The 133,095-nt window shown below is 49.0% G+C and overlaps 1 protein-coding gene across 2 annotated transcripts; it reads left to right on the top strand.

The window, feature by feature from the left end:
• Nucleotides 1–49,832: 49,832 nt before the first annotated feature.
• TNFRSF21 (TNF receptor superfamily member 21) lies at nucleotides 49,833–84,686 on the top strand. Of its 2 annotated transcripts, none has more exons than XM_074895532.1 (7): nucleotides 49,833–49,967; nucleotides 55,597–56,251; nucleotides 57,933–58,430; nucleotides 72,904–73,169; nucleotides 79,740–79,793; nucleotides 82,130–82,349; nucleotides 83,254–84,686. In XM_074895532.1, exons 1-7 carry the CDS (start codon nucleotides 49,923–49,925, stop codon nucleotides 83,481–83,483), a joined length of 1,968 nt encoding a protein of 655 aa, XP_074751633.1. In that variant the 5' UTR covers nucleotides 49,833–49,922; the 3' UTR covers nucleotides 83,484–84,686. The 2 variants fall into 2 exon arrangements, with proteins under 2 accessions (XP_074751633.1, XP_074751632.1); XM_074895531.1 differs by lacking the exon at nucleotides 49,833–49,967 and adding an exon at nucleotides 50,816–50,983.
• Nucleotides 84,687–133,095: the final 48,409 nt, after the last annotated feature.

Here is a 133,095-nt window from a genome sequence, read left to right as displayed (position 1 = left end):
AGACTGAGCACTTCAGAAGCACCTGATTACTTTATATTTTCTCTCCTAAGAAGTTAAAGTATTGGGGATTATTCATTTTATAAGAGCACATTCCCACAAAACCAGCAGAAGATGAGTTTTCTGTTTCACTCACTGGTTACGAGTGGAAATTTTGGTGCTGTATTTCCACTTCAACGGTCATCAACATCTCAACCTGAAGGAGGAAAAGCAGCTCCTAGTCTGCTTTCAGAGACAATGAAATCAGAGAGCCAAACAGAATGTTGGATTTATGTCATGACAAGTAAAATGTTTTTCAGTTCCCATTTTAGGTGGGACAGTGAATTGACTTTATTTCTAGTTTTCACGATTTGCAGGCTTTTTGTGTACGGTCAGAGAAAAACACCACAGAGAAATTAATTATATGGAATAGTTTGCTGCATTGTTTGTACTCACATTTGCCCACCAGAATATGCAGAGCAGGATATGTGACAGAAAAAAGAAGCGTGCTCCAGCAACGGTATCTGAGTCGCCAGAAGTATACTCAAATATACTCACAAACTTGAGTGTTTTTTCTAAGGAAGCAACATTTACTGATCAGCCAATTTGTGAGCTGATTACTCATAGATATGGGCATGGATAAATCATACATTTCCTATCAAAAGTGGAATCCTTTAGCTGGCACTTTCCCAAAAACACCCACTCAGAGAACGGTTTGGAGACGGGATGTTTTCTATTCTTTTTCACTTCTCCATCTGTGTTATTTCCAGCCCAGACTACTTGAAAGTCAGCATCCCTTCTTGAATCTAATTAATCCTTATGACTTGGCCCTTCACTTCAAATTCCTTCCTTTTTAGAAATTCCAGTTTATAATTGTTCCAGAACTCCTGCTGTACTCAGGAACTCCCCAATCTCTCTTCATGACTTCTTGTCACAAACAAGAGCGAAAACAATAGTTTTGTTTAGGCACACCGGTCTGTTGAATGACCATATTTTTTTCAGAGTGAGCTCTTAGAAACCAAGATCGGTCTGATACAAGGACAGATGGTAACATAGGATTGGTCCGAGGCAATTTCCTGTCTCAGCCATTTTCTACACCAATTAATCAGAGCCCTCTCATGGGAAATCAGAATTCCAAAACTTATTCTTGTTCCAATTTTAAATTGCAGCAGTCGTTGCAATGAATATTCTAGAAAACACTTTCTTCTGGAAAAAAAAAAAAAGTGTTTTAAATGTCCTTTTTTTTTTTTTAATTAACATTTTTATTTGTCTCATGCCATGTCAGTAATGACTGGATTTAGGGAGTTTAGTTCTTTTATACATTTCTCTGACATCCCAGGTGACAACTCTGTGTTCCTTTTTCTCCTCAGTGCATGAAAAATCCAAGTGCCAAAGCCTCAGTGTTTTTAATTCTTGCTGACTAGTTCCACTCCTGTGATACATGGAACATTTTGTTATTCTAGAGCTAGTGGCAAAAGGGACACAGGAACACCCATGCATGAAATCCACCCTTGTTATAATGTTCAGAAAAGTGCTAATGTCATCCTGTAATTTTTAGAAAGTGCAGCACGGCATACTTCATGTAGCCAGCCATTTCAGTCACTGACTGGAATATTCTTCTGAATTTCAAGATAAACAGTAAAGAGAGACTCATTTCACCTGATTTTAGCTGCATGCTTCATCTACTCTGCTGATGCAGATTCATTTGACAATCTGTGGAAAGGCAGAAGCAGACACTGGTAGGAAATAGTTCATCAGATCCTAAAATAAGTGTCCAAGATATGAGTGATAAAAACCCTGGAGAGGTGCCAGCATCTTTCTGGTGGTTGCAGAGGGAAACCACACAACTAGTTGAGACTTTGATGACTAAAGTTTGAAGAAGTGAATGCCACCGTTAGAGCAGATGGATACATACTCCTCTTGCAGCATCTCTGTATTATTTTTGCCTTTACGATCTGCTCTTAAAACATTTTCCTTGCAAACAAAATCAACAGTGCATTTGGACATTCTAGAGTTAGATTTAGTTCGAGCTTCTGGAGATTGCTTCATATACCCAAAAGTGAGACAAGACCTAGACGCAGCTGCTTAAAGAGGAAGTCTTGAACTGAAAAGAAAGTAATAAAATACTGCCCTAATCCAGCTATGCTCCTTCTATTTTTAAGCCTTCTGGTGTGAAAGACGATAGTTCAAAGTGCAAGGTCCTCCACTGGTCCTGCATTTAAGCTAACGGTGAGAAGTTACTTGTTCAAAATGATAGATGTTGAGGAGAAAAATCAGAGTAATTGGCTGTAGCCACTGATGTGACGCAGCCACAAAAATGACAAGCATGGTTCTTTGGTTTATCAGGGTAGGTATTTCCATTACATAGGGAAATGTTGATGCCATCATTTAACTAGTAAAACCTGCTCTTGAAAAATGAATGCAAAGATCACATTCAAGAAGAATAAATTCAGATTGGAATAGGTATGGAAAGGGTCTATTTAAATGATACTGGAGTGTGAGCAGTCTGAAAACAGTCTCACAAAACAAAGATGGAGAAGGGAGGGATTCACTCTCTGTAAATACATCCATGGGCGGATCTGAGGGAGAGGAGATGACTAAAGCTTACAAGCAGCACTGCTCAGAATCAGTGGACGCAATATGGTGATGGATGTGCTTAGGCTGGAAATTAGAAAGGAAATACTACTGCAAAGCACAGCCGTGATATCCTGGAAGAACTTTCACACAGGAGTTTGGAGAGAAAAGACATTAACAGTTCTCACAATGAATCTTGCTCATTTTATGTAATGGATTATTATTAAGTGATTTTCTTTGCTAGCAGGGAAAATGACTTAATTATATTATTTCCTAAGTTCATGTATGTACACACAGACATATATATATATATAATGTACATTTGTGTGTGTGTGTGTGCATGTGCTGTATGTATATACATATACATGTATTTTTTAGAAGTTCTGTGCACAAGGTCAAGTTCTTAACAATCCACAAGAAGCAGAGGGTACAGACACCTATGTACATTTATAGGCTGATACAATGCTTTGTATGGCATGGACCTCATGATTACCATTTTGCCTTTGACATCCAAATATTCAGGAGTGATTGCAAGATAGCACACAAATGCCAGAGCAAGTTAGCATTACCAAGTCTGAGTACTGGTGACAGTAGTCAGTGTAGAGCTCACAATGAGCTAGTTAGCTCTGCAGCCTACAGTGGGTTATCATGGTCCCACTTTCACCTGTTTTCTTTCCTTTTCAGGAAGGACAGTGTTCAGACTGTCAGAAGGGCATCCCTCAAGGGGCAAGTAGAGGCACAGATCTGCAGTAAGGAGTGCAACTATCTCTCCTTCCCTAAAAGAAAAAAAAAAAAAAAAAAAAAAGACTGGAATAAAGAACTGAAATCTTTTATCAGCTTTGGCTGTGCTCCCATGACATTAACCAGGTGATTACCACCCCAGCCCAGAAGTGCTTGAACAGTGCTGTTTGACAGCTGCTGATTAACCTGTGTAGTCTAGCAGCAGAGTGTTAGGTGCCATACAGAAGCCAGACGCTTGAACTATCACCACTTGTGCAAGCTGCTGGCCTGGAGTATCTGTTTCTGTGGGGCTGCCAATCCAGCATCTGTCACTAGTGTCTAGTTCGTAGTGAGGAAACAAAGGGAAGTCCCAGTGACACATCTTACAGCTGCAATCCCAAAGAAGTGTCATAGGAGGGCAATAGAATGCCTCTTCAGCAATGACTGAGTGGGTATTATTACAAGGCACATAAAATATGCACAGGGTTAAATTTCACCTCTGCCAGAGACAGCAAACAGACACCAAATGTGTATAATTGAAGGAAGCTCTGGAGTTTTGCTCTACAAGGTGCTTGAAGAAAGCTGCAGTAGAATAAGTGTCATGGCTATATGTGAAAACAGCATTGTAACTTTGATTAGAAATGATAATGCATGAGATATATTCTCGTTCTTCTGTGCTCCCACACTGTATTTGTGGGGAGTGAGACAGAAAAAAAACAAGTCCTGATGTCTTTTTACATGGTAACTTATTGTCTTAAAACAGAGGATTCTTATTCCTTCCATTTACTTATTTTTGTAAGTACAACAGCGCTGCCCTACGCAGTCCTCCAACTCCTATTCCCTTAGTCTCCTTTCATATGTATTTGTGGGTTTCTTTTTAAAATGAGCTCATTCTCCCTTGGCCCATACCACTTTTTCTCCACTTCCTCACCTCCAAATACACTATTTATTTTTGTTCAAATTGTGTATCCGTTTTATTTAATTCTGTAAAACCGCTTGCAAAAGAGACAGTATTTAATCCACATATTTTTTTCTGTACATCTTGCTATTTATAGGGGATGCTGATAATCTTTATACTAGGCTTTAAAATGGTATTTGGTTTTGGAGCACTAGCTACATACCCATTGTCTTAAAAACCCACTGAAGTATTTTCCCCAGAGAGGTTATAAGTCACAAATATATTTTAGGTGCCTCTATTTTGGGCTGCCTAACTGGTTATTTTAGAAATCACCTGGTTTTCATAGAGTAACTTCCATAGCTGATTTCAGATAGTCTGGACAGAGGAGCCCTGTCTGATCAAAGCAGCAGAGCAGAAGAATAGATCTGTAGGTGGGAAGGCAAAGGAGCTCCAGGCACAGAGGTAAACCTGAGAGAAGATGAACAGACAGGAGCCTGAGGTCAGAGGGAGGAGAAGGCTGATAAGGAGCTGTAGCCCATACAGCAAACACAGGCCAAACAAACAAATGCCTTTTCCAGGAACTGAGCTCATCTCTTCAAGAGGAAGCTCACCTCATACATGGTCTTTGTATTTTGTCAGATAGTTTTGACCTAAGCCTCTGAGCCATAAGCCTGATGGTTGAGGTCTAAAGGAGAAGGGGAACCCCATCCAGAAAGCTCTAAAAGAATAGCAGCCTGGAAGGAGGGAGCAAACAGCTGGAGTCTGGTAGCAGGGAAGGGGCTGAGGGAAATGGATTAGCGGTCATGTTTGAGGCAGGCATCTGAAAGATGTTGGATTTTCATTTAAGGTTTTCATATTTGGAGCATTTCTCTTAAAACAAACAAACAAACAACAAGCAGGTATGTAAAACCAGAGGAAATTACACAGCTACTATAACACAAGAAAAACCTGAGCCAATCAACCACATAAAAACAGGTCTGGAGTGATTGGTCTGTCTCATCTTTCACATAGCTTGTAGCTTTATGGCATGAAAATGCATATTAAAGAAAGAGGAGGAACCATAGTTAAGAGAATCTTTTGGGAAAATTGGTACTTGGGGTAGACATCACTGAAGAAGAGGAATAATGGTCAAAAAGGGACAGCTTGCTAGAGGAGCCAGAAGAGAGAAGGAGCTCAGTTTGGCTGAAGGGCAGTTCAGACTTGAGGGATCATCTTTTTTATTCTGAGAGGAAAGAGGGAGCTCATGGGCTGCCAGTGGGGTGTTAGTATGGAGACACAAAGCAGCCTGCAGTTTGCTTGCCATGGAATTGTAGACGAAGACTTCAAATTGTTTCACTCTGTTTATTGTTTGACTTTGGGAAAAGTGCACCCAGTCATTACATGCTATTATGTTTATCTTTTCTTCTCCACCTTTAATAAGCCACTATCATTTTAAACACTGCAATTCATTACTGTGATGGGAAAGGAAATTTTCCCAGGTGTCTGGGCTGGGGCTCAAACCAATCTTCACAACAGACCTTCAGAGATAATCAAAGCCAGCCCTTATGGCTACCAACCAGGGCTTTCCAGAAGTATTGCAGAAAATAGTACTGATAGTACTTTTATGATATACTTGGCTGTTGGCAAAAGGCTACAGCTGTGCTAAGCACTGTGAAAGCAACACCTGTCCCCAAAAGCTTTGAGTCCAAATGGTGGGAAACTACATGAAACCACAATTCTGCCCAGGAGCAAACTTTTTTCCAAGTACAAGAAAATAATGCTAATTCAGCCCAGGTAGAGAACCAAAAGGACTTGATGAAACAAGAGGGATCCAGCCACAGGCAGATATTGGAAAAGCAGATTTTCACCCAGTAGGATCTGGAGACTGTAAGTTCCTCTTTCAAAATATGAACCAACAGCCTCAGAGTGTAGCTCTTCTCGCAAAGTCTAGTAACGTTATTTCCCTACGACAGTGTATCGTTGTTTATCTGACAAAGCTTCTTGTGTGTCCCTATGTTTTTTCTACAACAGATATTTATAGAAATTGTAGTCACAAAGCTGCCAAAAGCACTTCCTGTAAATTACATAATGTGTCTGTCTCCCTTCCAGTATCACGAGGACCTATTCACAAGCTTCCCATTACTTTGGAGACCTTTATTTTACGAGATAGAAGAGCTTTGGCTGTTACCATACGCTATACATGTGCTCAAAGAAAACACTGCCGATAGGAGAGGACTGAGGCGGACAGTAACAGGCAGAGAGTAACTGGAATAGTGACTGCAAGTGGTTCACGTTTCCAAGACTGTTTTTGTTGTTGAGTTTTTTCACAGTTTTTAAATGTCCTCTTGAGCAGATTTTTCTTCTAAAGACACTTAATCAGATACACCAGTATACCCTGTGTTGGGCTGTTGCTTTGTCACAGGGCAGGTGTGCCTGTGACTGTAGCCTCTCTAATAGTATCTATCAAAATGGTGTATGTTCCCACCTCACCCAGTATTTTCACAGTAAAGTAGCTGTGCAGTTTTCCTGTTTAGATCTAGGCTGTTTACCTTTATGGGTGAGAAGACCCTGGCGAATGATCAGCAAAATTAGATAGTTTAGAGCAGGCAACATTCTGAAAAAAAAAGCTAATTTGCCTGGGTTGATTTTATATCTAACTAACCGTAAAATGGTTGATTATAGTGTTCAAGAAGAAAACATGAGATTAAAGAATTAATCTAATCTGTATTGTAGTTAGTAAGAAAACATCCACTTATTTTAGTGGGAACAGGTTTGAGCCTAAATGTGAATGTTATCTGGAGTTCAAAGGAAAATGAGATCCAAGCAAAAGGTATAAGAAATGTGGAGAGAGCGTTATATAGTAAACAATCCATGAGCTCATGCTGAGCCTTTTCTTTGCCTGCCTTTGATGTTGGAGTTCCCATGTTATTCGTACAGACTTGATCTTGGTGCCTTTGAATTTAGCGGGAAGACCTCTCATTGACTTTGATTGTGCAAAAATTGGCTTTATATTATTACATGGCTTTTTGGAGCAATGGGGTAGTTTTGTACTTTTATTGTGATCCTAAGCTCCCCCAGTGAAGAAGAAAACAGAACCAGGGCTGTATTACTTGCACCATCTTTCTGCTCCAGGCATGCCCCAAGGATGGTAGATGAGCTGCACCCCCATTTTCCATCTGCTTCAGAACATTTCCCCTCTTCAGAACGCCAAAGCAGACAAGAGCAATGGTGCAAATAGGGATCAGTGGGGGTCCAAGCAGGGGAAGGAGCAAAGGAAGGATGGAGGGAGAGGGCTGTACTGGGTTGATATAGAACCATGGAATCATAGGACTGTTTGAATTGGAAGGGACCTTTATGGCTCATCTAGTCCAACTCCCCTACAATGAGCAGGAAGATCTTCCACTAGATCAGGGAGCTCAGAGCCCCATCCAACCTGGCCTTGAATGTGTAAGGGTGGGTGAAGAGAGGAGGTGGCTCTAACACTTCCCTCCCTCTGCCAGCCTGCAGCCTTCTCTGGTCCTGCATCCCCTCAGGAGAACAGGTCATCTGCAGAGGCTTAACGGAAGAGAGAGACAAACCCCACACAGGCCCAAACCAGGCTGGTGCACGGGTTTAACAGTGTCACAGTGTACAGTTGTAGCACGGTATTTTTGAGGGGAAGGGGATGTCACTTCACAAAATTCAAACACTATCACACATTGTGGATGTAAGGCTGCCTGCTGCCTCTTAAAGGTGTGGTATTACTTCTTGTACAGCCAGCCGTGAACACAAGATGTGTGACACACTACCTACATTTCATAATTGCTAGAGAAGGATTCGACACCATACTTCCCCCAGGAAAGGAAAGAAAACTAACTGCAGCCTGGAAAAAAAATGGAAATAAGTTGCTTTGTCCAGCTTGCATGTTTCTCAGCTCTCATACTGAGAAAAGAACAACTTCCCTTGAATGTGACTCTGCCTGTGACCCAGACTCATGCCAACAGCCACCTGCAATGGTGGCCCCCACCAAATGAACAATCCCTGTCATAAGAGCCTGGAGCAACGATTAACCGAGAACAAAATCCTGCTGAGGCCGCTCACAAAAGCAGACTAAGTGAGATTGGCCCTAGTCTGTACAGCTCGTTTTTGATTAAGATTTACAGTGCTACAGCAAAGATTAGAAAGTGAAGGGCAGCATGTGCCAGCCCCAGCCCTGGCTGCCATCGTTGTCCCACAGGAGCCAGCAAGCTCCTGGCTGTGCACGGAGGATGGAGACAGACAGAGGGGAGCCCTCAGTGGGAGGGGAGCAGGGGGTCTGTGAGCATTACACAGCTCGTTATGGCTTGGGGACTTGCTGGCAACATCACACATTTCTAATTTCATTTGGAATCTAGGTGATTTCCCAACACATTTTTTTTTTGCTCTTGAAACCTCTCCCTTAACTCCTCTTTTGTTAATTTATTATCACATTAGGGTGTTTTGTGTATCAGATGAAGCAACTTGCATTCACAACTGCACAACACTGGTTTAAAAATAGTAACGAGAAATTTGATAGCTCAAATACAGGGTGTCTATTTGGAGAATAAACATGTCCCCAGTGTTAGCTCAGCTTTTAAAACAAATTAATAATTGCTTCCAGAGATAAAATATTTGCAAGCTATTATTACATCACTCTTTCATTAAAGGGAAGGAAACGCAGCTGTCTCTTCAGAGCAAGCAGACAGCAAACAGAGAAAGTTATGCTTGTAATTAGGTTTCAACAACTGTCAGGTACCTGTACCTCTGACAGCTCAACATTAAAACCATATCAGCGGAGCATTCATCCATGCTGCTGTTTCCCAAGCCACCCAAAAGAGGTCGTGAATTTGTTAATTTCTGAGAAACACGATGGTTCTGTCTCTGAAAGCAAACGGCCTAGGGAGATGCTAAATGTCTTCAACAGAGGACACAAGCCTGCAAGTGATTTAAGGGTTTGAATATTGTGTATTCTTCAAAAGCAGTGGAAGAGGATGGCATGTGTCAGCTAGCTCATATCCTTACACAGAGACATGTTTTTTCTTGAAAGTGGCTATTTTTCTTTAAAGCATCTGATCCTGCAGCTGCTAAAATAGACAGTGGAGCTGCTTCTTCACACCAGGGTGGGTTGGATTGGGGACTATCTGAAGATAATAGAGATAACACGTTACTTTCTAGAGATTTCTTTAGGGTTGTGCAATACAATGTATACTGCCTCTTGTCTACAGAAACATCCCTCATACACAGCCGTGTTTCCAATCTTGACATAATTTGGAACAACTTTGTGCTGCAAATAACCTGGCAGGAAAAAATAACCAAAACAACGAACTCAACAAGTCATAAATCTACACCGTTTCCCTCCCAAGGGATAGTACTACTGTGATATGGCAATAGGCCACAGCAGTAACTTGCCCCATATCTACACTGCACACACAATGGCACATTCCTGTTCACAGTGGCACAATCTAAAATTAACTACCAGGACCTCCATGCCAGAGCAAGCTTAGTTAAAATTATGATGTTTAAAATATTAAGAGCCTCACTAGCACTGAGGTGGATAACTGAAGTACACAGCCTGCTTTTAGCGTGTTTGGTGGGAACCTGGTACATGTGAATCCCAGGATTACTCACATGTTTTACAGTAAACACTTGTCTGGATTAAACCCCTCTGGACCTAATTTTTGGCCAAGGGCTGGTTAGAATTTAGAAATTAGGCAACCCTTGGCAGGGCTGATTCTCTCTGGCTGTTGAACGTGCACTACAATGTTGCGTTGCCCCGTACACAACCGAAGACAATTCCCGATTTTTGTAAGAACCTCACTGCCCAGATCTCTTGCCCAGGAGCGTACTATAACCCTTCATGTTTCAGCTGCAGATTTTTCCTGAAATGCTTTGAATTCACGACCTACTATACTCTAATTAACTAGATCATCTCAGCAGAGACTCTGCTCCACCACCTCTGTTAAGGCAGGGGCCTTAAGAGCCTATAACATACACTGTATGTAACCAAAATACTTTTCCTGACTGAGGATTCTTTATTTGGGACTGGGGAGCCTTAGGGAACTGCCTGCTGCCTTTTTATGTGAATCTATAAAGCCACCATTTGGTAAAGAGCAAAGAGGGACCTTCAGGCAGCTCTTACCCTCGTCAGAGCACCCTGCTGGTGATCATCCTGGTACTCATCTGGAAACTTCCCATTTAGCACACAGAGAATTTGGGCACTGTGAATTCTGCTCCTGAAGCATCAGTTGCTACCACCCAGCTCTGCAGATCTGTTTTAGGAACCTGCTGTGGAATGCAAGCCAAGATCTTTACATTCCCAGACCTTACCCCTATTTCTGCCATCTTCTACCCTCTTGTGCTTGGGTTCAAGGAAAAGAGCTTTTTCGCAGGGGGTGGAGCACTCGCAGAACGATACTTTTCTACCAGGAGCAATACAGTATGGTTACCCTGCTTCTGTACCACTCTTTATTATTCAGGAGGCTCTATACAGAGGAAGGAAGTTTTAAAATGATTGCCTGCAAGGATTTCCAACAATCAGAACTCATGATCCGTGGGGATTATTTGTAGTTTATTGTGAGCCGTGTCTCATTTGCCCTCCTAAAGAGGAAGCTCAGTGACTCATTGTTTGAGGTATAACATAATGATTTTTGCCAGATCAACTTCCAACAAAGGAGAGCATTTAGTGTAAACAAATCAGTTATTGTAGAGCAGGTCTTTGACTAGTTTGCAGTGAGAAAGGACAGAATTTATTACACTGAATGCAAGTTGGAATGGTTCAGTCACTTGGGACTTCAAAACGTTAGTGCAAGTGTAATTTCTGAAATTTAAGCTGATTATTTTATGTCCCTTCCCAGTATACAGGAATAACAGTTCTTTTCCTCTTTTCAGAAGTGTTTTTGTGTATATAAATGCTGTTACAACCTTCACCATCTGTTTTGTTTTCTAGAATTGTCCAGTAGTTTCTAGAAATGGATGAATTTTCTACCTCTTTTCTGAAGTGATTTTCCCAAACCAAGCACGCTTATTCCATCTGCAGCCTTAGCAACACTATTTAGAGTGGAAAGATTATTTCAGTATTTCACATGCCATACATAGACTGGGTGAACAAACGGATTTGTTACAAATCTGCCTTGACTGTTATTAATTAGATGTTTTCTGCATTTCGCAACCATTGTTTTGATATTTTTTCAGGAAATGCAGTCAGGCTGATTAGTGACAATTCCTACATAACTTCCTTCTTTTTCGAAAATATTCACCACTCTTGCTCTTCTCCAGTGCCCTGGAACGTCACCTGTCCTCACCACCCTCTCAAGGATGATCACAAACATCTCATCCTGCTTACAACAGCTACTTAAGCATTTTAAATAAACTTCCTTTTTCTTAAGTGACTACTAAAGGAAAAAAGGCATTACCCTGTCACCCATTATTATTTCTCCCTTCCCATCACATGCTGAACTAATTCTTTCATTTGGAGAATGTCCTCATGTTATTCTTCATTCCATTTCCTTACCTTAGTCTGCTCTTTGTTTTTGTCCCTATGAATATACTAGTCGTAGGAATTCAACCAGTATCTACATTATGCCAAAATCAATTTGATAAGGGACTTCTGTCACACAGTACAGTAGCTTAGCTTTTGTCTGTTAGATAATAGTAAGCAAATACCATTGAAGCAAAATACCACAGATTTTTTGCAATGATATTACTTCTATATTCTTTTTCAAGGGAACAGCTAGTCCTGCTCCCCCTGAGCTCCTGATGAAACTCTTCTTTACCTCCGGGGAAGTGAATGTGTTATCCCGAGCCTCAGTAAAATAAGATGTGTTTGTCTCTCACACAGTAAAATCACTGACTATTTTCAATGTGTGCAAAGTCAGCAGGGAGATGCCAGGTAAGTGCAGTAAAAGGAGAAGGAATATTGCATCTACTGTGATGTAACAGCAGCTTAGCTGTTGAAAGAAAGTATAAGACTCAAGGTTGATTGCCAATGGTGAAAGTAGTACTGTGCTCCAGAATTATTAATAAACATGCAAGAGAGGAACATTTGGACCATTAAAAGCATATTTTTAGTCTGTCTGAATACCTGAAAAGTAACAGTGTGATTAAACAGATACTCTGGTTAACATTGGATAAAATGAAATCCAAGTATTTTCTGAATGTTTGCCTGTTTCCCACACTAAGCAGGAAACAGTATTTTGACAGTTCTGAAGTGTTTCCTTAACACTGTTTTTCTCTGTTATTTTTCATTTCTACTGTTTAAAATGTTTTTGTTTAAACATAATTGAGAGTTTTGACAGTAATTTTTATAACATTTCTCTAAGCATGATTCAAAACACAAAGTAAGCCTGTTCTGAAATATTTTTACTAATGAGCAAAATTGTAAAAAGCCCAGATGCTTGGCTGCCTATGTGAGCCGAGGGCTAAGTTTGATCCACCTGGTATTTACCCATGACCAATTGTAACACTGCACACTTCCCATCTTTAAAATCCTCTTCAATCATTAACTGATTTCTCACAGTTTAGCAATGCAGGTAGATTTCTTTCTTCCTGTCTTGCAGACAATAAACCGAGACAAAGCGATACAGTGAGCTGAAGAGCCGCAAGGGGAGTCGCTGTCAGTGCCCCCATTCAGAACACGATTTAATTAATCTCTACATGATGGTAGAAATGTCTGCATCTTCCCTTTCACTAAATGTGTCAGCCATCTCTTTCACATTTTCTCATCTATATTACACATCTTTCTCCCCTTACTTTTTACAAAAGAAATTCTGTTTCTTTTTTCCATCTGCTTGGTCTCTTCTTTCCCCGTGAAAGCTCTGGCCCAGGGGAAAGGATCCTGTGTCTTGCTTTTGGATAATCTCTCATTTCTTGGCAGACAGTCAGGTAGAAAGCAAAGCAGAGAGCTTTGGCACAACACAGAGGCTAAGTGTTTGGCTGTTTGGGAATTTTTTTTATTGTTTCAAGGGGATTTTTTTCCCCATCTCTTCTTGGGAATGTTTCACTTGGGCTGCCCTTTAGTCCAGGGAGAGAATAGGAACCCATTATATTAAAGGCTGAGGTTTGATGTTACAGCTATTCACAGGAAAGTGGGACTTTCCTTTTATTGTTCACAACAAACGTTTTCCTTTATGAGAAGCATAATAGAAAGGCAGGTCTGAAGTTAGGAAAAAAAGATGTTTTGCCCTACTTTAATCAGATATGAATTGTTTGTGAAGTTTTACAAGAAATATATTGTTTGAGCTAAAGAACACCAGCTGATACTTCCTTTTCTTTTTGGATGCATCATTACAAAATAAATATGGGAAAAGATGAAGTGTAAGTATTCTAATGTTTCACCAAAAAAAATCCTGTTAAAAGAATAACGTGATAACTTGCGGTGGTGAGTCTCTGCATAGGGTCTATCTCTGCTCTGGGTGAGCTGGTCTGTTCCCAAGTCTGCAGCACCTCCGCGTGGGCTGAGCCAAGAAAAGTGATCCCTCCTCTCTGGTCGCAGGATTCACTGCTAGCCAGCAATCATTTCCCACTTGCTTGGCAGCTCTGGCATGAAGCATCTTAGAGGTGTCCATGATAAATCTTTAACAGCCAGAGTTCTATCATTTGATGGAAATAAATCGCTGTGCTTTTTGGAATCAAACATGAACCGAAACATTCATATTTTAGCACTTTCAAAGCCTTGAGTGGTGTTAACCACAGACAAAGCTTCCTTCATGAGTCTCCATCCATTGCCACCATGCAGTCCATCTCAAATTCACCACAGAGGAGAGTGGCTATTTGCTCATCCTGACATTGTCAGCTTTGGCTGACACTGAGAACCTCCTGAGACAGAGAAATGATGCAGAAGGAGCAGGAAAATCTTGGGCTCCCCATGCCCCTAAACATTCTCTAGCTCCTTCTTCACCTGTCCTCCAGGATGGCTTATAGGAGTAGCTGAGCTTTATTTTCTAACTACAGCTCGTCAGTGTGGATCAGGACCACAAAGCAAATGTCTCCAGCCAGATGCAGTCCAGCCTCAGAGCAGAGGGGTGGGACACTCAGCAATGTAGCCATTTTTCTATATCGTGGCTAGCTGATGGCATTAGTGGTTGCACTCGTGGGGGAAAAGGACTGTTCAGTCATGCTAGCAATTGGTCTTAAACGTACAGGTACTTAGGTGCACATACACACACTACAGGTGTTGTATGGAACTGTTCTTTCTGGTAGAAGCCGTATCCCTGCATGATGCTCATAGAGTGTGTGCAACAGTTGGAGTTTATGGGATTGTTGAGCTTCAGCTGACTATGCCAAGTCCCTCGGCAACAGCTCTAATCTGAATAGTCTTTAAATTCTTAACTGCTCAATCATCTTTTCTGTAAAGTAGGTATTTTATAAACTATACAAGGTAGGTGTGCTCTGTTTTTTTTACATGCCCCACATCTGTATAATACGTTCATGAAGAACAGGGCACAGTCTTTTCAGCAAATCTTGTGTTTTGTCTCCATACCAGCTTACTCTGAAATAATTAGATCAGTGTTCTTACACGTTCCTTGTTACTTAAGGGAAAGTCCATGAACGAACATGTTTCTTTCAGAGTAAAATGAATTGTCAGCAGACAAAATAAATAGCCTGTATGGGAAGGTTGCTAGAGGGGAAGAATAAAGCTGATCTAGTTTAAGCAAATACAGAAAGGCAGAGTTTGGAGGCTTGAAGAACCATGCTAGAGCCTACATTCCTGGGAAGCCACTCTCTGTACTGGAGCAAAGTTCATGGGGAATTATACAACTAGTGAATGATGTGCTGAAGAAGGCAGAACTAACAAAGGATGAATCGACTCTGTGTATCCATAGGACAAAAACCCAACTAGTCAGTGTTCTGATTAAACCAGTTTTGAACTATGGTCAGTTCAGTCCCCTGTGTTTGGGCAGGAGATGTTGGCAGGTGTGTATTCTGATTCATTTGAGCAGCACGGTTGAAAAGTTTATTGGATAATAGCAAAAGGGGAGAAAATATTTTTTTTAAAAAAAAACACATTGTATCAAATCTTGGCCTTTATTTTCCTCACTAAATGCCAAAGTGAAATTTCACAAGATTTATTCTTCATTTAAAATTTTAAACAAAATATCTGTGTCATATTTTGTAAAAAGTCTACATGGTTGTTCTCCAGCCGTATATTTGATATTCCTGTCATAAGAGATAAAAAACTAGTAAAATCCTTGGTTTAGGGATTATATGATATAAAAAATAACCATCTATTATTTGTACCATCTACGTATGCCAGTGGTGCAGACAGATTTGACAAAACCAAAGCTTCTGACACTGTCCTGCATGACATACTTGTCTCTGTGTTGGAGAGACATGAATTTGATGGATGGACCACTCAGAGGATAAGGAATTGGCTGGATGCTCGCACTCAAAGAGCTGGGGTCAACAGCTCGATGTCCAAGAAGAGGATAGTGACATGAGTCATTCCTGAGTGTTAGGACCAGCACTATTTAACATCTTTGTTGGCAACATGGACAGTGGGTTGGGTGCACCCTCAGCACATCTGCTGACAACACCAAGATGTGCGCTGCGGCTCACTGAGGGAAGGGATGGGCCACACAGAGGGACCCAGACAGGTTGGAGAGCTGGGCCCTGCAAACGTCATGGAGTTCAGCAAGGCCAAGGGCAATGTCCTGCCCGTGGGTCAGGGCAATCCCAAGCACAAACACGGGCTGGGGGATGAGTGGATGGAGAGCAGCCCTGCGGAGAGGCACTTGGGGGTGTTAGTGGATGGAAGACTGACTGTGAGCCAGCAGTGTGTGCTCACAGCCCAGAGAGCCAACCGTGTCCTGGGCTGCGTCCAGAACAGTGTGGGCAGCAGCGTGAGGGAGGGGATTCTCCTGCTCTACTCTGCTCTCGTGAGGCCCCCCCTGCAGTGCTGGGTCCAGCTCTGGGGGCACCAACAGCAGAAGGACACGGACCTGCTTGAGCCGGGCCAGAGGAGGCCATGAAGATGCTTGGGGGGCTGGAGCACCCCCCTGTGAGGACAGGCTGAGAGAGTTGGGGGTGTTCAGCTGGAGAAGAGAAGGCTCTGGGGAGACCTTACAGTGGCCTTCTAGTACTTAAAGTGCCTCCGGGAAAGATGGGGAGGGACTCTGCATCAGGGGTTGTAGTGACAGGACAAGGGATAAGGGGTTTATACTGAAAGAAGGTAGATTTAGATTAAATATGAGGAAGAAATTCTTCCCTGTGAGGGGGGTGAGGCCCTGGCACAGGTTGCCCAGAGAAGCTGTGGCTGCCCCCTCCCTGGCAGTGTTCCAGGCCAGGTTGGACGGGGCTTTGGGCAACCTGGGCTAGTGGAAGGTGTCCCTGCCCATGGCAGGGGGGTTGGAACTATCTTTAAGGTCCCTTCCAACCCAAACCATTCTATGACTCTATGATTTGGGCTATGCTGGCAGCTGAGGGTAAAATTTGCATCATACATGTTTTTAGTGTAACTACTTGCACGTACAAATGCACTTCTAGAAATTCAATTTTACAAGTTCATGTCATTTTGAGATCTTTCTAATACATATGTTCTGGTATAATTCAGTCATGTAAAACTGGAAGACAGTGAATCTCAAAAGAGCATGAAAAACATTAAATTTTTTTTAATGATCAAAATATTTTTTATATTCAGAATGATTTAATAAACTCAGACCAAAGATTAAATTGCACAAAGAACATCACTTGTGAAATGAAATCTTTTAAACTCTCATCTAACAAAGTATAATTAATGCTGACATGCACAACCCTTAATTAATCACAGGGTTTTTACAGAACCTGATGTTTTCAATGGAAAATTTCTAGTAGGAATATTAAAGTTACTCTAATATATCCTGTATTAAGGAAATGCATGAACAGTTTGCCTTCCAGTGTGGCTCTCTAGAGAGATATGTTTCTCTTTGTGCATCCTTTACTATGTGTAAATATTGGGAACACTCTCAGAGCAAAACTGGATGCAGAGTTAGCCTTATGCCAAAATTTCTTTCCATGTGATCACAACCCCTTCTAAGAAGACACTAAGCCATTTTTGCACATCCGTCAGACCCAGCAGGAGGGCTGGTCCACAAAGCTCAGTCTGGTCATTGTCCAAGATGATGTAATATTCAGAGAACACATCCAAACCCAAGCCAAACCTAAGATCTCACAAGGAGTCCCCTGAGAAAGGTAACACTTGGCAAAAAATCCCTCATTTTTCCTTGGTTTCTTGGTCATGGCACTCATTCAGAAAGGCTTTTAGATGGAGAATCTGCCTGGATTAAGATCTTTGAAAAATCAAAGGAGTAGTATTTATTACACCAGGGTTCACCCTAGCTCCTGAGCATGGAGGAGAGGGAGTCACAATAAGCATTCATCTTTCTCATGTTCCTCACAAGCCTGTCAATATGATGAACCAAGCAGGAGATTAACTTCCCCTTGAGCTCTGCACACTGCCTGTCCCACAGCCTCTATCCAAGCATGTGAAGCCAAGGGCCATTGTTACCTACCCACAAACACTCTGGTCACGCACGATATCCTCAGAAATAAGAAGAGAGCATCTTCTCTAGGTGCCACCTCGCCCCACGGTGCTTCTGCTGAAGCATGACCAACAGGTACACCCCTCAGCCTCACTCTGTTGTGGCACTGTCCTAAGGTACTTATGATGTACTTGTGTGTGGCACTGCACATTATCAAAACCCACCTCCTTAAGGCTGGCTTGGCAAGGCACCTGCGTCCCACCAGGCAGAGCTGTCATTGGGGTTAAGGTCCATGTGCACAGCTCTGTGTAGGCTAAAGCCGGCTGATTTGCAGGGGCAGGGGTCGGGGCTGGAAGGAATCTGATATTACTTATGGTTGTCTTGAAGGGCTGCAACTTAATCAGGGGAGACTGAAGTTCACCAGGAAAACTGAGGGCTTGCTGCCCATGTAGATTTAAGATGACAGCTGAATGGGACTAGCTGCAAACAAATATGTGGGAGGGTGCTTGAAAAGATGTCCTGTGCTTCCCACGCTGACTAACACTTGCTTCTTGTAATCTTGGTGTTCTCCACTGTACTCTGGCAGAGAGACAAAGAAGAGACAGGAGGCTGCAAGCTGATCGACAGCAAATATCGCAGCAGCCTATGGTGACCCAGTTTGCAGTGCTCTCTGCTTTTCTGTGAATGCAGGAAGGTCTCAGCAGGGCTGAAGGGAAGCAGGTGACCCTATGAAGTGTTTGTCAGCTGTTGTCCTTGACATTGAGCAGTTCTCAGGGAAGGGAGTCAAGTGAAAATTGAGCACAAGTATGTATTTGCAAATCAGACCAAGCTGATGCAAAGCAGACTAAGACGACTGGCCCAGCTCAGACTGATGCTGAGGCTTCCCTGGGAAGTGGTTGGGTCACTATCCCTGGAAGTATTTACAAGAAGTGGCACTTAGGGACATGGTTTAGTGGTGGATTTGGTAGTGTTAGGTTAATATTTGGACTAGATCTTAAGGGTCCTTTCCCATCTACATGATTATATGATTCTGGGATCTGCTGTCTGACCTGCTCCCGTACTTTTCTGATCCTAGTTCTTTACCAGCTCCACCTTCTCCTTAGCCATACAGGCCCTCTCAGAGGGGGGTTACGGACTGTTCTCATCATCCAATGAAGGAGGATACCTTTTCACCTGCAGCATCATGTCCCTTTGGGTGTCTCCAACCGCCAGCAGGCTGAGAACAGCAGTGGGCCTGTTGTTAGATGGTATGGAAGGATGAGAGGAGTGGCTGGAGAGCTGCCAGTCAGAGAGGGACCTGGGGGTGTTGACTGACAGCTGGCTGAATATGAGCCAGCAGTGTGCCCAGGTGGCCAAGAAGACCAATGGCATCCTGGCTTGTGTCAGCACTGGCGTGGCCAGCAGGGACTGGGAAGGGATCTTGCCCCTGTACTTGGCACTGGTGAGGCCACGCCTTGATTACTGTGTTCAGTTTTGGGCCCCTCACTGCAAAAAGGCCATTGAATGACTCGAGCGTGTCCAGAGAAGGGCAACGGAGCTGGTGCAGGGTCTGGAACACATGTCCTATGAGGAGCAGCTGAGGGAACTGGGATTGTTTAGTCTGGAGAAGAGGAGGCTGAGGGGAGACCTTATCACCCTCTACAACTCCCTGAAAGGAAGCTGCAGAGAGCTGGGGATGAGCCTCTTTAGCCTAGTAGAAAGGGACAGGACAAGAGGGAATGGCCTCACGTTGCCCCAGGGAAAGTTCAGACTAGATATTAGGAAGCATTTATTTGCAGAAGGGGTTGTTGGGTGTTGGAATGGGCTGCCCAGGGAGGTGTTAGAGTCCCCATCCCTGGAGGGGTTCAAGAGTTGGGTCGATTTAGAGCTTAAGGATCTGCTGTAGGTGGGAACTGTGCTAGGCAAACCGCTGGAGTAGATGATCTCCAGGGTCCTTTCCAACCTAGATGATTCTGTGATTCTGTGATGCCTCTGACTTGTAACTGGTCTTTAATGTAACGCCAAATAATAAAACCCGTAGCTGCTCATCTGGGACATGATGAGTGCCAGCTACAGCAGTCACAAGAGCAACAGTCATCCTAAGGTTCAAAGTCAGGTTTGATGGGACTTGGAACAACCTGATCTAATAAAAAATGTCCCTGACCATAGCAGGGGGGTTGGGCTAGGTGATCTTTAAAGGTCCCACCCAACCCAAACTATTCTATGATTCTATGACCCTGCTAATGTTCTGCTGAAGGCATTCACATTTTGCCACAGAAGCAGCCCTTCAACACAGCCGATGACAAAATTGATCTGCAGTCAGAAACTTCATTTTGTGAAGGCATTTGCATCTTGAAATTTGGTCTTATCCACAATCTGCAGTATTCCCACAGGGAGAAAATTTCAATGTTTTCATGTAGTATCAAGCCATGCAGATCATTCTGATTTTGCCTTATGTTAAAATAGAAAAAAAAAAAAAAAAAAAAAGTTTTGGAAAAACACAGTTTTCCCTACCAAATATGCCCTGATGCATTTTAGTGTGATAGGAACTTTTATTTCTAGACTGCTGTAGGCTCTGCTTTCTGTGAGGCATCAACTCTGCAAATATAAGATTCACAGCATTTATTTATAGTTTTAAAGGTGCATTTCTACCCCAAAGACATGGAACACTTTGAAAACAAGAACTGTGCCCATTCTAAAGTCTGCTGTTCATACACAAATGAAAGAAGTCACTATTATTGCAGAATAAACACGCAACCTGTTTTGCAGTCTCGGGGCAGACAGAAAAAGTTTGTTTCTACAGCTATCGGAGAAAAGGCAGAGAGAGGCAGAGGTGCAGTCCTCTAACTGTGTGAACTCTGATGTAAAACAAGATGGCTGGGGCTTGTGCACGTTTACTAATGTAAAACTGCCCTGAGAAGGGGTGTCTGCATGAAAAGAAACTTTGTTAGAGTAGATATATGCCTGCCTTCCCAGTAACTCAGGATCCACACCGCTGTGGCCTCAGCACACCTTTGTTCAGCTCGTCCCTCTTGCTCCTGATGCTGCTGTGTCCTTGGCCAACTTACCTGACCTGCATCCACATGATGTATTATTTCGCAGTATCAACATTTTCAAGCAGAGCTCCTATTTGAGGAGGGAAAGGTCTGTCTTCTAATTTCCAAGGATACTTCAAAATAATTTTCAATTCTTCCTTTGTCTTGCACCACAGATTCATATCTAAAGATGGGCAATATTTGAACATTTCTTATTGAGAAGAGCAGATATCAGACTGGCAGAGTCAAACAAATCTCCTGTGTAGAGTTGTGTGCCAGAGCCAGGCTATACCGGCTGTACTGCCCATGAGGTATTAGGACAAGAGGGAATGGCCTCAAGTTGCACCAGGGCAGGGTTAGACTGGATGTCAGGAAGCATTTCTTTCCAGAAGGGGTTGTTGGGCGTTGGAATGGGCTGCCCAGGGAGGTGGTGGAGTCCCCGGGATCCCTGGAGGGGTTGAAGAGTCGGGTTGACCCAGCGCTGAGGGATCTGGTGGAGTTGGGAACTGTCAGTGTGAGGTCAGTGGTTGGACTGGAGGATCTTCAGGGTCTTTTCCAACCTAGATGATTCTGTGATTCTGTGAGGTGTACTTCAAGAAACCTCTTAACTGCATGGACAAAGTAGGAGAAAACCTACACATTAGGGAAAAAAAAAAAAATTTCCTTGTCCTGCATCCTTCTGTCAGTAGATGGCTCTGCAAGCCATAGTGTTGCCCGGTTAACCGTTTCGCCGTGGAGACAGCCGGGGCTCAAGGTGGGTGGGAGCCTGGCTGTTACCCTTCTGCAGCTCTTGCTTTCTGCCTGGGGAAATTTGAGTTGTCCCAAAACCTGCAAACAACCACGGGTCTTATCTACCCCTTATTCTTTCTGACATTTTTCCCACCCTGACCTTGTTCTTTTCTGACAGACATCCACCCCATCCTGTTCTCTCTGGAGGTCCAGTCCGCGATGAGCACTCAGTCATGCAATCACACCCCATCTCAGCTGCGCTCCGATGTCTTTAGCAGGACCCTGATGGCATTAGCTGGGTGAATCCATCCGTAGGACAGCTGCTGGCAGCCCCAGCGGGCCTGTGCAGGCCGCTGCAGCCCTGCCCTCCTGCCTGCAGCGTCACACACACCGACGCATGCCGCATCACATCTCTGCTGGCAGTGGAGATACAGCTGTTGGCTGTGATGTGCCATCAGGCACGGAACAGGTTAAATCAGCAGCTGCCAGCTAACATGCTGCAGAAAATATGACTCGGAACAGAGTGTTTTATCCTCTCTTTTTCCTGCCTGATGCTGGGAGCCTCTAGAGGTGCAATCTGCTTGACATTTTTTCCTATCTGGCAACTCAATTTCACTGGCGTTTCTCTCTTGTGACCATGCACAGTCAAAAATTGCGTTTTATAGATAATACATTTAGGTTGGGGATGCAAGCCAATTTAAAAAGCACTCATGGAAATCCAAACAGCCCTGTCTTGGAACAGTCAGGGAGAAGATGCATTCTCTCCAGCTAGAGCCCTTTGCAGCAGATTGCTATGGAGATAGAAGGAAGATTTGTCATGGGTGGCAAGCCTGGGGAGCATGGGGAGTTTAAATCATGTAAACAGATCATTACCTACACAGTAGCATTCAGGGTGGGCATAAGAGTTGCAGCTTTACCTGATATCTAAAAAGACAGACTTGTTCTCTAAAATTGTGGTACTAGACCTGTAACAGGGTTTTGTGTCCTCTCCCTTACCACATAGGGTATGTTTAAAAAAGGTCTCTTAAGTTGCTCAGGTAGTGGATTTCTACACTGTCAGGAACTGGAAATTTTTTTCTCAGGGTGTTGAAATATGTAGAACTGACCTGAAGGAGGTTGACTCTGAACTGGTAGCATGGTCACGTCATCAGATCTGGGCTGAAAAGACCACCCTTCGCACGCCGAGCCTCTTCAAAGACCTTCCCTCCCCAGGGGGCACAAGTTCTGCCTGTGCAGAGCATTTCCACAGCTGGGACTGCACCTTAAACTGATACTACAAGAAAGTCATCAATATTTTTCTATTTTTTTTTTTTAAATTGTTGCCTTCCTCCCACTAGTCCCACCTTTCTATTTTTTTTCCTGTGTCTGAGTGCTTGCGTTTATGAAGATAAAAGCCATGGAGAAGTGAAGCAAGAATCTTTCCCAATTGAATTTCCACAAATTAAAGTCCTTATCCTTGTGGTGCCAGAAAAGATACTTGCTTGGTGACAGTGTGCCTGGTACCAAAGATGGACACAAAGGCCACATCTGTGTGAGTGCAGTGTCCAGCCACTGGTGATCCGTTGTTGGCATGCTCGTCTTGATGGGACAGTCCCAGGCACAAATTTGGCCCCAATTCTGCCCAAGTAATTCCCAGGGAGGATTCAGGACTTAACCCAAGACAAGGGTTCATCTCTAGCCACAAATTGGGTGCACTCACCCCTTTAAAGGGTAAAAGTGTAATAGTATGTATGTGGCCTTATCACACCAGGCAACCTCAAGGTCAGAGAAAAGGCAAAGAAGAGTTTTATAAGACAAAACTGAAAGGGATGATATTTCAAAATGGAAATCAAAATGTTTTCTCACAGCAACGCTGAGTTTTGGCTCCCTTGACAAATTCCAAGCGAATCAAGGCAAGAGCGTGCTCATTTGGACAGACAGCGCTTTCTCAGCCTTCAGAGAAGCTGGCACAGCCTGCCCAGCACACAGAACAAACCACATTTTGCCTAGTCCCACCTGCCAAATGCAGTCCAGCATTCAGCAGGGTCAGCTTATCCAGAGGATGTCTCACAGGAACAATTTGGAAGGGAAAAGTGAAGAGCTCCAACTCCCATGCATTGAAAAAAACAGCTGCATCCATTTACAGAGCCCTTGCCCTGCTTTTCAAGTCGGTCCCACGTCCTTACTGGAGCTGCCGCTCCCCAGATGGATCTGACTGTGCAGAACCTGTGTCTGTACCTTGGCTGGACTGCACTGCAGTGCAGGCATCTTAGTACAAACCCACCTTCACGGACCAGTTTGGTGGAAAGCTGTGAACTAGAGCAAGAAAGGCACCAGGTGCCTTCCCTTCTGTCCCACCTGCTCCGCTTTTGCAGGAGGCATGGTCACAGCGGGGTGACGCGAGAGCAGCGTCAGGCACCACGGCTGGATTGGGCAGGGTCTGTGTGTCTCAGGAGCCCAGATTACAAGACACATCCTGGGGTGTCCAAGCCCTAACTGCAGTCATCATTTGGGCAAGTCACCTATGTCAGCAGTCACCAGGGGACTTCAATGGCTGCTCAGGTTTCTACCTTTTGCCAAGCAATTTGCAAAAGGCCCCAACACCTCCTCTGGAGGAGCCTTGTAGCTCTGAAAGGGCCACACAAGCCATGTGCAACCTGCTGCTGAAAGGCTGCCTGGGGCTATTGGCACCCTGTGGTCCTCGACCTTTCCATGCCTCATTTCTTCATCCCTGAGCACAGGGGAGGAGATATCCCTGAATCATTCAATCAGGCTGTGTAGGAGGAATAAAGCAGGGCTCAGCAACCCTTTAACTCAAACCAGGACAGCACTGCATAGCGCTAGGACAGTGCTTTAGTGGATTAGTGCCTTAGGAAAGAACAGCAGTTCCTCCCTCCCCATCCATCTCCTCGGCTGTGTCTCCACATATCCTCTAGTCACTTCCTTCCTCTTTCTCTGATCCTTGTCTCCTTCCCACTGAGCTGAACTGCAAACTGCTGATCTGCTTTTGCCTTTGCAGTCTCAAAACTGACACCATGGCCAAAGCCTGTGCTGGGACCCTTCTCCCCAGGCTCAGTCTTGTTAAATGAAAACAAAAGCAAATGGAACTGGTCTCTTTGCTGGGTTTTATCATTACTCATCCAGCTTGGGCAGGATGGGGCAGGGTGAAGGTTGCACAAGGAAGATGCTTGATGCCATCCATGTAAAGGGCCAGCCTGGGAGGGGACTATTGCCTATGGATGCCTTCATGACTCTTGGCAACAAGAAGTAGTCTTGCTCTCAGTATTGGGGCCTGGGGTGGCATACAAAGGCATCCCAAAAGTATCGTAGTCTGGGCAGACTTGAAAATGGCAAAGCTTCTCAGGCATTTTTGAATGAAAGGTATGTTTGATGACTAGGCTTTAACGTATTAATGCCTGCTTTACCCTGCTGTGCAATGGGTTCCTCCATTTTAGAATTATGACCTTTATTACCCCTCAAGAGGTATTTCAAAGCAGCCCTAAAGGATAATAGACTGTGTCTAAAAACCTTGACATGGTGATTTGTCTCAGGACCCTGACTGTGTTATCACTCAAGGGCTGAAATCTGTAATTAAAGGCTCAGCTGAGCCACCACTTTCCTTAAAACACCTTCCTCCCTGAGTATCATCTTCACATCAGCCTGCTGGTGCATGACAGCAGGCAATACAGCAGCTCCTTCATCGCTGAGCAGCACCAGCATAGCTGTGCATGGCTGTGATTTTAAGTTCTGATATGGAGAAGCTTCTCTCAGCAGTAAAACCCCTGTCCTGATTTAACCAGCAACATTTACTCCTGGTAGTAGACCCCAGCTTGTGCATAACAAGGGCCCATGGGGTGGAGGAGCGGAGGCGGGGGTGGTGGCATGCAGTGCAGAGCTGGATTTCGAGCTTGTGCTCATGGCAGCTCCTGAGCATGTGTTGGATGGTCGGAACAAGACATGTATTGGAGAGACCCTCAGCAGTGAGGGGAGTGATGTGGGTGGGGGATTTCTGGCTGCATGGCTGTGTAGGCTGGCTGCCTGTGAGTGCAGGAATGAAGGAGAAAGGCCACATCTGAAAGAAATGTTTGTTCATCAATTCAGGTCTCATTCCCAGCCTTGTCTGAACTTATGTGCTCTGCCAGCCTGACGATAATTTGATGTGGGCCTGGCTAAGTCCCTTTGAAAGGTATGAAATTGGTTACTCCCTTTCCTACTAGCCCTCCTTCCCCTCTCAGTGACCTCTATCACTGACCTTCTTCAAAACCTGGTGTCAAATACAGAGGCTCTCTATAACAGAATAATAAAAACCGTCAGTCAGTAACAATTCACCATGTACCTATTGTACTGAACGGAGGCGTCTGCCATGGTCTGTCCTGGCAGCTCCCCCTCCCCTGAGCTGCCCTGCAGTCACTGGGAATCTGGTTGCTTTTATCTAAATGCTGCCAGGTATCTTGGATGCCAGACTAGTCTTCAAAAATTTCTGTGTTTCCAAAACAAAACTGTACAGGATTTTGGTTCCATTAATGTTTTTTGAGGCTCGCCTCCAATTCCACATGAAAATAATTGCAAATCCCAGTGTGATATCAAGGAAATCAGGCTTCCTGATCTGCTCTGGCATTGCCAGCCCTCTTACCTCCCCTCTGTCATCTCTCTGGTTGCAGAGACATGGAGGGACCATTGTGCTGAATTTAGGGAAGACTGTGCCCACTTTCCAGAAGAGCAAGAAGCACGGTTGTAGGAGAGGACAACAAGGTCTTACACTAAGCCAAAGCCCAAGACTTCCCATATCCTTCTATTGCATTGTTCGCAGCAGCTTCCTTCCCTTCTTCTGTTAAAGTTGGGCTCTTCTTGAGGTCTTCCAATGGAGGGGCTGCTATAGGGCAGAAGCCCGTTGGTCAGAGCCTTGCGGGTGTTGGATAATCCAGGCCTAATGAAAGGAATGACCTGTGCATTATCCTGAAATGGTGCAGATATCTTCAGGTAAAACAAAATATTAGGTTTCCTTAACTGGAGGGAGAGCTGCTAAATCCAGTACTGTTCAACTCTTCCACTAGTTTGAGTACAAAAATAAATATCATTGCTGGTAAAAGTTGGGGATTGCAGAAAGATTGGTGGAGTAAACAGGAACTGCAGTGACAGAGCATCATAAGATGAATATAATTCCATGCAATGGGATATACTGGGGAACAAGGAACACAGGCAGTGCCTATAGGATGGTGACTCAATGTATCTAGAAAAATAATTTGAGGGATTTAGGGGGATCGTCTGTACCTTCTTGCAGTGCAATGTTGCAGCAAAAAGGACTGAGGCTGAAGAACAGATGGGAAATCTGTGCTTTAGTCAAACACAAGCTGTTGAACTCGACAGGAGGAGATAGTTACATGTTATAATTCAGTGTCAAACAAGAAATCAGACTAGATGTTCCAACAGAATGTAAGTTTATGATTTGCCAAGGGTCGCACATGATGTTTATCATAACGAGGAAACTTGAAGACATGTTTTTGAAGCCCCATTGCCAATGTCCATCCTCTGAATCTCTCTTTCTTCTATGAGAAATATCGAGCAGTTTTAACTCATTTTTCCTTCCTTCTCTTCTCCTTGGATAAAGAGTGGGCTGGCTGGAAAAGCTATGGTTGTGTAAGGCTGCACCCAGTGCTGATAGTGAAAAAGCTGCCTCTGAGCAGAAATTCTGATTACAGCACAACCTTGTTGTCCTGCTGCACCCTGTGCTCAATCCTACCTGGATCCTGTAGTACCAACATTCTGCAGATCCCGTTGCTGTGGGCACCCACCTCGATGTAAAACATGGGTCCAAGGACTTGCTCCAAAGGTTCTCCTGGTCCCTACTATAATTGTCCTGGGTCTCATATAGTTTGCTCCACTTCACTGCTCTACACTAATGGTGGGTCACCAGTTCAAAGGGGCTCAGAGATAGGGTTCGGTTTGGAAAAACATCCAAAAGGGTGAACACGCCTGGCCTGCTGGCAGCACTTGTTAACTTGATGTCAGAATCGCTACTCCAGAGACGTGGGAAGTGACATGCAGTTCATCTGGGAAGCTTGGCAGTACTTTCACTACAAGCAGTTCAGCTGTACTCCTCAGGGAGAGAGTAGGAAGTGTCCTCATTTCCCCAGGAGCATGAGGCACAGTGTACTTTTAGCTTGTGTGCATGAGAGCCATACCTTCACCTGGGTACGTGGACCACAGGACATTTCCTTCCCTCTCACAGAACCACATCACAAGGGAGATATAGTAGTAATACACAAGAGATACAAGCTGGTTTTTGCTAGAGGTCTGGGAAGAGAAGAGTTATAAGGTCCTTTCCCATCCAGGCCTTTGGGAAATCTGTTGGAGTTGCAGAGAGGGACTCTCTGTCCCGGCTGGCGAGGAGCTGAGCTGCCTGGAAGGGACAGGACCTCCATGGAGGAGTGCTCTGGACAGGGTTGCTAGCAGAGAACCTGCAGTGTGAGATGGAGCTTGAAGAACAGCAGGGAAACCATATGAGTCAGCAGGTTTGCTTCCTCAGTCGTGGCTGCATTCAGGCTCTCGGCTGTAGGAGACATCCTCCTTTCCATGTCTTTTCTTACCCAGCTCTTCATGGCAAAGCCTGAGCTAATGTCACCACAAATATAACAGAAGCCCAAAGAGCTGTGGCTCCCTGTGGTGAGATCTCCACGCTGACCAGCTCTGGTAGCCAAGGAAAGTGTATCCTCTTGGTTTGGACCAAGGATGATATTCAGTGTTAGGAAAATTGGGAGAAGGAATGAGGCACAAGGATACAGTCATCACAAAACAGCTGTCAATCTGCTGGTCATATCTTCCTGAAGGAAATGGAGTGCCATGGAGTGTGGGTGAGTCCTCCAGGACCAGATGAAGGACCGATGTCCCAGATAACCTGCCAAAGGCCTCCTTCACACTCACTCAGTCCCTGACCCAAGACCAAGCTCAGATCTGTGATGGTGGTGATGAAAAAGTCACCTGACCTTCTCTACCATGTCCATTATCTCATTGCGAACAGGAGCCATGACAGTGCTCTCCTGTGCATGGCAGAGACTCAGCCTCAGGATAGGACAGCCGCAGGAGGAGAAGGCCTGGAGGTGTTGGACTGGGCAGTGGTGGGGAGGGAAGCATGAGATGTTTGCTGAACCGTCCATTCCTCAAGGAAAGGGAGGTGTCTTCAGCCCAACAAGTCCCAGGACTGGGATGAGGGAATGATGGAAAGACAGTACTATTGGCAGATCTCCCGCTTGCCAATACTCAGGAGGATTATGAGAGGTTTCCACTGCTCTGTGTGCCAGGGTGAGGTGGGACAAGCCAGTCGGGCCACTGGTTCCCAAAGGACACTGTGCCAGTGCTGCAGCCATGCCCTCTGCCTGGGCAAAGATTCTGCTCTATCTGGGCCAGATATTTGCTCCCTGAACATTTTTTCCTCCAATACTGTCTTTCTCCCTCTATCACACACATTTTTTTGGCATTGCTGATGCTTATTCATTTATAACACCGAATACACTTTCCCTGCTCAAAGCCTTTCCTAAACATCAGCTAATGAAGCCACCATGTGCCCTTGGAAGCTGGCCTTGGGCATGATTATCCCCGTGGCAGAGATTTGCCCAAGAGCATGAAACAGGTCAGTTCCAGCGCTGGACTTGAGCCCAGAGGCAGAGAGCCCCAGGGCTGTGCTCTGGAGCATCCCACCCCTTCCACCGGGGAAGGGCACACAGAAGTGGTGGGTAAGGCCTCCAGCCGGGGTTAGGGTACAAGGTGCTGTGTACACTTTTGAGCTGCCTCCCTGGCTGAGCTTCACACCCAAACTGCCATAGCACTCTAAAGCCATATGCAATACAGGGGATAAGAAGGGCTGTCCTGTCTGTCCTTACCAAACTTGTCAGCTGCAATTGCAGACATGTTTTGTTCCCAGCAGAGACCATCAATCACCCAGTTTAAGGCTATAAACAGCAGTTACTCCGTGAAGGATGTGTGATATTAGCCCCAAAGCCCCTGTGTCTGAAAGGGTAAATTCATTCACCAGCCTGCCCAGGTTCCTGTTGCCTTGGTGTGCCGGGCCCAGGGAGCTTCCCAGAACCAGGAGCTATCTGCACCCCAGCACTAACCGCCTTCAGCAGTATTATAATTATTATTATTATTATTATTATTATTATTATTATTATTATGGTCTCCTCTATGTCTGCCTGCAGTTTCCTAGAAATGGCAAGTCATTAACGCGCTGGAGGGACTGCACGCAGAGCTGGAGGGGGCGGGGGAGCACCTCCGTGAAAAAATGTTTCCGACTTTTCAGACGTCAGCTTTGCTTGAAAGTGGCAGCCAAATCACATAAGTCGAAACCAAAGAGTCCCTTTGATCTGCAGCACAGCGCCGGTGCATCTCCCAGCGCAGAGCAGAGGTTCCCCGGGATGGCTGGGCGCAGCGGGATGCCTGTGCCTGCAGGCTGCCTTGCACATCGCTAGCGAGGCCCCTTGAAGGACACCTCACTCTTCATGTCAAGCTATTTCTTAATGTATTTTCTTTCCTAGGTGGCATTTCAGGGAATATGCAAATGTCACTGGTGTATTAAGTGAAAGACAGATGAAATACAGTGAAAGGCCCATAAAAATGAAATGTGTGTATGTGTCACCCTCCTTCTTTTCTACTCACATTTTTCTTTCTTGGCATCTAGAGCAAAGTAGCTACAGTAGGAGCAAAACCAGCAAGGAAGGAACTGGGCAAAGAGCAGGCTTGGGAACAGGGCGTGTCAAGTCATTTGCCTAAACCCAAAAAGCCCATGATTTAGAGTGGCAAAATCCTTATTTGAGTGTCAGCATGACCCTGTTATAAGGTATGTTTAATCACCATCATCAGACCCAAACTGTCCTCTCCCCCCCAGGGCAGGGTGTACAGGGGCTGGCTGCTCCTGCAGCCTCTCGCTGCAGTCCCACCGACCTCCGGCTCTCCCCGGTGATGCTCACCTGCACTGCCAAGGGACCCCATCCCACAGTCCGGCGTGTAACGAGGAGTGGCAGGGATGCTGCGTGTTTGCCGTGGTCCTGCAGGAGCAGGAAGGCTGTAGCCATCACTCCCAGTGCTGTCCCGCTGTTTTGCTTTCCAGATCAGGAGGAGCATACCTGCCCTGCACCCAACGTCACAGGGATGTGTGCCAGGGCTTGGGCTGCTTAAAATCCTTCTAAATGGGATGCTGTAGGGCAGCATCAACTGTGATGCTGGTGCTCTTAATTACTCCATGAGTCCTACCAGTGCTTTGAGTCACATGATTTATTTGGAGTATCAATGAGGAGAATTAATACACATAAGGCTTTCTTTGGTAAAGCATATATAGGCACTGCAGTACCAGGAGGTACTGTACTGGGGAAGTGCAGACCCACAAGCTTAACTGGCTGTTATCTGAAAACCAAACCCACAAACAAAAAGGTGCAGCAGATATTTAGTGTTTAGGCGATGTGTAATGATGCAGAGTTTTGTGTGCGCCTGGGGAAGTTAGAGGGGGAACTGTAGCATTGCTTTCCTAGACCATACGTTACCCATATTTGCCCGAGAAGTGCAGCAGCATGCAGGAATGGACATGCCTGGAAGGCAATGTTTATTCCCTGAAACCTCATCTCACCCCTCAGGATTATGCCAGATAATGCCAGGGTGATAATAGCAGTGATTTTTGATTCATCACCTTTGCTTCAGCCTTGCTCAGAGGGGAGGGGTTGTGTCACATCCTGACCTCAGCAAAGCAGGGACACTTCTGTACTCAGTGACAGCCATGGAAACTTTTTTCTAGGTTGGTTGGGGTTTTTTTTCTTCTTTATTTTGCTTTTATTTTCATCTCTTTGGCCTGAGATTGCTCTTAGTGCAACGAGTCACTGAATGCATATATAAGAGATAATACTTGGCTAAATGCACAGAGGAGCACAAAGATACATTAAAATGTGCCAGAAATCAATACATTTACACCAGTTTTCACTCTTGGTAATTTCAGCCTATTCACTAAGACAAAATTGAGTTTCTCCACTTTGTATATGAGCATCTATAAAATTGACGTGTACAACCTATAAGCAAGTATATGTGAGCATATTCCAGTGTCTCCACAAGTTGCCACCTTCCTGAAATTGTCCCTTTGTGAATACAGGACAGATGCTGACATTATATTTCTAATAAATTCATTAATCATCCAGTTTTGCATGCATACATGCTGTATTTTTTTTAAAAAATGGGGCAGGATATAAACAGAGGAAAGAATTAGTTATCAGCAACATCCTCCAAAATGAGAAAGTGTGTGAAAAGCCAGAAGGCAAAGCAGAGATGGGCATCTGGTGCCTGGGAAAGTCTGCAAGCAGTTTTATGTTTAAGTTATATTTCACTGTCTTGTCCTGTGCCATGAATCTCTCCCCAAATCTGCATGCAAAAATGCCACCACTAAATTATTAGCTATTAATTATATGCTGAATTCAAGCAAGAATTACCATAATGTGCCACAGCATCCATAAATACGAGATCCAACAGGGGCAGAATGGCCTTTTGTTTCCTTCTGCAGAATTATATGCATGACCCAGTTTTTTCTAATACTGCAGTGGCAGGAGAGACATAGCATTGTTTGTTCAACACAAAATGGGGAGGGAGGAAGGGCTCTGTTTTGTAATGTACAGTAAATAAACTCTTAGATTGCAGCATAAAACCAGAAAAAGGATGCTCCAATCTTGCTCCAGTGAGCAGTATTTGCAGCGGCATCTCATAGATAATGATAACATTTTCCTGAACTGTTTGGGGCTAATGTCAGAAATCAATTTCTATTTTAAATACTCTTCTCCTACATCCTGGTTCTCTTGTTTGCAGTGCAGGTCGGTTTGACCTGCTGGTTTGAGTGGAAGATGAAATCTGTGAGCCCTAGCCCCTGGTGCCTGTGGGGTTTGGAGGGGCTCGGGGTCCCTGGGCGGCAATGGAAGTGAAGAAGGATCAGTGCTTAGGCTTGGATGCCAGTGGGACATCAAAGCTGGGAAGTGCTTGGTCCTCACCCCAAACAAAAAATCCTCAGCCTTCAGCATGAGTGGTCATTGGGACAAGTGGTGAGAGACACGTCAGCCAGCTCTGGCTGGGGAGGAAGATTTTGGTGGCTGAATTTTCACAGCTGAGAACCCCCTGCCCTGGGCAGAGGTACATAAATACGGGAGACAGAGGAGGATCCAGTTTTCTTGGAGAAATTACAGTGCTGCTTTAAGGGCGATGTGACAAAGGGAAAAGGGCAACGCAGCAATTATCTGCTATGTCTCTACTACCTCCCCCAGGAATTTAGGAAATAAATAAGTACAACATGAATTCTTATGACACAGCTACAACGATGACATAATGCACAACGAACTCACAGAAACCCACTTGTGTCCTTACAGAGGTAATCTGGAAAGAGCAGAGGAAAGGCAGGCAGTGCTGGGAGGGCACACGGCTGTGCCTGCGATGTGGCCGTGGCAGATGTGAGGAGGAGGTAGAAGAGGTTCTTCCAGTTATTGAAGCCCGTCACAATGAAGGATGTTATTTTAATTACCCACAACTGGAAATGAGACAAGCAGGGACACAGCTCACCACTGGATGCTGAGGATAAAGTTCTGGCTCAGAGGACAAACAGCTCCCTAGACTGGACTGTGACCACGAAGAGCCGGCTGGGAACCAGAGGAGAGAGTGATTTGGGGGGAACTTATCACAGAGAGGCAGAATTAATTTTTCTCACAAACAGGGAGATGCAAGAGCAAGGGCCAAGGGACACTGAACCCAAACCAGCTGATTTTGACACACAAAGGGAAGCTGTGGGTAGCTCCTGGGGAAGCAGGAGAGCTGGCCCAGTGGAGGAGAGCCTTAAAGACTCTAGGTGGTTTATCCTGTAGGAAAGCAGAAAACACAGCCACCAACCCTGACACCGGTGGTCCTGCTGCAAACCCATGGCAGAGGGAGGTGGGAACCGTGGGAGCTCGTTACATATTTGCAGCCAAAACCGCCCTATTGTGAAACCATATGGGAAGGCATGAATGAGTTTCAGCTAACAAGGGTGGGAAGGCAACAAGATCATCTATAAATACGTCAGAAGGAAAAGAAAGAGGAAAGAGAGTAACTGAGGGATGACTCAGAAAAGGCCAATGCTGGGTCCACAAAAAAGGTTCCTCGTTGTCAGCTGTTTCACTTTAATTATGCGTTAATCAAAACAAGGAGCAGAGCAGAAGGAAACAGGCTGGAGACAGTTTAGGTGGGACAGAGGAGATGGAATCAGCAGAGGCAGAAGATGGTCCCGTGGGAGGTGAGTGGAGGAAACAATTGCCATGCTCTTCCAGACACCCAGGCTAGGAAAGGTCTTACAGGGCAGAACTGGCAGGCACATTATCTCCCTTTAAAAAGTGGGAATTATACACCAGGAGTCTAACTTTGAGCCTTGGGATACTCCCAGAACAAATTATTAAACTAACAGTTGATACAGAGCCAGAGGAGAACATGGAGATAAGAAGAAAAGATGAATTTGTCAGAAATAAATTGCCCAACCCAGAGTAATGTTCAGCTCATGTTCTTTCTTGAAGCTGAAACTTGCTGCAATTTAGGTAAAGCTTTTTAAGTAATCCCATCTGACATCTCACAAATTCTCTTAAATTAAGGAGATACGGGAAAGTGAATTTAGGAACAATTGAGTAAGACACTTGGAGTCACTGCTGATGCTTTTGAGACAGACATGACAGAGTTTTTGAGCAGTGTCCTCCTCAATCAGGCATAAAGGTGCTTCAATATTTTAATTTACTGACTCGAATGATAGCCCAGGGAACACACTTCTAAAATATTCATGTTGTGCTGGACTGCAAGCATCTGGGAGGACCATACGACAATTCAAAATGACCTCAAAAAATTGGAGAAAAAGCCTGGATTGAACTAGATTAAATCCAATAAATAACAGCACAAACTGTGACTCTTAGAGGAGCGGTATCAAATGAACAGGTACCCACCAGGGAGCTCTTACCAGATGATGGTACGGCAGAAACAGAGGAAGTATGGCAAGTCACAAAGGATGGGCATGAGAAATCTGCCATTTCAAAAACACCAACGAAGAAGCAAATCTCTTTCCAGGATGTAATAACAAGACTGTTGTGTGTAAGCCAGAGGGGGTAATTATTCAACTTTCCTTCATGCTGATAAGGTCTCAGTTGGACCAAGACTCCTATTTAGTGTACACTTTGAAAAAGATGTTAATTAATTAAAAAAGATTAAAATATGAAAAAGTAGAAAGGTCGAAGGATTTAACTTTGTTTTGCCAGGAAGGAGAAGCTGTGATAAAAGTTCTAGGATACAGCCAACTGTTGCAAAGAGGAGATATTTGAGTGTTGCAAGAGGAAATCACATTAAATTGCAACAGGGCAGCTGCTCCATCCCTGTTAACCATTTAGCTGCCTTTTTCTGTCCCTTCTGCCCCCAACACACCCCCTTTGGAGTGAGAGACTGGAGCAGCACACAGTGTGGGTGCACCAAGGTTGAATATAGCAGGAGAACAATGCCTTCTGCTCTGTTCTCCATATTCCTCATTGGTGCTCTCTCCTGATGGGTTTCCCAGGTTCTGGCAGGGATATCTCAGCTGGACTGACTCAACCAGCAGCACAGATTTTCGCATTGCTGAGCACAGAAACAGGGAAAAATGGCCATGTCTCTTGCAGCAAAAGAAGCAGGACAGAGGTATGGAGCTGGTTGGTTCAATTTAAGCATCAGATGATGGATGTGTGGCCACTCTCAGAGTGGGTCTCCTAGCCCCTCGCGTCAGCCCTTTGGACTCTAATCTGGGTTCAAGCTGTTGGATGTGCATCAGCTGAAAATAAGCAATAATTAAAACACTGTGCAATGCCTTTCCCTTGGGGGAAAAAAAAAAAAAAAAAAAGAAATCTGTTTGTATTTTTGGCCTGGCTTCCCTCATTTTTTTGCCACAGAAAACAATTGTCCTTAATGATGACTGTTCCACGTTCCCGCTCGTGTTCCTCGCTTTTGTTAATGTGAAGATTTAAATGCACCAGTTAATACTGACATGGGCCAATGAACTCATGGTTACACTCGCACTCCCAGACTGTGAGGAGGATGCACGATTCTATGACAGGCAATTAAAAATCCTATTATAGGATCGTGGAATAAGAAGTAGATGATATATTAAAACAAGGACCATGTTTAATTTATAAATCCAAGTTATTGCATGCTGTGAAGTGCTAGGGAGAGAAATGAATAAAGAAAGGACTTTGTAGTGTTGTTTGCTATTAAGTATTATAAACAGCAATATACGTCTGGCTGTCAGAGCCTCCCAGCAGCTTTGCATCTCAGGCAGCCCTATGCCTCCCCTTCCCCTGGGGCAACTTGTTTTCTGTATTTCCAAATCCAATAGGAATTTTTGTTGCATTAGGCAAAAAAAAACCTCTAACCTCATCATTAGGGACTCTTTGATGCTAGCAACCTGGCCTTGGGTTTGGGACGTAAAGTGGCATTAGACAGTTTCTCTATGAATATTCGGCCCCGGTAATTAAAATTTAATAATAAAGACCAGGTCAGCAGCCAGATGGTGCAGGGATGAATTTCTCAGGCATGTTCCTGTCCCTTGTGTGCCCAGTTTGGTAGCCCGAGGCACCACCTTCCTGGCAGCTGACCGCCTGGCTGGGAGAGAGTGGGCTGCCATGGGGGCCCTACTCCCCATTTAGTTTTCAGAGGGAAAGGGAGAGGTACATCATGCAAAACACACAAATAATTTGCATGAATGGCAATTGCATGGATGACTCTGTCCTTTGAAGGAGGACTGATGAAGCAGGGTGCGGCCCTGGTGTGAAAACCCCTCCAAGGAGGGCTGTCAGGTCAGAGCCTGTCAGCCTGAGCTCCCCTCTCCCTCCAGATGGGAAGGCTGAGGCTTCTCCATGGGTCCATGCTCCGTACACGTGTTGCAGCAGTCAGTTACCCTCTGAAGGGCAATGCCTCCAGCCACAGCCATTCGGGTGACAGAGGGACGCTACAAGGGACGCTAGCCTGAGATGACCAGAGCCCAGCAGCTCGCCGAAGGGGGTCAGAGGAAATCCCAGAGAGAACTCAGGGTGAGAGATAACAGGAGGGCAAGACATCTCTGACCCATAGGGAGAACTGGGAGAGGAAATGGTCCATTAGCAGCTCTTCGTCTGGGGGAATCAAAGAACCATTGTGCATTGGTCTCTGCATCCAGCTTTCTCAGCATGTATCCACCTCCCTCGGGACAATGCTCCAGCCTCTCACCTACTTCTTACGTCAATGCATTTCCCAGCAGATTTCCCCATCTGTTTATCATCTCTGGTGGTGAAGGATCTCATGGGGAGCTCTGCCTGCTCTGCATCTGCTCTTGTGACAGGCTCCGTTCTGTCTGCAAGAGATGAATGAGCAGCCCTGGGGTGGGGAAGTCCTGGGAATAAATACTCTGGTCTGGCCAAGAGACCTTTCTATGGTGAGGGTGAGACCCTGTGCCGCTGCTGTGGTAAACTGGGGAAGAATGGGAGCTCCTTGTCAAAGCAGCCAAGGGGGTCTTTGTCTTCACCCACAGAAAAGAAATGGTATTTTCCTACATGTCTCACTTCATATGGCCTTTAAAGATACTGTTGCACTTTGGGTGATTACTGGAGAAGAATGTTATTCTGCCTTGCCTCTACAAAATGCGATGACCATCTCCCAACGCGCTTGTTGGCCAAAGGACTTGCACATGGCAAAGGAAGATGCCTAGCAGATCCTGGGCCAAACATACTCCACACCAAACTCGCTCTGAAGGGGGGCTGCATAACAAGAGGAATCAACCAGCAAGCAAGGACAGAGAAGTCCAGACTACCTGAAGCCCAGCTCCTTGCCACACACAAGCACGTGCCCCCTGCCTCCTCAAAATGGCTGCACAAACAAGGTGTGTGTTGAGGAATATCTCACCCAGGCAGCCAAATGGACTCCCAAAGCCTGAAAGGACACAGTTTCCCTTCCCTCCTGACAGTACCATGGCCGCTGGAGGACACAGAACCCCCTAACTCCTGAGGGTTTTGCAAGGAAGCACTGGCAGGAAAAGTCCTATCTGATGTCCCCCAGTGCTCCCACAAGCCCTCCCCTTGGCACTGGATGGCGCAGAAGATTTTCTTTTTAGCTGCTGTTCTTGGTTGTTTCACTGGCCTACAGTGCATCACTGCCAGATATTGCAGCCATCACGACAGCCCAAAGAAGCCTAAAATGCAGGTAGGTCCTGGAAAGGACTTTCCAAACCATTTCAAAGCAAAAATCCATGTGACTAGGGCAAGCCCATAAGGCACCTGCTGACTGGTCACTCTCTTTGACTTTATACTTCAAGGGTATTTATGAACTTCATCAAGGTCAAATGCCAAGTGTGGCACCTGGAAAGGAATAATCTCCATGCTATAACACAGGTTGGGGCTGACTGGTGGGGGAACAGCTCTGCAGAAAAGGACCTGGGAGTCTTGGTGGACACCAGGTTGACCATGAGCCAGCAATTGTGTCATTACAGCGAAGAAGGCAAACAGCCCCTTGGCAGTGTTGCCAGCAGGTTGAAGGAGGGTATCCTTCTCCTCTGCTCAGCCCTGTTGACACCACATCTGGATATTGCATCCAGTTTTCAGGCCCCAGTACAAGAGGAACAGGGACACATAGGAGTGAGTCTGGTGAAGGGCCACCAAGATAGTCAGGGCACTGGAGCACGTGGCCTTGGAGAAGAGGCTGAGGGTGCAGGGCTGAGGAAGAGAGAGCTTTGGTGGGGATCTGATCATGACCTCCAATACCTGCGAAAAGGATATGAAGATGATGAAGGCTGAAACAAGGAGAGTTCAGACTGGATATGAGGAAAAACATTCCCACTACGAGGACAGTTCAGCACTGATACACATGCTTCAGCCTCAGAGGTTTCTAAGACCCGACTGGGTAAAGCCCTGAGTAACCTGGTCTGACCCCAGAGCTGGCCCCGCATGAGCCGAAGGTTGGGCTGGAGACCTCCTGCAGTCCCTTCCCACATGAGCTATCCTGTGATTCTTCAGTGCCTCAGGGCATCGTGTGCCCAAGACACACAGTGCATCTGTGGCTTAGTTGGTGCCAAACGCTGGCCTTCCTGTCTAGGAACAGGGCTGGTGATTGCTTTTTCTCCCTTGCTGTGGGACCTCCACCAAACCCACAGCTACCAGATGGCCGAAAGCTGCCTTCCCCCCAGCACTAGCAGAGAGAGGGGGAGCAGGGAGCCTCCCGGCACTCTCCCAGGCATCCCTAACCACAGCATATTGTTCTGGGCATCACACAATAACCCCAGACGGAGCAGGGCGTCATGGGGGGCTGGGATCCGCAGTCACGTCTGGGATGCTGCACGTCACCCCTAGGAACAAAGCCTTGCGGGAGAGGGCAGGGGGCTGTGCCCACTACCCCTCCCTGCCTAGCGCAGGAGGGACAAGGAGTACAACCCTCCTTCCTCTGTCGCAATCGGCATTTGATTATCCAAAACCAGTGATCGTAAAAGTCCCCCACTCATCTGGTAACAATAACGAGCAGGGGAACAGCACGTCCCTTGGCTGGCACCATGTCATTCATCAGGCAATGCAGCCAAAAGTGCAACTCCCCATGCTCCTGCTCTGAGTCTTTTCTATTCCGCTGCTGCTTGAGTGCAAGGTGAACCTGGCGATGGAAACTGGAGGTCCACAAGCACTCCTGTTCCTGGGTCAAATGCCTCTCACTGCATGACCTTGAGACCTTAGCTCAACAGAACTGCTGTCAGAAATTGTGCATAAAAAATGGGCTTCCCTTGGGTTTTGACTTTATTTAGGAAGCCTTCTTCTGAGAGAGATCAATATGGGGTTCCTACTAGGGTCATCACTGAATAGCTAATGAGTAGTGGCTAATGGGGGTGGTTGGATGGACAGAGGGAGGGAGGGAGGGAGGGAGGGAGGGAGGGAGGGATGGATGGATGGATGGATGGATGGATGGATGGATGGATGGATGGATGGATATCTTTTGCCCAGGAGAAATGCACCGCCTGAGACTTGAGACCAGTGAACAGAACACAGTGGGAGGCTGCGGGACAGAGGCAGTAGCCAGCTTTCCTAGGGGGCCCCGGAAAAGCAAAGAGAAAGGGAGGGTTGAACATTTCTCTGTGTACTTTGGATGGGGTGGATGTTTATTGTTATATTATCTGCTTTCCTGTTTCCCTTGCCTCTCTTCCTTTCAGTGAAGCACTGTTTTGTTAAGTTTCTTTGTTCGCAAGTAGAGAAGGATAGCTGGGAAGGGAAGGGGGGAAGGATGGCTGGAGCATGGCGGTGGGGGAAGGAGAGCAGAGGTAGAATGGTGGGGAAAGGCTTGCAAGGCAGGATAGGCCCTCAAGTATGCAGACCGATTTGACAAAATTTTCATGGGTTTCTGCCAGGAGATTAGTGATGTGTTTGTAAGGACCCTTAGAAATTAACGGTTCTTTAATTGCTCTCTTGTTGCTGCCAGAAAGGTTGCATTTATTACAGCATTACCACTAGACAGGGCAGCATCTAGAGCTTTTAGGGCTGTGCCCTGGCTCATTTTCAAGGACAATTTGATCCATAGATACTTCAGAGATTGAAGAGGAGGTTCCCAGAGGTGAAATGGAAAGAACTGGGCTAAGAGCAGAAATGCAGTAGCTACACATCCAGCCCTGTGCTACGCCTAACCAGGGTTATCCCATAGGCAGGGCACTGAGCATCCCACTATCCCGCTGCTACTCAACCAGCAAGTGCCCCACAGTGATGGGCCAGAGCTCAGGGTGAGGTGAGCTACAAGCAAGGCCTGGTGCAACCCCAGAGCTCCCACGGCACCTCACAGCCATCACTGTGCCATGGTTGTCATTCCTCAACTGCTGCTGAGATTGTCCCAGAAACCTGCCAATGTCTCTTCCCAGTTCCCCCAGTCTCAGGCCTTTCACCCCAGTTATCATTGTAGCCCCAAAGGACCATCTCTGCTTTTCCTCTGATCCCATATGACCTGGGAATAGGCTCTGATGGCATTCACATCCATAATGACCATCCCTCACCCACAGACTGCCTGGGACCATCCTCCACCACCCCCACCACCACCCCCCCCCACCCCCCCCGTCGCTCTCTCTTGCATCAGGTTTGGTGTTGCAAAGCCTCCACACACCCAAAATACTAATCTGGCACAAAAATAACCAAGCAAGAAAAAGGAACATGTTTCTGCTAAGTCAGCGCTGAATCTGCCAGTGTGAGGGCTGAGACAGAGCGAAGGACGGGAGCTGGTGGCCTGGAGCCGCAGGAGGAAGGATGAGAATGAGACCTCCATGTTCGGCAGTGGCCAGCTCTTAGGTTGGTTGAAGCTGATGTGTTTAAGCCATGGCTGAAGGTGATTTGAGTTTGGAGCGTGGGATTTAGTGTCTCTTCTCCCTCTTACCCAGCCTGAGTATAACTGCAGAGGCAAACAAGACCATAAATCGTCACAAGAGAGGGTCTGAAGAACTGCCAAGGGATCAGAGATTAAGTGCCTAGTCCCTAGGAAGGACCTAGAGGCTGGTGAGATGGGAGGGGTGCGTCCTCCCTGTGAGCTGCCCTGTGATCTCTGTGCTGCTTTGCACACCAAGCCCCCAAGAACGGGCATTAAATGAGTGTTAATGTCTCTAAAGGTGCTCTCTTCCAGAGTAATTCAGCACCAGGGCTAATTCTAAATTTCCTGGAGGAGGATTTGCATGCAGTAAAAATGTGTGAAAGACAGGAGAGTGCCAGACTGCAGGGAGTTTCCCGCAGGCTCTTCTTGCCTCCTAAACTGGTGCTTAATGCAAGGCTTGAGCTCCCTCGTGCTGGAGGTCTTGCTCCCTGGGTCTTTGTCTCTGTTGAAAGCTTATCATGGCATAACCAATTCCTTATACAACCCACCAGTTACTCTAACCAATGTTAAGTCTATAAATTAGCCTTTAAGCTACGTCTGCTTATGTGATGATTAAATAGCCTGAAGTGATTTAAATCAGCCAGACTTGGGCAAGGCTTTTAAAATAGTTGTGCTGGACTGAAGGAGCCCATGAAAGACGTGAACATCTCACTACCTGCAAGCTGCTTTGCCCTGCTCCCCACGGTGCTGAGGGCATCCAGCCACGGCTCGGCCCCCAGGCAGCTGCCCGCAGCCGCAGCAGGCTGCTCTGAGCACGCTTTCCACCGGCCACTCCGGGGAAAAGCCTGCCTCCCAGCACTCAGACAACGCAACAGGGAACACCCCGGGCTGCCAGGACTGAGGTTGCACAAATCCCCGTGATTCAGAGACCCGGCATGTTCCCAGGCTCCCTCACCTACGTGTGCTGTGAGTGATACGTTACTAATTTCCCTGTTGGCTTTCTCTGTATCATCTGTGACTTCAGCCTCATGGCCCCCAGGCACTGGCCTGCTAAGCCCTCCCCATCCAGGGGCTCCTCCATACCCATCACCTTCCTCACAGGTGCAGGGGAGGCTGTTTGTGTTCCTTGCCTGCCGCTGTGCTGCGACTTGATATCTGGGGGACCCTCTGAAAAGCTCTGGGATCTCGTTCCTCTGTGGCAGCAACCCACAGAGGCAGTCCTTGCCCCTCTTCAAGGACACTGAGTTTTAGTGCCTGGTCAGCTGTTATTTTAAGCTCTTTGCATCTCTTTGCTGTCACCCTTAGTGACCACCCTGTATAACTCTGTATCCTGTGCAAACACATCAAAAATTATGTACAGTGCAGGGCTAGCAGAGCCCCTGTGAGTTACTTCTCACCCTGACCATCCTTCCCCCATGAACACCATGGCTGTAGCCCCCTTGGCACAGACATGTGCACAGCCCGACATGCCCCTCAGCCTTGAGGCAACGGAGCCGTGGGGTCCCCCTTACATTATGGGGGTGGGAGGAGACCTTATCCGTGATCACTCAGCAATGAGGTCTGCCCTGCTGGGTGCAGCTGGGGTGGCTGAGCAAGGTCACTTGGGAAGTGACATTCTCCTGGGGCTCCAAAAAACCCCCAAGGCTGCACAGCTGGCTTTGAGCTCTCGCTTGAGCAAGAAAAGCACTGTGCTGAGCCAAGCGAAATGAAGCTTGCTGGGTTAGAGGTGGTGAGAGTTACTTGCTGGTTTGTCTCTGTACCAGGAGGATTTAGGCTGGATTAGGCAGTGGCTTGCCCATGCCACTCCGAAGGTCCTTCCGCAGGTGACACGATGTGCGCTGGGTAATGTGACACAAGAGGGATCTTGTGTCCACAGCTGACATGAATCACAGATTTGAAATGGGGTTTTTTCGGTGTCTTATTGTGATGTTGAATCTACAAGAGTGCACAACTCTCCCAGGAAAACAATTAGCTTTAGGAAGCTCATACCGAGTTTTGCAGTTCTCTCCGAAAGCTCTGCAAACCACCCCATCACCCTTGCCACTTCCCCATCCCACTCAGGCTGTGCAGGGCTCAAAGGAGCAAGACAACACGTGGTCTGCTGCTTAGTGTGAAGCTCCTGGCTTTGCTGACAGTTGTCTGATTGTGGCTACACTGCTTAATTTGCTACTTGGATTTCTCCAGTGTAAGCATAGGGACACTGCAAGACCTAGATACATGATACAAGATACATGCATAAGAATTGTCTTCATCATTTTTAATTTCCAACTTCATGACCACCAAGATGTCCCAGCTGAGAGCAAGGCTCAGCTTTGTTAGGCACTGTCCAAGACTCAGCCCCAGAGCCCTTGCACCCAAGGAGAAGCAGTGTGATAGTTAGTAAATTGTTTGTTCACCAAATTTTATTAAAATAATGGAAACATATGTTGCCACATGAGCCGTGCAAAGCTAATATTGCTACAGTGTGTAAGACTAACCGCAAGCGCTTAGCTGAGAAAACATGATAAAGCAAGACTGTATAGGAGGCATATGGGCACTCCCTTATCAGAACTTTAACAAACTAAAGAGACCTGTAGAGACAGTTCGCACTCCCTTATCAGAACTTTAACAGCTGAAGAGGCCTGTAGAGACAAGTCAAAGAAATACCCTATCAGTTGAAGAGGCCTGTAGAGACATGCCAGAGAACTACGGAGGCTGCGCAAAGCTTCGGGGTGAAAAGTTCAACAACGAGGAAGAGGAGATACTTCATCCCTGCGCCCACCGCCCAGGGCTCTGCGACCACCGCCCAGAACTATTGAAGTTTACTACGCAGGCGCAAGTGGGAAGAAACCTCATTATAATACAAAGCAAGAGTAGGCGGGGATAGATCATAAATATGTATAGGAGTCTCATTAATATGTAATACTTTGTAACATATAAGGAAGGCGAGAAGCTACGAAAGGGCGCGCCGTTGGTGGAGTTGGACTCCCCGGCTGCCCAGCGCTGCAATTTGCTTATGCTTTGCTTGCTGTAATTAATAAATTTTAATTGGATATTACTTCAATAAATTATGTGAAGTCAATTTATAACAGCAGGAAGGTGAATGCAGGCGCTATATGATAATGCCCAGAGTCACGGTGCTTTTGGTGAGGTTGAGATAAGCCTTCAGGCTTCAAAATCTGGGTCTCCATCCCCAGCTGAGCCAACGGACCTCCTGCAAAACAAAGACTCCATATAATCGAAGGGACAAAACCTCCAAAAAGAAGCATTAACTTTAAATACGTTTGTTATTTTTTCTCTGGAAGGTACAGATGTGACTGCTGGGCTTGTGCTACTCAGCGCGCAGGCAGCCGTGCTTTCAGATGGAGATAAACCGTTCTGCTTTAGAGCACTGGCGTTACTGTGCTGCTCTGGGGCAGAAGGGAAACATCTTTACAGCGAGTCACTGACCTGGAAAGGATTTGATGTGCCAGCCCGGAGTGCCCCTCTCCCCTTTCTTGCCAGAGGTGAAGATGCAGCGCCAGCTGTGCTTCACACACAGCCTCATCTCCCCATCTTACCTGCTGGTTATACCTCCCAGCCGCTACCCTGCGTGCAGGGTTAAAGTTGTGTTTATGCACTTAGCCTGGCCATCAGCTGCTGAGTTTCTTCTTTCTTAAGATCCTCTGAGAAAACACGCTTTTCAGCTGTGCATCAGCCTTTTCCAGAAGAGAGATCATCTTGGGAGTGATGGAGACCATGTCAAACAGTGCTGCATTTCATTTCCCAGCTGCCACCCCTGGCTCCCCAGCTCCTTGCCATGACATCCCATGGGGTACGTAGGCAGGAAATACATCAGTGATAACACACCTTTTTCAAGGAAATCTCTCTCCTTTAAGATGCATCTTATTCAGTGGAATCAAAATAATATATAACAGCAACTTGTTGCTGGCAAAAAGTTTAAGTCAGGAACTGGATTCTCTACAGGGAGACCCAGACTCATCTTAGCTCTGTCACGGAGAATGAATGTGATTTTGTTTTCCCACAGTGTAAGGTGAGAAAAGCTCATTTAAAAAGCAGAAGTGCACTCTGTCCCGGTCTGGACAAAGGGCCAAGGGGGAGCTGCTCTGCCTGATGATCTGCAGGACATTCTCATGGTCTTTTTTGGTTTCCGTCTTACACTGGCAGACCAACATTTTCTCATCTTACCTCAGCCACCCGAAAGACCTTCCTGCAGGCAATCCTGCATTTGCCATGGATCCTGCTAGAAACTGCTGTGTTTATAAATATGTGTGTGTATATATATCTATATGTTCCTGCTGGGAACATCTGCTCTTGGTAGACATTTCCCTTCCCAATTTCCTGGAGATCATAAGGAGGGCCAGAAGGGTGAGAACTCCCACCCAAACTCTCCTTTCCCTCACCCAGGGAAGTCTACAGGCTTTGTTGGTTTAACTTCCCAGTTTATGTTAATGCAAGTGATAATTGTGGTTTCTGTATGAATTGGAGCTGCAAATTTTCCCATGCAGTGGCTATTTTTGCATAACAGCAACAGAAAATAGAAATGTTCTGTTTCTACAGGAGATGTGGAAGCAATGGTCCATGTACAGAAAATGAGAAAGTCCGAAAGTGATTTACGTCTGCCCTATTAGCTTGGTTTCTTTTATTGCAAGTAAGTGATGAGAAATCATTTCCCAGAATGCTTCTGGCTTCTATGGGATGAAACAAGTGATGGTTCTGTAGCATATTCTTTAACATTTCCCAAAAAACTTCACAGAATCACAGAATCATCTAGGTTGGAAAAGACCTTGAAGATCCTCCAGTCCAACCATTAACCTCACACTGACAGTTCCCAACTCCACCAGATCCCTCAGCGCTGGGTCAGCCCGACTCTTCAACCCCTCCAGGGATGGGGACTCCACCACCTCCCTGGGCAGCCCATTCCAACGCCCAACAACCCCTTCTGGAAAGAAATGCTTCCTAATATCCAGTCTAAACCTTCCCTGGCACAGCTTCAGGCTACTCCCTCTTGTCCTGTCGCTTATTACTTGGTTAGAGACTCATCCCCCCTCTCTGCACCCTCCTGGCAGGGAGTTGCAGAGGGCCAGGAGGTCTCCTCTCAGACTCCTCTTCTCCAGACTAAACCCCCCCAGTTCCCTCAGCCGCTCCCCAGCAGACCTGAGCTCCAGACCCTGCACCAGCTCCGTTGCCCTTCTCTGGACACGCTCGAGTCATTCAATGGCCTTTTTGTCCTTTTTTGTAGATCATCAATAAAGATGTTAAACAGGAGTGGCCCCAACACCAAGTCCTGGGGGACACCACTTGTGACCGGCCACCAACTGGATTTAACTCTGTTCACCACAACTCTTTGGGCTCGGCCATCCAGCCAGTTTTCCATTCTTCCCATTTCGTGAACGTGCTTTAAATAGTCTCAGATGACTAAGCAGGACCACTGTCTTTTCCTCGCAAGAGAGGATATCTTGCCGTTGAAGGGAAGATGGTTTCTGGTGGCAAGCCAGGTCAGTGGATGTCCCTCCATCACACACTTGGACTTGCAACACCATCTTAGCAAAGATCCAGGGGTCTCCAGTCAACATGAGCAGCCAGGTTCACCAACTCTGATTAAAAATACCCTCCTTCTTGTTTTTTTAACAGTTACCAGTTCACTGACCTGGTTGATCCCGTGGGCCTGTACTTGCATGATTCACAGGGTGGCACAAGGGGGAAAAACGGAACTAAATGCAGGGAGGCAAGGAGGAACTTCTTGAGCTGCTGCTGCCGCCACCAAAAACACTTAACTTGAAACTCTGACCTCAGTCACCTGCTTCCCTATTTTCCTTCCAAAGACTGAGAAAAGTGGAGATGCAGCAAGTTGGATGTTAATAAGCAATTTATGTTGCAGCCAGTATGAACCAGTCTAGGCAGCGTGACTGGTGTTTGTCATTACAAGGGCTCAGAGGCGGGGTGGGACAGGGGATTTACAGATCAGCCCATGCATTTTTGGATAATCTGTGGACTGCCTTTAGGTTCTGTATAAATAAGAATAATTAAAAGCGGATGTAACTAATTGGAATCCATTCCATGGCAGTAACATGATCCATCTTATTGCCAGTCTCCTGAGTCACTCCGTCCTCTGGATGATTATTTTTCTGCTTTTCCCTAATACAATCTGAACACTGTCTTTCACACTGCTGATGGATCCAGCATGGGCTGATGCTGCCGGGGCATTTCAAACCCTCTTCTAGCCCAGACACAACCAGCCCAGATAGTTCCACACCAGCAGGGCAAGACTTGTCCTGTATTTCATCAGAAAGCTGCACATTTTTAAACTGAAAATCCTCTCCACCATCCACAAGTCTGGTGTTGACCCAGTTGTGTTATCGCCAATTATTTGCTCAATTTATTTTGAATTAAAAGCAGCAATGGGCATCCCGGGTTTCCCTCTGGGCAGCTTTACTGGGTCTTTCTTTGCATCGTGATCTCTATTTGGGATGAGGCTCCCCTTCCTTGACCTCCTGGGAAGAGCACGTTGTTCCCGCGTTTGGTGGCCCCGGGGGAAGGCAAAGCCCAAAGCAGAGCTCTGCAGCGCTTGCACAGCAGCACGGCCAGCTGTGGAGAAAGATCCTCTCTCTGCACATGTGACACAATCTGTCTTGTCCCCTCCTGGGAACAGCAGTCCTGCCACTGCCACCCCGGTTCAGAGGGGGAAGCTCTTCTCCAGGCTCATTCCCAGGCTCCCGAGGGTCATTGCTCTCTTCCAGCTCCCTTCCAGGATTAGATATGGAGAAAGTATGGGGAGAAAAAGTGTACCTTGGCTGGGAGAGGAGCCTTCTAGCTGGAGACAAACCTCCCTAAATCAGGAGGAGGCTTCTTGTGGGTTTCAGAAGGGTTTGGATGAAACCCACACTCCTGCAGAGCAAGACTACTACTTCTGAGTTTTTTAATTTTTTTTTTTTTTTTTTTTTTTAGGTTTTCAGTCACTCACAGGGGTTCTGTGCTGTTCGCTTTGGCACTGAAACCCTCCCTTGTTTGATCTGTCTTCAGGATGCCTCCAGAAGGTGACTGTTGGTCAACAGAATTTCTGCAGGCTCTGGAAATCAGGTGTTTGACTGTTTTCCTCAGTAGACAACCAGCAATGTAGAGCCATATAATAACTTAATTTGGTGGCTGATCAGCCTTGCCTGGCGCCTCCCCCACCCCTGCCCTGGTCTCTGAAGCCTCATCTCTGTTCCTGTCTCTGGGAAAGACCTTGGACTTAAGTTGCAGCCTTTCCAGTCCTGTCCCTGGCCCCATCTCTTTCTCCTCCTGACTCCCCAGATAGACCTGGACCTGTTTCCATCACTTGCTATGGCCACCGATGTGCACTGTGACCAGCACCCTGCTCTGCCCACCCTGTTCAGATGGTGCTGGATGGTCCGTGAGGGCACTGCCTGTGCCTCAGCTGCCAGCTAAGCCTCATTCATGGAGGGATGTGTCTGCCCTGGCACATTCCTCCATCGTGGGGAATGTGCTACATGTTCATAGAATCGTAGAATGGTTTGGGTTGGAAGGGACCTTTTAACATCACCTGCTTCCAACCTCCTGGAAAGGAGCAGGGACATCTTCACTTAAATCAGGTTGCTCAGAGCCCTGTCCAACCTGACCTTGAATGTCTCCAGGGATGGAGCATCTACCGCCTCTTTGGGCAACATGTGTCAGTGTTTCGCCACCCTCATTGTACAAAAATTTCTTCCTTATATCTAGTCTGATGTTGAAGAACAAGAAAAAAAAAAATCTTGAAATCCCACCCCAAAATTTGATGCTGCTGAACACTCACCGCCCTGCAATTTCTACATGCTTGCAGCCTTAGGATGGCTGAGCCCACTTGAGCAAAACTACCATGGGAAGAGAAACTACTCCTACCCCGTTTTTAGGGAGGATGATGGAGGGAGATCGATGGATCGATGGATGCTAAAGAAACATGGGGCAGAGCTGGAGCAAAACCATTTCACTTCCTTTGCCATCCTGCACAGCACTTCCACCCCTGGGGTCCCAGACAGGTGGGAGAGGGTCACCCCTGGCTGGAAGGCAGGGCAGCACACGCGGCGATGCCATGTAGGGCCCCCCTTCTCTGTGTGCCCAACGCCTCAATGCTTGGCGCAAGGATGGATTTGGGGTGGCGGAGCTGGATGCTCCCTCTGGCAGGGTCCACAACTCGATTCCTGTGTTCAGTTTAGGGCCCCTCACCCCAAAAAGGCCATTGAATGACTCGAGCGTGTCCAGAGAAGGGCAACGGAGCTGGGGCAGGGTCTGGAGCACAGGTCTGCTGGAGAGCGGCTGGGGGAACTGGGGGGGTTTAGTCTGGAGAAGAGGAGGCTGAGGGGAGACCTCCTGGCCCTCTGCAACTCCCTGACAGGAGGGGGCAGAGAGGTGGGGGTGAGTCTCTTGAGCCAAGTAACAAGCGACAGGACAAGAGGGAATGGCCTCAAGTTGTGCCAGGGCAGGGTTAGACTGGATGTCAGGAAGCATTTCTTTCCAGAAGGGGTTGTTGGGCGTTGGAATGGGCTGCCCAGGGAGGTGGTGGAGTCCCCATCCCTGGGGGGGTTGAAGAGTCGGGCTGACCCAGCGCTGAGGGATCTGGTGGCGTTGGGAACTGTCAGTGTGAGGTTAATGGTTGGACTGGAGGATCTTTAAGGTCTTTTCCAGCCGAGGTGACTCCGTGATTCTGTGGCTCTGGGAGCCTCGCACACCCCGCGGATCACCAGCCTGAAGCAGCCGGGCTGGATGTGGGTGGGGGATCCGCCGGCGCGGAACGCCGCGCAGGCTGCTTGGGGGAGAGTGAAACGGGGGGACGGGACGGGACGGGACGGGACGGGACACGCGGTGCTACATCGCGCTGCGGAGCTTCCAGGCAGCCTTCCGCGGCCGCGGAGCGAGCGGGGAGGGCCTATGTGGGGTGGAGGTGGCGCTGCGCGGCGCTGCGCGGCGCTGCGCGGGGGGCGCCCTTGCGCGTTTGTCTTGCGCGGCCGAGTGACGCCACAAAGGCCGCCCCGCCCCGCCGCGCCGCCCCACGTGCGCGCCGCCCCGCCGCGGCAGTGCGCAGCCGGCGGCCCCGCAGGCAGGTGGGAGCGCGGCGGGCGGCTGGGCCCCCGCCCCGCCCCGCCCGGCCCGGCCCGGCCCCGGCCCCGGCCCGCCGCCATGGGCGCCTGTGCCCCCCCCCGCCCCCGGCCGCCGCCGGCCCCCCGCCCCGCCGCGTAAGGCAGCGCGGCTGGACGCGCAGCGCCTCGCCCGCAGCGCTGCGCGGCGGCCCCGGCCCCGGCCGCCACCATGGGGGCCGCCGCGGCGTGCCGGAGCGCCGCCGCCTTCCTCACGGTGAGGCTTTTTTTATTTTGGGGGGGGTGGGGGGTGTCGGTCCGTCCCTACGGGCGCGGCCGCGCCACCCGCGTAAGATCCGCGGGGGTTGGGGGGGATGTGCTGCAGTGCGGGGCTGCCTGCCCGCCCCTCCTGCCTGCGGGGGGGGGGGGGGGGGGGGTGTGTGCGTGTATTTGGGTGTCCTGGCGTCCCCCTCCGCGGCGCCCTGGGGTGTGCGGGGCTGCCCTGTGCCTTCCCCGGGGGGGGGCTGCCTGCGCCAGCCCCTGCGCCCCCAGCCTCGGCAGCGGGCACCGCCTGGGCGCAATTACCGTGTGTGTGTGTGTGTGTGTCCATCCTCTCCATCCCCGTTTTACTACAGGCGGGCAAAAGGCCGCGTCCTCCCTGGAGGCTCATCCAGGGCTGTGCCGCCCCTCGAGGTCTGACCCATCCTTGCGTCGCGCCCCTGCCGCCGCTGCCGAAGCTCGGCAGAGGCTGGGCTCAGTCTGTCCGTCGGTCCGTCCGTCCCAGCTGCCACCCTTTGCTCAGGCAGCGAAACTCGCCGCCACTGCTTGCAGGCGGCTGCTCTGACTTCTCTGGGAAACGTTTTCCGGTGGGTTTACCTTCCCAGGCGGGGCCCTTCCCAGTCAGCGCTTTGGGGTTACATCCTGTCTTTTTGGGGAGAGGCGGTAATTCGGTGTGTCAGGCACACGCCGCAGCTGCTGCGGCTGGGTTGTGTAACCCAGGAGTGCACTTGCTCTTGAACTCAAGGTGGATCTTAGCAAGCTGGTGCTGGCTCGACAGGAATCCGAGTAAACAAAAAAAATAATCTAAAGCTGGGAGAGCATTAGCGGGGAAACAGCCTCGTTGCTTTGAAGGCGAAGGGTAACTTTGCGGAGCAGCTCGGGTCCCTGCACGGTGCTGGCCGGGTGCTGCCGAGCGCCGGTTTCTCACCGGGAGAGGCGAGTGCTGCTGCACGCCTGGAAGATGAGATGCTGATGGGGAGCTTGAGATACGGAGCTCCAGCTGGGATCCTGGAGGTCAGTTGGGAATGGCGGGTGTAGAGGGAAGGGGAGGGGGAGGGGAAGACTGATATAAAGGTGTAGGGAAATAAAACAGTAATTTTGCAAAATGAAGCTGAGATTCTGAGCAAACGCGTGTGTATACTGCTCGTGCATGCATGTACTCAAACCCCTGTGTCTGTTGATCATGCGAGCAAAAGAGCCATGGGACAAAATTCCTATTTTTTCGTGAGCTGGCAGAATGCTCCCTTGGCCACTGGCCAGGGTTTCTTCACCTGACATCATTATCTTCAAAAATGTGGGCAGCTCCCTTTGGCCCCACAAGGAGTTAATGTCTTTCCAATGTGATGGGAGTACGTTCACATCAAGACTTGGGGGAATCTCTTACTGGTGCGGCAAACCTGGATCCGTCCGGCCGCTTGGTTTTTGAGCGATAGCTGCTGGGCAGTGGCTGTGTAAGGTTATGTTGGCTCTGGTTTCCCTGGCTTGCCGTGGGCTTTGGGCACCCGCCAGCTGCCGCAAGGTAGTTTCTACCATCTCCCCCAATGCCCTTGCCTTGAATGGGTGTGAAGTCACCTTGCTTGGACTGGGGGCTTTGAGGAGCCTGGGGGATTTCATCTGCTTGGAGCAAAACTGTGGCTGCTGGGGATGCTCATGAGCCCTGGTCAGCGCTGGCTGCAGGAATAGCTGCTGGGTTTTCCTTTGTGGGCACCAGATGTGCCAGCTGGTGCTGCTGTTTTGGCACGCTCGGCTGCCAGCGTTCTGCTCTCGAGATGTAGTAGAGGGACTGCTAAGCAGGGTAAGCCCTGGACTCTCGGTTTCACAAACCCCAAACCAGCTGGTCGTGTTGCAAGAAGCAGAAACTTGCTTTGCTCTTCAATACTCTGCTCGCAGGCAAGTTTTTTCAGAGTGAGTAACTTGATCCTTTTTACCGTGAGCTGGACAGGAGGTGGGCTCCTCCTGTCTGTGAAGTTACCGTAAAACTTCCAGACCAGTTTATTTATCTTTCTGGGTTTATTTTATAGTTGTTGGGTTTTTTTCATCCTTTAATGTCACAAGCAACTTCCCGATGCTGGCTGGTGGAGGGTGCAGTTGACTTTCAGGAAAGGGGGTGGGCTGTGCACCCCATCCCCAAGCTGTGCCAAGGCATCGCCATGGAGCCAGCTGCCATTTCTACCAAATTCTGCTGGTTTTGCTTGGAAACAGTTCCCAGAGCATCAGTTTAGCACTGTTAGTCTTTGCTTGCTTACAGCTCTCTGCTCCCGCACTTTTCTAGCAGGGTCAAGTGTCCCGCGTTTAGCTGGCTTTTGTCTTCTTTTCCTTTTTCTTTTTCAATTTTTATTTTTTAGGTTTGCCACTGCTTCCCTGCAGGGCTTGCAACAGGGCAGCACTGTACACAACCCAAGATTGACTGTCTTGAGGTGTCACCCCGTTTCAGGACGCAAATGCTTGTTGATCCACCAACTTTCTGCTGGTGTTTTGGGTCCCAAATGAGCTGTTGAGTTCACAGCTACATTCCTTGTGCTCAGGAAGTTTGTGGCCCCCTAAAAGCTATTCAAGGGTAAATTAGTACGAATTGCCCATCGGGTCTCCTGCAGCATGCAGTTATTTAAGAGGGTGATGGAGACATTGCATGGATGCCATCATTGGGATGGAGTTATCGGGCTGGGTGGTGGTAAGGTGGGTCATGCCCATGTCAGCTGTGGGGTGCTGCTGGCTTGCGGGTTTGTTTCCAGCTGAGCACAAAGGTCCCCTTGTCTGAGCCATTGCCCTGATGTGAGGAGGTGAAAATGGGAGCGTTCCACACCTCATCTGCTTTCCTCATACTCCTCATATAAAATCTCCATGTGTTGGAATGGGTGAAGGTGGCTGGGAAGCGCCTTTTCTGTGCGGTGCAGGGTGGTTGGGCTGAGTTGGGGATGCTCTTTGGGGTTGTGGCCGCCCTGTTGAGAGCTGCTCCTGCATTGGGCACGGAGAGCAGCACCGAAACTGCTTGTAACCAAATCTGCACTTTAGTGTTGTCTTGCATCCATTCCTTTTTTCTGTGGTTTTTTTTTTGTTACCCTGTATGCTTTCTTTGGTATTGGGAGTAATGAACTGAAATCCAGTGGCTAAGCAGAGCCCACTTCATTACTCTGTTACTTTTGTCACTGAAACTGCATGTATCGGCCAGAAAAGTTTTGTGTGCTGCTGGGCAGTCCTAAGGATGAGGGACCAAACCAGCAGACACCCTTTTTTGTTGAAGATGTCGTTCTGCTCTTGGCTTTCTCCCAGATCAGAGTGGTGCCAACCACAAAAGCTGAGCAGCTGAGGTTTTTTTAGGGACCAGAAGTGCCAATCCGAATAAATAGTGGATGCTCGGTGCTGCTTAGCCTTCCCCCCACTGGGACTTGCTGTTGTCCCTAAGCTTGGAAGTGCATGCGCAGCTGAAGATCTGGAGATGTGCAGAAGTGCCAGTGCCACTTTGCTTGAGATGGGGTTTGGAAAAAAAAAAACCACAACCAAACAACAAAACCAATAAAATAAAAAACCAATCTGGTGCTATTGCATTAGTGCAGTCCCACTGCCTGTAGTTACTTGCATGACTGATGGAAAGATCCTGGAGATGGGAAGGGAGAGCAGGGGGGACATGTGCTTGTGTAGCAGGGTTGTCCGTGGGTTTCCTGAGGTCTGACTTGATGAAGAGGGAGAAATCAGGAGCTGAGATGGTAGCACACAGCTCATCGCTGGCAAGGCAGGAGAGCTGCTGCCTGTCCTGTTTCTCCTGACACCCTGTCCCGCTCAGTGTCAGCACGGGGAGGAGGATGAGTAACACGGGTGACACCCCCCCACCCCCCCCCCCCCCCACCCCCCCCCCCCCCGCAACCTCAAGAGACCGGATCCTGCTTTATCTGGTTTGCTAATGCAGGGCTGCGTCATGAAGATTACCGGCGGCAGGTTTCCTTAGAGCCAGCTAAGCACTTTGTTAAATCGTGTCTTAGGGGAGGGGAAAAATAAAATGCATCCTGTAAACCTTTGCTGCCTGCCAGGGCAGCCCTGCTTTTTAATTTGACGTGCTGTAATTAGCCTGGCTGCTGCAGGATCTTTTGTCAACTCCAGCGGGTTTACCTGCTTCTGCCTGCTCTGTAATTGCTGCTTCAGGAAAAAAAAAAAAAAAAAAAAAAATTGAAGTGTTTTGTACAAATCCCAAGCTGTAAATTATTTAGCAGGTGAAACAGAAATGTGCTCTGTGTTTCCAGGAAGCAAGAGACTGCACCAAAAATGACGCGGCGCAGCTTGCGGCTCTGCTGCGATGTGCCTTCTGCAGAGTCATGTTGTTGGGAGGCATTTTTTTTTTTTCTTCTGAATGTATTCTTGCTGGCTGATAGCCTGGAATAGGTAGCAGAGCAAGAGGCGAGGGCTTGTATAACATAGCCAAGTGATCTATGTGCCTGGCTGTGCGGTTGAAAAGTGTTAGGGTCTCTGGTCTTTCTACCTTCAGTGTAGGAAAGCACCTTTGGAAATTCAAGGTAACGTTGGCTCGTTCTTCTCTCTCCCTCCTGACTCAGCCTGAAGCTGTTTGAAAATGTTTTTTCTATTGCTTTGCGTGTTAGATGAGGTTGTGTCAGCCTTTCTTCTGATACATCTTTTGTTCTTGCTGTCTTATTTCCTCTGGCATAACTGACATTAAATCCAGGGACCAGAGGTCTCCTGGAGGAAGTGGAGATCCTGCTTGGTAGATGGAGGTTCTGTTGGTCATGGAGGAGCCTCAATGCAAAGGAATTAAGGGAATAAAGCCCTGGAACTGGAAATAGGTAAACAGATTTGTAGCAGTCATCTAGCCAAACCCAGCTGGGTGCAGTTCAGTGTCTAAAAACTGGGGACCTTTTACCTGTATCTGATGCAATGAGGAACTGAGTTACAGCAGAGTTCCTCAAAGAGCTTAAAAATAGCATGAGGTTTTCTCTTACGTTGCCAACGCATCTGGTTTAAAGTGGGTTGAGATGTGGTTGGAGGCTCGAAGCAGAACATCCCTTGAGGTCTCACCAAACCATGATGCTTGTGCAGGGTCATAAAAAAATCATGGCAGTGCAGAGGAGCTCAGAAATAGTCCGATAATGCTCGCTAGCCTGGTTTTCATCCTGGTTTGTGTTATTTAGAAAGGTAACTATTTGAACAAGTGCAAATTAATAAATACAGAGGAGGAAAGTTTTACAGTCAGAACTGCCACCTGCATGTGTGTTTTGTCTTCTTGGCAAGCGCCTGGCTCGTGCTGGGGCCTCTTAGCCCTGAAACACAAAGCTGGTCTGAATTCTCCTGGGGTGGCCAGGTAGCACATACTGCTGAAACACAATTAGCAGTATTTACCGCCATGGCAGGGTTGCAGTGTAAATGATGCTTAGTCTCGCTGAGAAGCGTGGTGTCAAATTTAAGGAATTATAATTGTAGCTGGGGATGTGTCCGGAGAGTGTGCTGCTGTCTGCACCACTTCTCTTCCACCCTGATCTTGCTGAGCTCCCACCCCTGGGTGTAGAAACAACTCTGTGGTCCCACAGCTCTGGGTCATCCCTTGTGATCCTGCAAGGGATTGCTGGCAGAGGGGGCTCCGGTCATGCACTGTTGTTGACTAACACCTCCCATCTGTCTTCCAGCTGCTCATGCTCCTTGGCACCGCTGATGGTCAGTCGAAGCTGACCTCCGAGCAGAATGCCATCAGCCTCTCCCCTGGCAAGTACCGCCACTTGGACCGTGCCACCAACAAAGAACTGATCTGTGACAAATGTCCCGCAGGAACCTATGTGTCTAAACATTGTACAAAGAGTACCTTAAGAGAGTGCAGCCCTTGTCCAGATGGGACTTTTACGAAACATGAGAATGGCATAGAGCGATGCCACCCTTGTAGAAAACCCTGTGAACTGCCAATGATTGAAAAAACTCATTGTACTGCCTTGACTGACCGCGAGTGCACTTGCCTGTCTGGTACGTTTCAGACGAACGATACCTGCGTCCCTTACACGGTGTGCCCGGTCGGCTGGGGCGTCCGCAAGAAAGGAACTGAGACAGAAGACGTTAGGTGCAAGCCGTGCCCTCGTGGTACCTTTTCTGATGTGCCTTCTAGTGTGATGAAGTGCAAAACATACACTGACTGCTTTGGGAAAAACATGGTGGTCGTCAAGCCTGGGACGAAGGAGAGTGACAACGTCTGTGGTTCTCCAGCATCTCTTCCGAACACATCCTTGACTTCATCAAGCACTGAAGCAGGTGAAGAGCCTAATGAAGTTCCACCAACCGCTCATCTTCCCAAAGGTAATGTCCACCACTGAAACAGGGATGTGGTTTTGGTTGTGGGATTGTGCTTCTGCTGTGTTCAGGGTTGACTTCAGGCTCTTAAAGGGCAACCTGCTCCAAAGTGTGGGTGGCGCTTTTGCTTCTTGGCCAGAAGGCAGCTCCGGGGTGCATCAGGTTGTCCTCACTTGTGTTAAACCATGCTTAACATTATCACTCAGGCTATAGTTGTGATTGTACTCCTGGCTGTCCTACTGTTTGGACTGAAAGGACGTCACATTCCCCAGCTGCTTCTCCCATCTGAGTGTTGTGCTGGCACAAGTCTTTGTGCATACGTGGCAAACCTGAGCGGGGTGCAGCAGGAAAGCCCCAACAGGAGAGGAGCTTTGCTCCACCAGACTCCTTTCCTGCCCATGCTTTCTTTGTTGTGTTTTGCCCCGTACTGTGCCAGCATATCGGCTGGAATGGGAGACGTTGCCAAAAGAGCCCTCCAGGAATCTAGGCTGTCATCAGTTTTTTTCTTTAACTTCTAAGACTTCTGTTAGTTATCACTGGTGGGGTGAACCAAGTTGAATTCCCTATTCTCTTGTTTAATTGGAAATGATATGCAGTGGTGCTGTGGGACCCCATCTGAGGTGGTGCTCAGCACTCCCTGCAAAGCAGCCTACTTACAGTGTCTCAAATGAGACATTTTATTAATAAAATGCAACTTCTGGTGGCCTGTACACCTGAGCTGGTGAATGCAATAGCAGGGAAGTGTTGACAGTGGTAGACTCCAAGTCCTTATCCTTTGTCATGTCTCAAAGTTTGATATGATGTTTGTGTGTGATATGACGTTTGTGTGTCATTGGGAGAGCACACAAGGGTGTTCCCTGGCCTTTGAAATCAACTGTAGACAATTAGGTAAAAGTTTAAGTGTTTTCCGTGTTTGTATCCTGCTCAGAGTGTTTTGGGTAACCAAGACAGAGGCAAAGTCAGCTTACAGATAGTTACACCCACTCTCTGGCTCAGCTGGGTTGAGTTCAAAAGCTGAGTTTCTAAAGTAAGCTCCAGTTTTTGCCACAACAGCCCTTCCTCTTCTCAGCAGGCTTTGGTCATGCATCTGGCTGGGACCTGAGAGTTGTTGGTTGATAAGAAAACTCAATAGAGGTGGAAAGTAGCTCTTAGTGGGGGAATTTTGCTTTCTTCTGTTGCTTCAGAAACCTGTTTATAGTTGATGCATCCACAGCTGCTTGCAGTGCTGATAAAAAAGTTTGTGCTTCCTTAACAAAACATGGTAGAGAGATACTAAACCTCCAAATTGTCATGTATTTCTAGCCCAAATACTAAATTCCACAATTGGAGTAAAACAAATGTTCATAAACCTAAGAAGGAAAAACCAACTCCCTCATAGTTGTAGGTTTTCTGGGAAATACTGAATATGAGACACACAGATTGACAACATGCCTTTCACTCATCTTTTTTTTGATGAGCTGCCAATAGCCTTAACCAACAAGGGTCATTTTTACCTTGAACCTACCTCTGTAACTGTACCCATCTGTTCCCAGAGCCAAACCTCGACTTCACCTATTCCCTTTCTCGCTGCTTGGCATTGGGTTTCTGTCTGCTGGCCAAGCAGATGCTCAGGCAGGTCTTAGACCGTGATGTGATGCCGTATCGCATCTCCAGTGCCGTGACACTGAACTCTCCTCTCCTTTTACAGGTCTGAACTCTTCAGTTCCTGATTTTGTCCCCTCTCCAGCACCCCGTGCGTCCAGCACCATGGCAGAGCCGGCAGGCTACTACAACGAAACCTCGGCCAACGAGACGGATGGCGTTGGTGGGATCCTCACAGGCTCCAGCACCATCGGCCAGGCACAGAGCTACCGGCACAAGCAGACCAGCCAAGCACTGGAGAAGCAGCCGTCACTGGAGATGGTGGGGGGCGAGAAGTCCAGCGTCCCATACAGGCCCCCCCGGCGAGGGCCACAGAACAGCCACCAGCACTTTGACATCAACGAACACTTGCCATGGATGATTGTCCTGTTCCTGCTGCTGGTCCTGGTGGTTATCGTTGTCTGCAGCGTCAGGAAGAGCTCACGGACTCTGAAGAAGGGACCCAGGCAAGATCCCAGTGCCATTGTGGAAAAAGCTATTATGAAAAAGTCCACCACCCCAACGCAGAACAGGGAGAAGTGGATCTATTACTGCAACGGGCACGGTGAGCAGGAGCGACTGGGGCCCGCGGGGGGTACTGTCCTCTCTACCATCCCACATGGTGCTTTGGAGGGGCTGCCCCCATGTCCAGTCACCAGTTGCTTTTCTGACATGCTGGGTTTTGTAGTGAGGACAAAGCCCATATACTGGTTCCTCAGATGTTTCTTTATCCTTGGCTTCTTCCCCTTGCTGTTCCCATGGTGTGTCCCTGTTCCTGAAGGAAGGGTTAATGGAGGGAATGTCACCTGCTTGCCCTAGCTCCTACTTCTCCTCACCCATCCTTGATAGAAGGATTTCGAATGAAGGCTCCTTCCCCCCCCCCCCCCCCCCCCCCGCCACTTTTCTGTTTTGCACTCTCCTTATTCTCTCGGTGACTCAGGCGTGGGTCTGGTTGTCTTTCATGTTGTCCTTTTTCCCTCATCCCGTCTGTTTCTGGAAGACTGAGTCATTACCCGCCTCTTGGCAGCGCCTCAATTTCAGGTTCTTAGCCCTAAATCCTGACTGCTGGCTTGTGTCCCCAGCCCTTCGCCCATGCTGGAGCCAGGACAGTTGTCCTTAAAGTCTGTGTCGTGGAGGCGTACAGCTCCATGAGTGTTGTCAGGTCTTCCTGGAGGCTCTGCTTTATAGTGTTTTCTGTTCTTTTGGTGGATGACTTGCTGTCAGCTTTTTGACGAGACTTTAAAGATGACCTGTTGTGGTCATTAAATTGAAATTTGTAAAAATCAATGGTATATTAATGGTGGCATGAATGAGAACACCAAGCAGCCATGATCTCCCTAGTAGCATGTATGGTTCTTCCTCTGCAAAGCTACGGTGGCAGTTTTGACGCTCCCCTTTTCTTGTGCAAACAGCACTGACGAGTCCTTACTTTGGGTTGAGGTTGCTCAACCTTAAACATCCGTTCAGTTAACCTTTAGAAAAGCACATTTAACAAGGGAGGCCAAACAAAGAATGGATTGAGAAAAGATCGGAAGGTTTAAGAGAGGTCAGTCCTTGATAAAAGTCATCCATGAGTGCTTAAGTACAAAGCAAAGAAGGCTTCTGTCATGTACTCTCTTCTCTTTTGTGCTGATTAATAGACCTATACTTTGTTTGCCTTCATTAATGCATTTATAGAAACAAAAGGTCTTGTTGGAATTAGTTTTGTGCCTTCTCTTGTGTTTGTGCTACTTATCAGGGTTTTTTTTTTAAGTCTTGAATTCTTATGGTACAGTTCCTTGAGCTTTCTTCCGTTTGCAATAACTTTTTCTAGTAACTCCTGCACTCCATTGTCTCTGAAATCTGTACCTGAAGCATGGTCCTTGAGGCCATGGTGAGTGATCTGCAAGAGCTTTCAGAACATTACTAGATGTCCTTATTTGTGGGCACTACCAGAAATACTGCATGGCTTTGACCATGGTTCATTGACCAAAAGCAGCTGGTTGTTACTAACTTGTAGTAACTTTTCTTCTCCAAGACCTTAATTATGAGTTGGTTGAGTTTCTGACTCTCTCGTGTTTTATGAAGCATCTTAGAGCGGGAGCTGACTTTGTATAGGGCAGGGAGTGCTCGAGTGCAGGGACAAGACCAAGTTGCTTTGAGCAGGTGCAGCTCTGGTTTCTAAATGGGTGTTTCAGACACTGTGCAGAAATAAATGCCCGTACTGCAGCTGGTCCTTCTCCTGGAGGCCACGTTAGAGCTGCCTTTGTGGGCAGTGCTGTGTGTTTGGTCACCAAGCATGATTCACGTTAAAGAAACAGTGCATGTAAGAGAAGGTGATACATGGTGAGCAGTGAGGCTATGTTAGCTCATTTGGGTATAACCCTGCCTCCCAGAACTTGTCATCCTTTGGGGGATAGCATTATTCATGGAGCATCCTGTGCTTTTCAAGGTGAGTTGTTCCAGTCTTCTCTGTCATCCTTTAACAGCTAAATAATCACATTCACAAAGGTATTTGCTAAGTTTTTGCCTTGTCTTGGGAATAAGCTGGATGTAACAGCAAAACCATGTTTAGATGATAAACTGGCCCAGTATCTGATCAAGTCTCCCAGGTCTGGAGGCAAATTGCCCTGTTACTCTGGGCTTCTGGCTGGGTTGTTTTGCACATCCCTCCCAGTCATTCTTGCAGTAGTCACGCTGGTTCCGTGTTGGCACGGGTGGCTTCATGACTTCCTCCTGTCACTGAATGTCCTCAGTTGAACTTCGTGCAATGAAGGCAGACAGACGAGCACAAACCAATTAATATTTTGTCTTGCTTTGAGTGCAGCTCTGGTGTTGCCTAAATTGCATTGTGTTATCTGGAAGGGCTTTGCTCATTAGTTCTTACTTGGTGGTGGTGCTCTGTCATGTCAGATTTGGAAATTGTTCTCCTCCACAGTGGTGTATAAATCCCTCTTTGGTTTTCCTATTGAAGCATCTGGCTCTTAAGACTGTTTACTTGAAACAAGAGAAGATGTAGTGCGATAGAGGAATTGACCTTTTACTTAATAACTGGCTGTACAGCTAAGATGTACTGCAGAGCTGCAGCATCATGGCTTAGCTTTCTGCTGTTCTAGCAGTGTTTGTACCCAAATCATGCTTCATCCTGAAGCAGTGTTTGAAACGAGGGTGAATATGGCTGGGAACAAACTTCAAGCAGTTGCAAAGAAATCTTTCCCCTCCTGTGCTGCTAGTGCAGATCGCTCCATGATAGGCAGCCAGAGCAAAGCCCTCCGTAGGTGTGAGGACCGCAGTTGCTTCCCAGGTCTTCAGGTGACAGCCTGGTTTGTGGTTGCACAAGGGGTGTGGAGGGCAAGCAATTAGGTTTAAGTCATTTTCTGAGGATGGGGGTGAAGCCCCAGAGTCTGGTGCTGGCAGTGCACCCGCATTCATATGACCTCCCCACCTGTATGTTGGCTGGCCAGGCCAGCAAGGGGTTGGGGCGTGTTTATTGCTGGGGCAAAGCCTATGTACGTAGTTGTTGCGCAGTCTCCCCTGCTTCCTCCTAGTTTGCTATCTCCTCCCTCCTAATCCTTTCGGTAAACAGCTTTAACCTTTGAAAGGGAAGACTGGGTCTGACGTAGGTGCTGCAGCCTCTGCTCGGAGGAGCTGTGCTTGGGCAGGTGACCTCACACCGGCACCTCTCAAGCTTTCTGTGGTGCCAGACAGACATCTAAGGCTTTGCCTGGTTGGAGTATTTTATTACTGATTGCCTCAAGCCCTTCGGTTCCAGGTAAAGTGTGGTCAGGGTGGCATTAACGCTGTTCAGTGCTGGAGCAAAGACATCTCACTGTGGTTGGGCTGCTTCCCAAGAGAGGAGGATTTTAGGGTGGAAACGGTGGTTCGAACTCTTGCCCAGTTCTTGAAGGTGCTTGATACACTGAATTGCTTAAATAGATGAGAGAGGAGTGTGATACTGCACAGCAGTTGTGATCATGGGGCATTTCACTTGTCCTTATTGCCCCGTGAGGTGTCTATGCCCCATGCACTCTCTGGTTATAATACATGCCTTAAATAACAGCCCAAACCTAAAAATAGCAGTAGCTGGTCTAGACTAGGCCTGTGTCCTTAACGTGGACATGTTCCAGCTAAGATGGCACATGCCGATGATTCTCACTGGATTAAATGGTTCAGAGGTCTGGGAAGAGCTTGTGTTGACTAATGGCCTGAGTTAGCAACCAGCCTACCTCCATGTCTGTCCTCGTGTCCATCCCCATGACAGGGGTTCTCCTGAGCACTCCCAAGATCTCACCTACACAAGATTGAAAAGGTAGAGCAACACCAACGGTACAGCTGTGGTTGGAGAAGCTGGACTTCTTGCTGCTTCAACTGGCTCTTACGCTGTAGCTCTGCAAATGGGAATCCAAAGGGGAAAAACAGTTTGCCAGTTTTCCAAAGAAATTATCAGCGTGGTGCCTGAACGTCATGGGTACTGGGCTGATAGTGCTCTGTGGTTTTAACCTTGTACCTTTTCTAAGATCAAGAGCAGTTTACACACTGGAAACACTTTCTTCTAAACAATCCCTTTATTTTAACAAATAGCCATTTACTTTCTTCAGCTGTTTCCAAAGGCAAGGAATTGAGCTTGCAGAAACCTTTCGATAAAAATAGAGAATTGAAGCCTGTCTCTTGAATGTCTCGGAAGTGCCCAATTTGGCATCGTTCTATATCAAACATGAAGATGGGCTTGAAATCATCTTGCAGAAATTGCTGATAGTGTTGCCTTTGACTTTCACCCATTGAGTTGCAGAGGATGAAAGGCAAAGACTGTGTAAAATGTTATGTTTGGGGGTAAAATCTGTGTAGAGAAGAAGCTGCCTGGAATGATGTGCCAAGAGGCAAGAAGAGAGTTTGGTGATTATTTTTTTTTCTGGGAGTTGAAAGACTGAAGAACAGATCTTGGCAGCACTGGCCTGGCATGAGATGCCACTTCCCTTTTATTTTTCTTCAACTCTGGTAATTGCACATTATTACAGTGGGTGGTGAGAGTGAAGCCAGGAAGCCCCTGGTTAAATAATCAGAGAAATAAACTGTTCTGCAAAAGCTGTTTGCAGCTGAGATGGAGCTGAGGCTTGACTGCAGGTAGAAGAGTGTTTACTGAAAATGGCTCAAGATCGGAGTGGGGAGCTAAGGGGTGATGCTGGAAAGATGGGGAGTGTCAGGATTTGAGGGTCTTGGTTGCTCAGTTATTGGGACTCCCAGTTGTCAGCATGTCGGGAGCCAGGATCATCTTGTTTGCAGTTCGTAGAGAATAGTCCTTGGCTTGCAGCTCAGTTGCTGTAGGACTAGGGCTAGTCTGGGGCTTGGCCTGCTCCCAGGGAGGTTGTTGAGGGTGTTGAAGAGGGACCACATCTCTCGTACCTTGGAGACTCTGATGCTGCACTGCAGCTCTGAAGCATCCCCATGTGAATATAACCAGTGAGTATGTTGGCAGTAAGCGTTGGGATGTTTGGGTTTTTGCAGACTTGTCCTCACATGGAATCAGATACTCATTTATGGTTAGTGTTGGAAGATTCTTATCAGAGTAAAATTACTTGATTCTTTTTCTTTTAAAGAGACAGCACATGGCCAAAAAAAGCCCACACATAAGCATAATCCTTTATATAGCTTCATCACCTAATGAAGGGAAGCAAGTGCATGGAAACAACCCAGCAGGGGATACTCTTCCTCAAGCGTGGTGTCACTCCTTATTCAACTGCTATCCTAAATAAGGAAAACCCAGCTGCAGGGATGGCGCTCACAGGTCTATGCATGATTCTGGATGCTACTTTAGGACAACTCCTTAGTGTGTGTATGGGTAAATGAGATGAAAGCCACTTAGTGTAGTGGTTTTGTTTTGTAGATGTAGTTTTCTCCCTTTGATCAGCTCCTGAACAGATCGCAGCTTGGTGGCAGGAGCATCACGCTGGAAGGCAGGGCGAGGATGGAGGAGCTGCTGTGAAAACGCACCCCTGGGGAATCCGTCTCTTCTGCACATCTGCAGATCTGGGGAGGAGCGATAGGGATAAAAGCTTCACCAGTCTCAAACTGTGGTGACCTCAAGGTTTTGTGCCCAGACCACAGGTAGGGCAGAGATGGCCAGCAGCATCTCACGAGGGCGGGTGTGCCCATTGCTGCTAACATAATTTGGTAATTGCAGTTACATCTGGATAGGAGCAGCCCCGGGCTTGTGTGCAAACCCTAATAAGAGTCTGGCAGGCAGAGCATGAGACAAGGGATTAATGTCTGTCTACCTGCCAAAATGAAGAGGCAGAAGGTGTTCATTTGTTTTTTTCCAAAGCAGTCTCTCTTCTGGCATCTGCAGTTTAATAATCTGCAGGTGACTGCTGGTCCTCTAATGTCAGCCTGACCACCTTTGCAAAGACAGACCCAGGTAGAAAGGGAGCCTGTTAAATTGGACAGGGCAGGTATGTGCCAGGCACTGTGAGGAATATGAATGCTGTGGTACTGCTGAGCCTTAAAACAGGAATGTTCCCTTGCTGGAGCTTGTTTGACTGTGCAGGAGCTCTGTATTTCATGCTCCCTTTGTTCTAACACGGGAGCAATGCTCTGCTTCAGAGTGGGTTGAAGCAGCATTTCGTCTGCAACACGAACCTCTGCCATGGGAGCTTTGGGGTCAAATCTGATAAGTTAGGAAAAAAACCATCTTCCTTAAACTACTTAACTTAGAACTTTTCTCAGGTTTTCCCCGAACTCACCAACCTCTTGGGAATCTGTGTGGTTTCCAAAGGGCGTATGCAGGAGCTGACCAAGGCTTCGTGGTGAAAGGGAGCTTTGGAAAACATAAGCGAGGGATCTGTTTTGCTTAGAAAGGAGGAAACCTAATCATGTGCAGGTTTATCATATCTTGCTCCTCAGCCTTATTGCATTAGCAGGCCTGAAGACCGATGCTTGATTACTTTTAATGTGTGCTGCTACATGAGCCATCTATCTGCAGTGTGTGCAGGGCTGTGTGGAGCTGCCCTGGGAAGCTGGTATGTTTGCTCCCGAATCTGCTTTAAAAAAAAAAAAATTTAACCCCCAAACTATCCATGATCAAAATTCCTGGGTGGCCCCTGGCTTAATTTAATAAGGGACCGGGATTTGTGCCTGTCTGCTAAGGCACAGGGCTGAGTGTCAGAGACAGAGCAGCTCTGCAGGGAGAGGAGGGTTGTCCTTGTAGAAAAACATGCCGAGCCCAGGTTTCTTTTTCCAAAAACCTAGCACTGGTTTCTGCACCAGGAGGGCTGTGATTTCTCACATCAGTAAGGCTCTCACACATAACTCCTCGAATAACAAGGCAGATTTTTTTCTTCCTCTCTTGCCAAAGCTTTTTTTTTTTGGAGGGGGGAGGGTGGGGTGGCGGGAATGCAGGAGGCGAATTTAATCCTTGGGTTGGCATCTGCAGGTGTCTGGATATTTATATGGCTCTGGCCGTGGCAGTATGCTTGCTCAGGGTTACCAGCTGTCCGAGAGGGTTATAATGAAGATTAACTCTGTGAAAGCTGTTTAAAATTTAATAATTACATAAAATACTTAAGCTAGCCATTCCCTTTTAAATCAGAGGAAGAGCAGGTCCACTCTGCAGATCCCCGCTGTAGGGGGACACGCAGGGAGAGCATCCTGTGGTGGTGTGCAGGAGCTCACGTGGGTCCTGGGAGAGTTGGACCAAAGGTGCAGTTACAGAGGTGACTTCCACATAGCCTGTAGTGGGAAGGGAGGTCTTGTCTTGTGCTGACCCTCAAGTTCCCAGATCTGAAACGCATTCATAACCGTGTCTGATCACAGACCTTCCTTGATGGCCTGGTTTGGTTGAGTTATTTTCCAGAGAGTGTGTGGGAAGTGTTTGTCAGGAGTCCCTTTCCTGCCCTGCAAGATTATATTTTTTTTAAAAAAAAAAAACCAACCAACAAACCTCACCATTTAGTGGTTTGTTGCCCAAACAGTGCTTGCTGAGGATGTGAATCACTGGCTCCTGGGAGGGTCTGATACCAGCACTGTCCTCCATGGGAAAACTAGCAAATTGCTTAACAAGTCTTTGTAACTGTGTCCTTTCCTCCTGTCCCAGACAAAGGCTCTTGTTAAAATAATGGAAAGATTTGGGTTGGAAGGAACTTTCAAATATCATCTAGCCCAGCTCCCCTGCTGTGGGCGGGATATCTTTCATTAGACCAAGCTGCTCAGAGCCCCGTCCAACCTGGCCTTGAACCGTTCCAGGGAGGGGGCAGCCACAGCTTCTCTGGGCTGTCTGTTCCAGTGACTCACCACCCTCACAGTAAAGAAATTCTTGTTTATATCTAATCTAAGTCTACCCTCCTTCAGTTTAAAACTGTTGCCCCTTGTCCTATCACTACAGGTCCTGGTAAAAAGTCTCTCTCCATCTTAAAAGCTCCCTTTAAGTACGGAAAGGCTGCAACAAGGTCTCCCAGGAGTCTTCTCCAGGCTGAGCAACCCCAAATCTCTCAGCCTTTTTTTCATAGGAGAGGTGTTCCACCCTTGTAACCATTTTTGTGACCCTGATCTAACAGGTCCCATGTCTTTTCTGTGCTGAGGACCCCAGAGCTGGGCACAGTACTCCAGGTGGGGGTCTCATGAGAGCAGAGTAGAGGGGGAGAATCACCTCCCTTGACCTGCTGGCCACACTTGTTATGCAGCCTAGGATACAGTTGGCTTTCTGGGCTATGAGTGCACATTGCAGACTCGTGTCCATCTTTTCATCCACCAGTCCTCCAAGTCCTCAGGAGAGCTGCCCTCTACTCCTTCACCCTCCAGCATGCGCTAATACTAGTGATTGCCCTGACCCAGGTACGTGACCTTGCACATCTTCCAGACCTCCTCATCTATGACCTGAAATATATTTTGGGGGAGGAGTTGAGTTTCCAATAACCTCCCCTTATTGGCAAAATTTGGTGAAATTTTCAGTTTTTGGAAAGGCATTCGTGTCAGGGATTTGGGATTTCTAAGTGCTGGTTTGGCTGAGCCATGGTGCCTCGTCGACTGGAGTTTGGATGTGCTGCATCCTGGCTTGCTTGTACATGCAGGCTCTCGGTGTGTGCTCAGAGGTAAAAATAGGCTGCTGTGGCTGTGTTTCGCATGAGTCAGGAGGATATTTGGAGGAGGTAGGTGGGCTGAGCTCAGGAACAGAGCAGGGTTTGCAGTGATTTGGAGCTTTTATCTGAACGTAGGGGAGGATTGAGCTGCATCACCGCAGTTCTCTTGTCTGACTTGCATGTGCCCTTGGGCTGTGCTCTCCACCCCATGATGCCTCATCCTCAAGGTCTGTGCAAGTGTTGAAATCCAGCCAGCCTGTTACAGTCAGGATTTGTCACTTCATGTGGTGTACAAATTACTATTGCCCATCTCTGGGATACCTGTGTCAGTAGGTAGGTGGTGGAAGCTCCAGGTGCTCCAGCTCAGATTGATACTGAAATGATGGAGATCAGTTCCCAGAGGTGTCACGGGTGGACTGGTGGGAGCTGTCCCTGCTGGTGAAGGGCTGGAGCATGCAGTCTCCTGAAGTCCAGCCTTTCACGCATGAAGCTGGCTCTGGAACCCTGGGCAGATTTGCTGCTCACTGGATGAGACTGTGCGCCACAGGTCCTGGAGGATCTCCTGAACTTTGCTCCTCAGCTGCATAAGACAGCCTGTAAGACCTGAATTGATGTTGTGTTAATCTTTTTCTCTGTGCTGTCCATTCATTATTGGGGGTTGAGAGGACACATGGCTTGGGAGGGCTCTGTAGACTTGAGCATGAGATTTGCCTCAACAAGCACTCTTCTGAAAAATACCAAATTATGTTTGTCTTGAGCTCCAGAAATGGAAATGACAGCTTTTTGTTTGTGAGAGGGTGAGGAGAGGAAGGAACCGAAGCTCCTCTGTGGCTAGGCTGTGGTTAGACTTTACTGTATCTGCTGCCAGGTGCTTGGGTGTAGCCTTCTGGTGGGGTAGCTTTTCCACTCCTCTTGAGTTTATTTGAAGATGTGAAAAAGTAATGGCAGAGAAGAGAAATGGTCTCTTGCAGATATTGTACATAAGCATGCCAGCACTGCCAGTTACGGCCCCATGCTGTGCTGACCTCTTGCCCTGCTTGAGGCCAAATGACTGCTGAAGAACTGGGTTTGTGTCCAACCTGTGAATAGCAGGGCTACAGGAGATGAGCGAGGCTTGTCCAGAACAAGCTCAAGGGAGTCCTTAAAGCTCAGCCAGGTCCCATGTGCTTGTGTGATGACCACCTTGGTGACATTCATGAGTGGAAGGAGTGACTGCTTTGTCTACACCAAACTGCACTGCAGTACTGTGTACTCCAAGGGAGCTGGAAATGGGTGGGAATTGTCTTGAACCAGATTCAAAATAAGCAAATGGAAGTCACTGAAATAAACTGAAATGGTGTTTAGGGGGAAGATTGGGACAGAGGTGAGCAGTGTGCTTGGGGCAAGGGACCTGTCTGTAGAGCTGCCCTGCCTCTCCAGGAAGGTCCTTCCTTCAGCTCAGCATCTTTGCCGATGAGCTGGACATGTATTCAGCAATGCTGTTTGATTGTGCCACTCTGCAGGCATGTGTCCGTCTCTGGACTTGTCTCAGTTTGCCTCAGTTTGCTCTGACTGTAGACATGCCTGATTGCACCCATGCTCCTATGTGTGTACGTACACCCTTGGGCTTCCCATTTGCCTGTGCACATCACATTGGCCTTGTCCTGGCTTGAAGGGGAGTCCATTGCTCTGGGGTTATCACCACCTCAAAAATATTAGGTGGTTACACGGAGTAGCCTGTGACAACACTTTGAGAATTGCAATGTTCAGATAATGGCACTTGAAATGCCACCTGCCCAGGTACCCAGGACATGCATGGATGTTCTGTATCCTTCAGATGCTGTTGTTACCTGCTGTGGGATGGGTATGGCACGCACAGCTCTGCTGGATGGGGGTTTTATAGCAAGGGCTCCTCTTTAATTCCACTGTCTGAAGCAAGCGGAGTTGGGTGATAAATGGTGATGGTCATTGATGGTGATGATGGAAGGGGTGATGCTGCCTCCTGCATTAGCAGCAGGTTGGTGGCTGCTCTGCTGGGCTGTTCCTGTGGCCCGCGTTAAAAGAGGAGTCAACTTGGGCTGTTCTCCAGTATTGGCAAGCTCAGAGCAGCTTGAGCTGCCGATGTGCCTGTGACTGGCCTCATACGGGAAGCATGAAATGGTTGGGGTAAAGCACTATCCCTGCTGAGCTCAGCCATTTTTCTTGGGATTGCTGGAGCCTGGAGGGCTTTGAGCATCATCTCCAGCCTTGGTGTTTAGATGACTGTGGTGGGAGAAGGTCCACATGGTTCAGTGGGTGGGGAGGACCCAGGACCTAAGGTGGAGCTCCGCGCACCCTGGTGGGCACCTTCCCATCCCAACAGGACCCTCCGGCACTGTTAGTGCTCTGCAGAGTAACCTGTAGGACTTCTGGAAATACGGAAATAGTAGGACTGTAAGCTTATTATAAGCATTAACATTGTATTTTAGTTTTGAACAAGTGAATTAAGTTACTGTAAATGACTTGAGCAGTAATACTTGGCAGTGTGCAGCCGCAAGTTGTCATGTAATGGTTTTAATCTTATTTTTCAAGAACAGAGGGAGCAGTGGTTTTCTAACTGACTGGAGCCAAATCTGTGCTCATGTCTGTGTCTCTTCCACATGTCTCTGGGGTTTTGTTTGCACAATATTGTAGTGGATGTAGTGAACATATGAGGCTTAAATTCATTTAATAGTTGCAAGAAAATGAGTTTAAGGTTCTTATAGTATTAAGGTAGACATTTCCAAATTCGTTTTTAATGGAACATTTGTTTTCCAAAGATTATCATGCGCCATTAAGTCCTCTGCTGCCTGGTGCATTCCTGGGCCCTGGGATATTATTGCCAAGGGATATAAACATGTTTATGAGGCCACTTTATTGAACGGTGAGATTAAATACACTAAACTTGAAAATGTGAGTAGCAACACGAGCGCTTTTTGTCATAAATCTTGTGTGAGAGCACCAGGACATAAATGTCGTGCCACTGTGTGCAAATCAGCGTTTCTCACCAGTACAGCAGCTGTAAATACTGGGATTTATCAGCATTAAATACAGATAGCATGTGGGATTTTTCCTTCCCTGGGGGAGGGCTAGACGTGCCATATAGGGGTCATAAAACAACAGATTACGTTTTTATGCTTCTGTATGACTGACGTGCATGGGAGTGGGTGTGGGCAAAGCTCCCACCCAGCTGTAATGCTTCGTCTCACCGCGGGGCAGCACTGTCAGGGGTGGGGGAGACCTGACTGCTCATTTTATATATATATATGTGTGTGTGTATATATATATACACACACTTACATACATATATATGTATAAAAATAGGCAGTATTATCTATATATCTCTATATATTATTCAACCCAGGAAAAAAGTAATAATCCCTGAATATGAGAGCAGAAAAAACACTGCAAGATTTATGCACTGAGATAACAATTTATGCACTATATATAGTTATATCTCAGTGCATAAATCATTATCTATATATATATATCTATATATATATAGAGAGAGATATATATGTAATAGGTAGTACCAGACCTGCTTGTCCCTCTTTGCGTTGCTGGCATTGCCTTGGTTGACAAGCCTTGCAGAGCTTTTTCTACCCTTGTATTCAGGGATTATTTTTTTTTTTCCCCCCTAGGTTGAGTGATAGTATTGTCAGCAGCATAAACCCAGTGTTTTGCTGCTTTTATGTCAAAAGCAGCTGAATTTGCTAGCGTAAAGAATCTGGTTCCAAACCCAAGTTAGCTTTTGGCCTTCTTACTGACAGAGGTGTGTGATAGCTGAAGGTGCAGGGCTTGCCCGCCAGTATGATTTGGGCTGCCTGTCCTTCCTGCCTGGATGCAAATGCATCCAGCAAGAGGAATTTGGGATTTGCCTGGAATCCTGCAGGCAACCTGTGTCATCTTGAACTGAGAACCGCTGGGTCTGTCTCAGCGATGGGAAGAGTTAACAAGACCTGGCTTAACTCCTGCTACTGTGTTGAAATGTGATGGGTGATAGCATCTATTTATGTGCTTCAGATAATTAACCCCATCATAAATCTCAGTAGCGTGTTCGCAGCCTTTTCTTGTTTCTTAACGCTGGAGAACATTGTCTTTGTCTTGGGCTTATTTTGAATAATGAAGGTGGCTTTTTTCTTTTTTTTTCCCCTCTCCCTTCTGAACCTTTCCATACTGAAAACCAAGCCCTATGGTTGGTTTGTTTCTTGGGGGACTGCATCTCCTGTGCTGGGCTGGTGGGCTGAGCTTTTATGTTCGGAGAAACCCCAACCCTTGCGTCTTCATGTGAGATAGTACGTGCACATTGCTGTAAATCAGCTGGGGAGGGAGGTATGATGGTTACGGTGGGAGGAGGGTAAGCATGTGCAAAGTGCAATTTGTACTTCGGTGTTTCTGCTGTAGAGCAGGTTGAACACCGTCTGCAGATGCACTGATCACGGTGGAGTCATGGCTATGTTATCTAGCTCAGAAATGAAAACAAAACTCTATAGCGGGTCTTGATAAGCTTGCCTTAATAGTAAGAAGGATTTGGATCAAAAATATCTCTGAGTCTGTGTAGGGTTTTTTTATACGTATGTATGTATATGCTCTTACATGCACATGTATATAAAGCATATAATATCTAGAGATATATGAAATGTATATATATACATACATATATAAAAATATATCGGGCCATATAGGTTTATGTGTGCGTATATACACACTAGATAATATGATATCGATATTGAGATACATAAAAATATATCTGTATATATACACATACATATATGTATAAAAAAGGAGATGCAAATATATACCTTGGGCTGTATTGTTTATATATATTTTTTACATGTATATGTATGCATTTATTTGGCTATATCAGGGCTGCAACCTGAAGGTGCAGTTGGGAGGTCTGGTCTAAACTGCATTAGAAATTCTTAAATTGTAGGCTAGCAGGAAAGATCTTGGCTATGACATTTCTCTGTAAGCAGCTGTTTTGGCTGACACAGCTGTTGTGCGGAGGAAAAGAGAAATAGCCCCTGTAGCAATTGAGGCATGCTGGCTCATGAAAAACCCAAGGTGTGGTTACATCTCTGGAAAAAGTGAGTTTCTCTTTGCAGCTCATCTACACCAACCCTTTGTATGGTTGTTGGAAACAAGGTGTTGCTCAGCTTGATAAAACAGGGTTAATTAGTTATTATGAAGGAGGTATGGCTTTATTTTAACTCTTGACCTTAGATTGAAGAATAAGAGTGCTGTTTGCATTGCCCCCAAAGCTATAGGGAAGAAACCCTCACCATCTTGAACCAACATGTCTCAAGGGCCTTTCTGGGGGAAACTCTGCCTTTTTGCTCTTCAGATCCCCTACCAGATCATCCATTCACCCAACACTCACCTGGTGCTGGGTCTTCCATCCCATAACTGAGTCATCCCCACCAGTCTATGCTGGAAACAGCTCCAAGTCTGACTGTAGCTGCTATAGGTGCTCTGTTACGGAAATATTCATTTTTATAGGGATGCTTTGGTGACTCACCTCTTAATCCAGCCGCTGTTCAAAGCGGTGGCTGTGATGGAAGTGTATGGGCAAGCACGTTGCCGTCTTTCTTGTTCCTACAGCTGTGCATTGGCTGAGCACCGGGGTTTTTTCTGTGCTGGAGAGTGCAGGAAATTTTTATGGTTAAATTAACATGATTAATTTTGGAGTGCGTGTGCCTTGGTTAATTTTGGAGTGCGTGTGCTTTGATTGGAGCAAGCTATGGGTCTGTCACCCTTCACTTGCACAGCAGGTGTTGAGCATGTTACGGGTGCTTCTTGTCTGCAGAGCTCCTTGCAGTCTTGGACTCATGAAAGATCTCAAAAATAATAATAATAAAATCTCCAAACAAAGACCAACCAAAGAAAAGTAAAGCATGGCAATCTGAGGATGGGAGAAGCTTTGCTAAAGCTTAGGTAGACATGCTGGGAGGCTGCAGACCCCTGTGGCTCACCTGTAGTTCTTCTGCCCCACAGGCATTGACATCCTGAAGCTGGTGGCAGCCCAGGTGGGGAGCCAGTGGAAGGACATCTACCAGTTCCTGTGCAACGCCAGCGAGCGCGAGGTGGCAGCTTTCTCCAACGGCTACGCGGCCGACCACGAGCGCGCCTACGCCGCCTTGCAGCACTGGACCATCCGTGGGCCTGAGGCCAGCCTGGCCCAGCTCATCAGCGCCCTCCGCCAGCACCGCCGCAACGACGTGGTGGAGAAGATCCGAGGCCTGATGGAGGACACCACGCCGGTAATGACAGGCTGGGCTTTGCGTGCTCTGCTCTGCTGTGGCGCACGTCTTGCCAGGCCGTGGCGAGCATGTGGGCGTGTGGAAACCTGGCTGCGGCCTTGAGCTTAGCTAATAGCCGAGTAGCTGGACTCCATCTCCCCCTGGAGCACCTCAGGGACTTAAATATAAGCCTTACGTTACTTTTGAGCAAAGCTTTGCCAAACTTTTGAGCAAACTTTGTAAAAGTCTTGACAAGCTCTGGAGTCCTGTATGTTGCAGTGTGCTTATATCTTTGAGGGTCACCAGGAGGGCTTCATACTTGAGCCCTTGTGTTGAGGAGACAGAGGAAAAAGCGTCCCTCTTTCAACTTGGTCTTAAATGCTGTAGCTAAATCCTCAGGACTTTGTGAGAAGGGCCAAGCACCCACCAAGTGGTGGTGGTGTAGAGCAGGAAATTGCTTCCTCCAAGGCAGTGACTGGTGGCATGGAGGCTGTCCTCCACAGTTGTTCCCCTTCTGTGGCAGCTCTGGCCTTACAACAACCTTTCCCATATTTTTGTAAAATAAATTGCTGCAGGATATAAGGGTGGGGTATAAGTTGTTGGGAGCTGCCTCAGTGACCTTTGTGGTTTGTTTTAGCCACCACTGCCTTACCTGTCAGTGTACATTTGGGGCTTTGGCTCTGGTAAGTTGGTGGTTTTCTGGAATCAATCTTAAAGGTCATGAATGAGGTATCTTCTGAATGTGGAAGCCAATGGGACAACACAGGGATGGAGGTGGGAGCAGTTGAGGGAGGGCTGTTTCCCCTAAATCAGTTGGTGAAACATCTCCCTTTGGCCTTAGCAGTGACTCAGACCTAAAGCGGAATGTGGGGATGCTTGAAAATCTCTGTGGGCACTTGGTGGGGGCTTGGCAAGGTGGACCTTCGTGTGTAGCAAAGACTCTGTGGCAGAACATTTGTCAGGGTGGGGGATTCCCAAATCACATTTTGACCATCCCAAACTTCCTCCTATAAGAGGGACCATGGTCCCTTCGCCGCGTTGCATATCCCACGTCACTTCATTTCCTGTGCAGACATTATGGTCCCTCATAACCACAGTGTGAAATCGCGGGTTTTGATGCTTTGACAGGAGTCCTGGATTTGTGTTCTTGAGAGACCCCCTAAGTCAGCCGCATGCCAAGCATCACCCCATGCGTCCTGACCAAATTGTGGATAGGTTCGCTTTGCCCAGCTGCCCGATCACTCCTGCTCCCATTCAGTTGCTGTTTTTTTCCTTCCAGCTTCTAGTAATTAAGCAGCATGTAGCTTTCTCATTTCCTACCGCTCTCCGAGATTTTTCTTTATATCAAAGATGGAAAAAATGAAATTAAAAGCCTGAGACAAAGCTATGGTTAGGAAAAGGAGAGGCAGAGAAAATTGTCATCTTGCACACATGAATTAAAGTTTCCAGTGTGTGCAGTGTCCCGGCAAGAAGACAATGTGTCCTTCTCTCCTGGAGGAGGTAGTAACCTCTGTCCTCCTAGTTACTGCTTTGACTTTGAAAACAACAGCAAAGCATTGGGCTAGGACATCAGATGAAATGTGGGGCTTGTTCATCAGCACAATGCTGAATTAACAGACTTGGTCTATGCAGTGTTCAGTGCACCTGAGCATTGCCCTGTTTTGGCCAAGACTATCAGGTGGTGCTTCTCAAACAGCACAAAAATGTGGGTGGTAGCTCCAGAACGTGTTTTATTGTGTGACCTGTTGGGACGCTGGACTCCAGATGATGGAGTAACCATGAGCTGTTGGCTTGCCTGTGCCCTCTGCTCTGAAGAATGAATAAACTCAAATCTCAGGGATGCTTGTATGGAAGTCTTCTGGACTTTCTGACCAGCTCTCCTGGAGGATGTTTTTTTTTTTTTTTAAAATGATGTGTTACATTCCTCAGCATCCAGCATCACCTGAAGCCTGATGGTCCCCCACCACTTCACTTGCTTTCCTAAAAATTGGTAAAATTGGATTGCTGATTTTTGAGCAGGTGGCTCAGGTGGATCCACATGAGAAATGGGGCTCATTTCAGCAAAGGAGGTGTTTTTAAAAATTCACTTGAGCTGGCACCATGCATGCTCCCCCATGCATGCAATCAGGCTTTTTTGGATAAGCATCCCTCATGATCAACCTTAGTTGTTGGCCGTTCCCCTGCCCTGAAGGTCCTGGTTTAGTTGCTGCTCAGTAGCGCTGCGTGGGATGTCAAAGCTCAAAAGCACCCCAGGGTGCAGATTCAGCACGGCAGCACACTGTGTTTCTGCGAGGTATTACCTGCTGTAACCTGTCTACCTCCTCTCGCTGAGCTGGCTCCTGCACTGTGGCTGCAGGCAGTGATGGAATGGCCCTGGGAGCGATGCAGAAATCTTGGGGAAGCAGCTTGTGCGAGGGAGACTGAATCTCTGTAGCCTCGTGCTGTCGGCTGAGCTGCATTGCGGCGGTCCGGGCTGTGAGTGGCCGCATTGAGGTTGATTTTTTTTTTTTTGTTTTTTAATCTGCTGGTTGGAAAGCCTTTAATTAGAGCTAATTCAAGTTTGATTCTCAGTGATTTGTCTGTCCAAATGCAGACAAATCAAGGAGGTTTCTCTCCGTACTAGAGTGGTTTGATCTGGAGGAGCAGGTTGCCGCGTTGGTGGCAGACGTAGGTCCTGTGCTGCACCTCTCCAGCAACCTGCCCTGCAGAAACAGTCTGGCAAAAAAACCAAACAAAAAATAGTAAGAGCTTTTTTGAGCTGTGGAGGGAGTGAGGACTCGCATAAGCAGTGCAAATGCATATGTCTTCCCTGCAGCTAACAGTTGGAAGCCCTTGTGGTGACCAACCCAGCAGCAAGCATCCAGCGTGTGCTGGTGTGTCGTAGTGAGCCTGGGCAGGATGTGTGGGTGGCTGTGCCATCCGTGATGCCTTTGGCTCTTGCCCAGCGTCTGTGCAAATAGACACTCCCCCATCTCTCCCCATGGCCCTGAATCATAAGAAAGCACTGACACTCCCAACTCTTAGCTAGAAATTCTGTTACTGAATGACATAACTCTCAGACAGCAAATTGGTACCCTAAACCCAGCCGGTGTCCCTTTACCATCCCACCCGCTATCACATCTTTGTCCCAAATCCTTTATCTGGTGTCTGGCTTCAGCCTGTGAGACCTGTGGAGGCAAAGCTACTCTTTCCTGTCGTGCTCCATTCCCTCAGTAGCCTTTCAGGCTGCAAAATACGAATATTTACAACCCCCAGTTGGAATAAGGGAATTAATGGGAGTCTCTAGAGCGTTAGAGTATGTGGCAGGAACATTTTCCTTCGGGTAGGGAAGAGCTCCACTGAAGACTCGCCTTTTCTAGCTGCGGGAGATTATGCTGGTTTTGCATCGTGCTGAATGAATTTAGGTTAAAACGAGATTAGCCCTCTGAATCGCTTTGCTAGGGTTTTTTTGCAGCTGATCCAGAAAATAATGGTGAGCACAGCAGTTCTTGGAAGGTTTTTTGAGGTGCGTTTAACTCACAGGGTTCCCATTAAAGGTTGGCCCCAAGCGTGAGCACTTCTCCAGCCTGAGGTTTGCAAAATCTCTCCCTTTGCAAGCAGGCTTGACGGGCAGCATCTTGCACGTCTGGGCACTGTCTAGCGAGCATAGGCAGACCCCAAATTCGTGGTGCTGACAGCAGTGAAAATAAAGGATAGAGTGGGGGAAAGGGAGAGTGTTTTTCTGCTATCCCAGCATGTTGCAATTCTCCATTTTGGCATTAAAATTGGAAAAGTTCAGTGCAGTGCAGGCACTGGGTAATGGGATTTTTTTGGGGTGCATAACAGTGTTTTGCAGATACCAGTGGGTGTCTGTGCTTGCCAGGGCTGGTCTGGGATATTGCTGGCACAGCTGGCTGTGTTGGCTACTGTACGTGTCCTACTGTGAGCAATGCTTTAAGCTCTTCTATTTTCATTTATGGTTCTGCTGGCCTTGGCTGAAATATTTCAGGGAATGGATGGTGAGGAAGCAAACAGCCTTGCTCAGAGCATTCAGCAGTGCAGCCTCAGCAAAGCTTAAAAAAAAATATTAGTAAGGGAGATGTTGAAAATGGAGAGGGGGAGGCTGTGGCCCCAAGCCCAACAAGATTTAGGTCTGTGGCTAATTGCATGCCACAGATAATCCCATGAATTGGCAGATATGTCAGGGCTGGGTCTGGTGTGAGGTTTAAGCCGTGGGATTTTTGGGGGGTGCCAGAGAAGAGGATGTGAAAGCTTCCCTGTGTCCAGGCACACAGCTGTGGCAAGTGCCTTCTGACTCCTTCCTCTTTTTCAGGTCAAAACTGTGGGGTGGGGTTCAAAAGCCTAGAGCAGCATTCCCCAAACTCAGCCCCTGACAGCTCCTGCCTATCCCCTTTGTTTTTTATTTTGGCAAAGCAGAACTGGGCTGGACCCAATAATTAGCAATTACCTTTGTGCTGTGTCAACCTCATGCCTTGGTGGCAGAGCGAGGGTGAAGCTGGTGGATGGATTTCTCAGCTGGGGGGATGCAATCTGGGGAGCTGGGAAATGCCCAGGCAGCCAGGAAAAAGCAAAATTGCATGCAGTTTTTTCCTTCTGGACTTGCATCAGGTTTTATTCGAGGCATAAAGCTGTAGGATGGTGGCCAGATCCCTGGGGTAGGCATAGGGCCGGTTGGGTCATTTGTTGGAGTGGGCATCAGTGCTTTCACAGAATCATCTAGGTTGGAAAAGACCTTGAAGATCATCCAGTCCAACCATTAACCTCACACTGACCATTCTCAACTCCACCAGATCCCTCAGCGCTGGGTCAACCTGAATGTTCCTCCGGGTTTGCTCTAAACCATGAGTCAGTTTTTGTCAAACCAAGGTTGGGTTTGAACCAGGCTGGAGAATGTGCGGTAAACAAAAACGTAATAATTTATAAAGCAATATAAAGTTTTTATTTTTGTGTTTATATTATTTATAGTAGATGCAGTTGTATTTGAGATTTCCCTGCAGTGGTACCACATCTCCTTGGGTCTGTGTATTTGCAGTATAATGTGCTTGGGAGCATAAGATGAAACTAGAAGATGATGGTGTCATAACAGGTGAAACTCAGTACTGACTTAGCCTGTAAATGAGTTTGGCTTTTCATCATGGCTTCATCAACTCTTCGTCATGGTTTGAGCTGAAAAAATGGGTGGGCAAATCCATAGAAAGGAGAATCCGCCAGGAGCTGTCCTGCTTGGAGAAGCACCTGGCCCACGAATGGCCAGGGACAGTGAAGAAGAGCTGCTTCCTTCATGGATGGCTGTTTTGTTCTTCACCTCTAAACCCTCCCCAGACCCGGCATTGTCTGTCCTGGGTCACGTGAGACTTGAGTCGCTCTTCTCCAGGGCTGCCTTGCGTTCAGGGACGCCAGCCCCACCACAGAGCTGGTGTCAAGTGCTCTTGTGAAACCTGGCCAGTGAGGAGACGGACACAGAGAGGACATTTGGGCTTTCCCACCGCAGGGTGCTGAGCCTCCTCGTGACCATCCCATCCTGGTGAAGGGCTTGCCTGCTGCCCTGCAGCACCTGCACACCATGGCTGTGTCTCCTCTGACACCCTGGCAAGACTTCATGGCCTGGCCGGCAGCGTTACACCTTCCAAGGCCTGATCTGCCCTGGAGGTGGGACCCCCAAACACTGCACGCACCATGAAGCTGCTCATCCAAGAAGATCCTCCCTATGCCTGTGGGGACCACAGCAAGAGTGTCCCCCACTAACACCACCCTGCGTCAGCAACACTGCCCGCTCAGGGCTGCTGCCCAGCCCATCCTGCCTCGTGTGCTGGGGTTTCTCTTCCTGCATCCCCTGCGGAGGTGTAACAGACCTGGGAATATAGGGCTGGTGTCAGCCGGGTGTCATCTTTTGGCAGGGAATCTGGGAAACGGCCTCCTCGGTGCTAAATTTATCCCCCCACATCCCGGGAGGGTGCACAGCCACCCTCTGCAGCAACAAACCTGCCACCAGCTTTTTATTACCGCTTGGTTGCTGCAGGAGGAATTACAGGGAAGCATTGCCCAAGGGAGGGTTGGTTGGTTGTTTTTTTTAAATGCCTATGACTGCTGCTTCCTAACATTAGCACAGCAGCTGCAGTTTCTGTTTGTCCAAGTTGAGCTTTTATTGCGGTACAGTAAAACGAAGGCAGATAATGGGACCAACCAGTTCAAACAGAGCTGTTGGGAGCAGCTGTGAAAAGAAAACAAAGCCAAGCCTATGTCCTCTGTACCCGTGCCCTTCTGTTCCCTTTTCTTCCTTTTAGTAGGGACCTTCAGACACCCTGAGCTGCTTAGAACATCCTCTCACATGTATTGGGATCCAAGGGGATGTTGGAGCTTGATCCACATCCTAAAGAGCTGCTAATACACAGGAGCTTTTAGGATTTTTTAAATTTTTTGGCATTGCAAATCTCTTGCTGCAGTGCTAAAAAAAAAAAAAAATAATTTGGCAGAGCACTCTGGTACGACTGACTGGTCGCCAGAGACTGCTGATGCGTCAAAGCCACCGCGGCGCCTTTGGTTTTCATGCTGGACCATGCATCTAACAGTCTCCCGTATGTCTGTCTGCAGGTGCAAATGCAGCCTCAGTGGCAAGCGCAGGACCCGTGCAACGATGACGGAAAGGTGAGAAATGTGGTGGCTCTGGAAAGGCAAAAGGGCTGCAGAGGGTTGGGTATTTTTTCCAGCCAGAGCTCGGTTTCGCTTGAGCACTGCTGTTCTTAAAAATAGGAACGGCCAAGGTGGTTTCAAGCAAATGAGTCATGGGCTATGAATAGTGTATTTTTACACCTATCGAACAGGCTTCACCTCACAGCAACCTTTTGATTTCCCCGGCCTTTCAAAACCCTCATTCCCACTCGCTTTCTTTCCGCGGTTTAAATATTAACACGTATCCGAGCATCCTGTTTGCTTTGCCTCAAGCTCACAACCATTCAGCTATTTGGAAGGCTTTAGGCTCCCAGGACGCCTACAGTCAAATAATCTTGGCTGATTTTTTTTTTTTCCTAGTGTGCTTTAGCAGCTGTTTAATTAAACTCCAAATGACTCGCTTCTGGGAAGGGTTTTTCCCCTCTGCTGGGAAGGCAGAGCCGGGGCAGCCGGCTGCTCCTTGCCCTCTCTGTAATTGCTCCTTGGCCTTTGGGCCCTTTTTTGGAAATCAGGAGGTGGGTTTGTGGCTGGATATTAAATAAATGAGTTGCATGAGGAAAAACTAACCCCTAAAGCCTGTTTGTTGGGTTTTTTTTAGAGGGGAAATCTGAGTGTGTTGCAATTTGGAAAGCAGCCAGCCACTGTTCTGGTCCTTCCCTTGCTTTTCCCCAATAGGCAATAAGCTGATTCTCATCGATGAACTGTATTGGAAAGGGAGTTTCAGAGGAGAAGGCAGATTCTTTTAATTAAAAATTAAAGCTGACTTTTATTTTTAACGTGTCCGTTGCGTAACATGCTGAGCTAGAACAAATCCTTCCCTGTTTATTTTCAATGAGAGGAAAAAAAAAAACCCTTTTATTCTACCAGGAACAGGCTTCAATGTTAATTTAATTTGAACTAATGGGCGTCTCAGCAGACATGTGATTTGTGGGTGGCGGATTCCTCGACATGGATGAGGAATGCGCAGGCACATCCATGCTGGTGTGGAGGTGGCTCAGCAGCTCCCTTTCCCACAGCCTCTAATCCAAATTTTTAGTTTTAATCCCTGGGTAGTAGGTAAAAGCATGTTAGAAGGAATAGCCTGGTCTTCCCTCTGTAGAAGGAGAAAACGGGGTTGCAGAATACGGTTGGGAGAGTGGGTTCCATGCAGACAGGGCTTGCAGTTCTGCTTTGTTGCAGGCTGAGCCAGGAGTGTGGGGTTTGAGAAAAGTTAAATATTAGATGGTCCTTAAAGCAGCCTGCTTGGGGGGCCCTGGTTACCTGCAGAGGTGCCCGAGCTGCCAGCCAGGGATGTGGGGACACTGCCCCAAGGTTTTTGTCCCTGTGGGGGATGGGAACCAGAAGTGCTCTGCTTGACATTTGCACCTCGAGGGGATGCTGAGAGATGGAGGAGAGTAGATAATGCTGTGTTAGGAAGGAGATACAAGAAGGAAGATGGAGCACAGGGAAATTAGGAAGCAGGTTCATGCCTGCACACAAGTGGTGCTGCTTCCCAGCACAGCAGGTCCCAGCAGTGCTTGCTGCTCCCTGGGTCTTTGGGACCAGGGAGCCAAATGCTTGCCCTTGGCTCACATCATGGTAGCAAAAAGCAAAGGCACTTGGGTGATTTTGTGGTCAATGCCAGCCCCTGTTTGTTTTTCCTGGGCTTGACCTTGGAGTCTGGTGGGATGAATTTCACCATCACACTTTAATGGGGTGCTCACAGGAGCAAGGGTGAGACGGGGCAAACAAATCATTAACTTGAAATGTTACCAGTGCAGCTGGTCACAGGACTGTGCTGCAGTGGAGGTCCCCGAGGAGTCTCGCAGCTCTTTCCCTGCAGCCTTGGCACTGGTTGGAGGTGTGGAGCTGGGCTATGACTTGCTTTTAGCAAATGATAGCTATGAAGAAGCTTTCTGGGGGAGTTTACCTGCTTGGGCATCATCACCTGTTGCCCCCAAGAGCTGTGCTTTTGAGCTTTAATACTGAGTGAGAAGGAAAACCAAGTTACCATGCTCTGCTGTGGTTGCGTGCGCCATCCTTGTGCTGGGATTGCTCCTATCAAGGGTGCAGGTTGCGTTACCCCTCCTGCCTGTTGAGTGCTGACGTGCCAGATGCCAGCGCTGATGTCCCCCCTGGGTCACCTCCAGTGCCTGTTGTGGGTCAACAGGTCCCCTGGGAGAAGGAGGTGGCCACCCAAATGCAGGCAGGGACTGCTTGCTAAGGATGGGCTGCGGTGTGTTGAAAGCTGGGATGTCAATGGTGGAGACGCTGTGCAGTGGGTTAGCACTTAAAACCGAGTTAATTTTCCCCTATCTTTCTTCCCCCCAAAGCTGGAAGCTGACAGACTGGCGCTGCCGGTGAGCCCCAGCCCGATCAGCCCCACGCCCAGCCCCAGCCCCAAGCCCCCCGAGGCAGCCGTCCTTACCGTGGAGCCCTCTCCTTCAGAGAAGAAATGCTTCTTCGTCGACGAAGCAGAGCCCCTCCTGCGGTGCGACTCCACCTCCAGCGGCTCCTCCGCGCTCAGCCGGACAGGCTCTTTTATTACCAAAGGTACCAAAATCATCCCGGGGGGAGCGGGAGGACTGAAGGGATGCTACAGTGTGTCCGCCGCAGTCAGCACACGTGACAAGAGCTGCCCAATATAATATAATTAAAATATATAACTGGGAAAACTGGCTCTCCAGAATACGTTTATCACATGCTCCTTCCAGACCAGAATATCCTGTTAGCAAAGATGATACAGGTTTGAGAGGGGAAAACACCCTTGAAGGCTTTTAACTCTTTGAAGTGCTGCCAGAGAAGTTGTAGCATCCCTAGATGTTTGTGGGGATTTCCTCTGACTTTTGGCTTTTGCACTGGCCTGTGCGTTATTGCATGAGATGAAACCAGAAAAATGTAATTTCAATATTTGAATTAGTTTTGTTTGGGTTTTTTTACTCTTGGTCCTGCTTGCTGCCGTGTGTGACTTAGGATGTAAATCACTGTTAGTCCCCCCCACTTTTTGGAGGGGGTTTAGTTTACTGCATTTAACTTGCTGCGTTTAATCTTCTTTAACTTCTGATGAAGGTGAAACACTGGGTTCAATCAATCTACTAAATTTATACTTGGGTGCGGAAATGAAGCTGACCCAACAAAAACAACTTAAAAGAGCAGAATTCAGCTTTTTTGGCTCCCTTTCCTCTTCACTTTTCCACACTGGCCATTCAGCATTTATAAATGCTGTATTTGCTCTGGCAGGATCCTGATTAGGTGTCTCAGCAGCACTCGCTGGCGGCTTCACCTTCTCCTCTCCCCATCACTCATCACCCTCCACCTTTTCCCTCAGTTCTCCTCGTGGCATGTCTCTCCCCAGAGGTGGCACCAGGGGTGGAGCAAGGTCTCCAAGGAGAACAAGCCCTGGTTAGCAGAGGTTTCTCGATGGGTTTCTTGACCACCTTCTCCTTTCCTCCTGCAGAAAAGAAGGACACCGTCCTGCGCCAGGTGCGCTTGGACCCTTGCGACCTGCAGCCCATCTTCGACGACATGCTGCACATCCTCAACCCTGAGGAGCTCCACGTGATAGAGGAGATCCCGCAGGCCGAAGACAAGCTGGACAGGCTATTTGAGATCGCTGGAGTCAAGAGCCAGGAAGCCAGCCAGACCCTCCTGGACTCTGTCTATAGCCACCTTCCTGACTTACTGTAGGCACTGGGTCACCACGCGCTCTCCGAATATCTGCTAGAGCTAGCTTGGCACTCGTTAAGATGACTGACAATATGCAGGCAGGTTTTGTTGTAGAATATATGGCCAGTATTTTCGTTGAGGTGTCCTTGGTTTCTGGAGGGGGGGCAGTTTGCCAGCATTGCACCCCTCCACCTTAACTCTCGCTCAGTCCCAAGTCTTTGCACCCTCTGCCCCCATCCCGAGCACCTCTTCTTCTCCTTGTTCTCATTCCAATCAGATCAGTCGATGCACTTTAAAAAAAACAAAAAACAGTTAACGAACTAAAAGACCATGAATCTGGTGTAATTTAACACATCAAATCGGGGATTGCTCTGTACCCACTTCTTCTGTCAAAGCTGTTGCTCGGAGTGACTGTCTCCCACCACCTCCCTTTGCCTTGGAGCGGTAAATGGCAAAAACACACAAAAAAACCCCAACCAACCAATCGTTGCTGGTTACTGTCTCTTAACGCAGCTAAGCTTTTCCCACCTGAGCTGTCTTTTATTTTTTAATGTACTATTGTATAGCTCATATCCATTGCTGAGATTTTACTAGCACGGTTATCTATTGTATGGTTTTCACCTGGACGATGCATCGTGCTCCTATAAGCTAAAGCAGAAGTGCTTTAACCACAAAGAAAAGGGTCAGTCCCACCAACCTTCGAGGCGATGAAAAGGTCTTTTGCCTTCAGTCGAATGTAAGGAGTTTATCTTGCCTTGCCTCTTGCGGGAACGGCGGGGCCCCAAAGGGAGCCGGTGCTGGATGTGGGGAGGCGAAGGCGGCCGCTGGTGGTCCTGCTCTCCTCGTGGTGTAAGACTTAAACCAAGCTATGCTTTTACACTCGTGTCTCTTGTTTTTTATACAGATGTGGCCGATAGGTTCTCCAAAGACCTTACCTGGTCTTAATAGTCTCTTCAAATCACACTTCACTTTTTATTAAAATAAAAGAGGTTTGGGGGTGGGGGAAAAAAGCTGCATCGTAAAAAGTCTGTCTGATTATATTTGCAACTATTATGCTCCCGTAACGAACAGTCTGTACTATGCTCAATTTGAAGAAATCATGATACAAGGGTGGCATGTGTCACCCTGTGGGAAGGGGTGGGAGTGGGGGAAGAGGGAAATGAATTGAAAAATTGCCTTCCAGTGTACTAATTTATTAATAAATACTAGGTGTTTGTTACTTGACATGATTCTGCGTTAACCTCCTTAACAGCTGTCTCTGCTCAGGGTCACCTGGGTTGGAGCAGGGGCTGCTCGGGGTGCCTGTGGAGGGTTTGGGGGTAGTGAGACTGTTGTCTCCTTTAGCTTTAAGGCCAGAATGTGATTGCTTTCTGTTGACAGCACTGCCTTGAGCCCCTGTGATGGCTGCTGGAGCTCTCTGTAGCTGGCAGAGGGATGCTTCCCTGCGGGGCAGGTCCCCTCACTGAGCCGGGGTGGGGGACATGTTAATCCCCGTAGTGGTGAGCAGATCAGATGGCTGATGGGGCTTCCAGGGTTGATTTTTTGCAAGCTCTCAGGCTTTGCAGGCATTTGGGGGGGGGGGGGGGGGGGGGGGCGTGGGGGGGTGAAGTATTAATTTTCCAGGATGCAGCTGCTGTGCTGAGTCACTCCTGAGCAAAGGTCTTGCAGTCACAGCATTTGTCTTGCCCTGTTACGTTACCGATGTCCTTAAAATCTCCGCCTCCCAATAACTCATCCCTTGTTATTCTGTCTACAAATGGAAACCTTAATGGGACAAATGCTTCTGGTTTATAGTACTGTCATTTTTGTATACTTAGCTCTAGAGTGTTTTCCGCTAACTAGGGTACTGTGTTTTTCTTCTGGCTGTCATTGAAATTTGCTGTTACAGGTCTATACATAGGTACAGGATTGGAACTTTTCAACACATGGACAGATGAAATGCAGCACAAAATAGCAAGAGCCTTCATTAGGAGTGCTGGGGTGGGGTTTTCCCTCAATGGCAATGAAGCATTGAGCTCTCTGTGGCTGCAACGTGTCTTCAAAGCATCACAAAGAAATAGTGAGCGTGGCTCATGTGCCTGGCATACACCAGGTTGCTAAAAGCAGTATTTTGAGGTGGGGCCCAGTACCACCCTGTTGACAAGTGTTTGGGTTTTTTTATCTCTGTGTTGGGAGCAGTGGTGGTTGCTTTTGATCAGCCTGGGCAAGAACTGACAAAGGGAGGGAAGGCATGCGGTCATGGGTTCAAGCTTAAGGCAAGCACAAACAGCTGGGTTTAAGTTATCCTTAGCAGGTTCTCAGAGTGAGTCCAGCTGGGAAACTGGGGATTTGTCATTTTCTGATAATCCAGGTTCTCCCAGGTAAACCCATGGGTTGTAAGCACCAGAGCTATCATGCCACCCTCCCATGGCCCCATCGGCCCCATCCTGCAGCTCCGCTTCCCATCCTGGCAGCTGCGCATCTTTTCTGACAGGCTTTGAAGGCAAAGCAAGAAAAAAGGGTCCTGGGAAGAGGATTTAGTAGCCAGCTGAAGAAACACCATGAAGCAGGCATGTTGTGGAGGTGCCTTTAGCCAGGAGATGCCAAGGAGGCACGAGGAACTGTAAAAGCAGATGCGGGTGGGTCCCTGGGCTGTTGGGATGCGATTAACTCCTCTTGGTGGCAGGTTGTGGGACAGGCCAAGATTTGGGCAATCCTTGACTCCATCTGTGCTGTGGTCTCTCCTTTGCTTGCACCTAGATGTTGGTCTTGACTCTGGCTCCATTGCTTCTTATTTCCAAGCTGATCCCTCTAAGCAGCCCTTTGCTGTATTCATATGTATGTGTGTGCAATATATTTATTATGTATTTAATATATATAAATATTATATGCTAACATATATTACATAAGTATTTTATATTATTTGTATATTTATATATTTAATTATGTATATATGTGTATTTTTTATATATATATAAAAAAATTATATATCTGGGTGTGTGCAGGGGAAATTTCTGAGAGCAGCTGAGGCACACATACAGGCAGGGTATTTCCTGGCACTGTAGGAGGTGTGAGGAGGCCCTGCACCCCCACCCTTCCTGTGAGCCAGCTCTCTTTGACCTTAAGAAAATAAACCAGGCAGGTAGGATTAATGGGTTTTGTGACCTGAAGGCATAACTGTACGGTGGAGAAACTGTCCTTTTCCTCGTACATGGCTTATTTGAGGCATCAAGGGCAATGCACAAATCTTGCATGCCACAACACTGATTGTGGTGTGCAACATAAATGGGTGAAGTTTTGGCCTAAACGGTTTTAGCAAGGTAATGCTGTGAATATAAAGACCTTCATAAATATATATAATATGCATTAAAATGCGTTTAAAATGTACTCAAGTGTGCATTGTAGGCCAGCGGTGGGGTTTGAAATGCAAGGGCTTGGCTTTGCCCCTTGCCTGGCCTCACGCGCTCGCTCGGGGTGTTTGGTCCCTGTGTGCTGTCCTCCACCTAGGGACAGCCAGGAGGAGGGCGGATTGGGTGCTGGGTGGCAGTCCTGGGCAAGGGAGCCTGTGAAACCAGAGGGGACGGAAAGGAACACGAGAGTGCGGCCGTGCTCCGCTCAGCCTGCTGTGGGCATCTTGTGTCAAGAGCAGAGATCAAAATTTCTGGTGTAGCTTACGTGAAACACCAGCTGCTCCAGTCCTGCTTGCTGTGGGCTTGGACACAAGGTGTGAAAACTGCACGTCCCCCCAAGGTCACAGTGTTTGCTGGACAAAACCCCCTGAGATGCCTCCAGCATGGCCTGGCATCCTCAGGACTGGATGGCTCTGCTCTTCCAGGGTCTTTTAGTTCCTCCTGTGCAAATGAGGCTTGAGGTTTATCTTTTTTTTTCATGAATTACAGGCACTCCCTGCAGAAGAACAAGGCATCTAGTGCACTTTCCTCCTACCCCAGCCTAATTGGAGTTTATCCTAATGGGGAATTAATTGCAACCCTCCGGGCATGGCTGCTGCATCCCTGGTTGGAAGAGCACCCAGGGTGTTCTGGGAGGTTATTCAGCACTTCGGCTTATTTTACATCAGCTAATTGTTGATGAATTGCAACACAGACTCTGTGTAGGAGGAATCGTCTGTGCAGCCTTTGTGTGAATAACCTGCGGGGAGATCCGTGGTGGCGATGCTGCCCAAGGATGCCCCACAGACTCAGCGTGGGATGCAGGGGTTATTCGTGGTGGGCGGGTGTCTGTGCCCGTCCCTGGGGCTGCAGGAATGAGCTGTGCAGCGCATGGAGTGGAGGCAGGTTGTCACGGGGCTGGCTTACACCAAAATCCTCTTTTGGCATCACTTGGCCATGAGCTTTAAGTCAGAAAGGCTTTGAGGCTGGGTTTTCTTCTCTTGGACTTTGCTCCTGTGAGTACCATGATGGAGAAGTTTCCAGGGCAACTGGTAGGGAATGGGAAGATGGAGGAGAAATAAGAGGAGCCATCATTTATGTATTCATCAAGTACCTGCCTAGCGATGGCACCCCCTGAGGTGTTTATCAAACCAGCCTTCAGGACACAGCTTCCTCACCATGTGAGCACTGATGAAGTTTACAGTTTCCTTCCTACTGCTGTAACTTAATATTCCTTTCCAGCTTTCCTCCATTTCTCAAGCATTTTTTTAACCAATATAATTGAGAAAAGGGGGAAACAAACCCAAAAATTAAACCAGAAGCATCCGAATAACATTGGATCAGCTGTTGATGAAGATACTGTCCAGCAGCTCAGGCAGGGGTTTTGTGGGGTTTCCTAAACTTGCACCTACCTTTCTTCAGATTGCCGTTACAGCCAGGCAACGTTCTTGTTTGTGTTCTTTAGGTGCCTAAAATGCTCTTGGAGTATCTGGCTCTGAAGTTATTTAAGCGATATTGGAGATGTTTCTCTATCTGCTTCTCAGATTTGCTTTGGCTTCATGGTTAACCCATAACAGTGATCTAATTCAAAACCTGAAGCTAGTCTTTCCTTTGATTTTTTGGGGGGAAGGAAAGTGTAAGTTTATAAAATGTTGCAACCCTCTAAGTTTGGTTTTTTTTCCTCTTTTTTTTAATTTTTCTTTACTACTTTTCTATGTGGATTTTTTTTTTCCCTCTTATTTTTCTGATGCTAAAGTAGGAAATCTGCTTAGGGCACAACTGAAACCTTGCTAACCCTCACATAAACTCACAGTGAGTGATTTACAAACACAAATGCACAAATTTTGGCACTTTCCCTTTGGACTTTTCTTTCCTGGATGTGTGAGAGCCACTAACCTGTGGATCTCACCCTAGAAATGGGTGGTAAATATCTGGAGGTGGAGGAGAGCCCTCAGGTTGACCCTTTCCATTCCTAACATTGGGAATAAACTGCACTGCACAGGCAGGAGCTCCTTGGTCGGCAGCAGCAGGTCCCAGGAGGGGAACTCAGCCAGCCAGGGCTCCTGCCCAAATTTTTGTATAAAAAGCAGGTGGTTGGACAATGGGTGAGCAGAGGTGAGATGTACATCTAGGTCCTTCTTAGCCTGAAGGGGGTGACTTGACAATCAGCCAGGCCAGGCATCCTCTTGTTTTCCTCTGAAATCTTTTACCCTTGCAGGTCCATGGACCTAAGTTCAGCACCAGGATGGGACCATGCTCTTTATATTGTTGGAAGCACCGCTGTTCCTCATCCCTAACCTCAAAAATCCTTGTGTCCAAGATGAATGACTTCTGGTTTGCTGTAAAAATCAGGCATGTTGTCCTGTTTTCTTCCCTTCTTCAACAGCAAGTTTGGAGGGTGATAAGGATGTCCATCAGGAGTTTGGGGTCTTTATTAAGCTGTATGGAGGCCTTAAATTGAAACAAGTGAGGTCCCAGGTGGGCATAAGAAGAAACTTTTCCACCCTGAGGACAGTGAAACAGGTCAAACAGAGAGGCTGTGAGCAGATAGAGCCATGAGCAACCTGTCTGACCACAGAGCCAGCCCTGCTTCAGCAGGAGGTTGGGCTTGGAGACCCATGAGGTCCTTTTCAGTCCCAGTTATCTACGGTCCTGTAAGTTACAGTGCAAAGTAATGAAGCTTCTTTTAATTACTATTATTTAAAATTGTTTGGTTCCTTAATGTTAAAGCATTTGCGCCTTCCCTGAAGACAGTTTTCTCTGGATTCCTACCTACCTACCAGCTTGGACATCAGCTGTGAGCTTGTGTTTCTTTCAAAGGGTTTCAGTGAGTGATGGATTTGTATCCAGAGCACTCTGCTAAATACGAGGAATGTATTTTGCTGTGCATCCAATAGTGCAAATGTGCAACCCAAACCCAAGAACTGCCTTGGGCTTTCCCCAACGCTGCCCACATCCTCTAGGCAGCAGAAGGGCTGTACACCTTGGGTAGGGCACTACCACGTATGAACTGTGCCCTGCAAAATAAAAGCAATCTCCAATTAAGCAGACTTAAGAAAAGATGAGCAGCTGCATCCAAGAGGCATGTTTATGGAAGGCGTTTTCTGAAATTGTAATTTCACAACACAGTGGCTTGGATGGCAAAGCCAGTTGAAGGACCTCATGTTCCTGGGTGCACCACTTTGTGGTGTGCTTCACCTCCATGGTGCCAGGGCAAGCTGCGTGGATCCCCTGGGACAACCTGGACTAGATCATGGAGCCACAGGAGCAATGAGAAAGTGGTGAAGCTGGTGTCAGTCCATAGATCAGGTCCATCTCTGAGGACAAGGTATAGCGAACCAGTACAAGCAGCTGTGAGAATAACTCTGTAGGATCTCAAAGTGTTCCAAAGGTTTACTCATACTTTAGGGTCACTGGATAATTTAGAACCATAAAATTCACTTAAACTGGGACGAACCTTTTAAAATCACCTGGCCCAGTCCCCTTTTCAATGCAGGACTATCTTCAAAATTGAATCTATTCTCAGATTTAGATCCATCTGCTCAGGGCTCTGTTCAGTTGAATTTTGAGCATCTCCAGGGGTAGAGAGACCCCACACCTTCTCTGGGCAACCATCCACAGAAAAGGCAGAATTTTCCACTTTTTCCCCCGTTTTTGCTATGAGAGAACCAAGTTTATCTATCACAGTCCATGAAACAATCTCAGGGAAGAGTTCCCTGCCTGAGACTCCATGTTGCTGGAGTGGGCCCAGGCACAGCCTGGGCTTCCCAGCAATTCCCAGGCACAGTGCCCCTCCAGTGCTCTGGCCACAGACCCCTCCAGACAGCTGCCTGAATGTGTCCACCCCTTCTAGGCTAATTAAGAGGGTGAAATGCTGTGAATGTGGCCAAACTCTGCCAGACAGCCTTCTTTTGGACCCCATGGAGCCCCTTTCTGCCATCTCACACAGGCTGTTAGATGCAGATTTGTGGAGATATTTAGTACTCATAAGGTGAAGGTTTGCACTGCCTCCCCCTCCACTACTTGCCTGGCTGAAGGGACCAGCTTTTCCTCATGCAACAGTTCTCATCTCCATCACACCTTCAGCTGAGCCAGTTTAACTCTCTAAAAGTGCAGATCACTACCTACTTTCTTGTTGGGTTGGCTGGGAGCAGAGGGACCTTGGGGGGAGGATGGAGGACCTGCCTGTTTTGGCAGCTGTGGGTATTTCTGGCAGCTCACGTACCCCAAGCCCTCGAGCTTTGCAGTGCTCGGTGGAGCCAAGCCAACGTGCCCTTGTATCTCTGTGCTCCTGCTACCCCACTTCTGCTCCAAGCCCCGCAGGACCCTTTGGCTGCAATGCCAGCTTCACCTGTCTGCTCCCTTCCCACTATGGACGAGATTAATTTCACCTTAATTTAATTTGAAGGGAATGAGTTAGTCATCAAGCATGCTAGGCTCAAAATACATTTCTGGGTACAGGAGCTTTTGCCAAGACCTGTCAGGCTTAGCAGGAAAACAGGACTGTGGGCAGGACATTAATCTGCCTGACTTTGTTTCTGGCAGCTCAGATCTTTCCAGGTTAATACTTGGTGAGGATTAGATTGATTAAATAATTGATCTTCCAAGGTCCTTTGATGGGATGATAAGTGATTCTTATGGTAACTGATTCTTCTCTTTTACTGATAATATTAATTTATTGTAAGAATAACTAGTTGTCTTACAGCTCTCCCAGCGAGCGGAGCTCTGAGTGCCTTACAGCTGAGGCTGGCAGCATTACTGTCATTTTACAGGTGGGGGAACTTGAAGGATGGAGATGAAAATGCCCATCAGTGAACTGGTCAGAAAAAAAAACCAAGGTGAAATTCGAAGAAAAGTCTTGCCCAATCAGACCCCACATCAGCCTCCCTCAAGGAGCCTGTGGGTAAGATTTGGGGTTTGAAGTGCTGAGCCCCAGCAAATGGGGAGGGTTGGAGGCATTGTTGCCAAACTGTGCTCTCCATTAATTAATTTGTCCGTTAAACTAGTTTTCAAACTGGAAATAAATCTACAGCTGTGCTGACTCCCTGGTCAGACTGACTGCCTTCCTCTTGCCCCATCTTGCCATGTGCAGCTGGGAGGAAGGTCCAGCTCCAGCACTGAGCCAACGGGCCCATTCTCCATCCTCTGTTTCTCCCAGAGAAAACCACTTGCTCCTGCCTTTTGCCCAAGCCTCTTCTGTCTTCCCAAAACAAGGATGCTCCTTCTCTCTGCCCCGTGCAAGGGCATAGCATGGTGGTGATGCTTTTATGGCTGTTGATGGAAGAAAGACACAAAATTGATGAGCAGACCTCTTGGCTTTACAAGTGAAGCAATTCCACATGGCCAGGAGATTCGCACCTGGAAATCACAACTGGCCATGAGTGGTGAAAACCTCATCAGGTTCCCTCAAGGAGGGAAAAGAATTAAAGCTATTGAAATGCAACACAGCAAATGATGATTTTTCCTGAGTAACAGGAATTTTTTCTCCTTTTGGGGTTTTTTCCTTTTCTTCCTTTCCCAGTGACCTCCCCACTCTGCCTCTGGCCATCACTGTTGCTGTGGGAGGATGGAGGAGCAGGGACTGGCAGTGATGGGAAGAGGACGGACTGGTGCTCTGCCAGTCTCCAGGATGGGGGGCACCTCCAAACACCTCTGCAGGGATGGAGCACCCACCTGCCCTCCAACCCCCCACATGGGCCCTGTGAGCTGGTTGGCAGCCTGTGAGTTGGCCTGGGCCAAAACCAGGCATGGGGACAACCGGAAAAATTCAATTGTCTGGACAGTAAAGATGAATTAACCAGCCCAAATGCAGTGAGATCACCTAAAGGAGGTGTGAGGACGGGGCATCAACCTTTTCCCCCACCCCTGCTGTAGCTATCTTATAAAATTTCCTTTTTTGAGATGACATTCAATCTTGAAAACAGCTTTCCTTTTTTTTTTTTTTTTTAATCCTCGCCTCTGTTTTTTTCTGCTCTAATAGCTGGGAAGTTTCTTCTAATTAAATGTATCCGTGGACAGATAATCCTGTTTTGCTCTAGTGTCAATATGGTCCTTTAGCTAAATTAAATATTTTCCCTGACTGATGTTTATCCTTCCCTCTCTGCCCCTTGGCTCCCTCCTAGAGGTATTTGAAGACCATGATCCCATTTCGTCTTTTTTCTTTCATCTTCTGAGCTCAGGCAGTCAGGTTTTCTCAGGGTTTTGACTCATGCCTGTCATTTAAGGGCTTTCTATCCTCAAAGATCTGCTCTCCCTCTCTGGACGTCTTCCCCCCTGTAGCAGAGATGGGGAGAAGGAGGAAGGCATCTCCCCAACTGCCACAGTTAGACCCAGCAGAAACTACAAGCCAGAGCCCCTTTTTCTTGGGTCCCCATCAGATTCCCTCCAGCTTCACCCAACTGTGGTGCGGGAAATCAGGGCTACGGCCAGTGCTGCTGCTGGTCTGGACCTCAGGGTCATCCTTGGGATGTCCAATGCACGGAGACAGCCACGTGCCATCAGCACATGTTGCTAATGAAGGGTGAAATAACATCCACCTCAGCACTAACCTCTGGGATCTTCTTGCAATTTGCCTCCAGATTTTCTCCCTGCTTTTGCCTGACTTGGGGTAATGGATGGCAATTTGAGTGCCTGACCCTGTTATGGGGCTGCACTTGTGTTCATCTCGAGCTCCACATTTCTGTGTGGTGTGGTGGGTCTTCTTCCTTGCAGTTCTGTGCTATTCAACAAGGCTGCTCACCGCTCCCCTCCCATTGTGGACAGCCAAGGGAGGGCCCTCACTGCTAGGAAACCCTGGTTAGTTTAATTCTTTGCAGTCTTGTTTTTTTATTCCTAATATTCTTGAGATGGTGAGTAAAGTCCACAGCTTCAGGGCAGCTAGTATGGTGTGACCCCAGCCAAAACATTAGCTCTCATCCTCTTGCATGGGGTGGCCCCATCCAAATTCCCCGCCAGTTACAAGGTGTTGTCCCCCCACCCCGAGCAGTGCACAAGAGACCTTTGGAGGGATGTGATCTTTCCTGGGCCAAAACCATGCCAGGGATGGTCCTCACACTGATGGCATTTACAGTCAGGCTCTGGCCATGCTCAGTTTGTGAGCTTTGCCTTTTTGAAATCAGGAGCCACCGTCACGACCCTGTGTTTGCTTGCACTTCCACTTCACTTCGATCAGCCACCTTGTCTGGACTAATTCAGCCTTCCTCTCCTCTAACTTTCTGTGATTGTGATAAATAATTTATGTAACAGGCTGAGTCAGGATTTGTTGCCTGGGATAAAGCACACAGGCTTCTGCAAAACACGCCTTGGTTTTGCTGTTAGCCTAGAAATAGGGCCACTAATATAATAAACACGTAATAGTCCTGGCTCTTCTCCCTCCTACGGTGACATAAATTGGGGGTGACACTTGCTCAGTAACTGCAGCTACTCGGTTGTGCTATGAGCATGCAGGATGAAGTGCCAAAGAGACAAATCTACAAGGTTTTCTGGATCTGGCATGGAAATAAAAGCTGTTCCAACAGGGACCAAATCCTGGCAGGTCACCAGCAGACGTAATCTTTGAACTCACAAGCATGGGGACATGTTATGGAAGAAGCTCAGTGTGCCCCTAGGATACCAAAGCAATTGCACCCCGGGGGGGAAAAAAAAAAGCTGTTTTGATGGAAAAAATAAATGTAACCTGTGTTTACTGCACATCATACCGAATGTCCCTCTCTTCTTTACAGTTCTTTCCTGCTTCCTTTGTTTTGCTCCACTTTCTCCTGCCCTGTGTCCTACAGCTGCATCCCTACACCCACCCATCAACCTCAGGGTAGAAGGATGTGGGGTGGGAAGGGCTGGTGGGGCTGTTTTCCTCCATTCACCCCCAAGGTGATGCACTCCTGTACATGATCCCCATGGATGAATAACGCCAACAGTGCCTTGATGCCATGGATGGCCATGAGGGTCTCAGTCTGAGCCTGAAATCACTGAACCACGGGTGCTCTGACCCATTCGAGACCCCTCTAGAGGAACCAAACTAGGCTGACATGTCAGATTTCAAATGAATGCACGAGTATCTGTGGAAGAGGCAGTGATACAGCATCTGGATTGCATCCTAAAATACCATTCAGCTTCACTGATTTTGGCATGCTTCTCCTGATGTACAAGAGCCACGGGGGTCTTAACCCTCCAGTTCAGGGTTTGTGTGTCCGAAGGGGTGAAAATGCTTCCCCAGAGGGCAGCAAACCCTTTGGAGTTAGCGCCGCTAATGCTGCCCTGGCACTTGGTGCTGCCCTGGGGCTGGGCCTGTGTCCCCAGGCCAGGTCCCAACTCCCTTCTCAAATGTCACCCACTGGGGTCTCAATATGAAGCCCACAGGACTGTGTTTCAAACTCTATGAGTGTTTCTCAGTCAGATTAATTGGTTACTCACTATAAAAATCCAGTGCTGCCATTACACAGCAAACCTGTACTCACTGGGGATGGACGGACCCAGGGAAACTGCATGATGGACAAGTCACCTGAAATAACCCCTCGTTTGTCTGGAGTCCCAGCAGCTTCTGGAAAACGAGCTGCACAATTAACACTGCGGCAGCGACGCACGCTGACACAGCACTGCTAATTATAGAGCCAAGGCTCAAGCAAGCGCAGCACAATTAGCATTTCTTCGATGAGGCTGCAAGAGGCGTGAGTGCTGCTCGGCTGGTCCCAGCCCTCCTCCAGGCGAAGGTGATTGCACGATGCCTACCAAGAGCTGCCCAGCCATGGTGGCAGTCCCACAGCGAGCAGCACTGATTTACACCCCGCTGCTCTGAGGGTGACGTTTGGGCCTTTAATAATGGAGCAATGAATTGCATGTGTTTTTTGGAGGAAGGCCAGATGTTCCCCACTAGTAGCTCCAGGAGGGAGGGAAGTGGCCAGAGTGTGACATTAAGGCTTACGGCGCCTGTCCTCTGTGTCATTCATTCACATCATTCCCTGAGGCTCTGTTAAAAAGCAGAAGGTGTAATTTTCAGCACTGAATGCTGGCATCTTACCACCACCTATCTCTAAATGTATAGCCATTTCCTTGTAGAGGAGACATTTTTCTGAAGAGAAAAAGAAATGCATATTTTGACCAGAGTAAGCAGTGATTTTCTGTGCTTGCTGGTATTTGGAGCATTTGGCAAGCTGGGGGTTACCAACTAAAATCCTATTTAGCGTAATCCTCACTGCAGCACCCCATAGAGCCCCATCCTCAAGCTCTGGGAAACCTCTGTGATGGGCACCACTAAAGCATCTGAAATTCTTCATTAAACACCAGGGATGGTCCCTGTGCTCCACTATATGATGCCCAACACTGTCATGACTGCTGCCAGCCTGGGCACTCCAGGCTGGAGTCTGAGGAGATCAAGTGGCCCTTTTGTGATAGGATGAGGGGGTAATGTTAAAAAATGAAAGAGTGTAGATTTAGACTAGATATAAGGAAGAAATTTTTTACAGTGAGGGCGGTGAAACACTGGAACAAGTTGCCCAGAGAGGCTGTAGGTGCTCCATCCCTGGAAACATTCAAGGCCAGGTTGGACGGGGCTCTGAGCAACCTGATCTGGGTGAAGATGTCCCTGCTCATTGCGAGAGGGGGGTGTGGGGGGTGTGGAGTTAGATCAGCTTTAAAGGTCCCTTCCAACACAAACCATTGTATGATTCTATGATTTCTGATCAAAAGTTTGAGTAGGACTTGCAGGATCTCCTCATGGGCTGTATGTGCTCAAGTCCCATGCCAAGGACCTGCACCCACTCTCAGCTGGGGAGACGGTGCAGGGGAAGTACCATCAACCACCATGTGGCTCTCCTGGGACACGTGGTGGTTTGGAAGTCATCCATCCCAATGCCACAGCGAGCAGGCTCTCCGCCAGCCCCCAGCTTGCAGACCTGGGTTCCCACGGGCTTTCACCGGGCGTTTTAGATAAGCTCAGTGCCCAGCACCTCTCTGCATCGCATCCCGCACCTGCACATTTTTCCACTGCTTCCACCCCAGCGGCTCTCAGCAGCATCAGCTTCAATGATTAATCAGTTCGTCTGAAGAGTTTGATATTTAACTCATTTCTGTGGCCAGGCAGAGGCAGGAGAGGTGACCCAACAAGGTATCACCCTATTTCAGTCAGGAAAATCACGTCCTGTTCTTTTGACAGGAAAGAAACTTGGCCACAAACACGTTGCAACTTGTGCACTGGAGGCATCTGCTCCTCACCCGGGCTGGTGTCACCTCCTCTGACCCCTGCTACAGCAGCTAAAAACTGGCACGAACCCACCAGCACAGCATCGTAACGATGCACGTAGCAGCCTGGGCTGTTGGCAATTTTAAATGGTGGCCCACATGTTGCTCATAACTTAAAAACAACTTGCCTTGTGCCTGGGATTGGGCTTTCTCCATCTCACCCCAGCAATGGTTTTGGGTTCGTGCCTGCTCATGTGCTCGATTGTACATCCCCATCACAGCTGGTTTAATGAATCTGAGCAAATTAGCACAAAAACATCGAGCTGTACCGATTTTATGTCACTGCCAGACTTTGCGCTCAGCTTGGGTAGTGAGAGCCAGGGAGATAAAATACAGCTCATTTTGTTAATGTCAGTGAGGTTTAAAATTCGAGACAAATTAATTGCATCTGTATTTTTTGATTGGTGAAGGCAATTTCGTGAAGCATTTGTTAAAGATGCCACTTAAGGAGGAATTTCCTAACTGCAGAAGTTAATAACTTTAAAACTGCGGCTCACGCTCCCTGCAAATGGGGCTTTGTGCTGCAAATCTCTTTGAGGCTCATAATTCAATCCTATTTAGAAGCAAATTTCTTAGATTTAGAGCAATAAATATTTAAATACTACCAGTTGAAACATTTTCAGTTCTGAGATAATTTCAAAGCCAGGAGAGTTTATAGCATTCAGCTACTCTGCAAGGCTTTTGTGTCTGAATTGATCTGAACTGTAGCTGAATCTTAAGCAGCTTAAACAGCTATAAAGGGTTAGTTTAAAGGGTTAGGGTAGTTTAAGCAGAATATCATGTTTTCAGGGCTTTGGTTAAAGAAACGGGAGTTCACAGGCTGTCAAGCGGAGCAGCTCCAGATGAAGGACCTGACAAGCATCGCTAGAAAAACTCTCTGAAGCACTCGACATTTTCTCTGCTTTCAAACCTTGTCTGCTTTATTTTTTCTAAGAAAAAAAAAAAAAAAAGAAAAAAGAAAAAGGAAATTAAATGAGCAGGTTTAGCATTCACACAAAATGCAGAATAAAGGCGAAGCATCTGGGAAATCCTGTGACAGTGGGTTTGCTCTGACAACAGGCTTGTTGCTACTCCCCATATTTGACACTTGTTTTTCTACAGTACAAAACACTTCAAAACATAGTAACACTCTAAAAAGTGGCAATGAAAAAAAACACATGATCTTTGTTGTGCTCATGTTTAACCCCTTGAATGTCAGATACATGCAAATTAAAAACTGAAAGATGGAGCTTTTAAAAACTCTTTTGCAAGCCCAAGACAGTTCTGCACAAACATTTTTCCAGGACAATTGTTTCAGATGGGAAAGAAGACAAGGGGAGAAGGAGAGCGTTTTTTTTTTGTAAGATATATTTATGCCAGTCCTAGCCATATAAAAAAGCCTCTGTGTAGCATTATAATTTATTCCTCTCAACTAAAAGCCATGCATATTCCAGCATAGTTGCTCCATCTGTGCTGTTAATGCTGGACTGTGAAAACAACAATTTAGGATTTATTGGGTACGAGAGGCAGCTGAGGCAGAGGGAAGACTCCTTAGTCTGGCACAGTGCAGATGGGTGAACACAGGGGATCTGTTTCCAGGTGTTTCTCCAACTGGACTAGCATAAGGACAGCATCTGTGCTGGCACAAGCCACCCATGCCTGTGCTACAAAAGCAAGGTGAGAAATAGTGCAACTGAGGTGAGCCTGCAAAGGCTCTGCCTGGAGCTGTCTGTGCTGCAGCTCCTTTAGGTCACTTGAAGGGGTTGCAAGAACAGGACAGGGCTGCTGTACCAGGTCACCCACATGTCACAGTCACCCACTGTCCTGTCCCTGACACTCACCAGAAGCAGATGTCTGGGAAAGGCATAATAACAGGTAATGACATTTTCTCCACACACACCCCCCCCCCGTCTCTGACCATCTGTGGCTTGGGGAGCACCTGCGGCAGCTGGAGTTTCTGCATGCTGGGTGACCCTCCACGGGTCTCTCCTGTGACCACTCACGCTCCCCTGGAAGGAGCAGGACCAGCCTTTGCCACCTAAAGCTTCCTTGCCAGACTTTGTACCAAACACTGGCTGATTTGTCTGGTTTGAGCCTGACAACTTCAGCTGATGCCCTTATCCATTTATTTAACAATTTTAATTGTATTTCTTCATTGGATGAAGCAGAGAACATCCTGTCCTCTCCCAATTTCATAAACCTCACCACGCTTCCCCTCCAGCCATCTCTTTTCAAAGGCAAGGAGCCCTGACCTACTCACTGCAGGAGCTGTTTGATTGTCCCTGTATCCCTAGTTTGAACTTCTCCCCTTCTGCCCATGGTGAGCTGTGATGCAGGATGAGACAGGGCCTCATTCACATCAGGATTATACCCCAACAGCATTATTGCTGCAGAAGAAAGTGCCAGCCCTGACTAAATGCCCCCTCTGAGACTATTGCTGGGGACTTCATGAGGAATGGGCTATTTAGCATCAACATCATAGAATCCAGGCAATCACTCAACCGGAAAAAAACTTCAGATGCTGCGTAATGAGATCTGACAGAAATGTAGCATTAAATGATTTAATTACTCAGCTTATATTAGTGATGGTGCCAGGATGGATGTGGAGGTGCTGGGTCCCTCCAGCTGACAGCAGCATCCTCCCATAGCCTGGCAGCAAGCCTGGAGGAAGCCTGGGGCTTGTGGCCTCCCATCTCACCATAAATATAGTATAGAATTGAATTATACTATACAGTGAGTATACTAATAGTATAGCTGGTATATATTTATATATTCACTGAAATATTCCATACACAAGGCCTCCAGCAATCCTATTTCTCCTTCAGCTGCCTTCCTCAGCCCTGTTTCCCATCTCCTAACTCCCAGTGTGCTTCTAGCTCATTCCATCTTGTCTCCATACCCTCGTAAAACCCTTTTCTTCAGCTGGAAGCCAGCAATATCCTCTCTGACCATCAGTATGATATTCCCATCAGTTCTTACTTTCCCAGTTCCTTTGGAGACACATGCAAAAGACCTGTTTTTCAGAGCAGACACTCAGTGTTTCCTAGTAATTGGGTCTCTTCATTAAGTGCTAATGTTTGTGTTGTCCTCAAAAGCATCCAGCCCTTGCTTTTAATACTGACTGTGCTGGGACCCCTTTCTTCATCACTTTGGGCTCTGGGTTAGGATTAGAGCATCAGTATTTTCTAACTCCTCTGAATCTGGCAGGTGGCTCATCTCCTTCTTTCCTAACAGTACTTTGCAAGGAACCTGTTTATGTATCATACCGAAAAGGAACGTAACTTCTGCATCAGTGGCATTAGGACTTCCCTTCCTGCATTGCCCAGGATTTCTGGCTTGTGAACCAGCTCCTGGGGCAAGTCACTGAAAAACTTCCCCCCTGACGTAAGGTACCGACCGATTTCATCATTCCAAAAGCTTTCCAAGAAGCCCAGAGTCAGGAGTTCACGTTGTCCTTCTCTCACCCAGCCCATCGCCCTCATCTCTGCATTTGTGGTCAGGCTTGGGGGCCGGAGACGTCATCGCAGAAATGGGCTGGAAAACGCACTATCTGGGGGGAATTCCTTATCACGGGTCTTTCTGCTGTGGCTTTGCGAGTAGATCCCCTCCAGGGTGGCCAGAGCTCTTTCCAGCGTCTTTTTGGAGGGTTTTCGCCCTCTGGAGGCTAACAGTAGGAAAGCAGATGAAAAAGAAAAATAAAAGGCTCAGATCTTACATTGGGAGAAATACAGCCCCCATGAGAATAAACCTGCAAAGAGCTGGTGGGCTTCAAAGTGCTTCTCCTGAAGATCATGGACAAGGACAATCTTGCATGGCATTGGTGGGACCCAGAAGTATTGCGCTCAGCCTCGGCCGTCCTGTTCCTGCTGCAACATCACTGAAAAATATCAAAATAACATTGACTCATTCTGCCTTGACAATTCCAGATAAGACCTGCAGATCTTGTTCATTTAATAATTATTTTATTCCCCCTTTTTTCTTGCCTCACCTTTGCCATAGGTTGTGTATTATAAAAGAATACACAGGGGCTAAAATGCACATGGCATTTCTAAATTTTCAAAATGAAATTGTTGGATATCCTTTGAAATTCCCATAGTTTGTCCTCATCAGACACAGCTCCATTCATTGCCTGAAATTAGAACCAGGGGAGAAAAATTGATGAAAAATACCGAGGGTGACACAAAATCTGAGCTCAAATTTGGTTTGCACTGGGCTTGGTCTAGCAGCATCTACATATCTGTCTGATTTTATGTCCCTGTGTCTTTCTACTGTGGCTCAGTCCAAGTTCCCTGGAGACCCTGATAGCCTGTGAGGTCCTCCTGTTTCTCTGGATTTTTCTTGTTAGCCTTAATTACTCCCTCTGTCAAGCTAACACACAGCTCAGCCTCATGAGTCTCATGAACAACACAAAAAGTGCTGTGCATGGAGGCACGATGCCAAGAGCATGCCCAATGAAGGCCATTTTCCAGGCGTGGGTGATGTGATTCAGTGATCTGGAGGCAGAGATGCAGAACGTCCCCTCCCGACCAGTGCTCCCACACAGGACACCCTGTGTTTGTGTTTGCTCTCTTCCAGAAAGGCCAGGTCCCTGCATGTCTGCCAAAACGACAGCTTGAAGTCAGATGTGTGAAAGATAGCTAACACCTAGCTCCTACCAGTGGCATAAACACCCATGGGTGCAGACACAGGTTAGGAGCCTATATATGAATGATGCCCCTGAACATCTTTGTGCACCTGGATCTTGTTTCCAGAACACAAAGCACATGACAGATGTGAGGGGCACCAAGGATGATTAGATTTCCATAGCTTCAGAAGCATTCTTACATCTATGATGCATTCATCTGTAGAAGGAGTTGCCCACCTGTGATCTATACGCCTCAAGAGCTCAAAAAATTCCCATATTCCATCAATGTCACAGGTCTATATCACAACTCATAGTTGGAAGAGTGGCATTGCAACACCATGAAGCAGCCAAGTGCCTCAATCTTACCTTGTCCAGCTTCATGCCCAATCTCAGCGAGGTGCCCACCTCCACCTACAGAAGATTCAACTCTTCTGCATGGGGTCAGCTCCATCCCACAGGCTGCCAAAGGGAAAGGCACAAGACTTTTCCAAGGAGAAAAACAGAGGTTATGAGAAAACAAAGTCCAGACAGCAGAGGGTTGATAAGGAAAACTTAGATTGGACTGGCCACATTTTTGGTCCTTGACCCAGAGAAGTGATGAAGGTTTACCCAGTGCCAGCTGTCTGGTCTTACAGACAAGGGTTGGGGTTGGCCTTCACCTTCTCCGCGGGTCTCATTTGACTTCCTATCTCTGAGCTCATTGAGGTCCCCCTCTGCTGCTAGGGGAGGGTCGACATGTCACTCAGTCATCCACAGGCTGCTCTGGGCCAATAACTCATCAGCTATCCAGGGCCACCACCAGCCACCATGGTTCCTCGGTGCCAACACCAACAAACCTGTGTGCAGCTCAGCTCAACAAGCTTTGATGTTTCTCAGTCCCTCAGCACCGGAACACAGCCATGAGTTCAGCACCCTGGATCTTCATACAAAACTTGAGGAGATGTCCGTTTACCTCCAAGAGTGACTCTTCCCATGCTTGGATAGGTCTGAATTTTGGAAAAAGCCTTCTACAAGGCTAACTAAAAGAGAAAAAAAAAACCAACAAAAAACAGCAAAAACAAACCCAAAAAACAATTCACATGCAGTTCCCTCTATTTCACTAAAAAGGCAAGACCATTTCCTCCTGTGCACTGTCAGGGAACCATGTGCATTCATGAGACTTCAGGGGAACTCATAGCCATCGTAGCCAGGTGGTGGTGGCAAGTAGCTCCTCCGTGAGACCTCTTTTGGTGTGTAAACAACTAATTGGTGTGAAGAAGTGTGCTACTTAGTTCCGTTTGCTCTCAGCAATTCCCAGTACAAGAACTGCAGGAAGGCACATGGGGGCAGGAACCTGGAGGTGGAAGCAGTTTGATCTGTCCTGATTCCCATTTTAGGGGGTTTGGGGTCAATTTTTACAGGATGTCTCCTTGGGCATGACCCTGGTTGTGGGTGAGGGCTGAGAAAATAGATTTTCCCCTTTTTTCAGGGACACTATATAGTGTCAATGCCCAAGTTACATTTTAGCAGAAGAGGAGGACCTGTCACCACACAGCAGAGGGACAAAGCTGGGACAGGAGACACTTGTTGCAAAACCCCCAGCAGTTCTGGGTGCTGCTGGAGTAGGGAACAGGACAACATCAGTTAAACCTAGCTATTGCAATACCTGTGCAGCCCAGCACCTCCTAATGCAAGCAATACCATTCCCAGCTCCTGTAGGCAGTAAATTACTTAATAATTTGATACTGTGCTCAACAATAGAGGCAAATATGTTCTGGTGGAGGAGTGGAGGTAAATGCATTTCAGTGGTGGAGTACATCTGATGTGTACTGAAGCTTATCAAATCGAAGCAGAAGCCAGAAGGGCACTTTGATAGTGTGTGCTGAGAGGGGTACAGTCACAGGGATGTGATCATTGCTATGGATGAGGTTGGCTTTGTCAGTGGTTTACAGGGAACCCAGGAAGGCGCCAGCAATGTTTTGCATTCTGTCTGCAGGGCTGGGATTTGTACAGCTGAACAAGTTTTAATGTGATGTTTTCTGAGGCAGTAGATGTGGAAGCCCAAAGCGCCACTATTACAAACTCCATTCCAATGAGAGGCACATTTTAAATAAGCAATAAAGATGCAAGAGCAAGTCAGTACCAAATAGCAATTCCACTGAAAGATCACAAAGCCATGACCAGGCACAAACGGATTTTTTATGCATGTTAAAATAGTTGGAAAGTTGCCTTGTACTTGTTCCTCATCTTATTAAAGGACCTGCTGCTATGAGGACACATGGGTTCATTTTTTTGATGTTGCTAGCACACTGCACAGTTTCTTGGCTGGGTTTCACAGTGTGCCAGTAAACAGTTACCTGCTTGTTTACTGGAAAAGTAAGGATTTCAGACCTTCTTTAGAAAATGATTTAATCTTCTTACACACAATTTTGCACTTGAATAAGCAGGTCAGCAGCCAAGGCTTGAATCAACAACAGGGTCTGCCATTGCCTTACCTTCCACCTCGGCCAGCACTGGTATGCAGGAATGAGGAAACCAAGGAGTGCACACACATGGCTGAGCCTCTGCAGCTTTAGCACGTTTCCTCATGCCTGATGTGCACATGCCATATTAGCAAAACGTGAAAATTTGACTCACCTTGGCCTACACTGGAGTCAGAGCCCTAGCAGGTAAACAAACCCATGTGTCCTTCTCCAGCCAAGCTGCCAAGAAGCTCTTCAATACCCAGGCAGAATTCAATGGGCACCACACGGCCAGACTGCGTCTGCAGCGTGCCACTAATAAGGAAAAACCATCGCAGTTGAGCTCTCCTTTGGTTCATCTCAGCATATATGGAGAGCTAATCCTGCAGACTAATTCTCAGCTGGCCCAGCCACAGGAGAAAGGGAAGCTCATTTCAGAAAAAGCAGCACAACTTTGCCTTGCTCAGCCTGCGGTTGCTCACAAGGCAGAATTGCAGCATCTCCCTGTGACCCCAGCGGGTTACACCAGAGACACAGACACGCCATGTGATGTCCAACACGTTTCAAAAAGCAGCTGATACTTCCACTTAGTCCCAAGAACTGACTTCTTCCATGCTCGTGCTGAGTACTGTGTTGTGCCTGGCTGAGTCATCTCTGCTGGGTAAGCACACATCTCTGAAGTCAACCTCTCCTTGTGAGTTAGTAACTCAAAACGCAGCCTTTCTCAGCTGGGCAGCTCTTTGCCTGTGCAAGGATAAGAGGAGTCAGGTCTGTGTAAGAAGTGAAATCCAAAACGGGGAGGATGAAGCGATGTTCTTCCTCATTTCTAAGCTGGCTCTAACCCATCATAATTTTCTGGCTGAGTCCCTACAGCTGTGAAAGCTGGGGTTGTCATGGCTAACCCAGCTGCTGTCACCCCTTGGCTGGGAGCTGCAGACTCAGTACAACTGGGAAAATGGAGGGGGGGTTGTGAATGTTTTATCCATACCTGCCATTCTGCATAGCATCTGCACACCATGTGTGCTGTTTGTCTGTCTCATGAATGGGGCATATGTGGTACATAACACCATTTGCAGCAAGAACAGGGACAGGAGAAAAATGGCATAGGGAGGGTAGAAAAAGGCTGATGGTAAAGAAAAAAAAATATGAAAGAAACTATGAAAGACATGAGAAATAAAAAAGAACCTCTGTAGAAACCGATAGCAGGGCTCAGCAAGACAATTGCATATGTCCCTCTGGGTTCATTAATGGCTAATAAGATTTATGAGAAGAATTTGTCACACTCCTAGGAGTATTTAGAAAAATGTAAAAATAATCTGGAAAGAATCTTACACTCTATAAACATATATCCTTTCTAATGAACACTTTATGCTTGTTAAGAGTAGAAGAAGTAAAAGGAGCCAAGTGGAAGTTGAGCAGTGTGAGATGAAGCCCCCTGAGGTGTGTAAGGATCTGGAGTCCTTGGCTCACGCAGGTATTTAGGGCTGTATGAGATGCCCTGAGCATCTGGCCTGGCCTCCAGCCACCACTCATTGGTTGTTGATGTCCCCATGTTACACTTGGAGCCCATATCTGGGTCTCTGATGCCCAGGAGCACATGAATGATGCTTGAGGCCTTCAGTGAAGCAAAACAACGGAGATTCCATGGGTTTTCAAGGGCAAGAAAGGTCACATCCAGTTTCAGGGAATGCCACAACCTGGATGGACCAAAATTCTGCACAGTAGCATGGACATTCCAAAATGGCTGCTGGGAACCTAGGAGATGCTCACCCTTGCCTGGGGACCTGCCTGAAAGCAACTGTGCCACCAAAGGCAGGACTGGGAACACTGAGGCAATTTCTGTTGCACTCCTGAGTCCCCTACGGAGCTGAGCTTCTCGAGGTCTATTTTTTCCTGGGCTTTAGGAGTCCTAAATGCAAACCAGTAAGTAATTCCTGAGGCATGTTCAACGACCTGAGCAAAACCACCATGATAATCCTCAGCTTTCAACACAAGGTGGCAGGCTGTCCCCAAGATGGGGAGCAGCCAAGGCAGTCGAAGTGGCCAGAAATGGTCCTTTGTCACCACGGAAAGGAAAATGTTTCTCCTTGTCACCTCTTAGAGGAGGGAGTGTGAGAGACGAGAAACCAGGCCTGTGAGAAACTAAGACAAACAGCCTGGGAAAGCAAAAGTTGAGGCTGATTGAAGAAATGCCTCAAACACTCGCAAGACAAAACTCTGAGTCCCAGGGTGCATTCTGTGGAGGCCGACGCTGATAACGCTGCCCGATGTAGCTGGGGGAGAGAGCCCTGTGGAGACAGGACGGCTCTGCGCTGGGGCACCTGGGCAAATTTCAAGGGCCATGTGTCCGGTGAATGAACTTTGCTTCATTATCCACAAAATGCATATTAAAGTTGACACCCCTCAATATGCTAACGAGGGCTAACATGATCATGCTAATGACATCATCCCATGAAACATCTTACCCCTCCCTGTACATGGGATACGTAGCTATGTGGGTCGACCTAGGGGACGGACCCAAGGAAAATGGGTATAAATCAAAGGGGGGAAGAAAGGGCTCTCTCTCTCTGCCCCCCCCCCCCCCCCCCCCCCGACCGTCTGGAGAAAGCAGTGAAGCAAAGAAGACAAATGCCAGCGAAGAAGACGGCCGCCTCCTGGAACCCTTGCCGGCGGGATCAGCGCAGGAACCCAGACCGGTGATCTGTATCCCCCCATTCCCTCTATCTCCCTCTTTTCCTTTTTCTATTAAGAAATGCAAAGCATATTATATTGCTCACCACAACTTGCTCTGTACTTAGCCAATTATCATGTGTTCAATTAGTACATTGTAGGTAGTTAATAAATGCTTGAACTTGGAGACTTGTTGTCCACTCCAATTGGGGATTTGCGAATCTGAGTCACTTGTCCCCCTCGTCGGAGCGGGACGTGACAGGGAGGAAAGGCACAAGGTTTCTGTGGGACTCGTAGTGACTTAGGGAGAGCTGTATGTGGTGAAGGAAGGCTCATTGCTGTGAAAGGCTTCCTCCAAGCCTGAGCTCTTGTCCAAAACAACCTACCAGCCTGGGAGGAAGGTGACTGAAGGGTGCCTGCAGTCTGACTGTGGTGGCAGTGGAATACTGCTGTGGATGAGTCTCCCCTGCCTGGAAGTTAGGTACTGGCAGCAACCTCAGTGCATCTCCTTTAGTGCTTTGGCTACCAGGACTTGGAGATGGCATGGCTGAGGGGCCATCATTTGGACCTGTTTTACCCATATGAATTTGTCTGGTGACCACTTGGCTGTGTCTAAGTCTGGTTACCTCACTAGACTGGATCCTGACCCTGACCCTGACCTGCAGGCTGATTTTGCAGCTTGACCTCAGACCTGCCTCACCACCTCAACTTGCCCAAGGAACCTGGACTCTTAATTGAACCTGGCCACCATGTCCAGACCTGCAGCAAACCTGCACCAGCCATTTTGGTAGGGGAGAAATGAGAGCTAAGGAGGTGCCTCTGAATGCCTCTGGCCAGTGCAGACATAGGCCCGGCCCACCTGCCCAGGATTACCCCAGGGGTTCACATCCCTACGGGTGTGGGGGGATGCTGGGGGCATCCACCTGCTCCCCACCACCCACTGATGGAGGAACACAGCACCCACAGTCAGCACAGAGCTCCATGCGGAGCAGAAGCTTCCGTTGACTTATGGGACTCCTTGCCCTGAAGTTTATTCACAGGACAATTTACATTACATTGCAAAGAGTGACTAAGCAAGGTGGGACAGTGGAAAGAGCAGTCTAATCCACCAAGTCTCACACCTACAGCAGCTGCTGGCACCAGGTGACTTGCCATGCTACCTTTGACACTGATGTCAGAGCCTGTCCCAATCCAATGTTGGGGAAGATTTCGATACGATCCCAAGAGCGAGATTAAGACACAACCGAGGCCAAATGCCATATACCCAAACCAGGTTTTTATTATTTAAAAGGTGAAGTAGCAATAGGACAGAATGGAAGGAAAAGGCAGAAATACAGCAAGGATGCGGGATAGGGCTGCAACAATTGTCACCACCATGGATTCAGCGGCATCCCGTTGGTCCTCAGTCTTCAGTTCTTCGGTGGTGGGTGCACACGGATCTGGCTTCCATGGAGGATGCACCCAGATCTGGCTTTGATGGTAGATGCACCCTGAGCAAAACTTTCTGCTGCCTTTTAAGTTCATCATATCCACTGATTAGCACATCTGCTCGCTTTTAGGGTTTTTTTCTCTGATCCAACACATTTTGTTGTATCTGGCTTCAGGGCAGGAACGTTTGCTTCTTGTCAGTTCATTGGCAATGCATGCATGGGGTCTGGCCTACACAATGGAGCCAGAAACGGCTCCAGGATGGGGCCAGCTCAGCACACCTCTGCCCCTTTGAGACTTGTCTAAAGAGTCCGGACAATGCAACCTCAAGGAATTGGGGGTTGTGCATCCTTCAATACACTCCCGCTTCTCTGGGCAGCATCCCCCAGACCAGCTCACAGGCCGCAGCAGCTTCTCTTGGAGGTTTGCACAGACACAGGCAAGCTTTGAGACAGTCATAGGACATGTCAGTCTCTCACAGAGCCTGAACACACTACACTAATGGCTTGATACTCTGCCTTCCCCTCACCCTGCTGACAGCATGCCCAGTTCATTAAACTGATTTGCATACAGCTCTATATTAAGTCATTAAGAAGTGCCAGATACGACAGCAAAACTGGATGAAAGCTTCACTGGTGGGAACAATCCAAGGAAATCCCAGCGCTCAAGCTCCAGTTTGCCTCAACAGAGGGGAATTCAATTAAAGGCTGATTTGATTTGTGTAGCTCAGAGAAAAAACAGCTGACTGGGTGTTGGACACTGTTATGGCTCTGAATCAGCCATAAATACCAAGGATTGTTTTAAGCAGACTGGAACGAACATGTTGAACCAAGCCCATCTCCAGCTGCCAGCTGTGGAGCCAGGGTGGGCAGCAGAGGAGGCAGAACTGCCGCTCACTGATGGACAGTTGGTGTGTGACTGCTCACAAGGGCTGCCGTCTCCACACAGCCCTCTTTCGGAGGAGGCCCTGCAGATTTTGGCTGTGCTGCATCTGTCCTTCCCTCCCATGCAGCTTGTTCATGCCCTCCAGCCACTGCACATCGCTACACTGTGAGTCCTCAGAGACCTCCACAGTTCCTTGCACTAGAAATGCACCTTCTCACTTCAAGAGGTTTTCATCTCACAATTGCCTCCCTGAGGACACTAAGATAAGGACAGTAACCTGCTATGATCGAGCTTTGCAGAAGTGATTAGGTATCCTGTGTTACTCATTATATTCCTGTTATCCTTTTAATTTATTCCTTGAAAAAACCACTGTTTGTTAAATCAACCAGTTCAACCTTTGCCAGCACACCAGAGGAGCAGTACCCAGTTTGGTTTCCCTCTCCCAGGTTTCTAGCTTTGGAGGGACTCAAGATGGGTGGTTACTTAGTGATTCCCCACATCTGAGCCCACCTCTGGTGGGTACCTATTAAATCCTATTAACTGCTGACTACCTTAAAGCTTGGGAGGACCTCACCCTCCCTGTGAGTGCACAGGACTTTAGCTCTTGCATGCAAAGAACCGCTGCACTAATGAACTTAACGAGAATCTTGCTTCCTAAACACAAGGGCCCATGCACAGCTGTGCTGCTGCGTAAACACAGCCAGCTCATGCGACTCCCATGGGACCTTGTCTGTGCCTGAAGGTGCTTATGGACTTGCAGGACCGGGCAAGTTCCAGTTCCTGCTCGTGTTGGGAGCAGAAAAGCTGCTCTGAGCTGCCCGCGGCTCCCCAGGAGCTACGTCCCTGGAGCAGGATGAGTCCTGGGGGCACGGCCGGAGCTGCTGCTTTATCACTCCAAAAAGCACTGAGCACATGGAGCAGCCCTGGGTATCAGGGAGCAGTCGCCACTCGAAGACTAGTGCGAACAAGACATTCATTAATTCTCTTAAAATTTCACACGTGCACAGGGAGTTAGAGGGTCCTTCCTGAAGGAAAATTCATTTGCAGTACAAAGCAATCCCTTGGGTTGACAGCACAGAGCTTTTTTTCATTTGCTCAGGGAGCAAAATGGAATTGCACAGCTCCAAAAGGGAGCAATGAACTAATTTAAAAGGATTTGTCCTTCACATCTGAAGAAAGTCATTAGTGCTTTGCCTGAAGTCACATGAGTCTGCATAAAACAGAGACTTTTTGGTAAGACTGGGCAAAATTCCTCTCTAAATAAAATATTTAACTGGGAAGGATACAAATTTTCTGCTGAAACTGCTCAAACATGTAAATTTGTATGAGTGAGTTCACTTGACTTTTTTTTTTCCTCTCCTCTATATGGCACAATGGGAGCCTGTACAGAGCTGATCATCTCTTTCCCTCATGCTCTCAGCCATGTCCCCTCCTTGTTCCTTGCCCTCTGGCATCTCAAGTGCTCAGCCAGTTCCTCCATCTGCTGCTTTGCTTCCTCCTACTATGCTGGCTGCAAACCAGCCAAGCAAACATCCACGAGGTTTCCTGCCAGCTCGGTGAGCTGGATCAGCAGCCCCAGGAGGGCAGCCGCTGGGACTCAGGGGAGAGGAGAGAGCAGGCAGCAAGAGCAGCTGTGCTTGCTTACAGCAGGGGTGAGCTGCTAGGGCAGCTCAACTGGAGAATGGCACCTAGTCCTACTGGAGCTTTTTGCCAGATAAAAGTTATTCTTGAAATCGGGAAGAGGGCCCATGAAGCACCAAGTGGTGATTGTGCTGTTTGGAAGAGCTGTGTCCCCCACAGACTTTGAATATTGCTGATAGTGCTCCATGCCTTAGTCCCCCCAGTTAGAAAGGATACCAAAAGCTGGCTGAAGTTGCTTGGGCAAATTTTGAGTCTCGTACAAAACTCTCAGGATTTCTGTAGTAATTCTAACATAAAAATGGACAGACAGGTTATCGCTAGCCAACTACAGCAAAAGTTACATCTATCTTTTCCAATACTTGGCAAAGACTGCATTTAATACTAAGTAAATACTGCATTCTTGGAATCATTTCCATTTAAAATGAGCAGGCTGGATGAAAGGTTTCCTCAGCTCTCCCAACCATATAAAAGGCAAGATTTATTTTCTTGTGTGAGAAATGATGGTAGACAACTGTAGCTCAGGTTTTCCTTCCTGCTTCTATCATATCTGCTTATTAGAAAGTATCACATGTTTATTCAAGATAAGACAGAGTCTGCTCATCTGAGGCCTCTTAGAGACATCCTATGAGCATCCTTGTAGTCTGAACCGGACAACCTGCACTGACAGCCCCATGAGCATGCAGCTCATGCTGGTCAGATTTGCTGGTATTTTGAGCTAGATCAATGTGTGTTTTAAAGCAGAACCAACGTGAAAGCTGGGATCTGCTCCACAGGGAACACCTGACCAACTTTAAAGCTTTGAAACAGAAAGAGGAAGCAAAAGCTGCTCTTCCCAGAAAGCAGTGGGGACTGGCGGCTCTCCCATATGACCTTGATTTTTGGCCATGGGAATGGACATTGTGGCCTTGTGTACACAGGTTGGTGTTGTCCCATGGCCTCTTTCAGGTGGGCATGAATAAAGAGGTAAGCATGGGCTGGCAGCAGCTTGTAGTCCTTGGCAGGACTAAAACCCACCAGCAGTGAGAAGCTCTGCTCAGTGCTGGCCTAGTGGGAGGGGGAATGATGCTTTTCCTTTGGGACACATTCTGCAACAGGCAGCATCAGTGAAGAGAGGTCCCAGTGTGACCACAGCCCACCCATCTACCCCAGGAGCACAAGCCCCGTGCAATCAGCGGGGCCAGAGGGATGTGTTTAATGAAGTTTGTGCTCGAGGTGCTTGTCCACGCAGCTCCCAAGGTCATGCCTATGCACCAGAAGCCTTCATCATGTGTATCAGCAGCACCATATCATATTGTCCCCTGCCTCATGGTGCTAGGACCATGAGAATGGGGGATTTGGATGAGCCAGCAGTGTGCTGAGCCAGCTACTATGCAAGGAATCTGGAGACCCCTACACAGCATGCTGGATGACAGCACATGTCCCTCTGCATTACTTGCTGGGGTTAATATAGGGCCAGTGCTTTCAACTCTAGACTACTGCCAAGAAATTTATCTTGTCAGCTTCCCTTTTGTAACAGGAAGGACAGCAGGCAAACAATAACTGCAGGAAATAGACAACTCAGCCAGGCAAAGGTAGGTTTGTTCTGGATCAACTTTGTGCTCAGATGGGAACAAGGAGAAAAGCCAGTGCTGAAAGCCTGTGGGTCAGGTGGGTTCACCACAGGGAGGTTCCCAGCCCTACACATCTGTCCTGGTTTTGACCAGGGTAGAGTTAACTTTCCTTGGGCTGAGAGGGAGCACAGCTGAAGGGCTGGGTCCTGATCGATCCTTGGAGCATTCCATGTCATGGGACATCAAACCTGAGCATAGAGGTGGGCACCTGCTCCCTCATCTTCTTTCTTTGTTCCCCCTCTATTTCATGGGGTTGGTGGAAGTCTGAGCAAATGGCTACGTGGCGATTTGCTACTGGTTGGGTTCAAGCCACCACAAACTCCCAACTCCCCAGACCCTCAGCCCATGCCCTGCCTGGAACGGGCAGGGGCCGGAGGGGCCAGGGTGCAGAGGATTTCATTTCCCTCTCCTCCCCTGCAGTGCCAGCACGAAGACTCTGAGCATGGAGCGCCTGTGCCCGCGACCCCAGATATCGTCCCTGAGCTCCCCCTCGATGAGCAGCTCCAGTCCCGTGGACACCCTCTGCTCCTTCCCGGAGCCCTGCCCCGGTGCCATGGCGGAGCTGGTGGCTCAAGAGCGCTCAGGACCTGCCCAGTCACCCAAGGATGATCAGGGGCTGCTGGACAACCAGCGACCGGCCCTGGGCCAGGACCCCCCACTGGAGCAGGCAGCAGGGACCAGGCAAGAGCAGGTACCTGGGGATGACGGGGACAAGGCGCAGACACCCAGGGATGTGGAGCTGGCCCCCGACAGTCACCACGACTGTGTGTTGACTCTGTTAACCAAAATGTGGCTGAAGTCCAATAGAGCGGAGCTGCCGGTGCCACACATGGACACCATACAAGGCTGAGAATGGAGAGAAGGAGAGAATGATTCCAAACATGGAATCGATTCTGAAGAGGGACAGGAGCAGCCCCGTGAACCTGGGCAGCACCATCCTGGTGGCTCCGGGCAGGAGCAGCCCAGCAGAGCCCAGTCACAGCAGAGGATGCCCGCGGGCAGGACGCGTGGCCGGGCAGCCCGGGGGCTGTGCAGGGGGGGCTGCTGCGGCCTGTGGGAGACCTGTGCCCGGCTCGGCAGTTGTGCCAATGCCTGGTGGCAACAGCGCTGCCAGTCCCACCGCAGGTGCTTCCGCAAGCCCCTGATGCAACACCAACGCAGAGTCCAGCGGACACTGTGGAGACAGCAGTTGGGGGTGTAGCGCTGAGAACCTCCCTGGGATAAACCCACCTGAAAAATAAAAAAATCTACTTTTCTCCATCCCTGGTGCCGTGGTCCTTCCACCCAGCTCTTGATGCGCGCCCTCCCCCGTCCCTTTGCCAAACCTGTCCTTTGGGTCCCTTGCTGACACCCCCGCCTCTGCCGGGTCTCCCCCAGGTCCTGGCTCCGAGCTCCCACGGGCTTGGTCACCTCTGTCTGGCCCCGCGTCCGTAGGCACCACGACGGGGACGTTTGCTTGGCCCAGAGCTGCTCCTGCCAGAGCAGGCAGGGACTGTGCCTGCCTGCACCCTGCTCCTGCCTCCTGCCCCCTCCAGAGCCCGGGGGCTGCAGAGGCTCCAACTGCAGTAATCGGGTGATTTGCAGGTCAGGTCACTGGCTCTTTTCACTCAAAACAAATTCACTCAATAGTAATGTTTTTTACTGTCAAGCAGGAATTCTTTATTAGCAGCGCTGAGCGCACACGCTGTTACTATAAATTTCTTCTCAGAAGAAGTTGGAAGTTGTAGAAGGCAGGCAGGCTGTGCTGCAGCGCTGGGTGCTCGGGGGATCATTCCACCCAAGGGCCATGCCGAAAGACAAGGGCACGCTTCTTCTGTCACACCAAAGAAGCGAATATTCCTGTCATTTCCGAGAAGTACACACCTATTTCCAGGGAATCGACTGCCCATGTCAGTGCGTTGTTTGGGGGAGAGTCCCTGCGGGGCTTCCCCAGGTGTCTGCTGGTTTCTCTGCCCTCCCGGGATGGACCCGTCAGAGCTGCAAACATGAGGTCCTTGGGCACAATCCTGTGCGAGGCCCCTCACAGCAATGAGCACCAACTGCTGGCAGGCAGCAGGCAGCAGCTCCCCCCTTTTCCTGAGACTCTGGACTCACAAATCCAAGCTCTCAGGACTCCAAACCCAAACCACCTTTTCAGGCAGAAAAAGAGCCGCCGTGGCTGTGGCAGAAGAGTCAGAGGTCCCTCGGCCAGAGCTGATCCGGCCGTTCCCTGAGCCAGCGCTAATCAGCAAATGCAAGTATGGAAGCGCAGAGGGATCGGCGGGCAACTGCCCGCTACTCGCTACCGCCCCCCATATTTGGACGGGACACAAAGATGGTCCCGTGAAGCTTCCTACGTGGATCTTGGGTGTTGCCGGCAGGCAGAAAGCACCACGTCCCAACTCGCCAGGGCCTGGCCTCAGCTCCAGGGTGTCTCAGCTACGTTGGCCCTGTGGACCCGAGCGGTTTGGCTCTGAGCCTCCAAGCGTGCCGTGCTGCGCCGGGCCGACACTGGGGTCCCTGATTTCCAGGGGGATGCCCCAGCGTTTCCTGAGCCCCTCGCAGGGGGAAGAACGTGTCGCAGGGATGGCTGCCTGGTGTCCCAAAGGGGGCTCCAGCCGCCCTGTGACGTCACAAAGGGGCTCTGCCCGCCCGCCCCAGTATAAAAGGCTGCAGCTGCACTGGGCCAGAGCCATTGCATCTGGCAACAGGCTCATCCCGGCCGAGATGTTCTGGCTACTGACGTTCCCCGAGATGTACTTCCTGCTCGGCGCCATGTTGGTTGCCCACTGGCTATGGGTATGTGACGGCTGCACCGCGCTGTGCCGGGCGGTGGGATGGGGTGGGGTGGGGTGAGGGGCGCTGGGGGTGATGGGGGGGGCTGTGGGGGTGATGTGTCCTGGGAGATACTCCCGTCTCACCCAGCTCTTGGTGTCCTGCAGAGCTCAATCCAGAAGGGAGAAGAGCTGAAGAACAAACGGACCCTGCAGAAATGGTGAGTGCTGGGGGAGGCCCCCAGATCCTGCCCCAGACCCTCAGCCTGTGCCCTGCCCGCACTGGGCAGCCCTGCCCATCCCGCCGGAGGGGCCGGGGTGCAGCAGGTTCACCTCCCTCTCTGCTCCCCTGCAGTGCCAGCGCAACACTGCCCAGCACAGAGCGCCTGCGCCCACTACGCCTGTCTTCATCGCTGAGCTCCCTCCCGATGAGCAGCTCCAGTGCCGTGGACACTGTCCGGTCTTTTCCGGAGCCCTGCCCCGGTGCCACAGCGGAGCTGGTGGCACAAGAGCGCTCAGGACCCACCCAGACCCCCAACGATGATCAGGGACTGGTGGAGAACCTGCGACCATCCCTGGGCCAGGACCCCCCACTGGAGAGGTCAGCAGGGACCACTCAAGAACAGGTCTCTGGGGATGAGGGGGACGTAGCACAGAGACCCAGGGATGTGGACCCAGACCCTGACAATCATCAGGAGCGCGTGTGGAAGATCTTTGCCAGAATGTGGCTTGAGACCAATGGCGTGGAGCTTCCTGCGCCAGACACGGACACCGAGAGGATTCCAAACACGGGATCCTTGGAAATGGGCTGGAGCAGCTCCATGATGTCGGGCAGCAGCACCCCCGTGAACATGATCAGCACCATCTGGGCGGCTCCGGGCGGGAGCAGCCCAGCGGAGCCCAGTCCCCAGCAGCGGGTGCCCACGGGCAGGATGCATGCCTGGGTGGCCCGGGGGCTGTGCAACGGGGGCCGTGGCCTGCGGGAGTCCTGTGCCCAGCTCTGCAGGCGTGTCAACGCCTGGCACGAACAGGACTGGCAGTGCTGCTGCAGGTGCTCCCGCAAGCCCATGAGGCAAAACTATCCCTGACTGCAGCGGGCAGCCTGGAGACAGCAGTTGGGGGTGTAGGGCTGGGAAAGTCCCTGAAATGAACCCACCCGAAAAATGAAATATCTTTTCTCCATCCCTGGTGCCGTGGTTCTTCCACCCAGCCCTTGATGTGCACCCTCCCCCATCCCTTTGCCAAACCTCCCCTTTGGGTCCCTTGCTGACACCCCCGCCTCTGCCGGGTCTCCCCCAGGTCCTGGCTCCGAGCTCCCACGGGCTTGGTCACCTCTGTCTGGCCCCGCGTCCGTAGGCACCACGACGGGGACGTTTGCTTGGCCCAGAGCTGCTCCTGCCAGAGCAGGCAGGGACTGTGCCTGCCTGCACCCTGCTCCTGCCTCCTGCCCCCTCCAGAGCCCGGGGGCTGCAGAGGCTCCAACTGCAGTAATCGGGTGATTTGCAGGTCAGGTCACTGGCTCTTTTCACTCAAAACAAATTCACTCAATAGTAATGTTTTTTACTGTCAAGCAGGAATTCTTTATTAGCAGCGCTGAGCGCACACGCTGTTACTATAAATTTCTTCTCAGAAGAAGTTGGAAGTTGTAGAAGGCAGGCAGGCTGTGCTGCAGCGCTGGGTGCTCGGGGGATCATTCCACCCAAGGGCCATGCCGAAAGACAAGGGCACGCTTCTTCTGTCACACCAAAGAAGCGAATATTCCTGTCATTTCCGAGAAGTACACACCTATTTCCAGGGAATCGACTGCCCATGTCAGTGCGTTGTTTGGGGGAGAGTCCCTGCGGGGCTTCCCCAGGTGTCTGCTGGTTTCTCTGCCCTCCCGGGATGGACCCGTCAGAGCTGCAAACATGAGGTCCTTGGGCACAATCCTGTGCGAGGCCCCTCACAGCAATGAGCACCAACTGCTGGCAGGCAGCAGGCAGCAGCTCCCCCCTTTTCCTGAGACTCTGGACTCACAAATCCAAGCTCTCAGGACTCCAAACCCAAACCACCTTTTCAGGCAGAAAAAGAGCCGCCGTGGCTGTGGCAGAAGAGTCAGAGGTCCCTCGGCCAGAGCTGATCCGGCCGTTCCCTGAGCCAGCGCTAATCAGCAAATGCAAGTATGGAAGCGCAGAGGGATCGGCGGGCAACTGCCCGCTACTCGCTACCGCCCCCCATATTTGGACGGGACACAAAGATAGTCCCGTGAAGCTTCCTACGTGGATCTTGGGTGTTGCCGGCAGGCAGAAAGCACCACGTCCCAACTCGCCAGGGCCTGGCCTCAGCTCCAGGGTGTCTCAGCTACGTTGGCCCTGTGGACCCGAGCGGTTTGGCTCTGAGCCTCCAAGCGTGCCGTGCTGCGCCGGGCCGACACTGGGGTCCCTGATTTCCAGGGGGATGCCCCAGCGTTTCCTGAGCCCCTCGCAGGGGGAAGAACGTGTCGCAGGGATGGCTGCCTGGTGTCCCAAAGGGGGCTCCAGCCGCCCTGTGACGTCACAAAGGGGCTCTGCCCGCCCGCCCCAGTATAAAAGGCTGCAGCTGCACTGGGCCAGAGCCATTGCATCTGGCAACAGGCTCATCCCGGCCGAGATGTTCTGGCTACTGACGTTCCCCGAGATGTACTTCCTGCTCGGCGCCATGTTGGTTGCCCACTGGCTATGGGTATGTGACGGCTGCACCGCGCTGTGCCGGGCGGTGGGATGGGGTGGGGTGGGGTGAGGGGCGCTGGGGGTGATGGGGGGGGCTGTGGGGGTGATGTGTCCTGGGAGATACTCCCGTCTCACCCAGCTCTTGGTGTCCTGCAGAGCTCAATCCAGAAGGGAGAAGAGCTGAAGAACAAATGGACCCTGCAGAAATGGTGAGTGCTGGGGGAGGCCCCCAGATCCTGCCCCAGACCCTCAGCCTGTGCCCTGCCCGCACTGGGCAGCCCTGCCCATCCCGCCGGAGGGGCCGGGGTGCAGCAGGTTCACCTCCCTCTCTGCTCCCCTGCAGTGCCAGCGCAACATTGCCCAGCACAGAGCGCCTGCGCCCACTACGCCTGTCTTCATCGCTGAGCTCCCTCCCGATGAGCAGCTCCAGTGCCGTGGACACTGTCCGGTCTTTTCTGGAGCCCTGCCCTGGTGCCACAGCGGAGCTGGTGGCACAAGAGCGCTCAGGACCCACCCAGACCCCCAACGATGATCAGGGACTGGTGGAGAACCTGCGACCATCCCTGGGCCAGGACCCCCCACTGGAGAGGTCAGCAGGGACCACTCAAGAACAGGTCTCTGGGGATGAGGGGGACGTAGCACAGAGACCCAGGGATGTGGACCCAGACCCTGACAATCATCAGGAGCGCGTGTGGAAGATCTTTGCCAGAATGTGGCTTGAGGCCAATGGCGTGGAGCTTCCTGCGCCAGACACGGACACCGAGAGGATTCCAAACACGGGATCCTTGGAAATGGGCTGGAGCAGCTCCATGATGTCGGGCAGCAGCACCCCCGTGAACATGATCAGCACCATCTGGGCGGCTCCGGGCGGGAGCAGCCCAGCGGAGCCCAGTCCCCAGCAGCGGGTGCCCACGGGCAGGATGCATGCCTGGGTGGCCCGGGGGCTGTGCAACGGGGGCCGTGGCCTGCGGGAGTCCTGTGCCCAGCTCTGCAGGCGTGTCAACGCCTGGCACGAACAGGACTGGCAGTGCTGCTGCAGGTGCTCCCGCAAGCCCATGAGGCAAAACTATCCCTGACTGCAGCGGGCAGCCTGGAGACAGCAGTTGGGGGTGTAGGGCTGGGAAAGCCCCTGAAATGAACCCACCCGAAAAATGAAATATCTTTTCTCCATCCCTGGTGCCGTGGTTCTTCCACCCAGCCCTTGATGTGCACCCTCCCCCATCCCTTTGCCAAACCTCCCCTTTGGGTCCCTTGCTGACACCCCCGCCTCTGCCGGGTCTCCCCCAGGTCCTGGCTCCGAGCTCCCACGGGCTTGGTCACCTCTGTCTGGCCCCGCGTCCGTAGGCACCACGACGGGGACGTTTGCTTGGCCCAGAGCTGCTCCTGCCAGAGCAGGCAGGGACTGTGCCTGCCTGCACCCTGCTCCTGCCTCCTGCCCCCTCCAGAGCCCGGGGGCTGCAGAGGCTCCAACTGCAGTAATCGGGTGATTTGCAGGTCAGGTCACTGGCTCTTTTCACTCAAAACAAATTCACTCAATAGTAATGTTTTTTACTGTCAAGCAGGAATTCTTTATTAGCAGCGCTGAGCGCACACGCTGTTACTATAAATTTCTTCTCAGAAGAAGTTGGAAGTTGTAGAAGGCAGGCAGGCTGTGCTGCAGCGCTGGGTGCTCGGGGGATCATTCCACCCAAGGGCCATGCCGAAAGACAAGGGCACGCTTCTTCTGTCACACCAAAGAAGCGAATATTCCTGTCATTTCCGAGAAGTACACACCTATTTCCAGGGAATCGACTGCCCATGTCAGTGCGTTGTTTGGGGGAGAGTCCCTGCGGGGCTTCCCCAGGTGTCTGCTGGTTTCTCTGCCCTCCCGGGATGGACCCGTCAGAGCTGCAAACATGAGGTCCTTGGGCACAATCCTGTGCGAGGCCCCTCACAGCAATGAGCACCAACTGCTGGCAGGCAGCAGGCAGCAGCTCCCCCCTTTTCCTGAGACTCTGGACTCACAAATCCAAGCTCTCAGGACTCCAAACCCAAACCACCTTTTCAGGCAGAAAAAGAGCCGCCGTGGCTGTGGCAGAAGAGTCAGAGGTCCCTCGGCCAGAGCTGATCCGGCCGTTCCCTGAGCCAGCGCTAATCAGCAAATGCAAGTATGGAAGCGCAGAGGGATCGGCGGGCAACTGCCCGCTACTCGCTACCGCCCCCCATATTTGGACGGGACACAAAGATGGTCCCGTGAAGCTTCCTACGTGGATCTTGGGTGTTGCCGGCAGGCAGAAAGCACCACGTCCCAACTCGCCAGGGCCTGGCCTCAGCTCCAGGGTGTCTCAGCTACGTTGGCCCTGTGGACCCGAGCGGTTTGGCTCTGAGCCTCCAAGCGTGCCGTGCTGCGCCGGGCCGACACTGGGGTCCCTGATTTCCAGGGGGATGCCCCAGCGTTTCCTGAGCCCCTCGCAGGGGGAAGAACGTGTTGCAGGGATGGCTGCCTGGTGTCCCAAAGGGGGCTCCAGCCGCCCTGTGACGTCACAAAGGGGCTCTGCCCGCCCGCCCCAGTATAAAAGGCTGCAGCTGCACTGGGCCAGAGCCATTGCATCTGGCAACAGGCTCATCCCGGCCGAGATGTTCTGGCTACTGACGTTCCCCGAGATGTACTTCCTGCTCGGCGCCATGTTGGTTGCCCACTGGCTATGGGTATGTGACGGCTGCACCGCGCTGTGCCGGGCGGTGGGATGGGGTGGGGTGGGGTGAGGGGCGCTGGGGGTGATGGGGGGGGCTGTGGGGGTGATGTGTCCTGGGAGATACTCCCGTCTCACCCAGCTCTTGGTGTCCTGCAGAGCTCAATCCAGAAGGGAGAAGAGCTGAAGAACAAACGGACCCTGCAGAAATGGTGAGTGCTGGGGGAGGCCCCCAGATCCTGCCCCAGACCCTCAGCCTGTGCCCTGCCCGCACTGGGCAGCCCTGCCCATCCCGCCGGAGGGGCCGGGGTGCAGCAGGTTCACCTCCCTCTCTGCTCCCCTGCAGTGCCAGCGCAACATTGCCCAGCACAGAGCGCCTGCGCCCACTACGCCTGTCTTCATCGCTGAGCTCCCTCCCGATGAGCAGCTCCAGTGCCGTGGACACTGTCCGGTCTTTTCCGGAGCCCTGCCCCGGTGCCACAGCGGAGCTGGTGGCACAAGAGCGCTCAGGACCCACCCAGACCCCCAACGATGATCAGGGACTGGTGGAGAACCCGCGACCATCCCTGGGCCAGGACCCCCCACTGGAGAGGTCAGCAGGGACCACTCAAGAACAGGTCTCTGGGGATGAGGGGGACGTAGCACAGAGACCCAGGGATGTGGACCCAGACCCTGACAATCATCAGGAGCGCGTGTGGAAGATCTTTGCCAGAATGTGGCTTGAGGCCAATGGCGTGGAGCTTCCTGCGCCAGACACGGACACCGAGAGGATTCCAAACACGGGATCCTTGGAAATGGGCTGGAGCAGCTCCATGATGTCGGGCAGCAGCACCCCCGTGAACATGATCAGCACCATCTGGGCGGCTCCGGGCGGGAGCAGCCCAGCGGAGCCCAGTCCCCAGCAGCGGGTGCCCACGGGCAGGATGCATGCCTGGGTGGCCCGGGGGCTGTGCAACGGGGGCCGTGGCCTGCGGGAGTCCTGTGCCCAGCTCTGCAGGCGTGTCAACGCCTGGCACGAACAGGACTGGCAGTGCTGCTGCAGGTGCTCCCGCAAGCCCATGAGGCAAAACTATCCCTGACTGCAGCGGGCAGCCTGGAGACAGCAGTTGGGGGTGTAGGGCTGGGAAAGTCCCTGAAATGAACCCACCCGAAAAATGAAATATCTTTTCTCCATCCCTGGTGCCGTGGTTCTTCCACCCAGCCCTTGATGTGCACCCTCCCCCATCCCTTTGCCAAACCTCCCCTTTGGGTCCCTTGCTGACACCCCCGCCTCTGCCGGGTCTCCCCCAGGTCCTGGCTCCGAGCTCCCACGGGCTTGGTCACCTCTGTCTGGCCCCGCGTCCGTAGGCACCACGACGGGGACGTTTGCTTGGCCCAGAGCTGCTCCTGCCAGAGCAGGCAGGGACTGTGCCTGCCTGCACCCTGCTCCTGCCTCCTGCCCCCTCCAGAGCCCGGGGGCTGCAGAGGCTCCAACTGCAGTAATCGGGTGATTTGCAGGTCAGGTCACTGGCTCTTTTCACTCAAAACAAATTCACTCAATAGTAATGTTTTTTACTGTCAAGCAGGAATTCTTTATTAGCAGCGCTGAGCGCACACGCTGTTACTATAAATTTCTTCTCAGAAGAAGTTGGAAGTTGTAGAAGGCAGGCAGGCTGTGCTGCAGCGCTGGGTGCTCGGGGGATCATTCCACCCAAGGGCCATGCCGAAAGACAAGGGCACGCTTCTTCTGTCACACCAAAGCAGCGAATATTCCTGTCATTTCCGAGAAGTACACACCTATTTCCAGGGAATCGACTGCCCATGTCAGTGCGTTGTTTGGGGGAGAGTCCCTGCGGGGCTTCCCCAGGTGTCTGCTGGTTTCTCTGCCCTCCCGGGATGGACCCGTCAGAGCTGCAAACATGAGGTCCTTGGGCACAATCCTGTGCGAGGCCCCTCACAGCAATGAGCACCAACTGCTGGCAGGCAGCAGGCAGCAGCTCCCCCCTTTTCCTGAGACTCTGGACTCACAAATCCAAGCTCTCAGGACTCCAAACCCAAACCACCTTTTCAGGCAGAAAAAGAGCCGCCGTGGCTGTGGCAGAAGAGTCAGAGGTCCCTCGGCCAGAGCTGATCCGGCCGTTCCCTGAGCCAGCGCTAATCAGCAAATGCAAGTATGGAAGCGCAGAGGGATCGGCGGGCAACTGCCCGCTACTCGCTACCGCCCCCCATATTTGGACGGGACACAAAGATGGTCCCGTGAAGCTTCCTACGTGGATCTTGGGTGTTGCCGGCAGGCAGAAAGCACCACGTCCCAACTCGCCAGGGCCTGGCCTCAGCTCCAGGGTGTCTCAGCTACGTTGGCCCTGTGGACCCGAGCGGTTTGGCTCTGAGCCTCCAAGCGTGCCGTGCTGCGCCGGGCCGACACTGGGGTCCCTGATTTCCAGGGGGATGCCCCAGCGTTTCCTGAGCCCCTCGCAGGGGGAAGAACGTGTCGCAGGGATGGCTGCCTGGTGTCCCAAAGGGGGCTCCAGCCGCCCTGTGACGTCACAAAGGGGCTCTGCCCGCCCGCCCCAGTATAAAAGGCTGCAGCTGCACTGGGCCAGAGCCATTGCATCTGGCAACAGGCTCATCCCGGCCGAGATGTTCTGGCTACTGACGTTCCCCGAGATGTACTTCCTGCTCGGCGCCATGTTGGTTGCCCACTGGCTATGGGTATGTGACGGCTGCACCGCGCTGTGCCGGGCGGTGGGATGGGGTGGGGTGGGGTGAGGGGCGCTGGGGGTGATGGGGGGGGCTGTGGGGGTGATGTGTCCTGGGAGATACTCCCGTCTCACCCAGCTCTTGGTGTCCTGCAGAGCTCAATCCAGAAGGGAGAAGAGCTGAAGAACAAACGGACCCTGCAGAAATGGTGAGTGCTGGGGGAGGCCCCCAGATCCTGCCCCAGACCCTCAGCCTGTGCCCTGCCCGCACTGGGCAGCCCTGCCCATCCCGCCGGAGGGGCCGGGGTGCAGCAGGTTCACCTCCCTCTCTGCTCCCCTGCAGTGCCAGCGCAACATTGCCCAGCACAGAGCGCCTGCGCCCACTACGCCTGTCTTCATCGCTGAGCTCCCTCCCGATGAGCAGCTCCAGTGCCGTGGACACTGTCCGGTCTTTTCCGGAGCCCTGCCCCGGTGCCACAGAGGAGCTGGTGGCACAAGAGCGCTCAGGACCCACCCAGACCCCCAACGATGATCAGGGACTGGTGGAGAACCTGCGACCATCCCTGGGCCAGGACCCCCCACTGGAGAGGTCAGCAGGGACCACTCAAGAACAGGTCTCTGGGGATGAGGGGGACGTAGCACAGAGACCCAGGGATGTGGACCCAGACCCTGACAATCATCAGGAGCGCGTGTGGAAGATCTTTGCCAGAATGTGGCTTGAGACCAATGGCGTGGAGCTTCCTGCGCCAGACACGGACACCGAGAGGATTCCAAACACGGGATCCTTGGAAATGGGCTGGAGCAGCTCCATGATGTCGGGCAGCAGCACCCCCGTGAACATGATCAGCACCATCTGGGCGGCTCCGGGCGGGAGCAGCCCAGCGGAGCCCAGTCCCCAGCAGCGGGTGCCCACGGGCAGGATGCATGCCTGGGTGGCCCGGGGGCTGTGCAACGGGGGCCGTGGCCTGCGGGAGTCCTGTGCCCAGCTCTGCAGGCGTGTCAACGCCTGGCACGAACAGGACTGGCAGTGCTGCTGCAGGTGCTCCCGCAAGCCCATGAGGCAAAACTATCCCTGACTGCAGCGGGCAGCCTGGAGACAGCAGTTGGGGGTGTAGGGCTGGGAAAGTCCCTGAAATGAACCCACCCGAAAAATGAAATATCTTTTCTCCATCCCTGGTGCCGTGGTTCTTCCACCCAGCCCTTGATGTGCACCCTCCCCCATCCCTTTGCCAAACCTCCCCTTTGGGTCCCTTGCTGACACCCCCGCCTCTGCCGGGTCTCCCCCAGGTCCTGGCTCCGAGCTCCCACGGGCTTGGTCACCTCTGTCTGGCCCCGCGTCCGTAGGCACCACGACGGGGACGTTTGCTTGGCCCAGAGCTGCTCCTGCCAGAGCAGGCAGGGACTGTGCCTGCCTGCACCCTGCTCCTGCCTCCTGCCCCCTCCAGAGCCCGGGGGCTGCAGAGGCTCCAACTGCAGTAATCGGGTGATTTGCAGGTCAGGTCACTGGCTCTTTTCACTCAAAACAAATTCACTCAATAGTAATGTTTTTTACTGTCAAGCAGGAATTCTTTATTAGCAGCGCTGAGCGCACACGCTGTTACTATAAATTTCTTCTCAGAAGAAGTTGGAAGTTGTAGAAGGCAGGCAGGCTGTGCTGCAGCGCTGGGTGCTCGGGGGATCATTCCACCCAAGGGCCATGCCGAAAGACAAGGGCACGCTTCTTCTGTCACACCAAAGAAGCGAATATTCCTGTCATTTCCGAGAAGTACACACCTGTTTCCAGGGAATCGACTGCCCATGTCAGTGCGTTGTTTGGGGGAGAGTCCCTGCGGGGCTTCCCCAGGTGTCTGCTGGTTTCTCTGCCCTCCCGGGATGGACCCGTCAGAGCTGCAAACATGAGGTCCTTGGGCACAATCCTGTGCGAGGCCCCTCACAGCAATGAGCACCAACTGCTGGCAGGCAGCAGGCAGCAGCTCCCCCCTTTTCCTGAGACTCTGGACTCACAAATCCAAGCTCTCAGGACTCCAAACCCAAACCACCTTTTCAGGCAGAAAAAGAGCCGCCGTGGCTGTGGCAGAAGAGTCAGAGGTCCCTCGGCCAGAGCTGATCCGGCCGTTCCCTGAGCCAGCGCTAATCAGCAAATGCAAGTATGGAAGCGCAGAGGGATCGGCGGGCAACTGCCCGCTACTCGCTACCGCCCCCCATATTTGGACGGGACACAAAGATGGTCCCGTGAAGCTTCCTACGTGGATCTTGGGTGTTGCCGGCAGGCAGAAAGCACCACGTCCCAACTCGCCAGGGCCTGGCCTCAGCTCCAGGGTGTCTCAGCTACGTTGGCCCTGTGGACCCGAGCGGTTTGGCTCTGAGCCTCCAAGCGTGCCGTGCTGCGCCGGGCCGACACTGGGGTCCCTGATTTCCAGGGGGATGCCCCAGCGTTTCCTGAGCCCCTCGCAGGGGGAAGAACGTGTTGCAGGGATGGCTGCCTGGTGTCCCAAAGGGGGCTCCAGCCGCCCTGTGACGTCACAAAGGGGCTCTGCCCGCCCGCCCCAGTATAAAAGGCTGCAGCTGCACTGGGCCAGAGCCATTGCATCTGGCAACAGGCTCATCCCGGCCGAGATGTTCTGGCTACTGACGTTCCCCGAGATGTACTTCCTGCTCGGCGCCATGTTGGTTGCCCACTGGCTATGGGTATGTGACGGCTGCACCGCGCTGTGCCGGGCGGTGGGATGGGGTGGGGTGGGGTGAGGGGCGCTGGGGGTGATGGGGGGGGCTGTGGGGGTGATGTGTCCTGGGAGATACTCCCGTCTCACCCAGCTCTTGGTGTCCTGCAGAGCTCAATCCAGAAGGGAGAAGAGCTGAAGAACAAACGGACCCTGCAGAAATGGTGAGTGCTGGGGGAGGCCCCCAGATCCTGCCCCAGACCCTCAGCCTGTGCCCTGCCCGCACTGGGCAGCCCTGCCCATCCCGCCGGAGGGGCCGGGGTGCAGCAGGTTCACCTCCCTCTCTGCTCCCCTGCAGTGCCAGCGCAACACTGCCCAGCACAGAGCGCCTGCGCCCACTACGCCTGTCTTCATCGCTGAGCTCCCTCCCGATGAGCAGCTCCAGTGCCGTGGACACTGTCCGGTCTTTTCCGGAGCCCTGCCCCGGTGCCACAGCGGAGCTGGTGGCACAAGAGCGCTCAGGACCCACCCAGACCCCCAACGATGATCAGGGACTGGTGGAGAACCTGCGACCATCCCTGGGCCAGGACCCCCCACTGGAGAGGTCAGCAGGGACCACTCAAGAACAGGTCTCTGGGGATGAGGGGGACGTAGCACAGAGACCCAGGGATGTGGACCCAGACCCTGACAATCATCAGGAGCGCGTGTGGAAGATCTTTGCCAGAATGTGGCTTGAGGCCAATGGTGTGGAGCTTCCTGCGCCAGACACGGACACCGAGAGGATTCCAAACACGGGATCCTTGGAAATGGGCTGGAGCAGCTCCATGATGTCGGGCAGCAGCACCCCCGTGAACATGATCAGCACCATCTGGGCGGCTCCGGGCGGGAGCAGCCCAGCGGAGCCCAGTCCCCAGCAGCGGGTGCCCACGGGCAGGATGCATGCCTGGGTGGCCCGGGGGCTGTGCAACGGGGGCCGTGGCCTGCGGGAGTCCTGTGCCCAGCTCTGCAGGCGTGTCAACGCCTGGCACGAACAGGACTGGCAGTGCTGCTGCAGGTGCTCCCGCAAGCCCATGAGGCAAAACTATCCCTGACTGCAGCGGGCAGCCTGGAGACAGCAGTTGGGGGTGTAGGGCTGGGAAAGTCCCTGAAATGAACCCACCCGAAAAATGAAATATCTTTTCTCCATCCCTGGTGCCGTGGTTCTTCCACCCAGCCCTTGATGTGCACCCTCCCCCATCCCTTTGCCAAACCTCCCCTTTGGGTCCCTTGCTGACACCCCCGCCTCTGCCGGGTCTCCCCCAGGTCCTGGCTCCGAGCTCCCACGGGCTTGGTCACCTCTGTCTGGCCCCGCGTCCGTAGGCACCACGACGGGGACGTTTGCTTGGCCCAGAGCTGCTCCTGCCAGAGCAGGCAGGGACTGTGCCTGCCTGCACCCTGCTCCTGCCTCCTGCCCCCTCCAGAGCCCGGGGACTGCAGGGCACCAACTGCAGGAACAGGGGGATTGGACACGTCGGGTCTTTGGCTCTTTTCACCTGAAACAAATTCACTCAACAGTAAAGGTCTTTATTGTCAGGCAGAAATTCTTTATTGCAGCGCTGGGCGCACTCGCTGTTAATTTGGTCTCACAAGAACCTTTGAAGACTCAGCTGGAAGTTGTAGAAGGCAGGCAGGCTGTGCTGCAGCGCTGGGTGCTCGGGGGATCATTCCACCCAAGGGCCATGCCGAAAGACAAGGGCACGCTTCTTCTGTCACACCAAAGAAGCGAATATTCCTGTCATTTCCGAGAAGTACACACCTATTTCCAGGGAATCGACTGCCCATGTCAGTGCGTTGTTTGGGGGAGAGTCCCTGCGGGGCTTCCCCAGGTGTCTGCTGGTTTCTCTGCCCTCCCCAGGATGGACCCGTCAGAGCTGCAAACATGAGGTCCTTGGGCACAATCCTGTGCGAGGCCCCTCACAGCAATGAGCTGCTGGCAGCCATCAGCGAGCAGGCATCAGCTCCCCCTTTTCTTGAGACTTTGGACTCACAAATCCAGGGTCTCAATGCTCAAAACCCAAACCACCTTTTCAGGCAGAAAAAGAGCCGCCGTGGCTGTGGCAGAAGAGTCAGAGGTCCCTCGGCCAGAGCTGATCCGGCCGTTCCCTGAGCCAGCGCTAATCAGCAAATGCAAGTATGGAAGCGCAGAGGGATCGGCGGGCAACTGCCCGCTACTCGCTACCGCCCCCCATATTTGGACGGGACACAAAGATGGTCCCGTGAAGGTTCCTACGTGGATCTCGGGTGTGACACACAGGCAGGAAGCGCCACGTCCCAACTCGCCAGGGCCTGGCCTCAGCTCCGGGGTGTCTCAGCTACGTTGGCCCTGTGGACCTGAGCGGTTTGGCTCTGAGCCTCCAAGCATGCAGTGCCACGCTGTGCCGACACAGCGGTCCCTGATTCCCAGGGGGACACTCCAGCACCTCCTGAGCCCCTCACAGGGGGAAGACCCAAGTGGGGGGGGGCTGCCGGGTGTCACAAAGGGGGCTCCAGCCATGGTGTCTGACAACAGGTTCACCTCATCACACCTGTTCCCACTGTTTATGCTCATCCTGTCGCCCTTCCTGGTTGGTGCCTTGTTGATGGTGAAGTGGCTCTGGGTAGGTGACAGCTGCACTGCATTGTGCCAGTGGGTGGGATGGCATGGAGTGGTGTGGGGAGCTGTGGAGTGGGGTGAGATGACTGGGAAGCAGCTGTATGATGAGAACGTTCTTCACCACTAATCAGCATGATGTGTAAACTTGTTCTGACTGGGTTGAAAGGTCTGTCTTCACTGGAAAGGATATGCAAATCCATTACCTAAATACACATGCAAATCACTGACATGTAGTTCAGCCAGCACACGTTAAATGTGCATCAGTAGTGGTTGTACAGCCCCTATTCTTTCACCTTGAAGCCTCTCACAGATAGTGGGTCCCTTCTTCTTCACCTTGATGGCATGGAAAACACTTCGGATGACCTGCCCAACATATTGTACCTTAATATCATCTATAGCATTTATTGTTAAAGAAAGGAGTTTAAATTCACATCTTCCTAGGCAAGTTTATTATCCTAACGCCTACCTATGTAAGGTTTCCTCTCGTAAATAAATCAAATACTAAGTAAACAGAGTACTAAGTGAAAAGAGCATGAGAACATAAGAAAAGGCAGTATACATACCGCCTATCTCCCCACTTTTGTGCCTGTCATGAGGACAAGGCGAGATGAAAAGCTGGAGCTCTTTCCCTACACCCTCCACTTTGACCCGGGAGAAATATACCAGGTTTGTTTGATCATAATCTGACACATCAACTTCCCCCCCCCCCCATATTGGAATATGTGCCACATTGACCACAGTTCAAAAGAAAGGTCTTGGCTCTGGAAGCAAATCCAGCTGTGTTCTTCATGTGCGTGACCACTCCCATGCCAAAGCCTGTGCACTACTAGAGCTTTAATTCTTCAAGAGCTCCCATTCACATCCTGACTAAATCCTGCAGGTTCTGCTTGATTTCAGGTCCAGGAGATATCCTCTTCCCTCCATTTCTACCCAAGTTCTGGCCATCTCCCTCGTGGTACCACCTGGATGATGACAACATTCTTCCATCTCCATCTGCTAGTTTCTGCTCTCGCACACGTCATGTCTAGCTTGAACACTGTCCTTGCTTGTCCCTTTGACAGACCAGGACAAGGACCATTCCTTGTGTTCCTGTCCTGTCCCATCTGTATATCTTCAGCTACTACTAGTCCTGCTCTTTGAAGCAGGAGCTCTGGGTCTGATAAACTTTCACCACAAAGGTATCCTCTTGATTGCTGTGCTTTTCTGTGTCATTATTATTACTTCTATTAATAACTTTTATGTGCAGAAAATTACAGTAATAAGTGGGAATTCCACAGCACACTGTCTTGTGTGGAATTCTCAAGCCTCATGTTATTTAAGATACAGCTTTCCAGAGCTCTCCACACCCACACCTCTCAGGTGATCACTTCTGTTTGGTAACGTACCATTAAAAAGCATTTCCTTCCTTGTCCATTGTCAGAAGAAAGGACGGGAAAACAGGCCACTGCCTGGAGCCATCCATTTTAAACAGGGCGCAGCCAACCCAAAGGAAGCTGCGTGAAGTTTTAGAAAGGGATGGGTGGGTTGTGCTTTGTGGACAGGGACTCAAAAATCCCTGGAGGAATTACTACATGTTTTCTGCTAGGGGAAATCCAACAACTGCATGAACACAAAGGCTACCAGTTACAGGTGGTTTACACTTCCTCTGTTCGTTTTCACAACAGCTCAATGAGTTCTCTATCGTTCTGCAGAAGTCCCTACTTTGGCCTGGGTCTCTGCACTGGGATCTCCTATCAGCTATGAAGGCCCAGATTGCCTGTTGTCAACATGGTTTTATATAACCCCAGACAAAACGTGTTAAAACCACAGTCCACTAAAGGAACCAGATGCCTAATTTAATAGTGAGGTCCAGCAAGTCTAAAGACTGAAAGGGCAGGTCCGATATTAGGGATGTCAAATAGCTCTATCTCTATCTAAGCTCAGTGATGAATTAAAATGAAGCACCTCATGCAGAAAAGCAGCCAGCTGTGATATGCATGTCAGGTAGTAGTGAATCGCACTGAAGTTTGCATGGGATTATTAAAAATACGGACCTTTGTTTTTAAATTAAATTTGTTCAGCTTCAGTTTCTCACTTTTGCTTTTTCTGTGATTTCTCTAGAAGATTAAATAGCTATTTTGCATTTTGCACCTTCTCAACATAATGATTACATTACACATTATTGTAGTCATTATTTTCCTATAATGAAATTCATGCAAGTATGGTAATTAGCCTAGAAAAACACATTTATAAATCCAAGATGCTTAAAAGAAATCCATAAAAGCTGGGCAATGGCAGTGTACAAAGTACTTTAAATATCCAAATTAGTCACTACAATGAATTCCTGGTGCTTCAAGGGAAAAAGTAATCTTCAGGGACCTTATTCATGCAGATAAATAGTTTCAGCTGACCACTGGCTGCAGTGAGACAGTCCAGAACATGTCACTTCTTTTGGTATGAAACTGTGCAGCCTTCAGCACTACTGTCAGTTCTAAATACATTACTCCAGTCAGAGGTATAATGAGACATTTCATTACTTCCTTCCTTCTCAGCACTTTACAGCAAAGTGAGTCAGGATTTGCTGTCCCAGGCATGAGCAAAGGTTAATTCTTTGCTCTCTGCCAGGATCACCAGGACAACTGAAATATCCCTTTGCTGTCCCTGTGCACATTAGGGTTTTACAGCTCACTTGATGGTCATGACACTCCTTGATGATAGGACAGGCTTGTGAGATACCTGCTATATCATCCTATCATCCTTATAGTGATCCATGGCATTTAGTGATTTATATTACATGTACTGAGATGCCCCAGCCAACTTCAGAGCCCCATAGTGCTCGGTGCTGTACAAACTGATTCAGCTTTGCCATGCAAAGACAGAGTGCAGGATACAGAAAAATAAGATAGGGCCTCTTCTGAGGTTCTGCAAGCCTTTCCTAATCTCTAAACTAGGTTAATCCAAATTTAGATATGGTTTGCATTTAGTCGTGTCTGCTCAAATATCAAGAGTTCAGGCTTTCATTGTTCCCTTCAAAATTTATATGTCTGGCCTAAACACCAGTCCACACTCTGGCAAATCGAATTGTTGCTGCATGCTGCTGTTGATGAACCGTGCCTGTCAGCTCTTATCTTGAAGTCCAAAGAGCCATTCCATTTTGCATAATATAACTACACATTGATTGCAGCAAGGTCTTTCCATAAAGAGTAGTGTTCATCTCGCTTCACTGGAAATGCCAGCAATGTAGGTACCTGCTTCAGAGCTAGTCTTCGAGGCTTCCATTAGTCAAGAGAGTAAGCATCTCTAATCTCAGCCAATTTAGATACTTTATTCTGAGATGTTTTAGCTATTTATCTAGCTGTTCTCCAGACCACCCATTTCTCTCCTATTCCCAGTTTTGACAGCAAAATCTGCCCCAGACTTTCATGAATATTTTAAATTTATCTTGACGTTGAAGAGGAGCAGTTCTGAAACTTTGGAAACTACCGCAGGGGTCAAAATCATCTTCCACCCACCACCAAACCCACCAGCAAACTTCAATATAAATGGGAATAAATGTCAGGAAAAAACCCTGAACAATAAACATACTAGGAATGTTTTCTATATACTTTAAAAAATAATCACTCAGGAGCTTTATTTTAAAGAAATAAACATTCTGTCACTCTAATCAAAATATCTCAGCAGCATTTTCTCTCCTAGATGTCCCAAACATAATATTTTACTCATCCCACCAACAGAAGGAGATAAATAAGAATAAAACTTCCAACTCTAGTAAACAAAAGGAAATTAAACTGAAAAGCCCATCGAAATGAAGTAACTGCTCTTAGATATAGAGACTGCTATCAAATATAAGGAAATATTAATCACACTTATCAACTGAAAGCACATAAAGATGGGGTACACAGCCCAGGCTCCCTGTCCAAATGTCCTTTCTTGCTTTTATACTATGAACTGGATCGTGACAGAGTAAAAAGTGATCCCAAGTGGAGATATCAAATTACTAAAATAAATTCTTGTCATGTCCAGAAAAAAGGATGCTGTTAACTGTAGAGTCTGGAGTCATATATATATATTTTTTTGTCTTAAGACATTCACAGAAAGATGATCCAGATAAACCCCACTCAGACCCTGAAACACAGAGAGTCTAGCTGTTGTCGGCTGCTGCTACAGTCGAGAAGAACTGATACCTCCAGAAAACAATATTCATCACAGATGGAACATGCCCTGTGCCATCTGATGGGTTGATGTTGGGCCATGATGTTGTAGTGTTATCTTGCAAGAACACCAGAGATGGTGCAAAGTCAGGAGAGACAAAAGCAAGGAGACCATTACAGTGTCCTTCATTTTATCAGTATAACCAAGACTGAGCCTTGGGGAGCCATCCCCGCCTTTCTGGGGTGCAATCATTTGGCTAGTGCATGAAAATCCTACTCTGGAAGCCCCCGTGTGAGGCAGCAGGACCTGCACAGCAGAGTTTGGGGGTCGTTCCAGGGGCATCTGTCCTTCTGGATGCATGAGACTGCCCAGATTTCTTCTGCACCTTGACAAGGAGCCCTTGTGCCACAGCTGCACCACTGGGGTGTTGCTGAACATGAGCTCCATGTTTAAAAGCTCTCCTATACGAATTTGTAGAGTATCTCAGCACCTTTTAGCATGAAAGGCACCATATCTGAAAGTCTGAGAGGCACCTACACAA

The sequence above is a fragment of the Athene noctua genome, chromosome 1, assembly GCF_965140245.1.
Source record: "Athene noctua chromosome 1, bAthNoc1.hap1.1, whole genome shotgun sequence".
Taxonomy (NCBI): Eukaryota; Metazoa; Chordata; class Aves; order Strigiformes; family Strigidae; genus Athene; species Athene noctua.
Note: the sequence above shows the minus strand (reverse complement) of the source record. Positions and strands in the feature narration are given on the sequence as shown.

Excerpts from the sequence above, each read along its gene's own strand:
- TNFRSF21 (XM_074895531.1), top strand. The coding sequence starts at position 50,936 with ATGCTGATGGGGAGCTTGAGATACGGAGCTCCAGCTGGGATCCTGGAG. Across the intron at positions 58,431-72,903 it reads CTATTACTGCAACGGGCACG|GCATTGACATCCTGAAGCTG; the intron begins GTGAGCAGGAGC and ends TCTGCCCCACAG. Across the intron at positions 82,350-83,253 it reads AGGCTCTTTTATTACCAAAG|AAAAGAAGGACACCGTCCTG; the intron begins GTACCAAAATCA and ends TTCCTCCTGCAG.